This window comes from Talpa europaea (genome assembly GCF_964194135.1).
Source record: "Talpa europaea genome assembly, chromosome: 2".
NCBI classification, from domain to species: Eukaryota; Metazoa; Chordata; class Mammalia; order Eulipotyphla; family Talpidae; genus Talpa; species Talpa europaea.
This window is the reverse complement of record NC_140068.1, coordinates 120,984,908-121,106,803: the sequence shown is the minus strand read 5'-3', so window position 1 is coordinate 121,106,803 and position 121,896 is coordinate 120,984,908. Positions and strand designations below refer to the sequence as shown.

At 45.5% G+C, this 121,896-nt stretch overlaps 1 protein-coding gene across 1 annotated transcript; it reads right to left on the bottom strand.

The window, feature by feature from the left end:
- Positions 1 to 1,902: 1,902 nt before the first annotated feature.
- Positions 1,903 to 67,709, bottom strand: LOC311167577 (saoe class I histocompatibility antigen, A alpha chain-like; the record flags this gene model as incomplete). Its single annotated transcript, XM_084228676.1, has 4 exons — positions 1,903 to 2,232; positions 66,595 to 66,870; positions 67,085 to 67,354; positions 67,652 to 67,709. The coding sequence occupies 4 exons, from the start codon at positions 67,707 to 67,709 to the stop codon at positions 1,940 to 1,942; spliced, it is 897 nt and encodes a 298-aa protein (XP_084084802.1). The 3' UTR covers positions 1,903 to 1,939.
- Positions 67,710 to 121,896: the final 54,187 nt, after the last annotated feature.

The following is a 121,896-nucleotide window of genomic DNA, read 5'->3' as shown; positions in this document are numbered from 1 at the left end:
CTTTTAGTCTCATATAGTCATATTATAACCATTTCCTATCACTTTAACAATTGTGAATGAACTTCGAATACCATTTTTTAGAAATAACTTTTTTATTTTTCTTAAAAAAAACAAATGGCAAAACTCTAGTGGCAGAAACCCTGGCCTCCCCCCACCCCAAATAATTAACAGGAAAAGCTTGAAGCATTTCTTCCTCCATTTATAAGACTGTGTCACGTTATCTCTTACTTGTTCCCAAGTTTCTATATCCAGCAACCTGCCCTCTGGGAACCATGGGTTATATTTTTCAACTACCATTAAACATTCTAGAATCTGGTTAAGGGGTATTTTTGCCCTATGGTGAGAAAGCAGATGCTGCAGAAGCAAAGCGAAAGTAGAAAGCCTTGAAGAAGATTGCCCCATCTGGAATTCCCACCTCTACTCACCTCTACTCCTTCTGTGGAGTCGTGACCACTGCTGTCACCTCGTCACTTCAGTGGGAGGTTTCTCCTTCAGGTCCCTGTTTGGGTGCCACTTGTGAGCCTCCAGTGGGCTCTGAGACCTGGGACGCTGGTCGCAAAGGACCCACCAGACGGGGCAATGCTTTCAGCTACAAGCAGTGATTCTCTACATTTCTCAGCATGGTTATATGGGAATTGTGAACAAACACATCTGCGTTTTATCATAAGTCAGAAAAAGCCAAAACAACCTTGCCTCACACACCATGTGCGTGAGCTCATACACATCACTTATATGAGCCCTTGTGCTTGTCGGACATGCCTGTCCTTGTGAGTCTCTGTTGCTAAGTTACGACCAAGGAGACTTCCAAGGACGAAGCAAGTCCAGGGCGTCCCTCCCAGGTGGTTTTCCATCCTGGCATATGCGAGTTTTCTCAGCGTTTCGGTCAGCCCTTCCCTTGCCATCCTCAGGTCACCTCTTGATCATCCTCGTGCAACAGTGACTCTCCCTAGAGTTCCCTCTACACTGTCCTCAGGGGCTCAGGGATCCAACCCCTGATCTACACTTACCTGCACCCTGAGTGTAGCTGATTGCTTGTCCCCCTACAGGAAGAAACATCATGTGAGATAAGGGAGTAGTCAGCGCATGGAGTCCTAAAGGAATCTCCAAGTCTGGGTCACAGGGAAATTTCTAGAACTGTGATTGAAGACCCAGGTCAGGACTGGGATATATGAAGAATGGATATGAAAGGGAATTGGAGTCTTTCCACAGCAGGGTCCCTTCCCATTGGCATTTGCTGGAAAACAGATCCCCATCACCACAATTATAAGGTGAATAATTGGTGATTCATTTTCAAAAGTGTTTTACAAAAACCTGAGTGTTAGCAATCAGCACCAGACTGGGCAACATATGTGTGGATGGTACTTCCTCCTACCCAGGTAAGGCAAGTCCTCCCTGGGACATGAAAGTCCCCAGTGGACAAATTCCCCTACTCCCTTCCCTACCTGAGCACTTCTTCCTCCACATCACAGCTGCAGCCACCACAGCTCCAGTGAGCACAGCTCCAAGGAAAACCAGGCCAGCAATGATGCCCGCGGTGGGGACAGAGGACTGAGGAGGGGGCACTGGAAGGGACAGGAAGATGAGACCCTGAGCTCCAGGAACATCCTGACTCTCTGAAATTCTCCAGAAGGGCTCCTGATTCCTCCAAGCAGAAGCTCAGGGCCTCTCTGGTGGCACAATGGGTTGAATGCAGTGCTCTGTAGCTGTCCACAGCCTCTGCAGCACGAGTTCGATTGCCACCTGGCCAGGGAGATACCCACATGGCATGGCAGATCTCTCCTATCTCACCTGCTGCTCCTCTCAGCAGTGTTTTCGGTTGTCTGCCTGTTCTTCTCCCCATTCTGTCTCTGGTGAATTCTCTCACCCTCCTGCACCTCTAACTTTTACCCCAGTTCTTGTATAAATAAACAAATATTTAAAAAAAAAGAAAAAAAGAAACTCAGAGCCCATCCTTACCCCATCTCAGGACTTGGGGTTCCAGCAGCCCCTCATGCTGCACATGGCAAGTGTAGCTCTGCTCCTCTCCAGAAGGCACCATCACAGCCGCCCACCTCTGGAAGGTTCCATCCCCCCCAGGCCTGGTCTCCACCAGCTCCATCTCCTGGGTCAGTTCCTCCCCATCTCGCTGCCAGGTCAGGGTGATGTCTGCAGGGTAGAAACCTAGGGCCCAGCACCTCAGGGTGACATCACGGTCAGAGGTGACGTGGAGGGAAACCTGTGTCTTTGGGGGATCTGAGGAGAAGGGTCAAAAAAAATCACACTTTGGGTTTTCCTTCCTGGATACTGAAGCAGACTCACTGACCATCCTCAGAACAAACATGACAATTGGTTTGGAGGGAGGAAGCACAAAACCCAAAAACCAGCCTAGTCTGGGGAATCTGGGATAATTAGGTAAGAGCCCATGAGGGAGGATGCGGGTCTCTGGGGAGAACACAGATTTTTACTCCAGACTTGGTTGGAGGGTGAATGACACAGAAAGGCAGGAGTCAGGTCCAGAAATGTTCTCAGACCAAAAACAAGACCTTGAAAGAGAAGCTTATGTTTCCCAGGATGGCTGCCAGGTCAAAAGAATCCTGGAAGTGTTATTTCAGGATGGCCTCCCCTCCCTCACGAGAGACTGGATTCCTTAACCCTCCAGAAAAGTGGTGTCTTTTGGGCGAGTCTCTCTCTAGCACAGAACATGAAACCCAGGGGGACTCTCCCTCTCTGCCCAGAAAGCAGCTGCTGTTCTGCCCATTATTCTATTCGCCCACCACGAAACCCCCCTCTTCCAGTTTGAGGGGAGGTCCAAGGCCTTTTGGCCCCTCTTACCTGTGCGCTGCAGCACCTCCTTCCCCAAAACTAGAAATCTGAGGAGCCACGGGAAGCACCTGCTCTGCACACTGTGCCTGACGCGCTCGGCCCTGCCCGCCGCCTCCCACGCGCGCTGGGTGATCTGAGCCCCCGAGTCCGCGGGGGTCCAGGAGCGCAGGTCCTCGCTCAGGGAGATGAAATCCGCGCCCTCGTAAGCGAACTGGTCATACCCGCCGAGGAGTCTCAGGTCTGGGCTCACTTCGCAGCCAAACATCCTCTGGAGGGTGTGAGACCCTGAGACCCACCCCTGTGGTCAGCCCTGAGGTCACCCCGCCCTCTCTGAATAAACCTCAATAAACCTAAACTGAAAATGAAATGCAGGCAGGAATGTCCCGCGGGCTCTTCCCGGTGGAGGGTCCTGGCAGATCCACCCGCCTCGAGGGGTCAGTGGACCCTGAGACCCGGGACACCCCGGCCTCATGGTGGGAATGGGGGGTGACCTGACCCTGGCACCGCTCCGCGAAGCTCACCGTCCTCGCTCTGGTTGTAGCGGCCGCGCAGGTCCCTCAGGAGCGCTTTGAACCACTGCGCGTTGTCCCTTTGGTTCTGAGTCTCCTCGTCCAGGTCCTCCTGCCCCACCTGCCCCGCCCAGGGCGCCCGCGGCTCCGCGCTCTGGCCCGGAGAGTCGCTGTCGAACCGCCCGAACTGCATGTCGTCCACGTAGCCCACGGCGATGTAGCGGGGCTCCCCGAGGCCGGGCCGGGACATCGTGGTGTAGAAAAGCCTCAGGGAGTGGGGGCCTGGGGGCGGGAGGGGAGACCCGGGTTGACCCTCCTCTCAGCGCGGGCCCAGGGCCCAGGGAGATGGGCCTGGAGGGGAGAAAGGGGCGGGGCCGTGAGAGTGAAAAGGGGCGGTGGGCCAAGAAGGGCCCAGACTCAGGGGCCCAGAGCACTCAGGGGAGGCGGGAGGGACAGAAGGGGCCAGAACACAAGGGGCCTGAAGGGGGTACAAGAGGTCTGGGGGAGATGAGCCTTTCCTGGGGTCCTGCACCTGCGGGGGCTCCTTGCTCCTCCCTCCTGGGGCAACAGTGTCCAGCTGGACACGCACTCACCCGCCGGGTCTCCATCAGGGCCAGGGGCCCCCAGAGCAGCAGCAGGAGGGGGAGGGGCATCACACTCATCCAGGAGCCTGGGGAGAAGGAGTCCAGGAGAGTCCTTGGAGACTTTGTAACTGGAGCAGGAGGATGCTGATTGTCTTCCCAGGAAATGGGGAGAGAGAATGGGGGTGAGTGTGGGGTCATCAAGGCTGCCCCACCCCACAGAGCCTGTGAGAGGGAGACGTGATGCTGTAACAGTGTGACATCCACAGACAGGGGAGGCTCCAAATTCCCTTCCCCACTTTTAGGAGGAGTGGATTTGGGCTGGGGGAAGCAGCAGCCTGGAGGAATGAAGAAACTAGCAATATTTTGAGATAAATGTGAATATTGATACTGAATTAAAACTAAACAGATGGGGCCTCCCTGGTGGCACAAGGCGTTCAGACACAACCTATGAAGCTATCCACAGCCACTGCAGCACAAGTTTGATCCCCAGCCATGGAGATACGCACATGGCAGAGCAGACTTCTCCTGACTTGCCTGCTGCTCCCCTCAGCAGTGTATTTCACTCAGTCTGCCTGTTCTGCTCCCCACTCTGTCTCTGGTGAATCCTCTCACCACCTCCTGCACCCCAGTTCTTGTATGCATAAATAAATAAATCTTTTTTTTAAAAAGATTTATTTATTTATTTATACAAGCACTGGGTACAGTCAGAAGTGTGGGAGGGTGAGAGAATCCACCAGAGCCAGAGTGGAGAGCAGAACAGGCAGACTGAATAAGTACACTGCTGAGGGGAGCAGTGAGTGGCAGGAGAGGTCTGCATGCCATGTGGGACCCTTGCTGGCGGCCAGGGATTGAACCGGTGCTGCAGAGGTTGAGGGCAGCTTTGCAGCCCAGCACTCAACCACTGCGCCACCAGGGGAGGCCCATAAATCTTTAAAAAAAAAAAAAAAAATATATATATATATATATATATATATATATATATATATATATACAGGTGGTAGTTTCTCGAAGGTTATTTGTAAAGTGAAACCTGAAATAATATCATGGAATATTTCCTATTGTTACATTTCCACAGGCCTCTCTTGCGTATTGGTTGGAACTTGTGCTAATGTATGATTTTTTTTAAATATTTTACTTCATATAATTCTTACATAATTTTTCATTTTTGCACAATGTATACATTTTCATTTTGGTTGTATTCCCCATACAATTCCACCCCCCTTATTTTTTTTAAAGATTTATTTGTTTATACAAGAACCGGGGTATAGGCCAGATGTGCGGGATGGTAAGAGGATTCACCAGAGACAGAGCAGGGAACAGAACAGGCAGAGTGACTGAAATACACTTCTGAGGGGGGCAGCAGGCGACACAGGAGAGGTCTGCTGAGCCATGTGGGACCCTCTCTGGCTGGACAGAATTGAACCTGTGCTGCAGAGGCTGCCCACAGCTTCACAGCGCTGTGCACAGCCATCTGTGCCACCAGGGGAGGCCCAGCACCCCCTTTATTTTGACCCTAATCCTTCCTCTCCCCACCACCACCATCCCCCACCGTAGTGTGTCTCTGGTTTATATTTCCTTGTTGATTTTGATTTTTTCTTTATTATAGTTAGTCTTTTTCCTGGTCCCTTATTTAGGTTTTCCAAATTCCTGCTGTGAGTGAGACCATCCAGTAATTTTCTTTTTCTTTCTGGCTTATTTCGCTGAGCATGATCCCTTCCAGCTCCATGTTGCTGCAAATTGCATGAGTTTATATTTTCTGATTGCTGAGTAATATTCCATTGTGTATATGTACCACATCTTCTTGATCCAGTCATCTATTTTTGGGCATTTGGGTTGTTTCCATAGCTTAGCTATTGTAAACAGTGCTGCTATAAACACAGGGGTACAGGTGCCCCTTTGAATTGATGTTTCTGTGTCATTTGGGTAAATACCTAGGAGTGGAATTGCTGGATCCTGTGGAAACTCTATCTTTAGTAGGTTGAGGAATCTCCACACAGCTTTCCATAGTGGTTTGACCAGTTTGCACTCCCACCAACAGTGCAGAAGAGTTCCTTTTTCTCCACACCCTCGCCAACACTTGTTGTTGCTAGTTTTTTTAATATGTGCCATTCTCACTGGTGTAAGTTGGTAGCTCATTGTAGTTTTGATTTGCATTTCCCTGATTACAAGTGCTGTTGAACAATTTTTCATATACCTGTTGGCCATTTGCATTTCCTCCTAAAAAGGAGAAGTTCCTTTTTATCTCTTCTGCCCATTTTTTTTGACTGCATTATATTATATACTTTATTTTTGTTGAGTCTCATCAGCTAGCTCTTTGTAGATTTTTGTGATCAGTCCTTTATCATTAGTGTTGTGTGCAAAAATTTTCTCCCAGTCATTGGGGTTTCTCTTTGTTTTGGTTATTGTCTTTTTTGCTGTGCAGAAGCTCTTTAACTTGATGTAGTCCCAGCTGTTTATATTTTGCCTTCATTATCACTGCTTTGGGTGATGTGTCTACAAAGATGTTTTTGAGGTGCATGTCATGTGGTGTTTCGCCTATATTTCCTTCTTTATATTTTATGGTTTCAGGTCTTAAGTCTAGCTCTTTAATCCATTTTGAGTTGTTTTTTGTGTATCATGTGAGGTAGCAGTCAAACTTCATTCTTTTGCATATAGTGTCCCTGTATTCCCAGCACCATTTATTGAACAAACTTTCTTTGTTTCATTGCATAGTCTTTGCTCCTTTGTCAAAGATTAGTTGATCATAAATCTGTGGGTTTATTTCTGGATTTTCTATTCAGTTCCAGTGGTCCGTGTGTCTGTTCTTGTTCCAATACCACGCAGTTTTGATTATTATGGCTTTGTGGTATAGTTTGAAATCTGAGAGTGTGATGCCTCAATTCCCTTCTTTTTTTTTTCAGGAGGGCTTTGGCTATTCAGGGGTTTTGGTGGCTCCATATGAATTTCATCAATATTTGTTCTATTTCTTTGCAGTATGTCATTGAAATTTTTATTGTAATAGCATAGCATGGAATCTGTAAATTCCTTTTGGTAGGATGGCCATTTTGATGTTAATTCTTCCAATCCTTGAGTAGGGGATGTCTTTCCATTTCTTTTGTCTTCTTCTATTTCTTTTAACAGTGTTTTATAGTTTTCTTTGTATAGGTCCTTTACCTCTTTTATTAGGTTTATTCCCAAATATTTGATTGTTTTTGTTTTAATAATAAAAGGTATGGTTTTCTTGATTTCTTCTTCTTCAGATTTATTGTTTGTGTATAGGAAGGCTACTGATTTTTGTTGTTGATTTTCTATCTTGCCACTTTACTATACTGATTGATTAGTTTAATTAGTTTTTCTGTCGAGTTTTTGGGGTTCTTTATGTATATTATCATATCATCTGTGAATAATGATAGTTTCACTTCTTCCTTGCCTATTTGGATTCCTTGTATGTCTCTCTCTTGTCTTATTGCTCTGTCTAGGACTTCCAGTATTATATTGAAAAGCAGTGGTGAAAGTAGACATCCTTGTCTTGTTCCAGATCTTTTTTTTAAAGGTTTATTTATTATTTATATATAAATAAAGATTTATTCATTTTATTTATTTATTTTATTTATACAGAAGTGTGGGAGGGTGAGAGAATTCACCAGAGTCAGAGCAGGGAACAGAACAGGCAGACTGATGAAGTACACTGCTGAGGGGAGCAGCTGGCAGCAGGAGAGGTCTGAGCGCCATGTGGGAACCTCGCCTGGTGGCCAGGTGCTGCAGGGTGCCTTGATGCCTCAGCCAGGTAAGACACTGACAAGCAGCTAAGAAAAAGGGCCTCACACTGTGTGGCCAAAGCTAAAGGGCCTCACACCGTGGGGCCGAAGCTAAAGATCCTCACACCGTGGGGCTGAAGATTCCTTGTGCTTCACACCGTGGGGCTGAAGATTTAACATCCCTTTGGTTTTTGTTCTTGGTCATAAAAAGAGAGCTGTGTGGAGATTTCTTGACCTACTAAACATAGAACTTCCATATGATCCAGCAATTCCACTCCTACGTATTTACCCAAGGGACACAGAAACATCAATTCCAAAGAGCACCTGCACCCCTACATTTATAGCAGCACTATTTACAATAACTAAGCTTTGGAAACAACCCAAATGCCCAAAATTAGATGACTGGATCAAGAAGATGTGGTACATATACACAATGGAATATTACTCAGCATTCAAAAAAGATAAACTCATGCAATTTGCAGCAACATGGATGGAGCTGGGAGAGATCATGCTCAGCGAAATAAGTCAGAAAGAAAAAGGAAAATACTGGATGGTCTCACTTAAAGCAGGGATCTAGATAACTTAAATAAGGGACCAGGAAAAAGAATAACTATAAGAAAGAAAATATCAAAATCAACAAACAACTATGAACCAGAGACACTCTATGGGGAGTGGGGGGCAGGGAAAGGATGGCTTGCAGTCAAAATAAGGGGGTTGTAATTGTATGGGGAATATAAAATAAAATTTAAATGAAAAATAAAATGATAAAAAAGGAATGTATTTAAGACAGATATGTTAAATGTCTTGAAAAATTTAGTGTCCAAAAAAATGGCTATCTTTGAAAAAATGGTACAATAGGAAGAAAAATAGTTTAAAGGTCTGAGAGAAGTATCTTAAAAAATGCTATGTGACAGAATGACTTGCTTTAAAAATATTTAAGTTTATTATCAGTAGTGTCCTTATGAACAACCAAACTCTAATTTCTTTTTCATTTGCAGTAAAGACTCAAGTATTCTTAAACTGCTTTTACTGGTTCTTAATGGGAAAAAAAAACTGTCTAGGCTATCTAAAATCTTGTTTCTCTTTTTTTTTAAAGAACTTTTTTATTTTTATTTATTTATTTTAAAGATTTATTTATTTATTTATTTATACAAGCACTGGGTACAGTCAGAAGCGCAGGAGGGTGAGAGAATTCACCAGAGCCAGAGCGGAGAGCAGAACAGGCAGATGGACGAAGTACACTGCTGAGGGGAGCAGCGGGCGGCAGGAGAGGTCTGCGCGCCAGGTGAGCGCCAGGTGGGACCCTCACCCAGTGGCCGGGGATTGAACCGGTGCTGCAGAGGCTGCGGACACCTTCGCAGCCCAGCGCTCAACTGCTGCGTCACCGTGGAGGCCCTCTTGGTTCTCTTTTAACCTCAGACTTGGAAACTAAAAAAATACAGATCTGTCAGCATTGTTGAGCACTGTAAAAATATAACTACTTAAAAAAAACCCTCCAGTTATTACTCTGAGTAATTTAGTGTTGTTTTATAGAAATCTGTATATATTTATTAAGCCTGTGACAAAATTTTTCTTAAATTCAAATTTCAAAAATAGTAAAGTTTTTGATTAGTAAAACAATTTGATGTGTGTTAGGACTCTTAATAAATTATTTCTCCTTGTAGGAAAATGCTAAAACACATTGGACCAATCTAGAGATGTTAAATTTCATAGAAAAAAATATTGTCATTGAGGGGGAAGTTATACGTTTTCAGCATATATAAAAGAAAGCTGATTAAAGTGTTCTAAAATACATGAGATTTTTAAAGATGCTCTGGCATTATATTATTGGGTGATTCTGATTATTTTGAAATATATATGTGCATGTGCATGTCACAAAATTGAGCAAACATCCTTGTCTTTTACCTTAAGCCATAATTTTAGGTATGGTCATCTTCAAGTTTTTGCTATTTCTAAAGGTTACTTGCTGAGTTTTGTCTTCAGAAAATTCACAAAAAAAGACTGGCAATATAGATATGTTTTGGAACTGAAAAGACCTACCAAGCCCTATTAAAAAAAATGGATTTATAAAAATTACCGACAGAGGATCGAGACTTAATACATGGAAAAAGTAGACTGAGGAGGATTTGTATAATATTTAATGACTTTTTAAAAATATTGGTCTTTAATGTATTGTTTTGTTTTTTTATCTCTAGAAAACTTGTCTTTAAACTGGGCTATGATCTCAGCAGTGGCAATTTGCATCGGTAGAGCCTGAGACTCTTAATCTCAGGGCCATGGGTTTGAGCCCCATGTTGGACAACAAACTTACAGGGCAGCCCCGATATAAAACGGGTTGCCTGACTTGGTCCTCACTCACGTGCTTAAAAGGGATTTAATACTCCCCTGCGGGCACACACAAAAGGTTAATAAAAGATTTATTCACAAGGGAAGGGGAAATGAGGAAATGTACAACTCAGGGAGAAAAGTGGGAGATAAAGTCTTAAATGAGTCCTACCCGGTCCGTTGATCTGGATTCCCAAATGGCGGTGAGCCAAAACCAGTGAAGCCCAGAGGCGAGAGCCCGAGAAAGCCCAAGGCCCACTTGTCTGGTTTTTATACCAAACCTGGCTGCTTAACTCCACCCTCAGGTCCCTGCCACCTTCCCTTTGGTGGTGACGGGATTTGTCTTTCCCAATGTCCTGATGGCTTTGGTCTGGAGTGGGGGTGGGGTCCACAAAGCCTGTATGGAATTAGCTCAGGACATCCTTTCCCCCTAACAGAGGCACCACAAGACCAGAAGCCCTGGCTCACACAGGAGGTGGGGGTAGGAGACATTAGCATAGCCATCCACACAGCCATGGAAACCAAGATATTTGAGGCTGGGGACACCTAGATTACAAAACATAAGATCCAAGCAGGTATCAGCTGCACATCCAAAGGTAAAGATATGGAGATGAGCCCATTGTGGTGTCTCTGGTCCCTTTCAGACTCTGCACGGTTATCCAGAATCAGCAACTCACCAGAAGGCTCACTACTGTAACATCTCCCGCTAGACACAGACCTGAGTCTGAAGCAGATTTGAAAAAAAACCTTTATTAATCTGCCGGCCACTGGCCCCCTTGTAGGGGGCAGCCCTAGCAGGGGGTGATAATGATGAGGTTTTTGGAGTTGCGGGGTCCTGGGGTTCACTCTGGGAAAAGTGTCACCAGAGCTCCCGTTTCAGTGGCACGCGGCAATTTCCCTAGGAGAGTTTCTCCACGAGACAGAGCAGTTAGTTATATTTGAAAAACAAGTTTATTAGGGAAAGGGACAGGTTTGCTGAGAGAGGCCTGCATGGTTGCAGGCGGGCAGCCTTGAGGAGAGCTGCCTCCACCGAGGGAGGTCAGTGATGTGAAGCCCCTACAGGTACAGGTTACAGGCAGGCAGGGAGGCTGCTGCCCTGCAGAGGGAGAGAGTTGGTGAAAAGAGGCACCTGCACAGTCCCAGGTGGGCAGAGGGAGTGCTGCCCCGAGCCTGGGCAGAGACTGCACTGATACAGCCCTCTTCTGTTTGGAGGGGTCACTCCTTGTGAGCCGTCAGTGTGTTGCTGATTTTGGATAACCACGCAGAATCCAAGATACCAGAGATACCAGCATGGGGAGTGGAGATTCCAGCATGGGCCCAATCTCTGCATCTTTACCCTCAGGGCTGTGCTCCACTCCCTGTAGCATCTGTTCCTGCTTGAGTCTCCTGTCTTGTGATAAGGCACTGGCGCCTAAGGGTCCGACCTCTACAGCTGGTTTAATGGTCATGTTATTCCCCTCGACCCACACCTCCTGTGAGTCAGGTTCTGGTCTTGGGGCACCTCCTTTCCAGTCTTTCTATTCTTGTCCTTTGTCATCCCCCCCACCCCACCATATGTGGCACCAAACCTTTTGTTAGGGCAACACCCGCCGGGGAGCCCTGAAGTGCTGGAGTGAGGCAGATAGTCACAGACTCAGCGTGAGGGTTGGCTTGTGTGTGCGCAGAGCAGCAAGTCCAGTGAAAACTACTAGTTATTTAGTTGTGTTAGGGACAGTGTCATGAGTGTGGTCACTGTGAGGCTAGCCAGCTTTAAAGTTAAGTTAGCGTGAGGACCGCAGTCCACCTTTTTACATGTTAAGATTTTGCCTAAGTATGATGACTTCATGGTTTTATTTCTTCCAATTTTGAGGCAAAGCAGTATTAGAAAGACGGTGCCAGAGCCTCCCCGGTGGCACAGCAGTTGAGCGGTGGGTTGCGAAGCTGCCCGCAGCCTTTGCAGCGCCGGTTCTATCCCTGGCAACGGGCGAGGGTCCCACATGGCATGCAGACCTCTCCTGCCGCACCTGCTGCTTCCCTCAGCAGTGTATTTCGTCAACCTGCCTGTTCTGTTCTCTGCTCTGGCTCTGGTGAATTCTCTCACCCTCCCGTGCTTCTGACTGTACCCAGTGCTCGTATAAATAAACAAATAAATATTTTATTTAAAAAAAAAAAAAAGAAAGACGGTGCCAGACCCTTTTTGGGCTCCAGGTGGACATTCCAAGTGTTCAGGAGCACCAGTCATGTGAAGGGGAGTCTGCGGGAAACTGTCATCTGTTAGGAGCAAGCTTATATTAAACAGATATAGAAAGTGCTAGTCCTATCTGTAGGTTGAAGAGGACCAGAAATTAAGTTACTCAAACATGTGTTTTATCCTGTTAATAGACATATGTTTTCCTTGGGCGGCAGTAAGCAGATTTAGTGACCTTTGACTGTGTTCAGGCCATTCCTATTATATTTTGTGAGGAGGGGAAGGTGGGTCCAGAATGTTGGGTGAGTACAGAGAAAATGGCTCCTGTATCAATCAGAAAATTAATATTCTTACCTGCAACATCCAGGGTTACCCCAGACTCAGCCTTAGAGATGGTCAGCTGGGGAGTTGGTGATATCCTTGGGCCCCATCACTTTCCATCCAGGAGGTGTCACTTGTCCAGGAGACATCACTCATCAACCACCATCAGCTGGTGGCTGAGGGTCTGGTCCCTCCTCTCTTCGGAGAAGGGGACAATCCCTTTTCCAGAGGCCTTTCTTCTTGTACCTGGGGCATGGCCCAGGTGGATTTTTGGGTTGTGTGTAATTCCTGCTCCAGTGCCCAGACTTGTACCTGTAGTGTGGGGCTGTTGAAGCTCCTCCATTCTTTTTTTTTTTTTTTAAGATTTATTTTTTATTTATTTATACAAGCACTGGGTACAGTCAGAAGCACGGGAGGGTGAGAGAATTCACCAGAGCCAGAGCAGGGAATAGAGCTGACAGACTGACGAAATACACTGCTGAGGGGAGCAGCGGGTGGCAGGAGTGGTCTGCGCGCCATGTGGGACCCTTGCAAGTGGCCGGGGGATCAAACCAGCACTGCAGAGGCTGCGGGCAGCTTCGCAGCCCAGTGGTCAACCGCTGTGCCACCAGGGGAGGCCCAGCTCCTCCGTTCTTTATTCCAGGCAGGTCAGTCTTCTGTTTCTCTGAGCCTGGGGAAGCCTGGGTCTGCAGGCTGCTGGCAATGGAGGTGCCTATTAATGGAGCTGTCTTTACTCACTCACCATGGCCTTCTTGCCTTTTTTTTTTTTTAAACCCTTCACTTTGGTCCCTATTATTAAAGATATTAAAAGCCATTTTTAAAAGCTGTTGTGGCTGAGATTGGTGTCCCATGGCTAGTTTTAAAATGAGTCCCCAGAATCACCTCGCCCCGTCTTGTATTAGGATCCAGGTTTGTGAACTTGGGAATGGCTTTCACTAATCGCCCTTGATTTTGTTTCTGGAGCCTGCACCTGATGTCAGAGCAAGACTGGCTAATGAAGGAGATTGCTAAAATGCTTGTTCTTTTCTGGGTCTAGATTAGCATACCTTTTATAGCCTCAGCAAATGTAACCTAAAATGATTTGGAATTTTTTGACTTTTGAGTAACTTTTTTGCCCTTTTATAATTGACTGGCTAGGGGCCTCCCCGGTGGTGCAGCGGGGTGAACACAGCGCTATGAAGCTGTCCACAGCCTCTGCAGCGTGGGTTCAATTCCTGGACGGCTAGGGAGATTCCCACATGGTGCAGCAGACTCTCCTGTCTCATCTGCTGCTCCCCTCAGCAGTGTGTTTCCGTCAGTCTGCCTCTTCTGCTCCTCACTCTGTCTCTGGTGAATCCTTTCACCCTCCCACGCCTCTCTCTGGCCTGTACCACAGCTATTGTATGAATAAAGAAAAAAAAATTATCTTTAAAAAAAAGAATCATTTATAATTGACTGGCTTATTAGGTTTTAAGAAGTCTTATGTATTTTAGAATAATTTTATTTGTGTACATTTATGTTGAAAAGGTGAAACAATCTTATGAGAATACTTTCTATGAGGTATCAATATACCCAAATTAATTCAGTTTGTTTTTCGCAAGGAAAAACAATTTTATTAGGTGTCTTTAAGAGTCCTCTTAAGGCAAAAATTTTACTATTTTAGACTGAAATTGTCATAGAATTTACAGATCTTTAAAAAACACTTAATTAATCAGAGTGACAGGATATTTAAGAGTATAGATCTATTTTTTTTTTTTTTTTACAAGACTCAGCAATGCTGACATAAGGTTTTTTTTCCAGGTAACCCGAGGGTAAAAGAACACCAAAATTTTCAGATTACCTGAGCAGTCTTCCACTTGTTATAAGAAACTAGTGAATGTAGTTTTAGAATACCTTAATTTATATATTTATATAAATTAATATATATATATATATAAAGAACTAAAGCTTGGTGTTACATGGGTGTATTACTGATACCCAAATTAACCAAAACATTTCATAGTAAGTCACCTGAGCACACAAAATTTTCCACTAAAATCTCTGTCTCAGACCTTCAACACTTTCCTTTGCTTTCTTTGTTTCTAATACTATTTGATTTACCCATCCTACTTTGAATTAGCTTAAGGACTTTCAGAATATCCACCTTTAATATATTTTTTCCAAACACACACACACACCTTATGTCACTTACATTTAGAGTTATTACATCCTGGTTTTTAACCTCTGCATTGTAAGACATTGTAATAGCTGTTATATATCGTTTCTTTAGACTGGACAGCTTACACAAACACATCCTTTAGTTTTCTTTGAGATGACATTAAACTTTAGTTCCCTTACAATAAGGAGTAAAAAGTAGACCTAAAAGTTAAGTTTCCTTACAATAAGGAGTAAAATGTAAACGTGAAATTTCAGTTTCCTTAAGACAAGAGAGCACCTTATTTACAGACTGTGAGAACAAGAGAGGCAGCAGATTAAGATCTTTTGTGCCGCGGACCAGCACAGCGATGGACGATGAGGCCGTCTCAGGGTTGAGAGACTGCGCAGGGTGGTCAGGGATTCGATGAATAAATGACACACAGACACACTTCAAGAGAGTGAAAATCTGAGTGCGTCTTTATTAAGCTAGTGGTCAGTATATATATGTTTTTCTAAAAGCATAGGAACAGTGAACATCAAAGAGATCAGTTTGCTCATAGGCTTAGCTTAATTGACAGGGCAGTGATTTATGTCCGAAGTTACATCTGGACCTAGCCTCATTCCTAATTGGACAGGCTATAAATTCTTTCTACTGTTTTATATAATTATTTTCTAGTTGCACTAACTATCATTTTTACTCATAATTAATTGTCATGGGTGAATTTATTTTATAATGCAGTTAATATCAAAGGTACTAAAGTTAAGCACATAATAGAAAGATTATTAAACTAACAATTCTATTATAACACAGTGTTTAGTAATGTTTCATTTGCATTAGCCTAATTATTAAATTAGGTATGTTTTTTAATTAGCAATCAATGACCAGAAAAAGGAAAGTTTTTAGAGAGACAGTTGTAGCAGAATAAAGTTTATGGGCCTTGAGAAAGCGAGATAAGGTTCCAGGTGGTCAGCATTTCTTTTAATCATCTTTGTGGCAGCTTCTGGTGGTCATTATTTATTGGCAGGCATTCGGCTTCTCTGCATCTTAGGGAGTTTGCTGTTCTCCCCCTGCGCGCATGGTTCCTTGCCCACGCCGGACCTCAGGGACCATGGCAACAGCCATTAGCCCTGAGGGTCACTGCAGGGGGGGGTGCAGCAGGTCCCCCTTTCTTTTTAGAACGAAGTTGGTAAGCATACATGTCACACTGGATGCGGTAGATGGACCTGTGAAGTGAACGGACACAGAAGGGAATAAACAAACAGAGAAGCAGGACAAGTAGGGAAAGAACAAGGAAGGAGAGAACAAGATGATACCAGTGAGTAGGAGTTAAAGATTGGAGAGTGGAAGCCAGAGAATGGGCAAAGGAAGAGACTGAAGTATCTAGGTGAGATTTACTGACAGCAGAGATTTCAGACTGAAGAGATGCAAGGTCATGAGAGAGGTCATTGTCATGCCAGATGCCCAATAGGTGATGTTTAGTAAGATTGCAATGTAGAGAGGAATTATAACGCAAAGGTGTAACACAAATGAAACGAAACTGAACGTGGCAGCGAGTGGATAATTGCTGCTTAAGCAGCTGAACTTCATCTCCAATGGCAATAACAATTTCTTCCAGGGCATTTATCTTTCTTTCTAACTTGTAGTCAATGTCCCGCTGCACAGAGAGTGCCATGGTCACATTTTTGGTAAGGTCATTTACAAAAGAAGCTGTCTTAGCTTCCTGAATTAAAGCAACAGAGGAAGTAGCTAAGGAGGTAACCAGGGAAATTAGAGCAGCAATTCCTAGAATAAGGGTGGCAATAAAACATTTAGGACGAAGAAGAACATGTACTTCATCTAAAACTTGCATGGCAGTATTATCATACCAAGGCATATCATGTAAATCAACAGGTAACATAAAATAGGGGGGTCTTTTAAGTAAGACTACAACAGGATACAAACGAACAAGAGAGGGGATAATACAATTAGTAACAATGCAGCCAGAACAATGAATGGAGTAAGAAGTCCCACGCAATTGAATGCGTGTAGCTGAGGCGTTCCCCAGAAGTATAACGAAGGGGTATCCAACGTAGGCACGCACTGGGATCTTATCGGTGTCCTGTCCAGGTTGTTTGAAGTGTACATCATTAATGGCAGTGAAAAGACGAAAAAGTTTAGGCTTTATGACAGAGCTTTCTGTTCAGGGAACCGGGTTATTCAGTCCTGTCAATGGAGGCAAGCTTTCTCATCATTTTCAGAGATTTCTGGAACCCTACGAACAAAGCAGCAGTTTCTCCACATTTTAGTTTAGCTCTATGTCAACTTCCTGGAAGAATTGTACTCAAAGCCACACAAAAGGTTAGCTCTGCTAGAAAAAGAAAAAAAAAATATATATCTATAACATTGTTGTAGAGTCTGGTCAGTCAAAACAAGAAAACTTTGTTGAATCAAGGAAAAATGTAAAAAAACATTTTCAATGTTATGCCAAACAAAACAGTAAAAATCAGGTGTATTTCCAACAGTCTATACAGTCCTTTGTAGAAAGATTTTTACTCTCAAAAGTTTATCATTTTGAATCAATTGAGGCCTTTTGTGTGTGTGTGTGTGTGTGTGTGTGTGTGTGTGTAGAAACAAGTCCTGCAGACATTAAACCATTGAAGTATATAATATTGCAAGGCAACAATAATCATTGACAATTTACATACATATCAGGTATTGAAAGATTTTGTTTAAGAAAACCAATGTTAACATTTTTGTACATATTAGAGTTTTTTCATTTTCCCAAGTAACAGTGCTTTCCTTGTAGTGTAACTTTACCAGGTAAACCAGATAGGATAAATTTATCTAATGTCCTTCCCAGGAGGAAAGGGAGAAAGTTTGTGGAGTGTCTCTAAAGCTTTGCTGAGGTTCCACAAAATTTCCTTTAATTGATTAAATGACAGGCTACCAAATTTTACTTTAATTAAATGTTTGGGAAGCTGTGTCATAAATACTAGAAAACAGCAAAAACAACCATATTTAATCTCTATAAAAATTCTAGCCCTAAGTGATAATATTGACAATTAAATCATAACCTTTAATTGTCATCTCAAAAACCTTAGTTCTTTAGACACTAAAAGACATTATGTACCCAACATTATTAACCTAGACAAGGGCCAAGATTATACCCAATGCTAGTGTATAAGTACATGTTTTGAAACAACCCATTAGATTATAACTCAGTTACTATTAACCAAAAATTATTTCAGCTAATGTGTTCCCAAAACACTAAAATAATATAAATCATTTGAGTATACAAAATTTGTTTTCCTAAAATTCCTTTTTCAGATGTTCAACACTTTACTTAGCTTTGTTACTTTTAATTCCTTTAGACCTTTTAATATTTGTTTTAACACTTATCACTTTACTTTTAAGACCATTAAAATATCTATTTTTAATACATGTTTTTTTTTTTTTTTTTTTAAACACACATTTCACATTACATTGATTTAGGATTGTCACATCTTTCATTAGCAGTAAGGCATTATAATATAATACTGTCATCTCTTTGAACTAGATGACTTAAATGTGAACACACAAGGTAATATGACATTAGAATTTTTAGCTTTTACAAATAGGTGCAAAAAGTAAACCTGAAAGTTTAGTTGTAGTTTTAGTTTCTGTTATGACTGGAATTCCATTTTGCATGGCTGTTAATAACATAATGGCACATACCTAGGTTTTTACAGGCTGGCTAATAAAGAAGCAATTAGGCAAATCAATAAAAACAAAAAAAATCAGAGCACCATATAGATACTATGTACATTTTTCACATACATGTGACTCAGTAGGAAAGACAAAAGTACCTTTTATACCAGAAATTTCTTTTGAAATAAACACATTTAAACAAAGTATTAATACTTAACATAACTGTAAGGCATATATGCTTTGAATTATATTATAAAATTTAAACTAGTTTTTGTTTATTAAAAAATTGTTTGATCAAGATGTCAAGATTTGTTTTGTGATAATTTATAAAGGCGCCATTATAATTAGTCCTCCGGAGGTAAAAAACAAAACAAACACAAAGAAAGACAAACAGAAACAGAGATCTCTTGATATACATTTAAAATTTTGGCCATGTGCATATATTTTGAAACATAGTTATTTTATCAATATGTGTGAAGATACTGAGGTTTTTAATGAGTTAACAGCTAAAATCTGTACACAGAATAAGTGTCTAATCTTAATTATTACCAAAGACCTTGGGCTCGAGACCACAGCAGTCATGGCAGTTTTTACTAACTTTTTTGATAAGAAAATATTTTTGGAGTTTACATTTTTAAGAAATGATTTTTTGGCTTTAGGTTGTTAACACATTTATGTCACTGGGAACGGCCATATATTAAAACATAAAAGAACACTAATTTTGATAACAGAAGAGGTAAATTTTTACAGTCTGCCTGTAAAATTTGAGGTTTAGAATTTAGCTCAAAAATGTTTGTATTATTACTTTATGTTTTACCAGGTTAGTTTGTTTTAACAAGAAACTTAATGTTTTACAGGTCCCATAAGTAAAATTAAAAGCTTTTATTCAACCAATAAGCATTCTGTATAGCTTGTTAGCAGGTCAAAAGTAACTCAGCAGTTTTTGCCTAAGACAATGTAGATTTTAAAATCAGAGAAACACAGGGAAATGGAACTTTCTGGTAGAATGAACCAAAATAGTTATTTAAGGTGGATAATAGAAAAGTTCAGTCCTCCACAGCAGGAAGGTAGTAGAGACCTGTCAGTGATCCCAACACTGGAGAAAAAGTCCAGGCAGCTGCTTGTTGAGATCAAGGGCAGCCCCCACCAGCCCACTGCAGTGGGTTTATACTATTTTAATAAAAACTTTTTATTCATATTATAGTCATATAGTCTCATACACTCATATTTAACCATTTTTTATCACTTTAACAATTGTGAATGAACTTTGAATTTATAAATGCCTTATTTATCTATTTATTTATTTTTAAAGAAACAAATGGCAAAACTCCACCAGGGGGAACCTAGCCTCCTCCCCAAATAATTAACAGGAAAAGATTGGAGCATTTTTTTGTTTGTTTGTTTGTTTGTTTTATTTAAGATTATGACACATTATTTCTTATTTGTTTTTGAGTTTTTATTTTTATTTCAACAATTTTAGCCAAGTTTGAGCTGGAAATTTGGGCTGGATTTTGGAATGGTCTCATAATTGGGAGCCGATGCCTCTGCAAAGAGGTCAGTATTGGCTCTAGAATTAACTTTTGGCTTTTGAAAAACAGTTTCACTATCCCAATAATCCTGATCACTTTTTCTAATACTGCAGGCTATTTTTTCTTTTACCTTTTGTTTTGCATGTTTCATTTTTGCCTCCAGCCAGGCAAAAACGACCTATTTGTTCAGGCAATTGTTTTATTAATATGGGGCTGTCAGCTGAGTCCTCTTTGATGTTATTTAGGGATACAGACAGCCATAAGTTTTTGAGTTTTTTATTTATTTTCTCTAATTCAGACCCTTGATCTAGTGCCACGGGGGAAGCATTTAAGGGAACTTTCATGAACAAGATTTTTATGTGATGCAGTTGTAGGTTTAGTAACGACTGGGAAAAGAGTGGTGGCTGGGCGGGAGAGCAGAAATTCCTTTAGAGAAACGCTGTATAGAAGGTTGATCAGGATGATATATTGCCGAAATTCCAGAGGAGGAACCGTCAGTAAAAACAACGGCAGCTCCATGCAGAGGCTGTGAGGAAATAATTCTTGGAAAAGTAAAAGCAGTTTCCGTCGCAAATTTTAAAATAGGGTGCTGTGGCAGGTGGAATTTGACCTGACCAGGAAAATTGAGCAAGGCTATGCCCCAGTCATCGTCATTTTGAAGCAGAAATTCAAACTGTGTTTTAGTATATGGGACAGTAATAGTGGCAGGAAGCCTGGCAAACAATTCTTTAGAACATGTCAGCCCTTTCATTATGAGAAATGCACACATAGATGTATAAGATGTGACCATTTTTGTTTGATTGTGTGCCAAATAAGTAATTCCCATGGTGATGAATAATCAATTTGAGAAACTCTAGCTTCAGAAAGTTTTTGTTCAACCAAATGCAGTTTTGAAATGGCCTCGGGCGTCAAGGACCGAGGTGATTTAGGGTTAGGATCTCCTTGTAAAATCTGGAAAAGAGGGTGTAAATCACCTGTAGTAATTTTAAGATAAGGACGAATCCAATTAATGTTTCCAAGCAATTTCTGAAAATCATTTAATGTGGAAAGTTTATCAAGGCGGATTTGAAGATTTTGAGTCATGATGAAATCATCATGAATGGTTTTTCCCAGATAGTTAAGTGGTCTCTCACACTGAATTTTGTCAGGAGCAATGACAAGACCAAAGGAGGTTAGGTCAGTAATTAAACATTGTAAAAGCGTTTCCACACCTTCCTTAGAGGAGTGGCTCAGGAGAATGTCATCCATGTAATGAATGATATATGCATCAGGAAATTTATGTCTGGTAGCTTGTAAAGCCTGATCAACAAATTTTTGACATAAGGTAGGAGAATTTTTCATGCCTTGAGGCAGGACTTTCCATTGAAAGCGTTGCCAGGATTGGTGAAAATTTGCAGAGGGAACACTGAAGGCAAACCGAGGAGAATCATCAGGGTGAGGTTTAATAGTGAAAAAACAGTCCTGCAGATCAATAATTACAATATGATTTTGTTTTGGAACAGCTACAGGGGAGGGGAGGCCTGGTTGAAGGGCTCCCATGTCATGCATAGTGTCATTAATTGAGCGGAGGTCCTGAAGTAGCCTCCATTTTTCTGACTTCTTTTTAATTACAAAGACAGGAGTATTCCACGGACTGTTAGAGGGCTCTAAATGCCCTTTTTGTAATTGGTCAGAGACAATGTCATGTATAACCTGGATTTTGTCAGATGTAAGGGGCCATTGAGGTATCCAGACAGGATCATTGTTTTTCCAAGCAATTTTATCAGCAAATAAATTTTCCGCAATGGCCCCTAAGAAAAAGCCTGTTCATCAATTAAATCAGGAGCGGTGAGAGTTAACCCCATAGATTCCATCACATCACGCCCCCATAACGAAAAGGGTGAGGAAGGAATCACATATGGCTGAAAGAAACCAGAATGCTCATTCATTTGCCAATGTAAAAGCTGAGAGCTTTGAGCTACATTGTCTGCCATGCCTAAACCAATTAAAGTAGATGAGGAATTAGTAATGGGCCATGAAGGGCATAGAATTCTTGTACTTCTTTTCCTACTTTTTTCCAGGTTTCTAGTGATAAACTGTCTTCTTCTGGAAACCATGGGCATACCCATATTATAAATTCATAAAGTTGCAACAAAGCTTTTTTATTTACTTTAATACCACGTGTTTCAATCATATTTTTCAGTATAGAAAGGAAAAGATCTCTGTTTTTGGTCTGTTGTTGACCCATGACCTCGTGGTGCTTTGTTCACTCACACAAGATCTTTATTTCAACTGTGCTGTCCGGCCCGTGTCCCTCGCGGGAACTTGCGGAGGCGTCTTAGCTAAGGTCTGTCCGTATAAACCCCGGACCAGGCTGCTCCAAGGAGCAGATGACCGTTATGCCTTATGACGTCCTCCACGGGAACCGCGGGTGCAGCCCACTCAGACTCCGTAGCCCTAAGGCCGTGGAGCCGTATTCATGCACTCCCACACACACTCAGCACCACGAGTATGTTTTCAAGTTTAGAAAAACTTCTCACTGTCTCAAACTGATCACCCTTTATCAGCGAGCTCCGGACGCCCCAGTGAGGATTCTATCCCTGACTGTCTAAAAAAGAAGGGTATTTTAGGAGAAATTCACTCACACACTCACACAAGAAGGAGATAGCTTACCCAACGCAACCTCTTCGTTACTTACCTCTCCTTTGGGTGAAAACAATGAAATGAAGGTCGGGCCCCACGTTTGGGCGCCACCTGCCGCGGACCAGCACAGCGATGGACGATGAGGCCGTCTCAGGGTTGAGAGACTGCGCAGGGTGGTCAGGGATTCGATGAATAAATGACACACAGACACACTTCAAGAGAGTGAAAATCTGAGTGCGTCTTTATTAAGCTAGTGGTCAGTATATATATGTTTTTCTAAAAGCATAGGAACAGTGAACATCAAAGAGATCAGTTTGCTCATAGGCTTAGCTTAATTGACAGGGCAGTGATTTATGTCCGAAGTTACATCTGGACCTAGCCTCATTCCTAATTGGACAGGCTATAAATTCTTTCTACTGTTTTATATAATTATTTTCTAGTTGCACTAACTATCATTTTTACTCATAATTAATTGTCATGGGTGAATTTATTTTATAATGCAGTTAATATCAAAGGTACTAAAGTTAAGCACATAATAGAAAGATTATTAAACTAACAATTCTATTATAACACAGTGTTTAGTAATGTTTCATTTGCATTAGCCTAATTATTAAATTAGGTATGTTTTTTAATTAGCAATCAATGACCAGAAAAAGGAAAGTTTTTAGAGAGACAGTTGTAGCAGAATAAAGTTTATGGGCCTTGAGAAAGCGAGATAAGGTTCCAGGTGGTCAGCATTTCTTTTAATCATCTTTGTGGCAGCTTCTGGTGGTCATTATTTATTGGCAGGCATTCGGCTTCTCTGCATCTTAGGGAGTTTGCTGTTCTCCCCCTGCGCGCATGGTTCCTTGCCCACGCCGGACCTCAGGGACCATGGCAACAGCCATTAGCCCTGAGGGTCACTGCAGGGGGGGGTGCAGCACTTTTGTCTTGTCTTTTAATCAATAAAGCATCCTACATAGCCTGCTAGTAAGACCAAAGTAATTTGATAGTTTTTCTTTTTTTCTTAAACCAACCAAACATACCTTAAGAGTGGAAGGCATGGCAGAAATTCCTACCTATAGACCAGAGGAAGATATCAAGATGGAAAGAAGAAACCCAGTCCCCCAAGGCTAGGTGGTGGTGGACATACCAATGATCTCAGCACTGGAGCAAAGGTCCAGGCAGCTGCTAGCTGAGAACAATGGGGGGTCCCACACATGTCAACCAGGGTGGTGTTCCCCACCTTATTTTTCAGCATTTTTATCTTTTGCTTCAGCCAAAGCGAAGGTTTAGAGAATGGTGTTATAGCCGAGGGTTAGTTATGTGAGTATGTCAGGCTGAGTTAAGGTGTTTTAAGAGAGAACCCAGAGTAGAGTCCGCAGGAATGGAGGGAGCAGACCCAGCGTATGATAGGCTGGAAGAGAGCTTGAACCTGTCCTGGACAGATTACAGTGGGGGCAGCCACGGGCGTACCCCCACGGGGTGGGGAGTAGCCACGGGCATACTCCCCAGGGGAGTAGTCCTATTTTTGTGGGCACCCCCACGCTGAGGAAGAACTCCCCAGGCCTTAGCATCCCCAGGCCGCGACTTACTATCTGTCCCTGCCATTGTCTCTTCTCTGGGTGGAAAGGAAGGCTGTCTCGGGCTCCTTTTTTATTTAGAAATGTTTTAAGAAAGATAGCTGGTACTTGGCATATGTATGGCTTATCTTAATACCAGTTAACAAGGAAACCTGTTGGCATTTAATAAGATGATTTTCAATGTAGGACCAGAGGCCTCTCTCTGACACTGTAGAATCTAAATTAGCTGACTGGGGCTGTCTTAGTCCCTCACGAGTCTTAAAGTTTAGGCACATATAACAAGATAGTTTAACCAAGGAGAGGAAATCTGGTCTCCAAAGCAAGGGAAGAAGACTATCAAGAGTACCTGTGATGTAGGAAGGCACCTAAAAGGCAAGGATTCAGAGAGGGGAAGCTCCGAGAAGGAGAGGTCTACCTGAGCAAGGAAAGGGCTGGATGGGTTGCTGGCTACTTATAGTTTGTTGACTTGTAGTTGATTGCGATGAAAAGGAAGCAGTGGAAGGTTGTATTCGAGTTAGGGAAGAGCAGTAAATAGGTTGTAAAGGAGTGGGACATGCGGGTGCTTATCACGAGTTCCTGCGTTGCCGCACCCTTTGTCTTGCAGTTGGCGGGACTAGAGCTAACCCTGGCGCACACCAACTTATCCTTTTGTTACAGAGCAACCCCGATAAAAAAAGGCTTGCCTGTGTGTGGGTCCTCACCCACAGGCTTAAGAGACTTATTAATACTCAACTGCAGACACACACAAAATGTTAATAAAAGGTTTATTTACAAAAGAAAGGGAAAATGAAGAAATGAATAACTCAGGGAGAAAATGAGGGAGAAAAATTCATGTGTCCTACCAGTTCCGCTGACCTGGAATCCAAATGGCACGCTGAGAGCTGGCGAAGAGCCAAGTGCTGTGAGGCCAAAAGAGCGACCCAAGGCCCACATGTCTGGTTTTATAACAAACCTGGCTGCTTAACTCCACCCTCAGGCCCCAGCAACCCTCCCTTTGGTGATGATGGGATTTGTCATTCCCAGTGTCTTGCTGGCTTTGGTCTGGAGTGGGGGTGGAGTCCACAAAGCCTGTATGGAGCTTGCTCAGGACTTCCTTTCCCCCTAACACTTTCACGGGAGTCTTCTAAAATGTGGCAGCCGGCCCTACTGGCCTCTTACATGGCTGACCTGTGCCCACTATTTTTTGCGGCGAGAGCAAGACCTGGTTTGAAGACAGAACTCAGGAGCCAGCTCTTTCCCCAAGGCAGAGAGGGAATGGCTGCTTGACTGAGATTGATAAGCAAGGCAGTGAGGCAAAGAGAAAGGCATGAGGCGTTCACCTGGTCAGACCAAGGGCAACTGGAAGGCCGTTCCCTCACATTTTAGGGCCCACCAAAGAGTAGCCTTCGCCTGAGCCCCTCAGTTCGTGTAGGACAGCCAAGCAGTAGCCGAACACCAGCTCCTCTCAGAGAAAGAGGTGGTGATAGTTGAGAGAATGAGGCAGAGAGGCATGAGGCGCTCACCTGGCTGGGCCAAGGGCAACTGGGAATTTTGGGAGCTGCTAAAGAGTAGCCTTGGCCTGGGCCCCTGAGTCCGTGTAGCACAGCCAAACTGTCGACGAATACCAGCTCCTCTCAGAAAAGGAGGTAGTAGCATGAATATAGAGAAAACTGGAGAAATCTCACAGATGCCATGAAAAACCAAACATTGGGTGCCAAAATGATGGGGTTTTTGGAGTTGCGGGGTCCTTGGGTTCACTCTGGGAAATGTTTAATTAGAAGAACGGGAGAAGCTCCCGTTTCAGCGGCACACAGCGAGTTTCCCATGCAAGTTTCTCCATGAGACAGAGACCATGGTTATATTTAAAGAACAGGTTTATTAGGGAAAGGGACAGGTTTTGCTAAGAGAGTCCTACATGGCTGCAGGTGGGTGGCCTTGAGGAGAGCTGCCTCCTCTGAGGGAGGTCAGTGAGAAGTCCCGGCAGGTACAGGCCATGGGGAACCAGAAAGCTGCTGCCCTAGAGAGGGAGAGAGTTGGTGAAAAGAGACACCTGCATAGTCACAGGTGGGCAGAGGGATTGCTGGCCCAAGCCTGTGCAGAGACTGCACTGATATAGCCCTCTTCTGTTTGGGGGAGGGGGTCACTCCTTGTGAGCCGTCACGTCAGTTGGTTGCTGATTTTGGATAACCACGCAGCATCCAAGAGGGACGGGAGATTCCAGGATGGGGAGTGGAGATTCCAGGATGGGCCCAATCTCTGTATCTTTTCCCTCTGGTCTGTGCTCCACTCCCTAGAGCATCTGATCCTGCTTGGGTCTCATGCCTTGTGATAAGGCCCTGGTGCCTAAGGGTCACGACCTCTACAGCTGGGTTAATGGTCATGCTATTTCCCTCTATCCCTACCTCCTTTTGAGTCAGGTTCTGGTCTTGAGGCACTTCCTTTCCAGTCTTTCTATTCTTGTCCTCCATCATTAAGGGTTTTTAAAGCCGAAAACCACACCTGGGAGTATGCAGTTCTACAGCAAGCGGGAGTACAAAAGCCAAACTGTGCTGTTATAAGCAGCAGAGCATTTCACCACATCCCATATTTCAGGTACAAAGGGCACATACTTCTTATTTTTGACGGTGTAGGGTAAAGAAAATATCAGGCTTTTCTGCCCTTCCGCCATCAGGATAGATGATGGATCCTTGTCCTGAATGCATGCCTGATGGCGGGCACCTGGAATAGGGTGTGGGCATAGCTAGATGGGATTCAGCTGAGCTAAGACTGTGCTTTTTTAAGGGCGGCGTCACGGGGACACCAGCAGCAGCAGTAGAAGCCGAAGCAGAAGCTGAAAGAGAAGCGGAGAAGCAGCAGAACAAACGCCAGAGAGCCCAGATAGAGTGAAGACTTGCTGGGGGCTGGGAGGCCTGACAGCCTCCCAGCCCCCCAGCCAGCACCCCTGCCTGCCAATGCCTGGTGAACCCCAATAAAAGACCTGCAAAACTACTGAGGACTCTGACTCCTCCTTTACCTGGTCTGCATGGGATCAGAAAACCTGCACTGTGGCCATTCCTGCCTTTACAGACGGGAACCCGGCCTCTATTGTTTTGGCCTGGAATTTCCCCACAGCCCTCTCTTGTCCTCCTGAGATAGCTCAAGCATAGGCCTTGCGTGGTCTGCTACATTTCACATTGCCCCCATTTCATATCACAAGGAGTGCCCCCTCCCAACAGAAGAAGACTATATCAGTGCAGTCTGCACAGACCCTGAGCAGCACTCCTCTGCCCACCTGTGACTGCACAGGTGCCTCTTCACCAACTCTCTCCCTCCGCAGGACAGCAGCTTCCTGCTGCCCGTGAGCCATACCATGCTGGTCTTCTCTTCACTGACCTCCCTCAGCGGAGGCAGCTCTCCTCAAGGCTGCTCACCTGCAAACATGCAGGCCTCTCTCAGCAAACCTATCCCTTGAGGGGCAGCTCCTCCTGCCTGCTTGTGTCTGTGCAAGTGTCTTTTACTGTTTTATCCCTTCCCTAACAAACCTGCCCTTTAAATATAACTAATGTCTCTGTCTCGTGGAGAAACCCACCTGGGGAACTTACCACGTGTCACTGAAACGGGAGCTCTGGTGAAACCTTTCCCAGAGTGAACCCAAGGACCCTGCACTCCAAACCCACTGACTCAGAAAACAACACTAAGGTAATGATACCAAACTTGCAGGTGTTCAGGCCTGGTCTCCCAGCCAGGAACAGATCCCAGGCTGCAGGGGCAGCGCTGAGTCCCAGCCACTAGAACCCCACGGGTTGGTGATACAGTAACAAATGACCTCTCTGTCAGATAAGAATTAACAAGCTTGTCTTCTCCCATCTCTTGCAATTTTCCCCCGCGTTTGGTGTCATTGGTGTCTTACGAAGCCACAACAGGAACTGCACTTGACACTCAAGCAAGCAGGCAAGAAGAGGCAGATATGTTTAGAGAAAGAAAAACTTTATTGAGCAGAAAAGGAACAGAAATAAAGTGGGACTCCCAGGCCGGTGGAACCAGGCCAGGGAGGGGCAAGGAAGCCCAAGTGGAGTCGGGCTTCAGGGAATAGAGACCTTCTTTCCTTGATTACTCTAAAGCTCCACCTGCCTCTTTGTGATTGGTTAGTGGCTCGGTGTCTCACTCACTGCCTGAATGTCTCTGTGCCCAGAACTGAGTGTCTGTGTCCCAGTCCTTATCTTTTTTCTTTATTTCCTTGTCCAGCAATGTCCTGTTGGCCCTAGTCCTGGGGGTGTTTGATTATCCTCTTAGGAATAATCTCTGGAGCCTTCCTTAACTGCTGAAGTCCCCATCTACAATGTCCCTAAAACTACCCGATTACCCTAACTTGCCCTAGGACTCCTTCCCCCCTCTATGGATGGAGCCCCTAACTGCTGTTAGCACAAATGACATCCATCTGATCAATGACTTCTTCCTGCTGAACGTGGGTAACGTGGGGAGGCAGTCAGGGCTCCACTGCAGGGTGATAATCTAAGAGATCTCAGAAGGTGGAGGTTTCATAGTGGGTTCCATTGAAGGACCATATGGAGTTTGATGGCCTCCAGGTGGGAGATAATCCCAATGAGGGCATGGAGGATGCAGGGCCCAAGCAAGAGAAAAATGGAAAAAAAAAAAAAAGTTTTAGTAAGAGAATTGAACAGGGGAACATCCAGGACAGCTGTTTTTTTTTTTTTGTTTGTTTGTTTGTTTGTTTTTTAAGGCTTTAAGAGTAAGAAGGGCACAGACTGGTAAGCCCAGAACTCCATGGTGTTACATAACCACTGAGACTAGGGAATTCAGGGAGCATTGTTGGGCTTTGGCTTGAGGGGTGTTGTGGTTCCATCAGGAAGAGAGGCAGTTCCTTTAATTGCACCCTAAGAGGGGTGGCAAAGACACCTCACCCTGGCACTGTAGTGTCCCAAACACCTGGAGGGGTTGTAGCCAAAGTGGCAGCATCAGTGAGAATTAGGGCTTCCATGTTATTCCTGTCTTGTGTAGCAGCAGCTGGAGAGCCATCGTGGCTGTGGAGATTGTAAATCTTCTGTCTCGGTTTAAAGCCAAAAAACAATTATTTCTTATAAATGCAAACTTAAAACACATGTTTGTTGCGAACAAGCCGCAGCAGTCTGGATGTCAGGGGTTCCTGAAGGATGGGAAGGCGTCGGCGCAATCGTGAGGGAGGGGAAATGAGGAGACGCGGACACTTGATCAGGGTGCAGGCATCGTCCTGCTGAGGGTCTCAGCGGTACTTTATACATTTCAAGCAAACCGGGAGAGTGCACAAGTGTTACAGAGCAGCCCCGATATAAAACGGGTTGCCTGGCTGTGGGTCCTAACCCGCGCACTTAAAAAGGGACTTATTAATACTCCACTACAGGCACACACAACAGGTTAATAAAAGGTTTATTTACAAGGGAAAGGGAATTGAGGAAACGTACAGCTCAGGGAGAAAATAGGGAAATAAAGTCTTTAATACGTCCTACCTGATCCGCCGACCTGGAAACCCAAAGGCACTCTCAGAGCTGGCCGCGCATTGCGAGCTGTCCGCGTGCTTCGAGCTGTCGGGGAGCCAAATAGGGGAATCCCCTAAAGCCCACGTGTCTGGTTTTATACCAAACCTGGCTGCTTAACCCCACCCTCAGGTTGGAGTAACCTTCCCTTTGGTGGTGATAAGATTTGGAGTTCCCAGTGTCTTTGGCTTTGGCCTGGGTGGGGGTGGAGTCCACAAAGCCTGTATGGAATTAGCTTTAGGACAGCCTTTCCCCCTAACATCTTCATTGTTGTTCAGCTCAAAGTATTTTTTAATTTCTTCTTTGATCTCCTCTTTAATCCAATGGTCTACCCATAGCGTGGGTTTCAATATCCATGAAGTGGGAGATTCCGTACTTTCTTTTCATGGTTTATTTCCAGTTTGATGCCTTTGTGATCAGAGAAGACAGTTGGAATGATTTTGATCTGAATGTATCTGTTAAAACATTAACATCATCTTGTGGCCCAAAGTATGATCGATTCTGGAGAATGATCCGAGCGCACTTGAGAAAAAAATATACTTGGATTTTCTTGGGTGCAGTGTCCTGTAAATGTCTGTTAAACCCATGAGGTCTAGATCTTTATTTGGGGCCTAGTGTCCTTGTTCATTTTTTGTCTCGTTGATCTGTCCATGGGTCAGAGTGCAGTGTTGAAATCTCCTAGTATATATGTATTTCCTCTAATGTCTGTTTTCAGAGCTCATAATAATTGTCTTATAGATGTTGGAGCTCCTTCATTTGGTGAGTGTACCTGTACCCCTATGTTTATTGCTGCACTATTTATAATAGGTAAGATTTGGAAACAACCCTAATGCCCAAAAACAGATGACTGGATCAAGAAGATGTGGTACATATACACAATGGAATACTATTTTCAGCAATCCAATAAGATAAACTCATGCCATTCACAGCAATATGGATGGAGCTAGGAGGGATTACACTCAGTCAAATAAGTCAGAAGGAAAAAGAAAACTATCACATGGTTTCACTTGCAGGAAAAATACTGTGGAAACAAATAAGGAAAAAAATAATGACAATAAAAAACAAAACAAAAACAGTAATCTATAAATCAGAGACATTCTGCAGGGGAGGAGGAGGGAGTGGGGTCAAAACAAGGGCGGGAAGAGCCCAGGGGACTATGGTTATGGTGCACAGGTGAATTGCTGGTAGGAATTCTATGGGGACTACACCTAAGAAAGCAAACATTGTACAAAATGAACAGTGATGTAAAATATATATAAATAAATTATTAATAAAAAACATCATTAGGGTGGGGGTCTCCCTGGTGGCAAAAGAGTTAAAGTCTCAGAACTATCAAGCTATCACCAGCCACTGCAGCATGAGTTTAATCCCCAGACAGGGAGCTGACCTCATGGCGCAGCAGACCTCTCCTGTCTCACCTGCAGTTCCCCTCAGCAGTGTACTTCAGTAGATCTGCCTCTTCTCCTCACTGTGCCATGGGTGAATCCTCTCACTCCCACATCTCTGGCCTACACCCCACTTCTTGTGTGCATGAATAAATTAAAAAAAAAAAAAAACACGAGGGTTGACTGTAGAGAGAAAAGTCTCAGGGTAGGCTGTGTGTGTAGAGACTCTCCAGTCTCTTTCTGAGGCAGGGAAGTTGTCCTTTCTTGCACCACTTTCTGACTGTTCACCTTAACCACAGGCCCAGGGCTCTGCTACTCCTGACCTCACTCATCATCTTGGAGGCCGTCCCGTATCCTAGACCTAAGTTAAGTCCTCAAGTCAGTAAAAACTGCTTATAGTTAAATTAATAAAAGTTCTCCATGCCTTCACAAATAAAAGCCAATTCAAAATTTAGTCGTTTAACTTAAAACATATTTGCCTTAAAGTTATGATGTTGGGAATTAGTACTTGATTCTGTGTTTCAATTGTTATAATTATCTTCTGCCAAAGACTTGCTCAAACTATTGTTTTGTACTTCCACATATCAAATTTTTAAATTTATTTTCATATATTGTGTTTCATTTTTGTGCAGCTTCTCCCCTCAGGTGTATTCCCCATAGCTCTCCCACCACCCTAGCACCTGGGAACACTCACCATGGCCGTGCGCTCTTCATCCCCTGCTTTGAATCCCCCTTTACTTCTCCCCACTGTGCCATGGGTGAATCCTCTCACTCCCACACTTCTGGCCTGCATTTCCCCTTTCCTTGTACATAAACATTTGATCAACCTTTTGTTGTGCCCACAGTTGAAGTCCCCTTTAAGCACACAGGTGAGGACCCACAGTCAGGTAACCCATTTTATTTTGGTGTTGCCCTGTAACACAGGCCTTGGCGGCTATGAAAAAAACACCAACCTAGTGGCAAAAGATGATTATAGACACCAGCAGATGATCCACCACTTCTGCTGCCAAAGGCACTGCTCATTTGAGGGGGAACCCAGGAATCTGCCCCTCAAAAGCCGGCAAGCATCAGGCCTTCTGTCCTACACTGGTTGTAGTCTCGGTCACAAGTCATACAATGCATCCACCCCCAAGATGCACTCACTCTTGGATTGGCGTTTCTATACTCTTTGGGGGTAATCACCCAATCCTTAGGGTTTCTGTCTGTGGTCATTCCAAGATTTGGCTTTCATAGCCACCAATGCGACACGCAGACCCCTGCACTCAGGCCAACCCTTTCCATATGCTGTAGGGTAAGTAAAGTATCAGGCTTTTCTGCCCTCCCACCATTAGGATTGATGGTGGATCCCTGCAGTCCTGAATGCATGCCTGATGGCAGACTGCTGGAGTAGGGTGTGGGCATGTGTGGATGGGTATACCTGGGCTGAGAGACTGGGCATGTACAGGCAGCATCACGGGACACCAGAGGAACAGCAGAAGCAGAAGAGAGAAAACAAGGCCATGAGAGAATGCCAGAGAGCCCAGAAAGAGTAAAGGCCTACCAGCCTCCTGGGCCCCCAGCACCCCTGCCTGCCGTGTACCTAGTAAACCCCAATAAAAAGCCTGCAAAAGCCACTGAGAGCTCCTAGGACTCCTTCACCCGTCTGCTCGAATCATAGAGATCCTGCTCCATCCCTTGTTGCTGCTACAATTGGCATAAGTCGGCAGAATGATCTAAGCAGATGGGTGTAGAGCCCTCCAAAGACCTCAGGAGAGACTGAGGAGTAGCAGATCATGAGCCTGGGACAATGCTGGAGGCACCATTGGCAGCACAGGAGGTGACCAAAGTCTAGGAGCTTCCAGAAGAGCTAAAAATGCTGCAGGAGCACAGGAGGTAGACAAGGTCTGGGAGCTGCAGAACGAGACCTCGAGTAGAGGCAAAGACAGCCTACAAGGGCTGGCCCACAACTCCTGAGGCAGCAGAATCGTCAGGGAAGAAAGGACCACGATTCGGAGCTCGCCAGTGCTAATGCAGGGAGAGGCCAATGGACTTGGACTGACAATCCCGCCAGAAGGCGGAAGAGCTTTGGCAGATTGATATATGTTTATGGGACCCTGGGGGTGCAGGGTATTGTTTGTACACTGCAAGAGATGGGAATCTGGGGGTGGCCAGTGGGTCTTGGTGACAAAAAGCCAACTTAGAAAGGCAAAAGCTGGTGTTGAGACTGGGAATCCCTGAGCAGCTGTTAAGCAGCCTGAGTATGCTAAGGAAGGCCAGTGAGTCTCTTAAAATCACCTGTGGGTGATGCCCTGCTCACCGTTGAGTTAGGGTGAGGAGCTGAGGAATCTGTCCTCGGGGAACGGTTGGGGAACGTGGCTTGTGGTAAAGCCTAAGTCAAGGAGGAAACCCAAGAGAGGCTGCACATGGAGCTTGTATCCATGGATCCCTGACACATATGCACATGCAAAGGGTTGGCCTGAGTGCAGGCCTGCGTGTCACATTGGTGGCTATGAAAGCTGAGTGTTGGAGTGATCGCAGACAGAACCCTGAGGGTTGGGCGATCACCCCAAAGAGTACAGAATCTCCAGTCCAAGAGTGAGTGCATCCTGGAGGTGGATGTGGTGTGGCTTATGGCTGAGACCACAGAGAGAAGGCCAGGAAGCCTAATGGCTCCTGGCATGTGACGGCAGATGCTGGGGGTCGTTCCCCTTGCATGAGCAGTGCCTTTGGCAGAAGACATGGTGAATCATCTGCTGGTGCCAATAATCCTGTCTTTGGCCACTAGATTGGTGCCCTGCCTGGACTTATTTGTGTTCTGTTGTATTTTGTTATGTATTCAGTTACATTGTGATGTATTCTATTTACTTTTGTGGGCCATGGCTGCAGTGTTCATATTTGCCAAAAGAAATGTGTGAAAAGTGTGTATAAATTGTACAGACTGTCTGGCAGAAAACCCTAAGTGGATGGATTGTAGGGCAAATAAAGTATCAGGCTTTTCTGTCCTCCCACCATTAGAATTGATGATGGATCCCTGCTGTCCTGAATGCATGCCTGATGGCGGGCACCTGAAGTAGGGTGTTGGCATGTGTAGGTGGGTACACCTGGGCTGAGATACTGGGCATATAAGGGCGGCGTAACAGGATGCCAGAGGAACAGCAGAAGCAGAAGAGAGACAGGCCATGAGAAAACACCAGAGAGCCCAGAAAGAGTAAAGACTTGCTAGGGGCTGGGAGGCCTGCTAGCCTCTCGGCCCCCCGGCACCCCTGCCTGTTGTGTACCTGGTAAATCCCAATAAAAAGCCTGCAAAAGCCACCGAGGGCTCCTAAGATTCCTCCTTCACCCGTCTGCTCGACTCATAGAGATCCTGCTCCATCCCTTCCTGCCACTACACATGCACATGGGTTGGGGATCTGTGGATACAATCTCCACATGCGGCCGCTCTTAGCTCTCCTCTTTGGCTGTGGGCTCCACCACAAGCCATGTTCCCCACCTGTCCCCCAAGTATGGGTTCCTCAGCTCCTCACCCTCACTCAGCAATGAACAGGGCATCATCCACAAGTGATTTTAAGAGACTCACTGTCCTTTAGCACACTCAGGCTGCTTAACAGCTGCTCAGGGACTCCCAGTCTCAGCACCAGCTTTTGCCTTTCTAAGTTGGCTTTTTGATCCCTCCTCGGCCTGGCTGCAGAGAACTTGGCGAGGGCTTCCTCCCTCAGTCTCTTGGGCTCTTCTCATGCCTGTCCTTCCTCTACTCTGGTGTAGGGTAAGGAAAAATGTCAGGCTTTTCTGCCCTCCCGCCATCAGGATAGAGGATGGATCCTTGAGGTCCTGAATGCATACCTGATGGCGGGCACCTGGAATAGGTGTGGGCATAGGTAGATGGGATTCACCTGGGATTCACGCTTTTAAGGGCAGCGTCATGGGGACGCCAGCAGCAGCAGAAGCTGAAAGAGAAGCCGAGAGAAGCAGAGAAGAAGCAGCAGAAGCAGAGAACGCCAGAGAGCCCAGATAAAGAGAGGATTTGCTGGGGGCTGGGAGGACTGCCAGCCTCCCAGCCCCCCAGCACCCCTGCCTGCCATATGCCTGGTGAACCCAATAAAAGACCTGCAAAAACCCACTGAGGACTCTCTAGGACTCCTTCTTTACCCGGTCTGCATAGGGATTTTAGAAAACCTGCACTGTGTCCTTCCTGCCCTTACATCTGGCCTTTGCCTCTCTGGGCTGTGGCCCTAGGATTGCTGGGCAGTGCACAGGCTGCTATTGCCCACTGTAGGGTAAAGAAAATGTCAGGCTTTTCTGCCCTTCCGCCATCAGGATAGATGAAGGATCCTTGTCCTGAATGCATGCCTGATGGCGGGCACCTGGAATAGGGTGTGGGCATAGGTAGTTGGGATTCACCTGGGCTAAGACTGGGCTTTTAAGGGCGGCATTATGGGGACGCCAGCAGCAGCAGGAGCAGCAGTAGAAGCCGAACAGAAGCTGAAAGAGAAGCCGAGAAGCAGCAGAACGAACGCCAGAGAGCCCAGATAGAGTGAAGACTTACTGGGGGCTTGGAGGCCTGCCATCCTCCCAGCCCGCCAGCTAGCACCCCTGCCTGCCATATGCCTGGTGAACCCCAATAAAAGACCTGCAAAACCGCCGAGGACTCTGACTCCTCCTTTACCCGGTCTGCATGGGATCAGAAAACCTGCCCTGTACCTGTTCCTGACTTTACACCCACCAAGGCCTACTGGCACCCCCAGGTTCCCACCTCCTGGGGTGTACAAAAGATACCATCCTCCCCCAGGGTTCCCAAAGCTTAACATTAATCTGCCAAAGTTCCTCCACCTTCTGGCGGGATTGTCGGTCCAAGTCCATCCATTGTTCCTTGTGTCAGCACTGGCGAGCTCTGAATCGTGGTCCTTTCTTCCCCGACGATTCTGCTGCCTTAAGGGTCCTGGGCTGTTCTTCTCGGGCCGTCTCCTCCAGGCGCGGTCTCGTCCCACAGCTCCCGTACTCTGTCCACCTCCTGGGCTCCAGCAGCATCTTTAGCCCTTCCCACAGCTCCTAGACTCTGGCCACCACCTGTGCTGCCATGGCACATCCAGCGTTGTCACAGGCAAACAGTCTGCTCCTCCTTGGTCCCTCCTGAGGTCTTCAGGGCTCCACACCTGTCTGCATGGATCATCCTCTCAACTTACGCCAATTGTAGGGGCAGGATGGGCACTGAGCAGTTTATCTATGATCTGGCAGACAGGTAAAGTAGGAGTCCTAGAGCCCTCGGTAGCTTTCTCAGGCTTTTATTGAGCTTTACATGCAGTGTGGCAAACAGGTACACAGCAGGCAAGGAGGTCAGCGGGGGGGCGGCAGGAGGCCAGTAGGCCTCTGTAGGGTAAAGAAAAAATGTCTTTTCTGCCATCCAGCCATCAGGATAGATGATGGATCCTTGTGGTCCTGAATGCATGCCTGATGGCGGGCACCTGGTGTAGGGTGTGGTCATAGGTAGATGAGATCCACCTGGGCTAAGACTGTGCTTTTAAGGGCGGCGTCATGGGGACGCCAGCAGAAGCCAAGAACGAACAGAAGCCAAGCAGAAGCCAAGAGAAGGCCGGAGAGCCCATAGAGTGAAGACCTGCTGGGGCCTGGGAGGCCTGCCAGTCCCCCAGGCCCCCATTCCCCCTGCCTGTCGTGTACCTGGTAATCCCAATAAAAACCTGCAAAACCACTGAGGACTCTGAGTCCTCTTTTACCCGGTCTGCTGGATCAGAAAACCTGCACTGTGGTCCATTCCTGACCCTACAGCCTCCCAGGCACTGGTGAACCTTCACTCTTTCCTGGGCTCTCTGGCACTCTGTCTCTCCTTTTCTCTCTCAGGTTCTCCCTTGCCTCTGCTTCTCTGGGAGAATGTATCAGTACTGCAGCCATGGCCCACAGAAGTAAGCAACACAACTGAATATAACAATGTAACAAAATCCAGGTGTCTGGCATCAGGCATGCAATGCTAATGGAGGGAGGGCAGAAAAGCCTGAAAACCATTTATCCTACACCCCATTACTCATTAGTTCTGGGCCTCTTGCACTGGGATCCCTCCCCCTCTGAGCAGCACAGGCATTTTGAGATGTGACTGCAAATCACATGGGTCAGGATCCAATGAATACTGTAGCACCAGGAAGGCACAGAGCCGTGTTTCTATGACAGATGTGTGGAGGAGGAGTCTGGAGTCCTCGCTGGCTTCCTCAGGCTTTACTGATCTTTCTGCACCATTTGCAGTGAGGTGACCAGGTGCAGAGCTGGCAGGGGATCCCAGGGGCCAGGAGGCTGGCAGGCGTCCCAGCCTCAGGTGAATCTTTACTCTCTCTGGGCTCTCTGGCGTTCTCTTGTGGTCTCTCTGCTGGTCTCTGCTGTACTCTGCTGCATGGTCCTCTGTGACTCCGCCTTTATAGGCTCAGTCTCCGCTCAGGTGTGCCCACTCACTCACGCCCGCACAGCACTCCAGGGGTGGATCACAGATGCTAATGGCAGGAGGGAAGGAAAAAACCTCATCACTTCCATTCACCCTGCAATCCACCCCTCAGGGTTTCCATTCACCCTACAATCCACCCCTCAGGGTTTTTCACCATACAACGTATGCAATAGTTTCCCTTGGCAAATATGAACACTGCAGCCATGACCCAAGAAAGTAAACAATACAAATGAACATAGCAATGCACCAAAATACAACAGAATGCAACTAAGCCCAGGCAGGGCACCAACCTTGGGGTAAAAAGACAAGATTATTGTCGTAGCAGATGATCCACCAATTCTGCTGCTGAAGGCGCTGCTTATGCGAGGGGGAACCACTCTTCACTCACAGCATCTGCCCTCACATTCCAGGAGCCGTCAGGCTTCCTGGCTGTCTCTGCTGTGGTTTCAGCCACAAGCCACACACACCACATCCACCCCCAGGATGCACTCATTCTGAAACGGGTGATACAATCTATACTCTTTTGGGGTACCACACAATCCCCAGGGGTACTCACTGCTGTCACTCCAACACTCAACCTTCTCAGCCACCAGAGTGACAGGCAGACCCCTGCACTCAGGCCACTCACATGGGCCACTCCGCATGCGGCCTCTCTCAGGTCCCCTCTTTGGTTGTCGTCACCACCACAAGCCACATTCCCCACACATCCCCCAAGGTCGGTGCCTCAGCTCCTCTCCCTTATTCAAAAACGAACAGGGCATCACCCACAGGTGGTTTTAACAGGCTCCCCTGACTTCTTTAGCGTCCTTTCAGCTACTAAACAACTGTTCTGGGCTTCCTAATCTTAGCACCAGCTTTTGCCCTGTCTGAACTGGCTTTTGGATCCATCTCCTCTGCCTGGCTGCAGAGAACCTCACACAAGGCCCACTGGCCGTGCCACCAAGACCCACTGGCCATGCCTTGATTTTTATCTCCTGGGATGTACACAGAATCCCATCCACCCCCGGGGCCCATAGACATAACATCCACCTGCCAGTGTCCCCCAGCCTTCTGACGGGATTGTTAGTCCAAGTCCATCAGCTTTACCCTGGCTTTGGCACAGGAAGAGCTCCAGATTATGAATCATGGTCCTCTTTCTTCCCTGATGACTCTGCTACCTCAGGGGTCGTCGGCTGGTCCTCGTGGGCTGTCTCCTCCTCCACTCAAGGTCTCATCCCGCAGCTCCTGGACCTCATCCACCTCCTGTGCTCCAGCAGCATCTTAGCTCTTCCCACAGCTCCAACAGTTTGGTCACTTCCTATGCTGCCACGGTGCCTCCAGCGTTTTCACAGGCTCACGGTCTGCACCCCTCAGTCCCTCCCGAGGTCTCTGGAGGCGGCATACCCGTCTGCATCCCATTATCCTGCCGACTACACCACTGTAGCGCCAGCTAGACACGGAGCAGGTTTTCTAGGATCCAGACAGACGGAAAAAGGAGGGTCCTGGATCTATTGGTGGCTTTTTCAGCCTTTTAATGATCTTTCTACACTATTTGTAGTGAGGTGACCAGGGCAGGGTAGGCAGGGGCGTCTAGCGGCCAGGAGGCTGGCAGGCCACCTCATCCCAGTAAGTCTTTATTCTCTCTGGGCTCTCAGGTGTTCCCTTGCGGTCTCCTCACCGGTCTCTCCTGCATCCACTGCAGGGAATCCTCTGCAGCCCCGTCCTCTACCACCACCCTTATAGGCTCCGTCTCTGGCTCAGGTACACCCACTCATGCACGCCCACACCACGCTCCAGGTGCCGCCATCAGGCACGCATGTAAGACCACAGGGGTGGATCTTGGATGCTAATGGAGGGAGGTGGCAAAACATGATCATGCCCATTCACCCTCCAAAACCAGTATCATGCCAAAGAAAAAGATGTGCGTTCTCATACCAGAGGGGTCGCTGTGAGTCAAAATCTGATAGAGGGAAAGTGCAAAAAAAAAACTCCCATCTTCCAAGTGCCATGGAAATGGCACTTGCACTTAAGGGCTGGGCCAGGGCCTCTCAACTGCAGGAAGAGACGGTGGCTAAGGTGTGTTTGTCTGCTCTTTGCTCGAACCATATTGGCTCTCAGCCTGAACTGAGATGTGTTCCCTAATAATGAAGCTGAGTTATGTCAGGACAGCTCACTGGTTCCACCCTGGCAAATCCAAGGGGCACTGCAGCCCCCCTGACCTAATGGGAACCTGCCCACAGCCCGTGGTGTTGAGACAGTGCGGGCAGGTGAGCAGGGCTGGGCCCGGAGCACACACTGACCCTGACAGAGCTCATATTCAGGCCTCGTGATGCACCTGCTGATGGAAGGGTCTTTGGACTCTGGACACTGGATTTTGAAGGACACATTCTAAGTGAACCCCTTGATAAAGAAGGTTAAATGGGGGCTCCCTGGTGGTGCAAGGTGTTAAGCCTCAGCATTATGAAGCAATCCACAGAGACTGCAGCCACTGCAGCATGAGTTCGATCCTTGGCCAGGGAGCTACCCACATGGCACAGCAGACCTCTCATGTATTGCCCACTGCTCCCCTCAGCAGTAGGGAATACACTGAATACAGTGTATTTCACTGTATGCAAATATACTGGGAAATACACTGAAATACACTGAAAATATACAGCGAAACACACTGAAATATTGTGTATTTCAGTAGCTCTGCCTGTTCTACTCCCCACTCTGTCTCTAGTGAATCCTCTCCCCCCCAACCTCTTGCCTACACCCCAGCTCTTGTATGCATAAATAAATCTTAAAAAAAAAAAAACTATTCTTGGGCCTCCCCCGGTGGCGCAGGTGTTTGAGTGCCACGCTGCTGTGAAGCTGTCCGCAGCCTCTGCAGCGCTGGATCGAACCCCGGCCGGCCGGCGAGGATCCCATATGGCATGGCAGACCTCTCCTGTTGTGCCCGCTGCCCCCTCAGCAGTGTATTTTGTCAGTCTGCTATTCTGTTCCCCACTGTCTCTGGTGAATCCTCTCACCCTCCTGTGCATCTGGCCTGTGCCCCGGTTCTTGTGTAAATAAATACATAAATTAAAAAAAAAAAACTGCTCTTTCCCCATGACTCTTTTTAAAAAGATTTGTTTATTTATGGGCCTCCCTGGTGGCACAAGGGGTTAAACGCAGCACTGTGAAGCTATCCTCAGCCTCTGCAGCACGAGTTCAATCCCTTGCTGGCCACGGAACTGACACACATGGCGCAGCAGACCTCTCCTGTCTCGCTCGCTGCTCCCCTTAGCAGTGTATTTCAGTCAGTCTGCCTGTTCTGTTCCGCACTCTGGCTCTGGTATATTCTGGCCTGCATCTCTGGCCTGCACACCAGCTCTTGTATGCATAAATAAACAAATCTTTAGAAAAACATTACTTTTCCACAACAACACAAAAACAGACAATTATAAATCAGAGACATCCTGCAGGGGAGGAGGGAGAGGGATCAGAGGGAGGGAGGGAGGAGCACAGGGGACTGAGGTGATGGTGCACGAGTGCCTTGGGGAAGGAAATTCTATGGGGACTACACCTGGGCGGAGGGAAGCAAATATTGTTTTAAAATGAACAATGATGTAAAAAATAAAAATTAAATTAAAAAAACATTATTTTTATGAATTATTCACATCTAAGTAATGTACATATTTTTCTGAGACTTTTTAAATTATTATCGCTTATTTTAAAGAGATTAATCTAAAGAGGCATTGGTTTTTAAGCAGCCCCACAAACTGTTTTAAATACCAAATGCAAAAAGTACTCTGCTATGCTATTTCTCAAAGATCTATAAAACAATATATTAAATTTGAGAAGTCTTTAGAATTCTTTGTGTGCATTAAGTCTTTTCCTCACCCCTGCTTCTCCACTCTTCCCTGTCTCTCTCACCTCCCAGGCTTTCTCCTCCCCTTAGTCTCTACCATCCCCTCACACCTGAATTTTGGCACTAGCTACACCCCCTCCCTGCCACCCAAGGACTGTTCTCTCCACTGGGGTCAGCAACCCTGCTAATGTGAGTCAGGACGTGCCATTGCCTCGCTTATAATGCTCCAGTGGCTCCATCTCACTCCTGGGGAGCCTCTAGCATTGTGAAGCACCTGCGCACAGGAATCTTGGGTTACTGAGGTCAAAGTTGCATCCCTAGAATAAAAAGTCATAAACAGTCATAAAAAGTGCATTGTAGGCATCAAATAGTTTTGAATGAATAAGCTATGATTTATTGAAAACTTTATTGCATTGCATAAAAATCATAAAGTGAACAACACCAAAAAAGGTTAGGAAAGATTTTTATCTCATGCAACCAGTACACAAATCGGCTCATAAGTTCATTCTGGTGGGAAAAATACCACCTGCTTGTCTGTTGTGCAGTTGCGCCTTTGTATGCGTCCATCACTGCATAACAAGTTGCCACAACTTTGTGGCTCAGAACAACAACCATTTATTTACTTGCAGTTCCTTAGTAAGAAATCCAGGTCTAGTGTGGGTGGGGTCTCTGCTCAGGTTTTCACAAAGTTGTGTTCTCATCTTGAGCTCAGGATCCTCCTCCAGGCTTATACAGAGATTATTGGGAGAATTCAGTTCTTGTGGTTGCAGGACTGCGGTCCCTGATTCCCTAACAGATGTCAGTACAGAGCTGAGGGAGGGCTGCTCCCAACTCCTGGTGTCCACAGCATTCTTTTTTGGGTTGACCCTTCATTCTCAAAGTCCACAGTGAAGAAAATCCCACATTAAGTTCCTCTCACACTTTGAACCACTTTGCTCAGGAAAAACCCAGTCCTTTCAAGGGCTCACCTTGATACAGGGCAGCAGGGGGCACTAAAGCTGGCCAAGGACACTGCCCAAATAGTTTACGGTCACTGTCTGAGTTCTTCACCAACATGCACAATTGCAAGACTACTCGGGCTCAGAGAACAACAATAATGGGATTTATTTAACAAACCAGGGAAAAACAAAAAGTTACTGAGGCCAAAAATGGCTGTTTACCTCACCCAAAGCAGCGCCCAGTGTTTTTCAAAGCTAAGCAAAAGTAGGAAAAATGGCATCTTCCTGCCAATGAGGACAAGGAGTTCCTCTCCTGAACAATAGGCCATGTGTCCAAGGTGGTTTCTTCCTGCCTTTGCCGAGCATGCAGCATGTGGCAGGCAGACTATAGGCCAGGTTCCAACTCATGCACACAGCAGAAGACATGACAGTAGACTATCCTTGAGCTTCCAAGATGCCCCAGTGAAGCACCAGACAAGTAACACTCAAGACAGCAGGTACAGCAACCGAATGACCTGACAAATGGCCACACTCATGCAGCTCAGCCAGGTGCCCGGCTCCAGGTCTTGGCCTTCTCTGTTAGGCTGTAACAGCAGCAATTAGTGGCTTGGCTAATTGCAAAGCCTCTGAACTTTTTCTCTCCAAGGTTGGCTGCTGGGGGCCTCCACCTTCTGGCAGATCAGCATGGTGGGGGCCAAAATCCACTGACCCCAAACTCTGAAGATCCAAAAAACGGCTGAAATCCTGAAGACTGAATTAATCCACCCCCTTCTGCAATCCCTTATGTCTTATCGGTCAACCCACTCTAAAATATGATAATTTTTAGCATTTTCCCTGGGGCTATCCTCACCAGCAACCTCCTCCAAGGGGCACCCCTGTAAAAGACTTTTGGCTTTAACCACCAGTTACAACCTGATTAGACAGTTCAACCCAGGTTAATCCCATGTCAGTGTCTACAAAATTCTGCAACAACAAAAAAATCTTTGGGAATGACTTCATTCTGGGCCTTGCAGGCTTGTTCTCATCTTCCTGCCCAAGTCCTATCCTGAAACCACACACCACCAGACCCTCAGTGGGGCCAGTAAGCACTCTAGCTTGACCCACCTGTCTGTGTTTACTGGGGCCGGAGGTGCTGGAGCAGTGCTGCATGTCATGTGTCTGCCTTTGGTCAATCCAGACTTCAGGTGGGACAGAAAAAAATGGCCTAGACCCTGGAACAAATGGGGTTCCAGTGATCAATACAAGTTCTACCCAGGAGTATAGATTACAGCAACCTGAAGAAAGAAGGCCCAGACTCTAAATGAATATTTCACTATAAAGCTACTTAAGAGGAAGTTTGTCCAGAACACCAAATCATGTTGGTGTTTTGTTTTGGGGGTTACACTGATTAGTAAATATCTGAATCTTGAGGCGGGGGGGATCTGTTTATATTGTAAAAATCCCTTCACAGGAGCATCCACACTGGTAGTTAATTGAATAAATGGGAGGAAGGTAATAACTGGGTGGTATCATGGATCATTGCTGAATCATCTTACTATGGTCTAGTTAGTCCTTTGTGTTTGATTGAGTCACAGTTGGAAATTGAAATTCAAGTAAGTATTGTTGTGGGTGGCAATAAAGTGTGTACTACCTATTGGCCTTGGAAATTCTTCTTAAATCTTAAAACCAGGGCCCCCCTTGTGGCTCAAAGGGTTAAGACACAACCTATGCAGCTATCTGCAGGCACTGCAGCATGAGTTTGATCCCCGGCCAGGGAGCTACCCACATGGTGCAGCAGACCTCTCGTGTCTCACCTGCTGCTCCCCTCAGCAGTGTGTTTCAGTCAATCCACCTGTTCTGTTCCCCACTCTGTCTATGGTGAATCCTCTTACCCCCCACACCTCTGGCCTGTACCCCAGTTCTCGTATGCATAAATAATTAAGTCTTTTAAAAAATAAAACCAAATGACATGTTTAACTTTTTTTAAGACTTATTTTATTTACTTATGCATACAAGAACTGGGATGTAGACCAGAGGTGTGTGTGTGGGGGGTGGGGGGTGAGAGGATTCACCAGAGACAGAGTTGGGAGCAGAACAGATGGATCTACTGAAATACACTGCTGAGGGGAGCAGTGGGTGAAAAAGGAGAGGTCTGCTGTCCATGTGGATAGCTCTCTGGCCAGGGAACCAACTCATGCTGCAGTGGCTGGCAATAGCTTGATAGTACTGAGACTTTAATCCCTGAGCCACCAGGGAGGCCCATGTTTAAAATTTTTGATTAACTTAGAACAAAGGAAAATTAAAGTAATATAATACATTCTTTTGTTAGATGCTATATTTGTTACATGTTATATATATCACACAAAAGTTAGCAGCTCAGAACAAATGTGTATTACCTTCCACAGTTTCCCAGGGTCAGAAATCAAGGACAGGTATAGTGCCAGGAAGGCACAGAGCTGGTTCTCTATGATGCAAGCAGATGGGTAAAGGAGAGTCCTGGAGCCCTCGGCACCCCTGCCTGCTGTGTACCTGGTAAATTCAATACAAGCCCGAAAAAGCCACCAAGGGTTCCAGGACTCTCCTCCTTTACCCATCTGCCCGATTATAGAGATCCAGTTCTGTGCCCTTCCCGGCACTACAACAGTTATAACTGAGTGCTTCTCATTCAGGGTCTCTCTCAAGGTTGCAGTCTAGTTGTAGCCACAGTTGTATCATCTGATGGCTTGACCTGGGCTGTGGGACTATGAAACATGGCTAACTTGTGTGGCTGTTGGGAAAGTCTCAGTTCCTTCCTGAATGTTCCCAAGAGGCTTAGTTGCTAGCCATGTGCAATTTTCCATAAGGCAATAACTACTAAAGTGACTAATTTCCCCTAGTGAGTGGAGACAGAGAGAGATGGGGAAGGAGGGGATTGTGGAACCAAGGTGGGAATTGCAGCAAGTTTTATGACCTAGACCCACAAGCACACACAGACATCAGCCTCACCCTGTCAGAAGTGATTTGTTAAGTATAGTGCACACTCAACAGGAAGGAATTAAGCTCCACCTCTGGAGGGGAGGATTATCAAAGAATTTGTATACATATTAAAACCAAACTTAAAATTTAATATTGTTTCAGGACTTTTTTGTATGCAGAAGAACTGGGGTGTAGATAGGAAGCGCGGGGGTGAGATGATTCACTAGACACAGAGTGAGGAGTAGAACAGGTGGATCTACTGAAATACACTGCTGAGGGGAGAAGTGGGTGAGGCAGGAGAGGTCTGCTGCACCATGTGGGTAGCTCCCTGGCCGGGGATTGAACTCAGGCCATAGCAATGCTAGCACTGAGACTTAACCCCTAATCCTCCAGGGAAGCCCTGTGTCAGGACTTTTAAATCAATGTTTCTTTTATGGGAGTATTTGTCTTTCATATTTAAAATTTTACTATTAGAAGGTAATGAATTAAAATTTGAGACAGAGCAAGGAAATACAATAATATTTGTAAGTTTTCTTACAGTTGCCTTCTCTAACACTCCCTACAAATAATTGCCACAAAGTTGAGAACATATTTTAGCTAGATCAAATAGTTTCAAGACATGGATGTCATAACCATAATGCCTTAAAATAATATTGTTTTTCTTATTTAAGTTTCAGTTTTTTTAGAGATTTATTTATTTATGCATATAAGAGCTGGGGTGCAGGCCAGAGGTGAGATAAGGGGTTGTGAGAGGACTCACCAGAGAGAGTGGGGAGCAGAACAGACAGACTGACTGAAATGCACTGCTGAGGGGAGCAGCGGGAGAGACAGGAGAGGTCTGCTGTGCCATATGGGTTAATTCCCTGGCCAGGGATCGGACTCATGCTGCAGTGGCTGCTGTTAAGTTCATAGTGGTGAGACTTAACCCCTGTGCCATGAGGGATGCCCTTAAGTTTCAAATTTAAGTCAACAAGTGAATAGCAATTATCAGATGGTTTTGCTCATGTGCAGAATATAAATAACCAAAGCAAACAAACTGACAACACACAGTAACATGAACCCTTAGACTCTGGAGATGTGGTGGCTACCAGAGATTGGGAAGGGTGGGAGCAGAGGTAGAGGGGGGTGAACTGACAGTGTTAGGCACTAGGACTTTGGTGAGGGGTGAGGGAAGAATATTGAGGTGTGAAACTGTGCTCCTGAAATCGTATCTAGTTTTGTAAAGGATGGTAACTGAATAAAACATGATTAAAAATAGATGTTTTGGGACCTCCCTGGTGGTCTGGCAGTTAAGTCTCAGTGCTATCACCCTAAGGCCGGAGTTTGATCCCCTGCCAGGGAGCTAACCCACAAGGCACAGCCGACCTCTTCTCTCTCACCCACTGCTCCCCTCAGCAGCGTATTTCAGTAAATCCGCCTGTTCTGTTCCCCACTCTATCTCTGGTAAAATCCTCTCATTCCCCTTGCATCTCTGGCCTACTCCTCATTCTTCTACATAAAAATGAATAAATAAAATATTTTTTAAAAAATAAATATTTTAATGTTAGTTTGTTAAGATTGTGAACAATATTGACTAAAATGCCAATTGTTTTACCCTATTGATTTTTTTTAACTCAAAAGTTTTTTTCTTTGTTTCTTTTTTTTCTTTTCTTTTTTCTTTTTCTTTCTTTCTTTTCTTTTCTTTTTTTTTTTTTTGTAGCCTTCTGATACTGTGTTTGTGCTGGCGAAGCTTTCACACAATGATCCTCTGCTCCTCAGAAGGGGAGCATGGGTGTCCCGTCCAGACACACTCACACAGCACAGCCCCCAGAATAGGCCCGGCTGACGTGTTCTTTCATTTTTGATGAGCTTGTAAGAACTTGAGCCTCACAGGGGAACTCCTGCAGTCCACCCGGGCACACAGCAACTGCACTTTTGGGTGCTTTCTAAACTTTCTGGATATAAGATGAGCAGTTCTGATTTCCAGGGATTTGGGACAGCCCAGTTCAGTTACAGGGTATATTGAAGGCTCACCAAAGTCAGTAGATCAAATGCCGGCACATCTGAATAGCTGTAGGCACTGTCCCGAGGAAAAGAAAGCACTGTGAGTTCAAAGGGCAAATATAACCACACAGGCCAGGACGTTACCTCAGAATGCTGAAATGCCAATTCTTACTCCACATCATCTTCAAAAATATTTGCCTAATGAAATTGCTTTCACTTCCAGAATAGTGTGAACCTCCTGCTTCGCTCTATTCACCTAGTTTACCATCAAGAGAACAATTTTGCTGTGATCCAGACGGAAATGGTTAACTCCAATCTAGGAACTAAGCTTTTCAAGAACTGACTCTATTCAGTTAGCATTGTATAAAAAAATACAACATCTTTCCTGTGGTTTTAAATGCCACTGTGGAGACAGTGAGGTGCACCACAAGCTGGAAATGTGGAGGAAAGCGGGGAATGGCTGGGGGTCCAGAGAACAGCAGCTGCGAGGGCGGCAGGGCCTGATTTGAGGACACCTTAGGGGGTGTGAGGGAGAAAGGCCTGAAGATAGCGATGAGCAAAGACCCCACCCACCTGCCAGCCCCCAGGTACAATGTTGGGGGGAGAGAAAGCACCCTGGGGGACAGGCCCTGCAGGTAGCCATGTCCTCAGGAGACCAGGTTTCTATCAGAGCTGCGAGCTGAAGGGACATCTTGAGGGAGGGCTTTGGCGATTTTACTGATCCTGGGCTGAGAACTCCAGGGACCACAGTGGGAAGGTTTCAGGGGTTCAGGAGATGTGTGAGAGGAGACAGAATAGGGGTGTGCAGACACACTTCTCTCTGGTGGAGATAAGAGTGAAGGCTACTTGGTGACAGATGCAAACAGGAAAAGGACATGGTGAGATTAGTCCGGCAGGTGGTGGAGGTGAGTCTGAGAGATGAAGATGGGAGGAGAGGAATTGGGCGCCACCCTTGGGTTCTGTCGATGGAGATGAGGAGGTGTGGGGTAGCCAGGTGTCAGGTCTAGGGTGTGGACACTTTCTTGGCCCGATCCTGGGTGGAGTGCCTGACAGAGGACGGGGTCTCAGAGACGGGCATGAGTCCACTCCAGCCCTGGGGGCGGGGAGACGCTCACACCTGCACTCAGGTCGGCCTGGCCCTGCTGTTGGAGGTGACTTGGGGCACCAGGAGTGAGCCCTGGCACAGGCCCCTCTTCCTCCCTGCTGAGGGAACAGAAAGCCTGGGGTGGGCGTGGGAGACCTGTGCTCTTAGTCCCAGTAGATCCACACCTTGAAGTGTTGTGTCAACAGTGAGATGTTCTTTCCACCTCCAGGTGATTTTATTCAAAAATTGAGTTTCAGGGCCTTCCCGGTGGTGCAGGGGTTAAAGTCTCGGCACTATGAAGCTCTCAGCAGCCATTGCAGCCTGAGTTCAATTCCCAGCCAGGGAGCTACCCACATGACACAGCCGACCTCTCCCATCTCCCCTGCTGCTCCCCTCAACAGTGTATCTCAGTAGATCTGCCTGTTCTGCTCCCCACTCTATCTCTGGTGAATCCTCTCACCTCCCACATTTCTGGCCTGCACCCCAGTTCTTGTATGCATAAATAAATAAAATATTTTTTAAAAAAAATGAGTTTAAAAAAACTGAGAAACAGGAAATAGAAGAAATTATTTTAATTTTCTGGGGTATAGTCATTAAAGAACTAGAGAGAGGTGGTGGGCTGGGAAGAACACGGAACCCTCAGAGATGGCACAAGGGCTTCTGAGCCCTCTTCTCCTTCAGTCCCTGCCCCACTCCTCTCTCTGACACAAGCAGTTCAGAACTCCCCAGAATCCTCACATTGGGTGCCCATCCTCCAGTTCAGCCTCCTCCCACCAAGCACAGCTGAGGTCCTTCCACCTGTTTAACCAGAATCTGAGAGCAGCGCGGCAGCGCCCCCGTGTGGCCACAGGGCTGAGCACAGGAGACCAGAGCTGCCCTTTCTCCTGCTCAGTCAGGCCCTGCAGAGGGCTCCTGGGGCTCCCAGCAGCACAAAGAGGGCTTTGAACACAAGAGGAGCCCCCATCCATGTCAGGTATGAAGTATAAAGTGTTTCCCAAAACCCCACACTTATATCAGTGTTTCCTCCCCGCTGAGTCACCATGGACTGCCTTGGGGCTGTAGGATCTCCTGTCATTACAGCAGGTCCCAGGTGGGGAACCCCACAAACAAATGGGGTGCCCTCAGTCACCTGAGATGGAACATAAGACACCTGAGTCCCTGTTCCTTGCTCCTTCCACTGCTTCTAGAGTTGGACTCAGTCTAGTGTGTCCCTAACCATGGGATGGGGAGGGGAGGAGCTGCCTGGGGTGTTAGATCCTGGGGCAACCTGGGGACACCCTGGGAAAGTAAGGCTAGAACAGAAATCAGGACATGAAAGGAGCAGAGGTTACAGGAGGGGAGAGTAGCCAGGGGAGGGAACTGCCTGGCCTGGGAGACAGCTGTGGGCAGCCTGGAGAGGATCTCCAGGTTCTGGCCTGAGAGAGCAAAGGGGAGATGCTGTGCCACCCCTGTAGGCACCAGCCCTAGTCCCAAATTCCAGGGGTCTCCAGGCTCCCACCCCCTGTGGACGACCTCCCCAGTAACTGGTTGTCATGGTCTCAGTTGTCCCTTTCTCCCCTGTGACAACCAGGCCAGGGACCCGAGGGCCTGTGCTGACCTTCAGCAGCCGCTGACCCCACTGAGGCTACAGGCATCAGTGATGGCCCCACAGACGCCCCACAGCCACTTCCCAGCAGCAGTTCCAACAACCTCCACAGCTGCTGCTCAAGGGGTTCCCTCTCCTTCGGGGACATGCACCCAGACCCGCAGGCTGGGTCCTGAGGCCCGATTCTTTGCCGCCCACAATCCATGAACTTAGGAGCTCCGCAGCCCCACCCCAATGTCTTTTCTACCTTGATGAGCTACCCAGGGCTTGTGGAGTGCAGAGTAAGTGTGTTCCATGCAAATTCATAAGTTGAATACTAATCCCCAATGTGATGGTATTTGGAGGTGGGGCCTTGGGGGATGATTAGGTGATGAGCTAGGGCCTCATGAATGGGATTATGTCCCTGGGAGACACTCCAGAGAGCTCCTCACCACATCCACTGTGTGAGGGTACCGTGGGAGGGCAGCCAGCTATGAATAGGGAAGAGAGCACTGGAATTTGCTGGCACCTTGATCTTGGACTTCTCAGACTCTAGGACTGCGAAAAATTAATTTCTAGTGTGCATGTATCAGTTTATGATGTTCTGTTATCATAGCCCAAATGGACAAGTGTTCAAAAGCCAGGAGACTGTTCCCCAGAGTCCCATGTGCTGCAGTATCCCTTCAGTTGTCATCTGGGTGACAGTGCAGTGACCCCCAACCGGATGGACACACTTCCTGGCCCAAGAGACATCAGAGGCAGTTGGTGGCTGGCACCACCTGTCTTCCCAGCTGTGTGGTGAGAGGCTAAGGAAACTGAGATGAAATGATAGTAGCAAACACACACAGATCTCAAGAAATGCCCATTTTGAACAGTTGTGTCCCCCAAAATTCATACATTGAAGTCCTATCCCTCAATATGATTGTACTTAGAGATACAGCCTTTGAAAATATAACTAAGGTTAAATCAGGTCATAAGCCTGGGGCCCTAATCTGAGAGGACTGGTGGTTATGAGAAATATCAGAAATCTCTCTCTCCCCAACTTGTGTGCACGCACACACATGCACACATGCACGCACACACGCACACACGCACACAGAGGAAACACCATGTGAGGCCATGTTGTGAAGTCCCAGCTACAAATCAGGAAGAGAACCCTCATCAGACACCAGTTTCCTAGCACTTTGATCTTTGATTTCTAGCCTCCAACTGCTTGAAAATGCTGCAGGGGCCTTGTTGCCCCAGCCGGATGGGATACTGACAAGCAGGAAAGAGAAAGGGCCTCACACCGTGGGGCTGAAGATCTGCTTTTTATTCTTGGTCATAGAGAGAGAAAAATTTATTAGAGTATATTGGGCAGTGGATTGTACATGTCAGCAGACTGTAAGTAAATGGCACGGAAAATTATCTGTTTAGAAATTAGTATTAAACAATTTGGCCCACTTGACAATGGGAGATGATTTATTGAACATGCCTGACAAGCATTACAACACAATAGTTATAGTAGGTCCTTCCTTTGCCTTCTCTTGAAGTTTCTTGGGAAAGTTTTTAAATGAAGTTAACTGTGTGAAGAAGTTTCTAGGTAGAAAAAGTTCTGATAGCTGAGAAGCAGCTGGTCTCTGGCTGGAGGCCATATGAATAGAAGAGTCTCTTGATGCTGAGGCTTTAGCTGATAGGGATGTACTGGCGGCTATCCGCTGTCTTAGGTAATGGTCTAGCTGAAATAATAAGTTTTAGTGTTAGGTTTGGTTTTTTATCTATTAACCTTGACGGCTACCGTCTAGCTGAAACCTGTAGGAGCCAGTAGTCCATGGGAATAAAATACTCTGATTGTCTCTGCTCTACACATGATAATGCATTTTTTCTGCTTACTAAAAATGAATAAATAAAGACCTGCCTAGTCTCTCGGCAGAAGATACTAGCACCTCACCAAGTGTCAGTGTCTCCTCACTGCCTCATCCCCTTCCCCTCAGCCCCTTTCGCTACACCTAGGCCGTCTTTTCCTTTCAAGGACTTCTGACCCGACATTTTGCCGAAAGCTGGTCTGCGGCAAGAAAACACACTTCTTTCAACCCCCTAGTGTGTGTATTTGTTGACCCAGCCTGAGCAGACCAAGGCCACTCCAAACCAAAATCCAGGCAACTCTCCCTTTCAGTTTCAGACGTACCAGCTTTACAGGACTGTCACAGCGTATATTCATGTGCTGTCATTGATATGCAGTGACATTCTGTGCCAGGCATGGTTCTGGGCCTCGTGATCATTTCATGAAATCAGAGAAAAAAATGCAATACTGCTTTCCTGATGCTTCCATCTGACAGGAAAACAAACAACAAATGGGAACATCGCAAGAAGAATAAAGTGTGATGTGTGTTCTTGTCCATCACTAACAAAACAATGCCCCAAATAAAAGCATCTTTTATTTTCCCCCTTCTGCTTGGTGACAGGGTCAGTGGGCAGCTTCTCTGCTCCATGTACACGGGCAGGGGGTGCAGCGGTCCGGAACACCCAGGAGGGTCCCTCCCAGGATGACAGGGGGTGCAGGCTGTGGGCTGGGGCTCACTGGGGCTGCTCACTGCGTGGTTTGGCTGTTCCCAGCTCAGCTCCTGGGCTCCAGGAGGGAGTGTCCCCTGTGGACAAGTCAGCCCCACTGGGGATCTGGTGTCAGATCCTCAGAATTCAAAGTGTCATTGTCCCAAAGCTCTTCAAAGGTCAAAGGGAGGGAGATGGTCACAGCCCTAGGTAGGCGGTGGCGGTGTCACACTGCGGAAGGGCATGTGGGGTGGGTGTTGTCGAGCCCGTCTTGGGAAAAGGCCCCTGTACAGTGTGTCAGAAAGTGACAGGAGTTAGAGGAAAACTCCAGCAGGGTGGACACCCAAGGCAAGCAGATGGGAGGGGCACTTGCCAATAGGGTGGTCAGGGCGGGCCTCACTGGGTGACAGTTGAGCAAAATTGAAGCAGGAGACTGAGGCACACAGGGACTTGCAGGGACGCCTTCCTGGGTTGCCTCTACGTGTGTAAGGCTGCGCGGCGCAGGCACTCAGGCTGCGGTGGGAATGGAGGGGATCCGTTAGCCAGACTCCTGCAGGGAGCTGTGGGGACCCCCTTCCTGCTCTGGCCCTCGGAAGCCCTGGGCTGGGGAGGGAGGAGGCATTGCTTTGGGAGGAAGATGGCGGCGTGGTGAGGGTGGGGGAGGAGAGCTGCGGTGGGCAGCTCACTCAGTCTCCAGTCTCTCTCGCGTGGCCAGGGTGGTGGTGACTGCCGTGAGGACCCTGGGGCTGTCACGCTGCGGGGGGCTGGGCATGTGAGGAGGGCGCTTCCCCTCTGGTTTTCTCCCACACACCTCACAACCACCATCTAATCATAAGAAAACTTCAGACAAACTCGAACGAGTGACATTGTACAAAGTATCTGTCCAGTACTCTTCACAGCTTTCAAGGTCATGGAAACAGGTAAGAACTTAGAAACTCAAAAGATTGTAGAAAAATGGGTGAAATCCAAAACAGGTCTGTAGTGGAGCTAATGGTATTATACCAGTGTTAGCTTCTTGGTCTTAGCATGGCTTTGTTAGATGTTAACATCAAGAGAAACTGGGTGAAAGGAGTAAGGGACCTCTGCGCTAGCTTCACAGCATTTCTGTAAATCTAATGTGATTCAAAGAATAACGTTAAAAAGTGAAATGAGGGCCTCCCTGGTGGCGCAAGGCCTTAAGTCTCAGCTCTGTGAAGCTATGGGCCGCCACTGCAGCACAAGTTCCGTCCCTGGCCAGGGAGCTACCCACATGGCACAGCAGACCTCTCCTGTCGCCCCCGCTGCCCCCCTCAGCAGTGGATCTGCCTGCTCTGCTCCCCACTCTGTCTCTGGTGGGTCCTCTCACCCACCCAGCCCGGCACCTCTGGCCTATACCCAAGTTCTTCTACAAAATAAATAAAGTTTTTAAAAAATGTTACAGGCCTCTTCTTTTTCCTCTGCAAAGTAGGAACATATCAGGTAGTGGGAGAACACAAGGTCTTGGCCACTCATAAACAAGTTTCAAACCACACCCCCCCCAAGTACAGAAGCACTGACTGACCTCCAGGAGGGTCACCCTCCGAAGTTCCTAGATCCTCACCCCCCGCCCATGGCAGGAGCCATCTTCCCATTCTGTAGCACGTGTCCCAGGCAGCGAGCTGGTTAGCAGCTGCCCCGCCCAGCAACCCCGCCTTTTGAGGCCCGCTTTTCTGATGACCCCCTTTTCCCTGATGATCAAAGCTGGAACCCCTACTCCCTCTGCACCACCCCTGCCCACAGTGGTGTGACTGTGCGCTCCAGCCCCTGCAGGACACGCTGCAGAAGCCTGCCCTGTACCAGAGGGTTCACACATGCGGGTGCAGACAGGGCTTTGGTTCTAGCACCGGAACTGATTGGAGAGCTCGCTGCCTCAACAAAGCTTGTGCAGATGCAACAGCGCCAGGAGATGGTGCCGGAGTGATGGACAGCTCTCAGAGGAGGCCGGATACAGGTCAGCAGTGATGGTCAACAGGCATTGGTGCCAGAGATGCCAGTGTCACAACTCGTAGAGTTGCCATTGTACCAACAGCAAACAGCCTTAGAGAGGCTGGACATAAGCCATCTGCAAACAGCTCTTTTAGAAACACCAGGGACAGGGGCCTCCCCAGTGGTGCAGCGGTTGAGCGCTGGGTTGCGAAGCTGCCCGGAGCCTCTGCAGCTCTGGTTCAATCCCCGGCCGCCAGGAGAGGGTCCCACATGGCACGCAGACCTCTCCTGCTGCCTGCTGCTCCCCTCAGCAGTGTACTTCGTCATTTTGCCTGTTCTGCTCCCTGCTCTGGCTCTGGTGAATTCTTTCACCCTCCCACACTTCTGACTGTACCCAGTGCTTGTATAAATAAATCTTAAAAAAAAAAAAGAAAAGAAACACCAGGGACAGACTGACGATGCTCTTTGCAGGCAATGTTAGAGGCAGGGCCAGAGGGAGTTATAGTGATCAAGTCTCCAGAAAGGTCTCAAAATATATTGAGATTTTGAAATCTGCAGAGGTCTTTACAAAGATCTTTCTAGGAGTACTTACATATCTGACCTGCAGCTGTCTATCAAGTGGCTCAAGCTGGCTCCCGCTCTGGCTTGTATCCTCTTCAGGGTGCCACCTTTCAAGCCTGAAGGGGTCCTTTTATAGTCCCAGCTCTTTGGTTGGTGCCAGTGGAGCTCCAATCAGATTGGTCCATTTAGAGCCCTGCATGGTCTCATAAACCTTCAATGGTACCTGTGAGAGCATGAATCTGATTGGTCCATTTACAATTCTGCCACTGTATTCATAAATGAAACACCTGCCAGCGTGTCCAGATGCCTGAGGTTAGGTAGTCTCACTCTGGAGTGCAGGCCGCTGTCACTCAGAGCCCACTAGACAGGACCACAGTCTGCACACAGTAAAGTCCACTCCCACCATGGCATCAGGGATCACAGTGGGAGTGGGCTTCAGCAGGGCCAGAAACTCACCTGAGCAGCCAGGCTCCCCTCTATCACAGCCCACCAGGTCGGTCTACCAACTGCCACAGCACAGCCCAGGTCAATGCTGCCAGAGCTCAGGGATGCCCATAGACTGCACGCTGAGCTTGGGGCCGGGAACACCATGGGCCTCTCTCCCCGTGGCTGGTGTCAAACCTTGCTGCTGAAGCGGCCTCAGCAAAGCTGGTCACACCCCACTGGTTGCACCAGGTGGCGGGGTCCTCATTTAATGTAACTGCTAGAAAATGACCACTGGCCAGTTCTGCCCACAGAGGACAATCTGTCCCCAGAGGACAAAACCACTGGGGCTGCTGTTCCCTCTTGAGTGGCGCCTGGCAGTGTGGACAGCACGTGGCCCCTCAGAGAGTTTGAGAGTGACTCGGCTGTGACAGGCCTGGCAGAAGCTATGGCCACAGAAGCTGTGGCCCAGGGGCCCCTGTATTCCAGGCAGACACTGCAGGTCCCCTCTGTCAGGAGGGTCCAGTCGCGGCCTTGTCATGACTGTCCCACAAGGTGGGTAAGGAAGGGGAAAAAACAGAGGGCAGAGGAGATGGTCAGGGAGGAGGTGACCACACCTGCCCTGGTCAGGCTGTAGGAGCCTCCTCCCTGCCCTGCACACTCTCACCGTCTCCCGTCTCTGCTCCCCAAGACACCCCAGGCCTTCCTCAACATGGACCCTCACCAGCACCTCTCTGCTCCCCACACCAGGCAGGGAGGGCTCACAGGGGCTGTCATCACCTCCACTTTCTCTCCCATCTCACCTGCTTTCATCACCAGAGCAACATCAGGAGGATTTTTTTTAAATTTCACTTGTCAATAGAAGAGCTACCTGGGCAGGTAGTGAGCGCCCATCACTAAGAGGACCCAACCCTCACTCTGGATGTTTCCAGTGGATGTGACCACACTGAGGCCTCAGCCCCCTCAGCTCTGAGACCCTTCCTCACTGCAGCTGCCACAGCAGGGGGCCCTAGGTGGTCAGAACCCTGGGTCTCCTGCTGAGTAGCCTGGGTTGCGCTTCTGAGTCTCACTCCCACAGTCATTAGTTACGCTGGGATCATGGTATCTGACAACTCACAGGGCATCATGGGTTAAACTGAATAATCCATGCAAATGTTTGTCTTATTTTCATTATTGCCTTTTTCTTTTTTTTCTTTTTTTTTTTTTTTGCATCATGAAAACTCAATTCAACACTTTCTCCCTCTCCCAGGTATTTTTTTTTTTTGTGTGTGTGCATGTGTGTGTGTGTGATTGCACAACATTGTCACAGCAACAACAGAAATAAAAGAACTTTTATAGTAAAAATGTTACCTCCCATCCCAGTAGCAAATACTGTAATGATACTTACCTTTCTGTGTTCTCCTCCAGTGTGGCCATGAATACAAGAAGATTCATCCTGAACACAATATTGGATAGAGACTTGGGGGCACCAGCCTGGGTTTGACATGAGATCCTCTCCCTGATGTACATTGAGGGTTACCCTGGGAACATGAGAGAGCCCCAGAATGAGAAAGAAACGTCAGTTCACCCACCTAACATTATACTTTCCACTAGTTGCTGAGGTGGACCCTGTTCCATCTCCCTCTCCCTTCCTGGACTGTGGACAAAGGCTCAGCTCAGGAACTGGGGTGACCTGGGCTAATCCTGCCCCTGGGCCGGGCCAGCAGGGCACACACTCCTCCCTCCCCCTGTGTGGCTCCCTCCAGCTCTGCTCTAGAGAGAGAGAGTAGCTGCAGCTCATAGTGCCCCCTGATTCTGAGGTCAGTGGATTTTCTATGAAAGTTGGGGTTTGGGGGAGGGAGCTGCCAGGGGTGAAGTTGCCACCACATCCTAGCAAGGGCCTGGAAGGGGTGTCCTGCCCAGATCCTTACACTTCAAGCCCACCATGAGATATTTCTAAGCCTCCTCCTCTTTTTCAAGTCCAATTTTTACAGTCCTGTCTTGCTCAGAAATGGCTTTTCCATGGAACTGTGTTTACTGAGGTGTTATACTGACATTCTTTATGTGCGATTTCAATTAATTTATTCTGGGACTTAATGTTAATTGATCTCCCATCATCTTATGCAATGTATCTTGTTGTTCCTGTTATACACACACATACACACACACACACACACACTCCCATCTCCTTGGGAACCAGATCCTCACTCAGCACTGGGGTTACTCTGACCCTCTGTTTCTGGGTCCCCTCAAACCTGCCCTCTCTGCAGTGTCTACTCAGCGGTGTCTGAGCCGCCCAAGGAGTCCCTGCACCTCCTGCCTCTGACCTTGTGGGAAACCAGCCCCTCAGCCTGCATGACAGTGAGGAGGCGAAGGCAAGGTCCTGAGGTCAGTGATGGATGGAACTTTTTTTTTTGCTTAAGAACTTTTCTTTTTTCCCTCATTGTATTATTAACATTGGTTTACACACTGTATGTGTTCAAAGGCACAGGGTCACCCCTCTTCAGATGTTTGTTACCACATCACACCCACCAAAGGGCCCCCATGGTCCTCCACCATAGCCCATTGGGCCCTCTTCCTACCTTGTTTCCTGCTCTTACCCCCACCTTATAGCTTCAATTCTGTGCTCATATTTCTAGAGTTTGGTTTGTTTTAGTTTCTTCTGTCTCTGCTTTGTTTCCTTATATTCCACATATGAATGAAATCATCCAGTATTTAACTTTCTCCTTCAAACTTTTTGACTTAGCATAATCCCATCCACATCTATCCATGTTGCTGCAAATTCAGTATTTCATCCTTTTCACAGCTGAGTAGTATTTCATTGTGTGTGTATATATATATATATATATATATATATATATATATATATAGCTTGTGTTCTTTATCCCCTCATCTGCCGTTGGGCACTTCGGTTGTCTTCATCACTTGGTTATGGTCAACAGTGCTTCTGTGACCATAGGAAGCACATATTCCTTGGAAATAATGTTTTATCTTCTTGGATAAATGGAATGCTTGACCATGGGACAGGTCTATTTTGAATATTTTGAGGAACTTTCATTTGTTTTCCATTGGGGCAGGACTGTACCCATGTGGTATCCATAGAAAAGGGAGGTTCCAGGTTTTCTGCCCCATCCAAGGAAAGGTGGAGCTGAGCAGGGATGAGAAGTTACAGAAGTGGAGGTATAAGTGGAGCAGAGACATGTGAAGAAGCCACGTTTGCTTCTCAGGCTTGGACTTGTGCCAGGGAGTTCAGGACATGGAAAGAGACACATGAGGGAGACCAAGATGTGGGTGAGGGACCCATGGTGAGGCTGACAATGGCAGCTGTTATCTTGGTATGGATTTTGATTTTCTTTGATTTTTTCTTTCTTTGATTTTCTGTTATCTTGGTGTGGATTTTGATTTTCTTCTTTTCCATTCATACTTGCCTGGCCCCTCCTGCCCCTGTCCCATGGGTCTCTACCAGTAGGTGCCTTAGACTGTGGCAGGTTTTCGGGCCTTAGTGGGCCTGCTTTGAGGAAAGCCTGTCTGGCTGGGCATTTACCCACTTGGGGGTTGGGTAACTCTGGGTGTTTCATTTGGCAACTATTTTAACTATATTCTTTTCTCTCTCACTATAGCACATTAATTCTCTGTTGCACACTGTCTATTAAAGTTTTTTTCTACTGAAGGTCTTACACATTAGAGAATGTTTTGTCTTTATGCAGCTGATGACAGATCCCTTGTAGAGTGTGCAGGTTTGAGGGTCAGGGGAACCCCTCATTCTGTCCACTAACAGGAGTAGATCCATTCCCACCCACCATGTGCCAGAGTTCTTTTTCCTACTCACCCTTCAGTGGGTCATTCTCACAGGTGTAAGGTGGTAATTCATTGTGGATTTAATTGGCATTTTCCTGATAGCACATGATGATAAACATTTATCCACGTACCTATTGGCCACATGTGTGTGTTCTTTAGAAAAGTACCTATTTACCTCTTCTGCCTCTGTTTTGGTTGGGTTGTTTTCTTGTTTTGGAGTTCTTTGTAGATCTTGGATAGTAACTCCTTCTGGATATATAAGATGCAAATATTTTCTCTGACTCAATATTGTCTTTTCATTTTAATGATAGTTTCCTTCACTATGTAGAAGCTTTTTAGTGTGATGTGATTCCATTGGTTTATTTTTGCTTTTGTTTCCTTGGAGCACAGAAGACATTATGGGCAGTGAAAATACTCTGCATGATATTCTCATGATGGAACAGGTTTGTCCAACATCCACAGAATGGACAACACCAGGACTTTGGCAACTATGACATGCTGGTCCATCACTGGTAACACACGTGTCCATCTGGTCTTAACATGTGATTTGGACGTGATGTGTGGAGAGTTTTATAAATTGAACAGTGTAGTGTAATTTACTTTTGAAAGCATATTTCACGCACATACAAGAACATTTAAATAACACTCAGGGAGACACATAATTAAGTCATTCCCCTCCACCCCCCCCCCCAACATCCCAGTCAGCCAGGACATCTGCTCAAAGCCAGTTAGCAATTTATCATTTCTCTAGAATTTACAAAATAACACTGAAAGCTCAATGATCAGAAAGAAATAACCCAATTTTAAAAGGGACAACAGTGTTGTAAATGCATGGTGCCTCATTTGAAAAATGGACAAAAGACTGTAACAGACCCTACGTCACCAAGAAGAGACACAGACGGCAAGGAAGAACATGAACAGATGCTCAGCATCACAGGGCACTAGGAAAAGACAAAAAGAACAACAGTGATGCCATCACACCTGGTAGAGGCTGAAAAATGCAAACCCTGCACAAGTGCTGCCCAGGATGTGGACAACAGGCTCCTCCTCCCTGCCGGCCAGAATGCAAAATGGCGCGGTCACTGTGGAAGATCTTTGACAGTTTCTTTGAAAACCCAAAAACTTGGCATACAGCCCAGAGATCACTGCCCCAGCTAGTTACACAACCAATTAGAAACTTTTATTTGCATAAAACCCTGCATGCATGTAAATGCTTATAGCAGAACACCTGTAAGTGTGAGCTGTCCATAATGACTTTCTTCCAAAAACAACAGTATCTGAAGAAATGGAAAAGATGGCTGACACCTGAAGTGGGGTGTGGGCATGCATAGGTGGGTACACCTGGGCTGAGAGACTGGGCTTATAAGGGCGGCGTCACAGGGCTGCCAGCAGAGCAAAAGAGAGACCAGAGGAGAACCAGCGGAGGCCACGAGAGAATGCCCAGAAAGAGTGAAGATTCGCGGGGGCTAGGAGTCCTGGCAGCCTCCTGGAGCCCCAGCACCCCACCTGCCGTGTACCTGGTAAACCCACTAGAAGCCTGAAAAAGCCACTGAGGGTTCCAGGACTGCTCCTTCACCCATCTGCTCAGATCATAGAGATCCTGCTCTGTGCCCTTCCTGCCACTACAAGATGCTACAGGAAGTACAAGGAGGTGCAAACCAGAGGTGGGATGTGGGGATGGAGCCATTACAGAGAATCGCTGCTCCTGACAAATCAGCCTAGTCACACCATTGAAGTAATTAATTTAAAGACATGACAATTGCACAAAAGAATGAGCCCTTCCCAACCACAACACTACCTCAGTGCCCTTTTAGCCTCTGGAACATGCAGCTCTGCTCCCAAGGCTGCCTCCTGGGACCTGACCTAACACACCTGCCCTCTTCAGGTGCAACAATTTCTGCCAAGTGTGTCTGCACAAGCATCTAATTCTTTCCATGTGTGTGTGCACGCGCGCCACTGAAAGGAGGACTCTGGTGAAGCTTTTCTTAGATGTGATCCAAGAACCCCCATCTGTGACCCCAACACCTCTCCCAAACATCACTCCTCACCAGTGTCAATGTTATAAAAACAAGGAAAGTCTGAGAAACTGTCATCCAAACTGGATGGGATTATGCAGCATAAAATGGATATTAGCAAAAACTAATGAAAGTATGGCATTTAGTAATTATGTCAAGATTGCTGCATTAGTTGTAACAAAAAAAAAAAAACAAACAAAAAACTGGGGCCTCCCCTGGTGGTGCAGGCAGTTGAGCGCCACTCTGTGAAGCTGTCTGCAGCCTCTGCAGCACAGGTTCAATCCTGGCCTGCAGCAAGGGTCCCCACATGGCGCTGCAGACCTCTCCTGTCTTACCCGCTGCTCCCCCCAGCAGTGTATTTCACCAGTCTGCCTGTTCTGTTCCCCGCTCTGTCTCTGGTGAATCCTCTCACCCTTCTGCGCATTTTGCCTGTACCCGGGTTCTTGTATAAATAAATAAAATCTTTAAAAAACAAAACAAAACTGTATTCATGTAGGAAGAGTAAACAAAGTGGAAATGGTGTGGGATAAACAAGAACTGCACTACCTTCGCACTTTTCTGTAAATTTAACAGTATTCTTTAAATGTTATTTTTTAATGTCCTCAATACTAAATAGGTTGTAGAAGGAAAAAATGATCTCCTTTCCTGTTTCCCCAGGTATCACCATCCAGGGACTGGAGAGAGGGGTCCTGGGAGAAAAGCTGGAAACCTCACAGCCAGGGCAGGCTCCGGAGTCTCCTCTCCTCTGAGCCCTGCTGCTCTGACTCCTCGCAGAGCATCTCACCCCAGGACACCGCCCTCCAGGATCCCCAACTCTGCCCACCTCAGAACCCGCCCCGACCTGGCAGCTTCACCAGAATCCGGAGCAGCTCGGCAGCGCCCCCGTGTGGCCACAGGGCTGAGCACAGGAGCCCAGAGCCGCCCTTTCTCCTGCTCAGCCAGGCCCTCCCCAGGCTCCCTGGGCCCCCAGCGGCAGGACAGGGATCTGCACACAAGGGGGCGCCCAAGTCCAGTCAGTGTCAGGTCAGAAGTCCCCAAATTTTCTTAGTCCCATGGACAAAAAGGCAAAACCAGGTTTCCAGGTCAAAACAGCTGATTCCCAGATTATGGGCAGATTTCCCCAAATACAGATGTTCCTTCAGTCTTGGATGGAACCTTGGACTCCAGAGTCTCTGTACTTTGTTTCTGCTTCTGCTTCCAGGGGTGAAAGCACCTCCTGGGAATTAACAATCAATTCTACCCAGGAGCCCAGGTCCTCGCCCAGGAAAAGGACAAGGTTCCAGGAAAAAGACAAGGCCTGAGGGCGACCATCCATCCACATCTTGCAGCAGAGGGGGTGCGGGAGTGATCAGAGCTGGGGAGAGACATGGAGGAGCTGGGTGGTGATATGGGAAGGAAGGTGGAAGGGCTGCACCTAATAGGAACAAAAAAAGTGGAAAGATGACCCACGATGTAAGGAAAAAATATATATTTAAATCATCTCTATCCTTGATGGGCCTTCCTGGTGGTTCACGGGGTTAAGCACAGCACTGTGGAGATAGCCACAGTCTCTGTAGCATGAGTTCGATTTCCCAGCCCGCCAGGGAGCTACCCACATGGTGCAGCAGACCTCGACTGTCTCACTAGCTGCTCCCCTCAGCAGTGTGTTTCAGCCAATCTGCTGTTCTGTTCCTCACTCTGTCTCTGGTGAATCCTCTCACGCCCCACACCTCTGGCCTATACTCCAGTTCTTGTGTGCATAAATAAACAAATCTTTAAAGAAAAATTCTCCATCCTTGAATGGGGGGAGGGCTGAGGAGAGCCCCCAGGGTGTGGCTAGAAAAATGGGGATGTTCCTGGAAATGGAGCAGAGAATGAAAATGGGGCTAGGGGGTGGGGTCCAAAAGGAGTTGTAGGGGAACCAGAGAGGACTGGGCAGGGAAGGATTAGTATGGGGGACACTGAGGGAAAGGTCTGTGTGGGTAACATGGGCTCTGGCTGGGGCTGGGAGAGTCTCTGTCTCCCCTGGTGGGACTGCAGAGGGGCTGGTGCTGTAACTGACCAGGGAATCACTTAAGTTCTGGGCCTTTCCTGTCCGTGCAGGGCTGGTGTGACTCAAACACGCACACTCAGGCTGATGAAGGAGAGAGATGAGGAGAGGACAGATGGTTAGGAGGAGGCCCCCATTTCCTGAGCCACAACATCCTCCCTAACTCCCCAATGCTGGGGGATCAGGAAGCCAAAAGGAGGGCAGAGCAAGGCCTGTGTCCCCTGGAGGACCAGGGGGCTGATTCTGGAGTTCCAGGGCCCCACTCCCTCCAGGCAGGTGCCGGAGTCCAGCTCTGACCAGGGCAGCAGGGTCCCTACAGGTTGAGACAGTGTCGGCAGAATGGAGGGATGAGGGGAGGGGGAGATGAGGTAGATGAGTTTGTGAGGAGACACTGACACTTGACATCTCCCACTGATAACCTCAGCGGAGCTTTATTTATACATCAGAAATTATTTGATCATTACATCATGCAATCATGATTGATTTTATTTTACAGAGTTCAGAATTTATTAATGATTATTAACAGTGCACAGTCCTTTTTTAAATTTTCCCAGTCTATGATTAACTCGGTTACATTAACTCGGTTACATATTTCCCTAGGTATGAATGTTATTCAGAAAATAGAAACAGGTGCTACACACGACGTGATTAATGCGGTCAAGCTGGTAACTAAAACAAGGCTAAGCAGGCATTGTAAGATCAAGGGCGGCTTCCTATTTTCTATATAGAACCAAGGGGTCCCGGTACCATGGGAACAGTATGTGGGGTGTATTTCTTGGACCATTTCGCCTCCCGGGGTGCCTCAGGGCCTTCGCTAGTGGGGACTTTAGCCGGGCTTGGTTCCAACAGCTCTATCAAGGGTGGCTTGTTAAAGAACTCAATGCTACTCATGGTAACTGAATTACAAATTGGAGGACATGGAGAATTATTGGGAACCGTTTCACTATCAATTGTGTTCGAAGGCTCATTTCTCAAATTACTGAGGTGTGCATTACCAAAACTGGCATTGATGCCAGCACACATTGTTTTATTCTGAAGCTTATAGAAAATTTCCATGGTTTCAATAACTGCCACAAACAAATGAAAGGAAGTAGCAGGAGCCAGCTATGGAGTTTTCTTTTCAGAAATTTTCCTCATGCCTGGACCTTGTCAGATAGCATGGGTAGCATGGCCCACGCCATTCTCCTGGTGATTCTGTTCCCGGACGCCTCCCTTATAAGCCCTGTGTTAGCCCAGCTAAATCCCACCTATGTATGCCCACACCCTATTCCAGGTGCCCGCCATCAGGCATGCATTCAGGACTGCAGGGATCCATCATCAATCCTAACGGCAAGAGGGAAGAAAAGCCTGACAATCATTTACCCTACACACACTGACCATCTCACACACTGACCTGCAGCCTGAGTGTAGCTTCCTCCTTTTCCTCCTGTGGGAGGGAGCATCATGTGAGGCCAGGGAGGAGTCAGGCTATGAAGCCCTAACAAAATCCCCAAGTCTGGAACACAGGGAAGTTTCCAGAACTGTGACTGGACACTTAGGGCAGGATCAGGAAATATGAAGAAAGGAGATGAGAGGGCACTAGACCAACTGCCTCCTGGGTCTGCCCTCAGCAGGGACCTTCCCCTCCTCTGCCATTTACTGGAATCAGGGCCCCAGCACCAGAATTATCAAGGGGAACAATGTGACTCATTTTCAAAAATGCTTTACAAAAGAGGATTAGTGTAGGGTAAGGTAAAAGGTATCAGGCTTTTCTGCCCTCCCACCATCAGGATAGATGACGGAACCCTGTGGTCCTGAACACATGCCTGATGGCGGGCACCTGGAATAGGGTGTGGGCATAGGTAGATGGGATTCCCCTGGGCTGAGACTGGGCTTTCAAGGTCGGCATCACGGGGACGCCAGCAGAAGCCAAAAGAGAAGCCGAGAAGCAGCAGAAGCCGAAGAGAAGCCGAAAGAGAAGAAGCCCGAAGCAGAGAACGCCAGAGAGCCCAGATAGAGTGAAGATTTGCTGGGGGCTGGGAGGACTGCCAGCCTCCCAGCACCCCTGCCTGCCATGTACCCGCTGAACCCCAATAAAAACCTGCAAAACCACTGAGGACTCTGACTCCTCCTTTACCCGGTCTGCTGGATCAGGAAACCTGCTCCATGCCCTGTTCTTGACCCTACAGTAAGTAAAATCCATATCAAGCTTTTCGCCTTCCCACCATTAGATTAAACGCATGCCTGATGGTGGGCACCTGGAGTAGGGTGTGGGCATGCATAGGTGGGATACACCTGGGCTGAGAGTGCAGCCCATAAGGGTGGCATCATGGGAACGCCAAGGGAACAGCAGAACCACCAGAAGGAGGACAAGCGAGAGAGCAGCACCAGCAGAGAAGCAGAGACCACTAGAAAACGCAGGATAGTCCAGAAAGAGTGAAGACTTGCTGGGGGCTGGGAGGCCTGCCAGTGCCTATCAGTCTCCTGACCCCACCATCCCGCACCCCTGCCTTCCCTGTACCTGGTAAACTCAATAAAAGCCTGAAAAAGCCACCGAGGGCTCCAGGACTCCTTCTTCACCCATCAGCTCGGGTCATAGAGAACCTGCACTGTGCTCATGCTGCTCTCACAATGGTACTTCCCATTACCAGGTAGGGCTAGTTCTACCTGTGGCCTCAAAGCCCTCAGTGGACATGATCCCCCCCACTTCCTTCCCTATCTGAGCGCTTCCTCCTCCACATCACAGGTGCACCAGTGCAACTCCAGTGAGCACAGGTCCAAGGAGAACCAGGCCAGCAACGATGTCCACAGCGGAGTCGAGGAGCTGAAGAGAGGGATCTGGAAGGGAAGGGGAGACCCTGAGCCCCAGGCCTCATCCTGACCCTCTGAAGGTCTCCAGAAGGATTCTTGATGTCCCTGAGAAGCTCTATGCCCACATCCCCCTCCTTACCCCAAGTCAGGAATCGGGGCTCCAGCAGCCCCTCATGCTGCACATGGCACGTGTATCTCTGCTCCTCTCCAGAAGGCACCACCACAGCTGCCCACTTCTGAAAGTTTCCATCCCCCCCAGGCCTGGTCTCCACCAGCTCCATGTCCTGGGTCAGGTCTTTCCCATCTCGTTGCCAGGTCAGGGTGATGTCCGCGGGGTAGAAGCCCAGGGCCCAGCACCTCAGGGTGACCTTCTGGTCAGAGGTGGGGAGGCGGGTCACCTGTGTCTTTGGGGCCTCTGAGGAGAAGGGTGAGAACTTACACACTCTGGGTTTTTCTTTCATGGACCCTGAAAAACCCTCCTGTGACCATCCTCAGAATGGACAGGGCAGTGGGTTTGGAAAAAGGAAGCACAAAAATCTAGAAACCAGCCTGGTCTGGGGAGTCTCGGATAATCTCTTGTTCCTTAGAAAGTTCTAAAATAAGGTGACAACTCTGGATAGGAGGACCCAGTTCTCTAAGGAGGAGAGCACAGACTTGTGCTCCTGACCTGGGGACTCACAAAAGCAGAGTCAGATCAGAAAAATGTCCTCAGACCAATAACAAGACCCTGAGAGAAAAACTGATGGTTCCCAAGAGGACTGCTGGGTCAAAAGGATCAGTGAGGGGTGATTTCAGGGCTGGTCTCCCCTCAGGCTCAGAGGAAAACTTCTGAGGAAAAGTGGGGTCCTCTGGGGAGTCAGGAAACCCAGGGGGCTCCCCTTCCCCTGACCAGAGAGGGGGCGCTGCTGTGACCCTGACTCCACCCTCCCCTTGGGTGCCACCTGAGGGGGGTTTGGAGACCTCGCGGCCCCTCTTACCTACGTGCTGCAGCGTCTCCTTCCCGAGCTCCAGGTACCTGCGCAGCGACTCCACGCACGTGCCCTCCAGGTAGTTCCTGAAACGCTCGGCCACTCCCTCAGCCTCCCACTTGCGCCGGGAGATCTGAGCGGCCGTGTCCGCCGCGGTCCAGGAGCGCAGGTCCCCGTTCAGGGCCAGGTAATCGGCGCCGTCGTAGGCGACCTGACTGTACCCGCGGAGGAGGCGCCCGTCGGGCCCCACGTCGCAGCCAGACATCATCTGGAGGGTGTGAGAGCCTGTCCCCGCCCGTCACCCCGCGGTCACCCCGCCCGCCCCCGCCGGGAATAAACCGAAACTGACGCGGGAACCCCGCGGGGAACGTCCCGGGGCTCGTCCCGGGTCGAGGGTCCGGCGGGTCCCCCTGCCTCGGGGGACGCTCGGGCCGGGGTCTGGGGTCCCCGCCCGCCCGCGGGGGTGGGGTCGTGAGCGCCCCGGGCCCGCCCCGCTCACCGGCCGCGCTCTGGTTGTAGTAGCCGCGCAGGTTGTTCAGGCTGACTCGGAACGTCTGCGCGGTGGCCTTCGCTCTCCGCGTCTCCCCCTCCCAGTACCCCGGGCCCTCCTGCTCCATCCAGGGCGCCTGCGGCTCCATCCTCGGCCCCGCCGCGTCGCTGTCGAACCGCACGAACTGCGTGTCGTCCACGGAGCCCACCTCCATGTAGCGGGGCTGCCCGGGGCCGGGCCGGGACATCGCGGTGTCGAAATACCTCAGGGAGTGGGAGCCTGGGGGCGGGAGGGAGACCCGGGCTGACCCTCCTCCCGCGCGGGTCCCGGGGAGACGGGGCGGGAGGGGAGGGGGCGAGGGAGCTCCTGAGATTGAAATGGGGGCAGCAGGTGAGAAGGCTGGAGACTCAGAGGGGGGGCAGGAGCCTGAGAGGGACAGAAAGGGGTCTGGGCAGGTTGGGGTCAAGGGGAACAACAGGGTCAGAGGCAGGGGAGACTTGCTTTTTCTGGGACCTAAGCGCCCCGCCGGGGTTCCTCTCTCCTATGAGACCTTTTCGCTCCTGAGCCCACACTCACCTGCCCAGGTCTCTGTCAGGGCCCCTGAAAGCAGCAGCAGGAGGGTTGGGGGTCTCATGACAGGTGCTCTTGGGTCAGGGGAGACTGAGTCCACACTGGTTGCAGCTGTGATGCTGGCTGGAGTCTTTGGAGACCCTCCAGGCAATGGAGAGTGAGAACTGGGGGTGAGTCACCAGTATTCAAAGGAGATCGACACCTGTTGTGGGAGATGTGAAACTGTGGGGAGATGAAGAATCCCCAACAGTAACCTTCCCTGCCCCCTGCACAGCCCAGAGGGCTGAGACCCTGAGAACCACACCAGATACCTGGGACTTTGCTGCCCCCTCCTCTCCTGCTCCAAGGCCTTTGTCACACTGTTGCCTCCCTGAGTCCAGGCCAGGGACTGGGGCAGCGATTTTTCAAGCTTTTTTGTTTCAAGATCTCTGCAGTTTTAAAATTAGCCAGGACCCCGGTATAAGTTTAGGAGGTTATAGTTCTCAGTATTTACTACATGAAGAATAAAGACAATTTAAAGATATTTTCATTTAATTTAAAATAATATTAATAATCCATTGTGTGTTCAAAGTGTCTTAAAGAAATGTAGATATTTAATGAAAATAATCAGGGTCATGAGTGGATCTTTTACAGCTTATATTTTTTTGCAATTTTTCTTCTCTGTCTCACTAGAGGCATGTTGGACTGTCATAGTTTCTCCTGCATTTACTCTTTGTTTTGGTGGGTCAATGAAAAACTATACAGCCTCTCTGAAATTTGTGAAAATAGCATTTTAAGTATTTTTCACATAATTGTGACTATTTAACTTTGTTACACTTCTGCCATAAATTGAAACTATACAAGTGGTGGTTTTTCAAATGTTATTTGCAAAGTGAGTGGTAGAACAGTATCATTGAATGTTTTCTGTTATATTAATTCCATAGGCCTTTATTAATTATTAATCTTGTACTAATACATGACTTTAAAAAGTGATGCATTGTCTTACCAGGTTATATGATCTTTATGTTAATTATTCAAGAATCAAATTTTGAAAATCATACATGTTTCATGTTCCAAAAATCCCCAAAGAAAAGTAAGTGGCTACTGGAAGTTGTCAAGTTTACAGTGACGGGACACAATTTTGCACTATCTGGTTTTCACGTGGCGCTTGCACTTTATCAAGGTAGTTAATTACTATCAGTTGTCAACTGTCACTTGATTTTCTTAAAGGGACAGCTCACATTCACTTTCTAGAAAGTGTGTACAGATTAACAAAATCTAAATAATGATAGTGTTTTGTCATTCATCCCTTCAAGTAAAGATGGTAGTACCCCCCCCCCCAAAAGGTCTAATTCTCCTTATACAAATTAGTTTCCTTGGCACATAGTACTTTGGATTGTGGCAGAAGTGACTTACATGTGCTCTGTGTCATCAGAAACTGGGTTTACTTTGTGTCCAGATTCTTTCTCTCAGGCTTGAGTTGATGCTCCCTGCTTTCCTGAGCCTCCCTGGCTAGGACCCCACAGCCCTTCATATTGGACAGGGTGGTTTCTGTCCACGTCCTGCTCCCTCCCTCTTGCTCCCTCCTGGGCAGACCTTCTCCACTGGGCTCAGGTGCTAGACCTGCCTGTGGAAGGCTGACAATGAGAGGTCGTCACCAAACTTGAGGCCTCATTTCAATGCTTTTCTGTTTCTCATTGTTAACAACAGCTGACAGTGTTTTTTACTCCCTCTGGCCTGAAAATGCTTTGTTTGTAACATTTTTATTTTAAAGATTTATTTGTGCATACAAGAACTGGGGTGTGCGAGAGGGTGAGAGGATTCACCAGAGACAGAGCGGAGAACAGAACAGGCAAACTGACTGAAATACACTGCTGAGGGGAGCAGCGGGCAAGCCAGGAGAGGTCTGCTGCGCCATGTGGGTGTCTCCCTGGCCAACCAGAAATCAATCCTGCGCTGCAGAGGCTCAGGACAGCTTCACAGCGCTGTGCTCAACAGGCAGCGCCACCGGGGAGGCCCAACATTTTGATTTTTTATAGGGAATACAGTTTATATCCTAAGAAGTGTACCATATATGTGTGTTTACACACACACACACATCATAAGCAAAATAAAGCAGGTCTTCCTAAATTTTGAAAGGGATATCGGGTGGTAGTCGTCCGGCTCAGCACAGAGCTGAAGGGCTGGGCTACGTGTCTGCTCTGGACAGGGCCCTCACAGCCCTTCCTCCCCTCCTCAAGATGCTGTTCTCTGTGGGACCCATGTAGGGTCTCCCTATTCTTTACTGGGTGTGGGCATTCATTACTATATTGTCAGTTCTAATGCTTTTTTTAAAAAGACTTATTTATTGATTTATACAAGAACCGGGGTACAGGCCAGATGTGCAGGAGGGTGAGAGGATTCACCAGAGACAGAGCGGGGAACAGAACAGGCAGACTGACGAAATACACCACTGAGGGGAGCAGCAGGCGAGACAGGAGAGGTCTGCAGTCCATGTGGGACCCTTGCCGGCTGGCTGGGATTGAACCAGCACTGCAGAGGCTGCAGACAGCTTCACAGTGTGGCACTCAACCACCTGGGCCACCAGGGGAGCCCAATTCTAATGCTTTTAAGAAGGTGGATTTGTATCTCATACCTATCTCACATTTTTAGCTCTTTTCAGTGGGAAGGTGTCCATCCATCCAGCCCACCTTGGTCAGGTGCAAATTCTAAGGCAAAATCATTCAGTGACAAGATGACGGGTCCTAGAGTAGAAGGTCAGAGCCTGAGAACATGTGACTGAGGGGGAAGTGCCAAGTGTTTGATAAGTGTCAGGTATTGTGTAATTTATTTTTTATAATAAATGATTTTGATAATAACTAATATTTGCTATTCACGCTCACACAGAGGATTCATAAATACTCAAGAACATACACAAATAAATAAGTCACCTCATCCTCAGTCAACCAAGTCGCCTCTACTCTGAACCCACTGTAGTCAGCAACTTCTTATTTTCTCCCCAGAAAAGTCTATGTATGCACTGATGTGTTAGGTCTGTAAAAAGAGCTTGGACCACAGACCAGGAGAAAATATTTGCAAAATATGACTAATATACTACATGTTTTAGAATATGCATGGAACCCTTAAAATTCAACAAGGAACAAATAACTTTCTAAAACTGAGCAAAACTCTGAACAGTTTCCACGGACTACATTGATGGCAACTAGGCATATGAACAGAAACTCAACATCATATGCTGACATATGTAAATGCAAGTGCAAATTAAAGCAACATGGACACGCTAGGCACACCTATTATATGGCCTAAATCCAAATCCTAGTACAGCCCCCCTTTATCCACATAGGATGTATTCCAAGACCCCTAGTGGATACCAGAACCACAAATAGTATGGAGCCCTCTATATACAAAGATTTCCCCACACATACATACATATGATACATTTACTTTATAAATTAGGCACCATGTGATTAATAACGTTAAAACAGGACAATCAATGACAACAATGTACTGTAATAAAAGTTGTGTTCTGTGATCTCTCTAAATATGAAAAAATTTTAATCTAGTTTAATTTTTGGAAACTAAAACCTTGGAAAATGAAACCTCAGAAAAGGGGGGGCACTATGCATCAGGTGCTGACCAGGATGGGGAGCAACAGGGACCCCCATTCACTGCTGGAGGAAATGCAAAATCACACAGTCACTATGGAAGAGATAATAACTCATTCTTATTAAGTGAAACACAGAGTTACCCTAAAACCTGCTGATCACTCCCCTGAGTATTTACCCAACTCACTTGAAGACTTTTGTTTACACAAAACCTGCACAGAAATGTTTATAGCAGGGCATCCCTTAAGTGTGGGCGCCACATGGTGACGCCTTCCAACGACTGCTGTGTGGAAAGGGACACAGGAAAGAAAGAACTTCCCAGGGAGGAAGTGGAGACCCGTCCTCAGCCAGGGGGGTGTAGGGGCAAGATGGGCACCGAACAGTTTTTCTGATCCAGCAGATGGGTAAAGGAGAGTCTTGGAGCCCTCAGTGGATTTCTCAGGCTTTTACTGAGCTGTTACATATAGAGCAGCAACCAGGTACACAGCATACAGGGGTGCCCAGGGGCCAGGAGGCCAGTAGGCCTCCAGGCCCCAGGCAAGCCTTCACTCTGTGCTTCTCTGGCCTCTTTCTCTCCTTCTCGCTCTCCTGCTTCTTCTCTTGCTTCTGCTTCTTTGGTGACTATCTCCATACCCCTCCCATGAACCACAGAAGTAAATAAGATAGTTTGCAACAATGTAACAACTGCAGGTACCCCATCAGACAGGACAACCCTAATGGTGGGAGTGGAGAAAAGACTGAAAACCATTTACCCTACAGTGGGGAAGGTGACATCATCAGTGAGGATCAGGTGCAGGTGACTCTCCAGGGTGCTGTGCTGAGAGTGGCCCTTCATGTGTCTGTTTTTCCCCCAATCCCATCACCTCAGTCAACCAAACTCAAATTTTTTCTTTGATTCCCTCATTAACCCACTGATTTTTCAGTAGTATGTTGTTCAGTCTCCATGTAGTGGGCAATCTCCTTGCTTTCTTTTCATGGTTTATTTCTAGTTTGATATCTTTATCATCTTAGGAGAGACTTGGTATGAATGCAGTCTTGTAGGGTAAAGAAAATATCAGGCTTTTCTGCCCTTCCGCCATCAGGATAGATGATGGATCCTTGTCCTGAATGCATGCCTGATGGCGGGCACCTGGAGTAGGGTGTGGGCATAGGTAGATGGGATTCAGCTGAGCTAAGACTGTGCTTTTAAGGGCGGCGTCACGGGGGGACGCGAGCAGCAGCAGTAGCAGTAGAAGCAGCAGTAGCAGCAATAGAAGCAGCAGTAGAAGCCGAAAGAAAAGCTGAGAAGCAGCAGAACCAACGCCAGAGAGCCCAAATAGAGTGAAGACTTGCTGGGGGCTGGGAAGCCTGCCAGCCTCCCAGCCCCCCAGCCAGCACCCCTGCCTGCCATATGCCTGGTGAACCCCAAATAAAAAACCTGCAAAACTACTGAGGACTCTGACTCCTCCTTCACCCGGTCTGCATGGGATCAGAAAACCTGCACTGTGACCTGTCCTGCCCTTACAAGTCTTCATGTATTTTTTTTAAAGATTTATTTCTACAAGAACTGGGGTACAGGCCAGAAGCATGGGAAGGTGAGAGGATTCACCAGAGACAGAGAGAGGAGAATAGGCAGACGGACTGAAAACACTGCTGAGGGGAGCAGCGGGTGAGACAGGAGAGGTCTGCTGCACCATGTGGGTAAATCCCTGGCAGGCCAGGGATCGAACTGGTGCTGCAGAGTACGTGGACAGCTTCACAGCACTGCCCTCAACCCACTGCACACCGGGGGAGGCCCAATATGTATTTTTTGATGTTTGTGTTGTGACCCCTTGTGTGGTTCATCCTGGAGAATGATCCACTAGTATTTGAGAAAAATGTGTATTCAGGTTTTTTTTTTTTTTTTTGAGGGGGTAGCAGTGTCCTATAGATGTTTATTAGTTCCGTGTGGTCTAGATTTTCTTTTAGAGCTATTTTCCTTGCTTATTTTCTGTCCTGTTGTTCTGTACCTTGGTGAGAGTGCAGTATTGAAGACACCTACTACCTATACTTTCAGAGCTGATAGTAATTATCTAATGTATTTTGGTGCTCCCTCATTTGGTGAGTATATACTGATGAGTGTTAAGACTTTCTGGTGTATTGTCCCCTTGATCATTATATAGTGTCCTTTGGTGTCTCTTGCCACCTTTTTTAGTTGTAAGTCTATTTTATGTGGTATGAGTATGGCTACCCCTGCCTTCTTTTGGGGCCATTTGTTTATTTGTAGAATTGTTTTCCAAACCTTTACTTTCAAGCTGTGCTGATCTTTAGCGCTTAAGTGTGTTTCCTGGAATCAGCAGGAGTTTGGGTTCTGTGTTTGAATCCAGCATGCCACTGGGGAGTCTAGTCCAGTAACACTTAGATACATGGAGGTCTCTTATTGCCATTTGGTGATGTGTTGTGATTTTCTTCACTACCTTGTTTAGTTCTTCCTGTTCATTCTTCTGTTGGTTTAGATTTTAAGGCTTCTTGTAATATTTCTTGGAGTGGGGGTTTAATCATAATGAATTTCTAAGATTGTGGTTTTTTAAGAAGGTCCTTAATTTTCCCTCATAAAGGAAGGTGAGCTTTGCAGGATCAAGTATACTTTGTTCTTTTCCACCATGTTGTTGACATCATTCTCTCAAACCGAATAAATTTAAAAGGACATAAATAATATTACGTATGTTCACACGTAGGGCATGAAATTCAATAACTAAAGGAAATATGGGAAACTCACAAATGTGGAAATGCACTTCTACATAACCAAAAGATCAAAAAGAAATCAAAATGGAAATTAGAAATATAATGTCAAAATGTATTGGATGTATTCAAGTCTGTAGAGGGAAGTTTATAGCTATAAGTGACTAAATTAATAAAGAAAATTCTATAATTAATAACCAAAAGGTCCTCTTTTTTTAGAAGTTTTTTTAAATATTTATTTATTTATGCATACAGAACTGGGGTACAGGCCAGAGGTGTGGGAGTGAAAGGATTCACCAGAGGCAGACTGGGGAACAGAACAGGCAGATTGACTGAAATACATTGCCGAGGGGAGCAGCCGGCGAGTTGGGGAGGTATGCTGTGCCATATGGGTAGCTCCCTGGTCTAGGATCGAACTCATGCTGCAGTGGCTGTGGATAACTTCATAGGTTGCGTCTTAACCCCTTGTGCCACCAGGGAAGCCCAAAAGGTCCTCTTTAAATTAAAGGAAAAAGAGGAGCAAGCTAAATGCAAAACAAAGGAAGGCAAAAAATAAGTCAGAAATGAATGAAACAGGGAAAAGTGACACAATACTTTAAGTCAAATGTGTTCTTCTGAAAGTTCAATGAAACTGACATATTTTCAAGTAGACACACTTTAGGGTAAATGATTTTCAGGCTTTTCTGCCCACCTTCTATTAGCATTGCATGCCTGATGGAGGGCACCTAGATTTTGTTACATTGTTATATTCAGATGTATTTTTTACTCTTGTGGGCCATGGCTGTGGTATTGATATATTGGCCAAGAGAAGCAGAGGCAGGAGGGAGAAAAGGAAAGAAAGCATCAGAGAGAAGGGCCAGAGATCCCGGAAAAGAATGAAAATTGGTGGGAACTGGGGGACCTGCCAGCCTTCTGGCCCCCTGGCACCCCTGCCTGCCATGCCCCTGGTTGCTGCACTGCATGTAAAAGCTCAATAAAAGCCTGAGAAAGCCACTAAGGGCTCCAGGGCTCTCCTTTACGTGGTCTGCTTGAATCAGAGAGAATAATAGAGAAACAGCTCTGTCCCTGTTCTGCCACTACACACACTAAAAAAAGGAAAAAAAGAATCAACCTTCATGTATGTAGTGAAGGAAGGAATTTATGCGGCCATACAAAAATAAAGAGAATTATTAAGAACTCTATGAAAAAGGATATGCCTAGTATTAGAGAATTAGATATAAGACAGATTCATAGAAATATATCAACTACTAAAGTAGTTCAAGATGAAACAGGCAATCTAAACATACCTATAAAAATTATCAGATAGAATCAGTTTTTAAAAACTACCCACATATAAAGCTCTGGCCCAAATGTCCAAAAACTTCCAAAGTATAGAGGTGCTAAAATTACCCAATTAATTATATGAGGCCAAAATTGTTCAGATACTGTTAGGGGGAAAGAATGTCCTGAGAAAATTCCATACAGGCTTTGTGGACTCCACCTCCACTCCATCAAGACACTGGAAACTACAAATCCCATGACCACCAAAGGGAGGGTTGCAAGGACCTGAGGGCGGAGTTAAGCAGCCATGTTTTTTGTTTGGATATTTAACCAGCTCTGTGAGCGGGGGTCTGCCTCTTGACCTCAAGGCTCTAGGCTTTTAGCCAGCTATCAGTGGGTCATTTGGGATTCCAGGTCAGTGGAACGGGTAGAATGCATTTACGAATTTATCTTCCTCTTTTTCTCCCTGAATTATTCATTTCCTCATTTCCCCTTTCCTTGTAAATAAACCTTTGATCAACCTTTAGTGGTTCATGCAGTTTAAGTCCCCTTTAAGCATGCGGGTGAGGACACAGTCAGGCAACCCGTTTTATATTGGGGTTGCTCTGTAACAATATGAGAACAGATCAAGTTGTCACAAGAAAAGAAAACTGCAGGCCAATATCTCATGGATATAAATCCAATCCAGCAACATACAAAAAGAATTATGTGGAATAACTATGTAGAATTTATTCCAGAAAATAAGCCTGAGTTAACATAAAATTCAATTACTATAATACACCAAACCAATGTAATAAAAAAGAAAACCTCAAGCTTATTTCAGAATGTGTTGTAAAGGTTTTGACAAGAAAAGCCTGGCAAGTTGGCAGCAGAGTGAAGATACAAGCCTCACCTCCTTCTTATATTCACACTAAATTACAGCAGAACAAATTCATAACCATTGAAGGATAAAACCAACATCTGCAGTATGTGACATGAACAAAAGTCCAGCAGAGGAGGGTGGGGTAATCTTTAATTGAACTATGTGTGCAGTGATACAGGGAATACAAATCATAAGGGGGGCCTGCCACAGGGCTTAACAGGTCTCCACAGAGACCCTCCACAGGGGCTTAACCCACTCTGGGGACTTTGGAGATCCAGCACTAGGGACTTTGGAGGGGGTGCACAGAGTTGGCCTCCAGAACAGGGGATGCACTATTGGAGAACCACAGGGGCAGGGTGCAGAGTGATGACTGATGACACTGGTGCTCCCAATATGGAACAACTGGAGCCTAAAGTAGGGGAAGAGCCAGATGGATTCACTTGCCTCTTCTCTAAGAGAATGTTATTTGTAGTGAGAGGTTGTGATACTCTAAACCACAGCCATCACTCAACCTCCTTACTCCCCCTATCCACCAACTCTGCACCCTCCTATACCCCCAGTTTCCAGACCCCCTCCCACCTGTCCCAAACAGGGTCAAAACACAACTAAATGCATCCACTAAATGGTTTAATATCAACTGGATTTTTACCAGGGAGAAAGCAATCCAGGCTAAAGCTGTGCAACAGAAAGCTCAGTTTGTGTCCAGTGCTGAATTATGTTCTCAAACTTAGCATAGGGGTTGAGGTTAGCATAAGTCTATTCAAGATATTTAGGGTGAGGGGTTGCCCTAGAGGAGGGGATCACTGTGGACCCCTCTCCACAACTCTGGTACCTACAGCACAGGAGGAAGCTTGAGTCCCTGACACTGGAGCTGATTCTTCGGGCCTCCTGCCCTGGGTCCTTTCCCCCATTACTCCTTATCAGTGAGAGTTCTCCTGTCACCCGAACAGGTACAAAGAGGGTGGTCTGCAATTTAGCCCTGGTTCCTGATATAAACACTACAATGAAAAGACAGAAGAACAAATCACAAATGATGGAGCAAACAACAACCAAAACCCTGACTTAAGCCTCAATCCAGCAGAACTGTGGCATCTGCCTGAAGAGGAATTCAAGTGAACAGCTATAATAAAACCACTGAACTTGAAAAAAAATTGCATGATATAAACCAGGAACAGAATAAAGATGGAGAAAATATGATACTGTTACAGTTAGAACCAGGATCAAAAATATTAACAACATATTAAAAATACAGGGCTTCAATAACATAAGTAATGGAGAAAATTAATGAACTCAAAAAGGGTAATATCAGAGAATACACAAAACAACTAGTGAAAAAACTTTAAATGAAAATAGTGTAAGACCGGGAGAGTGAAGCCCCTGTACCATTCTTGTTGGAATTCAGGGACCTCACCATTCCCCTCTGGAACTGAGAGAGGGTGGGCGCCACAAAAAAAGGCAAGCAGGACAGCGTGCACATAGAGCAAGGCTGCTGCAGGCCCCACACACCGTTTTGGACTGAGTAGAGACAGGCAGAGATCTGCCATTAAGGTGAACTGTGGGCACTGGGAGAGTGCAGCCCCTGCACCAGTGTTGGAAGCCAGGGACCCCCATGATCCCTTCTAGAACTGAGTAAACACAGAGGGAGGGGATCTTCAGCGCCCATGAACATATCCACAACATCACTACCGTTGTGAAGTCCACCATAACAGTGCTGGACTCGGTCTCGCCACCAGTTCCCAAATCCCAGAAGGAGCACCCTAAAGCGATCCCTACAAGAACCAGCAGGACAATGTCTCAGTGCATAGAACAAATTAGAAAACAAACAACAGGGAGAAGGGAAAAAAAACAAATAACCAAGCAAGTTCTCAGGGCAAGGATATACCACAAAAAGAAAGTTAGGCACCAGAACTCAACAACAATGACTTGGAAGAGCTTGGTTTGCCTGCCAGATAGAGAATTTAAAATTGTCATGATTAAAAAACATAAAGAAGGTCCTCCTCTGGTGGCACAAGTGGTTGAGCGCCATGCTGTGAAGCTGTCCCAGCCTCTGCAGCGCCGGTCCGATCCCGGCTGGCTGGCAAGGGTCCCACATGGCATAGCAGACCTCTCCCTTGTCTCCCGCTGCTCCCGTCAGCAGTGTATTTCATCAATCTGCCTATTCTGTTCTCCACTGTGGCTCTGGTGAATCCTCTCACCCTCCTATGCATCTGGCCTGTACCCCGGTTCTTGTGTAAAATAAATAAATAAATCTTTTAAAAAAAAAAAAGTCCTTTAAGAAAAAAACATAAAGAAGATGAAAAAGGAAAAGAATGATATGAGAAATATAATTAATGAATTGAAGAATGAACTTAAGATCTGAAAGAAGGAAATGAAGGAAGACGTAACCTATGAAGCTATCCGCAGCCACTGCAGCATGAGTTCAATCCCCGGCCAGGGAGCAGCCCACATGGCACAGCAGACCTCTCCTGACTGGCCCGCTGCTCCCCTCAGCAGTGTGTTTCAGTCGATCTGCCTGTTCTATTCCCCACTGTCTCTGGTGAATCCTCTCGCCCCCTGCACTTCTGGCCTGCACCCCAGTTCTTGTATGTATAAATAAATACATCTTAAAAAAAAAACAAATTTCAACCTTCTTCTGTCTCAAGGAAACACATATATCAGTGAACGGAAGATTTAAATTGAAATGTTAAATAAGAAAATAACAGAATTGGAGAAAGCCATGGAAGTACAATAGACTGAGTGCAAGATTGAATCAGTGATCTGAAAGATGCAACTGGGGGAAGACTCAAGATACAAAATGATAGATATAAAAGAAAAAAAATAAAGAAATACTTCAAGAATTATCCATGAGGAAAGGAAATATAAAAATTCTAGGCATCCCAGAAGGAGAAGAGAGAAGATAACTGAAAAATTATTTAAATCAATAATAGCAGAAAGCTTCCTGAACTTGAAGAAGGAACTAAATATACAAATACAGGAATCTAGGAGAATGCCAAACAACCTACATGAAAGGAGACCAACAGTGGGACACACAGTAGTGAAACTTCTCAGAGTTAATACAAAGAAAGAATAATAAAGCTGACAAAGGAGAAGAAACAGATAACCAACCGTGCACTTAGTTGTTAAATTTTCTTAGTTTCCTATAATCCAGAAAAGTTACTCAGCCTTTCTTGACCTTGATGTTTTGGAAAAATAAAGATCAATTTTATGTAGAATTTCTTTCAATGTGTGTATGTCTTATGACTGGATTCCTGTCGGAAAGGCATGGTGACAGTTTGTCCTGATATTTGTGAAGTTAGCATAACACTTGCTTAAGGTAGTCTTCACTAGGTTTTAACCATAAAATTACTATTTTCCCCTTTGTAATTAATTATCTTGGGGCAGATATTTGGAAGGTATGCAGATATCCTGCTCCTTAATTTTCCACTTAGACTTTTAAGCATCTATTAATGATTTCCTAAATCCATCATTTATTTTACCTTTATTGACTTTCTACTTTAAGCATTAAAGTCCTCACCTCTCTTAGTTAATTAATTAACTAATTTAATATCAATATTGATTTGTGGATATTAGTTTTATTTAATGTGTTATAATTCACTACGGTCATTATTGTAATGCTCAGGATGACATGTTTGGCCAGCATTAAGCCAGCAGGAAGCCCATTAAGCTTGTTTCTGTGTGGATTTTATATGTCCCCATATTTCTCAATTTCCAGAGTTGAAAGACACTCTAGGCTTATCTTGGACTTTCACAGCTGTAGACAAGTCATTTCCCAAGAAGTGTTGGTTTCTTTTAATGGGGAATCATATACAGAATCCAAGATCTTGGTGCTATTGCTATGTCCTATTGCTACTAATGTGTAACTGTTTCTAGGCCCTTTTAATGTACAGAGTTGGAAAATATGTATATATGTGTATACACAGACATTCATATATGTGTATATATTTATTTGTAATTTATATATGTATAAGTATAAAGGTATACATGTACACAGGTGCATATATACATATATGTCTGCAGTTATTTTTGCATCTATCTATTATAAACTATGATTTCAGGCTTCCCTGGTGGTGCAAGGGGTTAAGATGCAACCTATGAAGCTATCCACAGCCACTGCAGCACAAGTTCGATCCCTGGCCAGGGAGCTAGCCACATGGCGTGGCAGAACTCTCATGCCTCGCCCACTGCTCCCCTCAGCAGTGTGTTTTGATCCACCTGTTCTGTTCCCCCCTCTGTCTCTGGTGAATCCTCTCACCCCCCACACCTCTGGCTTGTACCCCAGTTCTTGTATGCAAAATAAATCTTAAAAAAAAAAAAAAAAACTATGATTTCAACCATGTTCTATCACACTCAAATACCACAGGATATATTGCCATTTTATCCATTTCCACATGGAATTCCCTTTTCAGCAGTAGGAATCTATGACTCCATTATCATATGTCTACATATGGATTTGAATCCTTTCTCTGCTGCTTTACAAAGGGTGTGACTTTGAACAAATACTGAACTTCTCTAAACTCTAATTTTCTCATCTTTTAGAAATGTAAATAAAAAATAAATAGCAATGGCTGGCATATGATAAATGGCCAATAAATGTAATGCATTGTTATTATCAATATTATTATTTATTAGTAGTATTATTATTAGGCTTCATAATAACTATATGATCTTGCTTGATATTCATAGTATATTTGAAAGTATTATGACTTAACTAGGACAAGGCTTATCTAGCATCCAGGTGTCCCCATTTCTTTCCAGGGTTCCTTTCACAAAACTCTTCTCTAGTAGTTTGTAACAGGAATTAGAAACATCTGTTTTGTTAATTATACTTAACAAAGTACATGCATTTTCTTTGCTTTTTAGTGAGGAAAAAAGAAGAACAACCACAGATAGGACTGCAATCAAATTTCAGCTCATGTCACTGTCTCTTTTCCACAAGTTAGTAGTACTGCAATAATACCTGTCAACAGGCTTGATTACCCAGTGCTATTAGGCAGCCAAGAATAATGAATTTAGGTGTCATCATATCAACCAGGAAGTACAAAAATGTCCTTCTCAATTAAGTTTTGAGTAGGTAATCCATATTTACTTTTAATATCCTACTAACAACTAAAGGTCTTGAAATATGAACACCCACCAGTTTCAAAGGCTACACAAATTATTAGAGTTTTCTGTCCCTGTGAAGGGTGATAAGAACATAATGCTTTATTAACATTCTAACCGCTGTCTTCCTGTTCCTTTCATGTCTTGACAATTCTTCTCTTTACTCCTTTACTTGTGATTAATTAGTAGCAGTAAATATAGCTTAGCTTTAAAATTGCATAGCTCCTTTATTTAAAGCTAAAGTCTACTTTTTCAACTGACCTTTATTTGTGTCTTGTGATACATCAGATACTGCTTGGAACTGGGACCACGGAGTAAAAGACATAGCTTGTTTCTTTACTTAGTTCATCTAGTGAACACAGACTGCAGAAGTACTTGCAGAAAGAATTGTAATAGAGGGACAGCCCATTTTGGATACTGGAAATGTCCTACACGTGCTAATAACTGCTGTGTTATTGGGGGAACGCTAGACTCCGACTCTGTGAGGACAGGAACCATGACTTAACCACTCTTACATATCCAATGCTTAGAGCATCATAGCTCCTCAAATAGCTAAATATGGGGGAGTGAACAAATATATAAATCATTGTAGGGTAAAGAAAATGTCAGGCTTTTCTGCCCTTCCGCCATCAGGATAGATGGTGGATCCTTGTCCTGAATGCATGCCTGATGGCGGGCACCTAGAATAGGTGTGGGCATAGGTAGATGGGATTCAGCTGAGCTAAGACTGTGCTTTTTAAGGACGGCGTCACGGGGACGCCAGCAGCAGTAGAAGCTGAAACAGCAGTAGAAACCGAAGCCGAAAGAGAAGCCGAGAAGCAGCAGAACGAACTCCAGAGAGCTCAGATAGAGTGAAGACTTGCTGGGGGCTGGGAGGCCTGCCAGCCTCCCAGACCCCCAGCCAGCACCCCTGCCTGCCATATGCCTGGTGAACCCCAATAAAAGACCTGCAAAAACCCACTAAGGACTCTGACTCCTCCTTTACCCGGTCTGCATGGGATCAGAAAACCTGCACTGTGGTCCATTCCTGCTCCTACAATCATGAATAAATAAAATATTTCGTAGTGTAGGGTAAGGGGGAATCATACCTACCACAAACACCGGAGAAATCCTACATGGAGGTAGTGAGGAAACTAAATAATAAACTCTGATTTCTCAGTGATTTCTCAGTGAGTTAATGCAAATAGGTCTTTAGCAATCAAGGTTAGCTTTTTCACTCTCAGATAACAACTATAGACTCCAAAAATTAAAAAAAAATATATATATAATAATATAAAGACACACTAAAGGAATTAAAAGAAACTGGGGGTAAATTTACATCTGAAAGAAGTAAATGACACCAGGTAGTTTTCCTGTTTTGATAAAGTCTTTTGTGTGAGTCTAGGCCCTATGCATAGATTGGTTGGTGATTAAAATTCCTGTCCCTGGTGAGTCCTCTCACCTCCACCCCCACACCTGTGGCCTAGGCCCCAGTTCTTGTATGCAAGTAAATAAAAATAATTAAAAAAAAAATCTCCAGCATGTTTGCAGCTGGCAGCTGAGTGTGTTAGGGGAGCTGCCATATTCCCTGCCCCATTTACACACCACCTTGGACTAGATACCTGAAATGAGGTATGGAGCTGAGTGGTCAGGTAAAGATATATAACCTGGAAGACCGGGGGGAAGAGGGAAGTTGTACACTTGCTTTTCCAGCTTTGATTTGCAGCCAGGACTTGATGTGACTTGGAGAAGATGTATGGATGGGAGACATATTAGAGACACTTGGAAGAGACAAAGGAGTGACAGAACATGGGTGTAGGGTAAGGTAAAAGGTATCAGGCTTTTCTGCCCTCCCGCCATCAGGATAGATGAGGGAACCCTGTGATCCTGAATGTATGCCTGATGGCGGGCACCTGAAGTGGGTACACCTGCGCTTAGACTGTGCTTTTTAAGGGTGGTGTCACGGGACGCCAGTAGAAGGCGAAGGAGAAACTGAGAGAAGGCCAGAGAGCGCACAGAGTGAAGACCTGCTGGGGGCTGGGAGGCCTGCGAGCCTCCCGGCCCCCCAGCATCCCTGCCTGCCATATGCCTGGTGAACCCCAATAAAAGACCTGCAAAAAACCACGGAGGACTTGTAGGGTAAAGAAAATGTCAGGCTTTTCTGCCCTTCCGCCATCAGGATAGATGATGGATCCTTGTCCTGAATGCATGCCTGATGGTGGGCACCTGGAGTAGGGTGTGGGCATAGGTAGATGGGATTCAGCTGAGTTAAGACTGCTTTTTAAGGGCGGCGTCATGGGGACGCCAGCAGCAGCAGCAGCAGCAACAGCACCTGAAGGAGAAGCCGAAGAAGAAGCAGAGAACGCCAGAGAGCCCAGATAGAGTGAAGACTTGCTGGGGGCTGGGAGGTCTGCCAGCCCCCCAGCCAGCACCCCTGCCTGCCATATGCCTGGTGAACCCCAAATAAAAAACCTGCGAAACTACTGATGGACTCTGACTCCTCCTTTACCGGGTCTGCATGGGATCAGAAAACCTGCACTGTGGCCAGTTCCTGCCCTTACAATTGGCGTTAGTCGGCAGGATGATCCATGCAGACGGGTGTATGGAGCCCTCCGAAGACCTGGAGGGACTAAGGAGTAAAAGACTGCCTGTGACGACGCTGGAGGCGCCATGGCGGTATAGAAGATTGATATGTCCACGAGCTACAGGATGAGACCTGGCGTGAAGGAGACGCCTGAAAGGACCAGCCAACGACACCGGAAAGGACCAGCCAATGACCCCTGAGGCAGCAGGACGTTGCTGACGCAAGGAGAGGCCAATGGATTTCAACTGATGGACATGGACTGATAAACTTGGACTGACAATCCCGCCAGAAGGCGGAGGACCTTGGCAGGTTATGTTTTTTTTTTTTTTTTGAGAATCTGGGGGTGGCCAGTGGGCCTAGATGGCCAAAAGCAGCCTGTGCATGCCCATCAGCCAGGTGGAGGAGAAAAGCCAACCAAGAAGGCAAAAGCTGGTGCTAATGCTAAGTTGAGAAGCCCTGAGTGGCTGTTAAGCAGCCTGGGTATGCTGAAGAACTGTGAGTCTCGTAAAATCACCTGTGGGTGATGCCCTGCTCATTCTTGAGTGAGGGTGAGGAGCTGAGGAACCTGTCCTTGGGGGACGGGTGGGGAACGTGGCTTGGGGTGGAGCCCAAGCCACATGTAGAGTTTTGATCCCCAACCCATGTGCTTGTGCAGTGGGTTGGCTTGAGTGCAGGGGTCTGCGAGTTGCATGGGTGGCCGTGAAGGCCGAGTGTTGGAGCGACTGCAGACAGAAACCCTGAGGGTTGGTGATTACCCCCAAGAGAATAAAATTGCCAATCCCAGAGCTAGTGCATCCTGGGGGTGGATGCGGTGTGTGGCTTGTAGCCGAGACTACAGCCAGAGAAGACCAGGAAGCCTGACGGCTCCTGGCGTGTTATAGTAGATGTCTTGAGTGATTCCCCTCCCTCGTATGAGCAGTGCCTTCGGCAGCAGATTTGGTGGCTCATCTGCTGGTACCAATAATTGTCTTTTGCACTAGGTTGGTGCCCTGCCTGGACTTATTTGTGTTCTGTTGTATTTTGTTATATTGTATTTTGTTATATGTGATGTATTTGCTTTTGTGGTCCATGGCTGCACTGTTTATGTTTGCTTAAAAAAATTGTACATACGTAGACTATATGGCAGAAAACCCTGAGGGGGTGGACTGTAGGGTAAAGAAAATGTCAGGCTTTTCTGCCCTCCCGCCATCAGGATAGATGATGGATCCTTGTCCTGAATGCATGCCTGATGGCGGGCACCAGAAATAGGGTGTGGGCATAGGTAGATGGGATTCAGCTGAGTTAAGACTGCTTTTAAGGGCGGCGTCACGGGGACGCCAGCAGCAGCAGCAGTAGCAGCAGCTGCAGCAGCGGAACCTGAAGGAGAAGCCGAAGCAGAAGCAGAGAATGCCAGAGAGCCCAGATAGAGTGAAGACTTGCTGGGGGCTGGGAGGTCTGCCAGCCTCCCAGACTCCCAGCCAGCACCCCTGCCTGCCATATGCCTGGTGAACCCCAAATAAAAAACCTGCAAAACTACTGAGGGACTCTGACTCCTCCTTTACCCGGTCTGCATGGGATCAGAAAACCTGCACCATGTTCAGTCCGGCCCTTTCAGGACTCTGACTCCTCCTTTACCCGGTCTGCATGGGATCAGAAAACCTGCACTGGTCCATTCCTGCCCTTACAATGGGGATGTTGACAATAGCAGCCATTGTCTTGATTCATATTTTTATATCTCTCCTTTTGTCCCAGACTTGCCTGGCAGAATTGCCCCCTTCTTACTATTCCCTGCCAAAAGGCACCATGGACTTGTGGCAAGTTCTCAGCCTCAGCAGCCCTGCTTCAGGCCCACCCTATTGGTTGGGCATTTGCCCACGAGGGAGTAGGTACTTGGGGTGTTTAATTGGGAAAATTTTATTAGCAACATCCTTTCCTCTCTTCTTTCTCTTTACACACTAAAGATTTTTGCACTGAGAATCTGCTTTCTTTTTTATGTGGTGGAAGGCAGTATCCTGCTTTAGAGAGCACACCTCATAGCCTGGTGTCTCTGGATACCCCTTGATCACAGACTAACAACTGCAGAGTTGTGTTACATGAAAGGATGGAAAATATTTTATGTTTGTTAGAAATATTTACTTGAGGAAGCAAGGAATTTGGAAAGCAAACTTGATATTTAAATATTTCCTGTGACATTCCACAGGGCTCAGTAGATAATCTAGAATCTCAACTAAACATTGCGAATTACTATCAAGAAATGCTTAGTGTTCCAGCAATGAAGCACATTATTTAGGACTTGAATTCTTTTTTCAGAATAGTACAACACAGTTCTAAAATGCTCATCTCTGCTAACCTGTCATAGCACAGCTGACATGTAAAACCATGCTAACATGGACCAAAGAGACTTATCCGGTCATAACACACTCTTTACTAATCTTTGTTATTGGAGATTCAAGCCAGAATGCAAAGGGGCAGACACCGAGTTCCCACCAAGCATGGATAAGAACCCCCTCCTAGCACAGCTCTGTTGTTCCATTTCAAGTAAAGGTCCTGTTCTTCCTTGTTTTAGAAGGAAAGCTCTGAAATTGCATTAAAATACCTTAAGTATAATTATGAAATGTTGCAGGGGGCCTTGTTGCCCCAGCCAGATAGGATACTGACAAGCAGCTAAGAGAAAGGGCCTCACATCGTGGGGCTGAAGATCTGGCATCCCTTTGCTTTTTGTTCTTGGTCATAGAGAAAAATTTATTAGAGAGTATACTGGGCAGTGGATTGTACGTGTCAGCAGACTGTGGGTGGATGGCGCGGAAACTTATCTGTATAGAAATTGGTATTAAACAATTTGGCCCACTTGACAATGGGAGACAATCTATTGTACATGCCTGACAAGCAATCCAGCACAATAATTCTAGTAGGTCCTTCTTTTGCCTTCTCTTGAAGTTTCTTGGGAAAGTTTTTAAATGAAGCTATTTGAGTTAAGGAGTTTCTAGGTAAAAAAGTTCTGATAGCTGAGTAGCAGCCGGTCCCGGCTGAAGGCCATACGAATAAGAAAAGTCTTTTCTTGCTTAGGCTTTAGCTGATAGGGATGTACTGGCGGTTATCTGCTGTCTTAGGTAATTGTTTAGCTGAAACAATGAGTTCTAGTGTAAGGCTTAGTTTTTTATTATCTTTGAAGTTTGCCTTCTTGCTGAGAGCAGGTAGTGGCCAAAAGTCAATGGGAAAAGGGATGCACTGATTATTTCTGCTTTGTTTCTATGCATATGATGATGTAATCTCTCGGCTTGCTAAAAAAGTATAAATAAAGACCTGCTGAGCCCCTCAGTAGAAGATACTTGCACCTCATCCAGTGTCAGTGTCTCCTCACTACCTCATCCCCTTCCCCTCAGCCCTTAAGTTTCAGCCCCTTACAGGTCGCCGAGGCCATCTCATCCTTTCAGGAACCCCTGACATGACATTATGCCAGAGGCTGGTCTCTGGCAATGAAATATTTCAAGAGACCAGAGGTTAAATAACTTTGCTTGACACAAATCTTGATATAAAAGATGACAGATATTCTGCAGGGATGGGGGGAGGGAAAGGATCAAAACAGGGAGGTACTAACACAGGGGACTGTGGTGATGGTCCTTGGGTGAATTGGTGGTGGGAAATTTTATGGGGACTACATCTGAGAGGAGAAAGCACACATTGTACAAAACGAACAATGACGTAAAATATATGTAAATAAATAAATTACATATAAAAAAGATGATCTTAATTTAATGGTTGATACACATATCAAACTATACATTGAAGCCAGAGTTTTTAAAAGTACTTCAGTACCACCAAAAATAGTTAGGAGAAGGTTCTGGAATAATTTTTATGCTTCTATTTGATATTTGGAGCGAAAACTGGAGATATCTATGTGCCACCTAATCATCAAATACTGGCTCATTCCAGTTAATAAATTAAACATTCAAAAATCTACCTATTAAATGTTAGATTTACCTACCTACTAAAAGTTAACTGAATTTTGATCTTTGAAGACATCACCTTCCTGAAGACAGCATTGAAAGAACATTTCATTTCCATGGGGTTTTTGTGGGTGGCACTCTGGAGATTTTTAGTTGTCATTTTGAGCATAACATTCTTGTTGCCAAATATATAATTATCATGTATTAGTTACTAGTTCTTTGAAGAAGTAAATGTTGGGGAGGCTTGGGAGAATAAATATATCTTATTAAATACTGCAATAAAGTTCAGGGCTGACCATTAACTAGAAGATATTTCTGTATGTTGTGAAACTATGAATTCACAAAAGAGATTTCAGTATTGATTTTGTCTCCATTAAGTAAATATAAAAAGAAAATTGAAGTTTGAATAGAAAGCTATTCACCAATATTCCATATTTCTTAGTTATTTACATTTACTTGTTGAATTTACACCTTAATCCAACTGTACACATCTAGCAGGTGTGCATTGAACACTTATATTACATGGTCAGAACAGAATCAGAAGCCAAGGATACTGACCATCTATTTGAATGAATCTGTATCTATTGCCTTGTTTTGATTTATAAGAACTATAGGAACTTTGCTGTTTGTGTAGTAATAATATAGTAATTATAGATGTTATTTTGGTGGGAAAAATTAATTTCCTGTAGTAAAATGTGAATTTAATATTTTAAAAAGAAAATCACAAAGAACTATTCTTCATAATCATAGATACAAAAATACTTAGCTAAATATGGGCAAATTCAATGCAGAAATTTATTTACAGACTGATACATTATGACAAAACACTTTATCCCAGAAATGCAAGGTTGGTTTTGCATTCAGTAGTCCATCAATATTACTCATCATATTAACAGAATGAAGAAACAATCTCACAGGGTCTTTTCAGAATATGGATTAAAAAGCACACAACAGAAATGGGCGGAGCAACATGGCGGTGAGGAGACGCTGTGAGTAAGATCTCCCATTAAAAAAAAGTTAATAGGGAGGAAAAGTGGCAGGTCCCAGTGAGAACTGGGACACGGAAGATAAACGGATGACTCCAGCAAACTACCCGAAGAAGAAAGTTGCCATAAAAGAGGACTAGAAGGGAGGAAAGCACAGAACCCTGCTACCCTCCCCCACCCACAAAGTCGGCACTCTCCGACCAACAGAGAGGAGGAAAAAAAACAAACTAAAACGACCAACAAGAACAAACTACGCATCAAGTGGGACTGTGAGTGGAAAGGAACTATTTCAGCCACCACACCCTGTGAACTGGAGCTGTGGAGAACCCTGCAGGATTCGCCGAGGAGGTGAGCGAATGGCTCCGGGCGCTATTAGAGAACAACAGAGACTCTGGAGACCTGCACACAGCCCTGGGCCGGCCGGTAAGCTTGCACGGAAAAGCAAACGCGGATCGCGGCTGCCCAGGTACCCGCGCCTGCGACCTAGGCTTGCGGGGAGACGTGTGGGGGCCCTCACTGAGGTGAAAGTCCCTCACTGAGTAATCAGAAACCAGGCGCCCGGACACGGGAACGGGGTGCAAAAGGCGCCATTCCTGCGGCCACGGAACTGGGCTACAGCCTGCGTCCTGGACCTGAGGGCTTTGGAACTGAGACACGGGGCACGAAATTCGGGGTGCGGGTCCTCCACATCGTTGGGGCACAAGGCAGACACAGTACCCCAAAGCCATTGAGGTTTTCCCTACCATTCCCACTCTGTTCCCTGTCCCACCGGGTGGAAAAAAAACAGCTCCCCAAGAACAATAGGAGAGATCTCTGGCGCCACCTAGCGACCAGAAAAAAAGTCACTAACACCCCATAGAACAGGGACCTTTCTTTCTGCTTGAAACCGGCAGAAGGCTCCTGGAGGAGCCCGTGGCCAGCTGGGAAGTTAGCCCACCCCAGGTCCCTTCAGACCAGCAGTCTGAGCCCACAGGGAGAGCGGGCACCCACGGCCGGGGCAGACCGGGCGCGCAGAAGAGTGTGCCTGAGACCGGATGCGCAGGGAGTGCGTCCCGCATTGCCATTTTAGAACGGGGACATTTCTTCAGTAAAGACTGCCTGCAGATGGCTCCCTCAGCAGCCAGAGGTGAGCGGGGAAGCTCGCCCACACCATGCCCCTTCTGGCCTGCATTCCAAACCCAGAGGGGGAGCGGGAACCCACTGCAGGGGCAGACAAGTGCACAGGGGAGTGTGTCCCCACATTGGCATTTTAGAACAGGGGCCTTTCTTCAATAAAGACTGCTTGAAACCGACAGATGGCTCCTGGAGGAGCCAGAGGGGAGCGGAGAAGCTCACCCAAGATGCCGGTCAGTCCCAGCAACACAGTGTCCCAATGCATACGATAAATGAGAAAACAGACAGTAGGGAGTAGAAGAATCACACGCAACCTAACAACTCCTCAGGAAAAAAGCACACCACAAAAAGAAAACCACACCCCAGATTGCAACGACAGTAACTTGGAAGAACTTCTGAGCCTTCCAGAAAGAGAATTTAAAATTACGGTGATTAAAAAAATGACAGAACTCATAAAGGAAAACAATGATCAGAAGAAGGAAACTGAGTCCCTAAAGAGGGAAAACAATGGTCAGAAGAATGAAATGGAGTCCCTAAAGAGGGAAGCAAAAGAAACGCAGGAGATCAAAGAATTAATGGAGGAACTAAAGAACTCTGGGAAAAGCAATGAAAGCAGAATAGATGAAATGGAAGAACGAATAAGTACTCTTGAAGACACAGAAATAAAAAGAACCAAAACAGAAAAGGAAAGAGAAGTACGAAGGAAAAAGAACGAAGAAAGACTTCGGAAACTATCTGTCTCCATGAGGAAAGGAAATATAAGAGTTATAGGAATACCAGAAGGAGAGGAGAGGGATGTAGGAACAGAGAAAATATTCAAAGAGATAATTGAAGAGAACTTCCCAAATGTGAAGAAGGAGCTGAAAATTGATATACAAGAAGCAACAAGAACACCAAACTTCCACGACGAAAGGAAAAATACAGCAAGACACATAATAGTAAAGCTCCCAAGAATCCAGGACAAGGAAAAAATAATGAAGCTGACAAGAGGGAAGAAACAGATAACATTCAAAGGAAAACCAATCAGGCTGACATCAGACTTCTCTGAAGAAACACTATGGGCAAGGAGGGAGTGGAGGGACATAGTCAACAGACTCCAAGAAAACAGATGCCAACCAAGAATACTCTATCCTGCAAAGCTCTCCTTCCTCTATGAAGAAAGAATAAGGACCTTCCTAGACAAACAGAAACTCTGGAATTTCATTACGACTAAACCCCCACTCCAAAAAATACTGCAAGGAATCCTAAAGCCAGAACCTCAGAGGGATGAATAACAACGAAAGAAGGCCAAAAAAAAATTTATTAAAAGAATAAATAAATAAAATCAAAGGAAAGACAAACACAATGGCAAATACAAATGCTAACATATCAATATTAACTCTAAATGTAAATGGACTAAACTCTTCAATAAAAAGACACAGAGTTGCAGCCTGGATTAAGAAACAAAACCCAACCTTTAGCTGTCTCCAGGAAACACATTTAGCTACAAAAGATAAAAATAGACTCAAAGTTAAAGGATGGAAAACAATCCTACAGGCAAATGGACCAAAAAAGAAAGCAGGAACAGCTATACTTATATCAGATAAAACAGATTTCAAACTCAAAAAAATAAAAAGAGACCCCAATGGTCACTACATTATGATCAAGGGGACAATACTTCAAGATGAAATAACACTCATTAACATATACTCACCAAACGAAGGAGCACCAAAATATATCCGACAACTGTTGTCATCTCTGAAAACAGACATCAGAGAAAACTCATACGTAGTGGGAGACTTCAACACACCACTATCAACAATGGATAGATCAACAAGACAAAAAATAAGTTAAGAAACTAAAGATCCAAATAAGGACCTAGAGCATTTGGGCTTAACAGACATCTATAGAACACTAAACCCAAAAAAAACGGAGTATACATTTTTCTCAAGCGCACACAGATCATTCTCCAGGATCGATCACACTGGGGCACAAGACAAACATCAACAGATACACCAAGATTGAAATCATACCAACCATCTTTTCTGACCATGAAGGCATCAAACTAGAAATAAACCATAAAAAGAAGGCAAGGAACTTTCCTACCTCATGGAGATTAAAAACCACACTACTGGAAGACCACTGGACTAATGAGGAGATCAAAGAAGAAATTAAAAAATTCTTTGAATTGAATGACAAGGAGGACACCAATATCCTAAATGTATGGGATGCAGCAAAAGCAGTAATAGGAGGAAAATATATAAAATAGAAGCCCACATCAAGAAATAAGAAAGAACTCAAAGAAACAACCTAATCTTGAAGCTCAAAGATCTAGAAAAAGAACAACAAAAAACACCCAAAACCAGTAGAAGAAAAGAAATAATAAAAACCAAAGCAGAAATAAATGAAATTGAAACTAAAAAAACAACCCAAAAGATCAATGAAACCAACAGCTGGTTCTTCGAAAAAAATCAATAAAATAGACAAACCCCTAGCCAGGCTCACAAAGGAAAAAAGGGAGAAAGCACAAATAAACAGGATCATCAATGAAAGAGGAGAAATCACAACGGACACAGCAGAAATCAAAAGAATAATCAGTAACTACTATAAACAGTTATATGGAAACAAGTTCAACAATCTAGAGGAGATGGACAAATTCCTACAACTCTACAATCACCCAAAGCTAGATAAAGAAGAAATAGAACACCTAAACAGACCAATTACTAGTAGCAAAATTGAAATGGTAATCAAAAACCTCCCCAAAAACAAAAACCCAGGACCTGATGGATTTACAAATGAATTCTACCAAACATTCAGAGACGAATTAGTGCCTATCCTTCACAAACTCTTCCAAAAAATTGAGAAGGAAGGGACAATATCAAACACGTTCTATGAAGCCAACATTACACTAATACCAAAACCGAACAAGGACAACACAAAAAAGGAAAACTACAGGCCAATCTCCCTAATGAACACTGATGCAAAAATCCTCAATAAAATTTTAGCTATCAGAATCCAACAATGTATCCATAAGATAATTCACCACGACCAAGTAGGATTCATTCCAGGGACACAAGGATGGTTCAACATCAGAAAATCAATCAACGTTATCCAACACATCAACAAAAAGAACTATAAAAACCATATGATACTATCAATAGATGCTGAGAAAGCTTTCGACAAAGTGCAACACCCTTTCATGATAAAAGCCCTTGAAATTCTTGGGATACAAGGAACGTACCTCAACATCATAAAGGCCAGTATCATTCTCAATGGTGAAAAGCTGAAAGCAATTCCATTAAGATCTGGAACAAGACAAGGATATCCACTCTCACCACTGCTTTTCAATATAATACTGGAAGTCCTAACCAGAGCAATAAGACAAGAGAAAGACATACAAGGAATCCAAATAGGAAAAGAAGAAGTCAAACTATCACTATTTGCAGAGGATATGATAATATACATAGAGAACCCCAAAAACTCCACAGAAAAACTAATTCAACTCATCAATCAGTTCAGTAAAGTGGCAGGATACAAAATCAACACGCAAAAGTCAGTAGCCTTCCTATACACAAACAATAAATCTGAAGAAGAAGAAATAAAAAAAAATCCCTTTTATTATCAAAACAAAAAAAATCAAATATTTGGGAATAATCTAAGAAAAGAGGTGAAGGACCTATACAAAGAAAACTATAAAACACTGTTAAAAGACATAGAAGAAGACACAAAGAAATGGAAAGACATCCCCTGCTCATGGATTGGAAGAATAAACATTATTAAAATGGCCATCCTACCAAAAGCAATATATAGATTCAATGCTATTCCAATTAAAATTTCAATGTCATTCTTCAAAGAAATAGAACAATTATTTGTGAAATTCATATGGAATCACAAAAAACCCCGAATAGCCAAAGCTCTCCTGAAAAAAAAAAGAAGGGAATGGAGACATCACACTCCCAGACTTCAAACTATACTACAAAGCCATAATCATCAAAACTGCATGGTATTGGAACAAGAACAGACACACAGACCAATGGAATCGAATAGAAAATCCAGAAATAAACCCAAAGATTTATGATCAACTAATCTTTGACAAAGGAGCAAAGACTATGCATTGGAGCAAAGAAAGTTTGTTCAATAAATGGTGCTGGGAAAACTGGGCCGCTACATGCAAAAGAATGAAGCTTGACCTCTACCTCACACCATACACAAAAATCAACTCAAAATGGATTAAAGAACTAGACATAAGACCTGAAACCATAAATACATAGAAGGAAATATAGGCGAAACACTACGTGATATTCACATTAAAGACATCTTTACAGACATATCACCCAAAGCAGTGATAGTGAAGGCAAAGATAAACAGCTGGGACTACATCAAATTAAAGAGCTTCTGCACAGCAAAAGAGACAATAACAAAAACAAAGAGAAACCCCACCACCTGGGAGAACATTTTTGCACACAACACTAATGATAAAGGACTGATCACAAAAATCTGCAAAGAGCTGATGAGACTCAACAACAACAAAGAAAATAATCCAGTCAAAAAATGGGCAGAAGAGCTAAAAAGAAACTTCTCTGAAGAGGAAATGCAAATGGCCAACAGGCATATGAAAAAATGTTCAACATCACTTGTAATCAGGGAAATGCAAATCAAAACTACCATGAGATACCATCTTACACCAGTGAGAATGGCACATATTAAAAAAACTAGCAACAACAAATGTTGGCGAGGTTGTGGAGAAAAAGGAACTCTTCTGCACTGTTGGTGGGAGTGCAAACTGGTCCAACCACTATGGAGAGCTGTGTGGAGATTTCTAGACCTACTAAATATAGAGCTTCCATATGATCCAGCAATTCCACTCCTAGGTATTTACCCAAAGGACACAGAAACATCAATTCCAAAGAACACCTGCACCCCTATGTTTATAGCAGCACTATTTACAACAGCTAAGCTTTGGAAACAGCCCAAATACCCAAAAATAGATGACTGGATCAAGAAGATGTGGTACATATATACCATGGAATATTACTCAGCATTCAAAAAAGATAAACACATGCAGTTTGCAGCAACATGGATGGCGCTGGAAGGGATCATGCTCAGCGAAATCAGCCAGAAAGAAAAAGAAAAATACCGGATGGTCCCACTCATAGCAGGAATCTAGAAAACTTAAATAAGGGATCAGGAAAATGAGTAACTATAAGAAAGTGAAAATCAAAATCAACATAAAACTATGAACCAGAGACACTTTTTGGGGGTGGGGTGCGGGAGGGGAGGGATTGGGGTCAGAATGGGGCGGTTGAAATTGTATGGGGAATATAAATATAAAATTTATTATTAAAAAATATAGCAAATAATCATGGTTTAAAGTATTTCCTTCCACTAGACTACAATCTCCTTCAAGCAGTCTACTGAATGAATCATCTGACAGATTCAGAACCTCTTTAATGACAGACCAGAAAATTTTTTCACTGAACACATACTTCTGTCCACAGTTGATCAAAAAAAAATAATAAATAAAATAAATAAAAAGCACATGACAATATTAAAAATTCGTTTGTGACCAAAAAAAACCCATTCTAATCAAAATAGAATCGAAGAGGAACTTCCTCTATCTGATAAAAGGTATTAATAAAAATCTTACAGTTGATATAATGCTCAAAGACAAAGTAGTGTTTTCGCTCTAAAATTTAACACAGGGCCAAGATAACCTCTCGAAGTTAAAGTGGTGTCCCTCACCATTGGAATTTGGCAAGAAAATGAAGTAAAAACGACAATATTTACTTGCATAAAAATTCTAAGTAACTGATAATCAATTACTAGCAACAATATAGAAATTTGAAAATGTCGTAGGATTATGACCATATGCTAAGGTCAGTTGCTCTTTTATATACTAGCAGCAAAACAACTGTTTATAATGAAATCTTATAAATCAAATTATAGAGTTAGGTGGAAGAGTATTGGTTGTTTGGCATACATTTGTAGAGGTGTGAACCTATATTCCAAAAATATACAGTGTTATAAATTAATGTTACCTCAATAGACATAATTAAAAAAGAAAAAATTCCATTTTTCAAGAGTAAGTAGAAAAATCAACACTCTCAGAAATAAATTAAACACAAATATACAAGACCTCCACACTAAAAGTTATAAAACACTGCTGAGAGAAAAGGAAAGCACAAGTGAATGGACATATATACCTTTTCCTTTTAAAAAAGAACACATTGCAAAACTTACAGTACCTGAATTCAAAATTTACCAAAGCTGCATTAATCAGGACAATGTGATACTGACCTAAGTACTGACAGGGATCAACAGAACAGATTGGAGTGTCCGGAAATAGAAACACTTTACTAGCTCATTCCAGTTAATAAATTAAACATTCAAAAATCTACCTATGAAATGTTAGATTTACTTACCTACTAAAAGTTCACTGAATTTTGAACTTGGGCAATCACTTAATTTTTAACAAACACAGCAAAGTAATGCATTGGGGTCAAGGAAAACCTTTTCAATGAAAGGTACTAGAACAATCGGGTATTCAACTGGAAAGTTTATTTAAAAGGAACCTGAATATTCTTCATCATTGCTCTCATCCAGCACCACTCTGCTCTTACCCTTTTCTGGTGACACGTTAGCAATGTATCACTACTGATTAGTGTCCGCAATCAAGACAGTGTTTCCACTATTCCAGTGCTATTCCTACTCCAGGGATAGCACCTTCTCTTTATAAAAAAAAAAAAAACTTTTTAAATTATTAAAATAGCAGTTCCAGTATTAAATAAAAAGTGCACAATAATTGTCCATTATCACACAACCCAGGAATCACTGAAATTGAGATGATGTTTTTAAGCTTTTACAAATGATATCATAAAATTGGTACAGTACCCTTTTTTACCTAATACTGTTTTGCATGTACTTTTTTATGATTCCTTGCAATTTTATTATTTTTGTTTGAATGTAATGTGACAACATTAGCTTTCATTTCAACTTATTCTCATGACATTTGTATGTCATTTTCATGACATTTCATGTCCCAAAGAAATAAATTTTAACTGCAAGCTATATCCAAATTGCATATCTAATAAACATCTATTTCTAGAGTATAAAACAAATTCATGATTCTTCTTTGGAAATAGCCCATTTCACAATCCTCTATCAAAAATGTAATTTGAGGGGCCTCCCTGGTGGTGCAAGGGGTTATAGAGCTATCCACAGCCACTGCAGCACAAGTTCAATCCCCTACCAGGGAGTTACCCACATGGCACAGCAGAACTCTCCTGACTAACCCACTGCTTCTCTCAGCAGTGTACTTCGTTAGATCTGCCTATTCTGCTTCCCACTCTGTCTCTGGTAAATCCTCTCACCACCACCTCCACCCCACCCCACACACACACCTCTGACCTATACCCTAGTTCTTGTATGCATAAATAAATAAATCTTTAAAAAATGTAATTTGACTGTTGAGCAAGCAAGGAAGTAAGGGTGGAACAAATTGATTTTTGTCTTTTTTGTTATGCTAGACATATTTTGTGTTTTTTGTATACTTCGTTATGACATTGACCGTGAGGAAATTTAGGGCAGGTTTCAAAACTGAGTATTTCAAAATTCTGTTTAAGCATCTTGTTACAAGAAAAAGAGCAGGCAGTAAAATAGAATGACAGGTAAGATGGTCCATGGCCACTGTTGATTGTTGAAGTTCTGGCAACTTGAACTAACTGGTTAACTATGGTCTCACCCAGGAATTTCAAAATTATGTACAAGAATAAAGTTTGCCTCTTCATGTGGCCTTCAACTACAGCCCACTTTGTGAAGTGAAGACCAGAGAGAGGCAAAGTTCAGGGAGAAAGAAGAGGAAACGCAAAAAGGAGAAGCAGATTTGGACCAAGAGCACTTCCTAGAATCTGTCAGCTTAGTTGCAGATTTCACTTTCTTCTAGAACTCCAGTGCCTGTTGAGCATTATTTCTGGCACAAGTTACACAACATTCACTAACTGACTTACAGAGCGTTGACAAGAGACTGATGAAAAAATGTTTTTGGATGAGCTTTTCTAGAGCCGTTTTCCCCAGATGTGTGATCTGGTGATATTCCAGTACAAGCTGATTTCCCAGTGCTGTGGGGACGAAAAGCCGCCCGTCAGGCACCCCCCCACCCCCCCACCCCACATTACTCAAAAATGTACTGTTTGTATCACGCAGTGCCATTTCGTCAAACTAGTTATTTAGTAAGTGGTCATACAGCATTTGCAGTTTTATTTATAAATGTATATCTTAACAATTGCAACATGCAGAAAAAGGTCTTGTATATTTGTGTTTAATTTATTTCTGAGAGTGTTGATTTTTCTACTTACTCTTGAAAATGGAATTTTTTTTGTTTTTAATTATGTCTATTGAGGTAACATTAATTTATAACACTGTATGTTTTTGGAATATAGGTTCACACCTCTACAAATGTATGCCAAACAACCAATACTCTTCCACCTAACCCTATAATTTGATTTCTAAGATTTCATTATAAGCAGTTGTTTTGCTGCTAGTACATAAAAAAGCAACTGACCTTAGCATATGGTCATAATCCTACGACATTTTCAAAATAAGTGATATGCCACATCTAAAAAACTTCTGGAAATTAAAGGCTGCAAACATTCCTGGCCAAGTCTTTGATAGAAAGTTGTGGTCTTTTAAGGCAAAGGCCATATGAAGAAGTACAACTTTTTTTGGTTTGAAGTTAGAGATAGTAGTTGACAAAATAATTAGAAGAGTGACAAGCAAAAATATTGTTTTAAGTAATTAATAGAATTTTGCTTGTTCTTTGTAGTTTGAGGTCAGAGAAATGTCAGTGCAGCTTATGCAGCACTGGAATTCTTTGGGTTTTTGATTTTGAATAATTTACTATTTTCTATTAAATTAGAATTATGTGATAGATTAATTATAGGAGTAAGAAGTTTTTGCTTTTAGCAGTAATTATGTTTTTTAATAAGATTAGGAAATTTTATAAAGTTTGATCAATTAGTAACTTAGAATTTATAAGGAAGTCAGCTTTTAGTCACATGAGTTTTGTTGTTTGCTGGTTTTAATGTTAACAGAACAATTACTGGGTTGTGGAGAACAAATGGTTGTTAAGGGGACATTTTGTGTGGTAAATATATTTATAGAAAAATGTAAAAATAATTGTTATCTCGAAGGCAAGGGGTCTAAGAAGCCCAGGCTGGTTTCAATCATTATTATCACCTTTGCAAGAGGTCATGAGACCCCAGGTTGACTTTGAAAAAATGCCGCAGTTGTTAGTTTTTCACTTGAAAGCACACGCTTATGTACTCCCATGGCTTGCTTGTGATGTATAAATAAAGTACTGCTGAGACCCTCGCAGGAGATACTTGCACCTCACCAAGTGTCTGTGTCTCCTCATTCCCTTCCCCCTCACCCCCTCAGATTCATCCACGCCCTCTTGTTCTTGCAGGAAACCCCCCCCACACACACGACAGTTTGCTGGAGCTGGCTTCCGGCAGAAGGTGGCAAGGTTAATCGTATGGACAGTTTCCAGAGCCACCCGAGGATTCTCACAGAGCAAACCTTGATACTGAGCGAGGCGGGAGTTGGAGGGAAATCTGGGCGCTGGCCGATTTATTAGGGAAATTAAGGCATGTGAGGTTTTAACACTGAGTGCCTGTCCCAGGGTGAGCTTATCTGCCTCTTTGATTAGGAGAACAGTGGCAGCAAGTGCTCCTGCTCAGAGATAGGGGTCCATCCCGCTGCCACTGGGTCCACATGTTTAGAGAGATATGCAATGGGGCGCTGCCAAGGCCCCACAGTCTGTGTTAAGACCTCCAGAGCCACTTTGTCCTTCTCATGTGCAAAGAGATGAAACGGCTTGCTCATGTCTGGTAATCCCAACGCAGGGTCACTCCCCAATGCGTCCTTTATGCGTTGAAAGGCAGCCTCTGCTGCATTAGTCCAAATAAAAGGACTATTTTCAGGTCCTTTTAAATTTTTAAAAATTTTTTTTTTAATAGAGGCATGCTTTTTTTTTTTTATTTGTTTGTTTGCTTTTGTCTATACATGCACTGGGTACAGTCAGAAGCGCGGGAGGGTGAGAGAATTCACCAGAGCCAGAGCGGGGAGCAGAGCAGGCAGAAGGACCGAAGTACACTGCTGAGGGGAGCAGCGGGCGGCAGGAGAGGTCTGCGCGCCATGTGGGACCCTCCTCGGGTGGCCGGGGAGCAGCCGGGGATCGATTCGGCGCCGCAGAGGCTGCGGGCAGCTTCGCACCCCAGCGCTCTACCGCTGAGCCACCGGGGAGGCCCTATTTTCAGGTCCTTTTAAAAGTTCATGGAGTGGCTTTGCTAAAGCTGCAAAACTCGGAATCCAGATCCGGCAAAAGATGGCCGCTCCCAAAAATTCTCAGAGATTGTTACAAGTTTTTGGTTGGGGTACGGAGGTAATGACCCGTTGCCTCTCACCCCAAACTTTCTCTAGCCTTGTGATAGGTAAAAGCCTAGGTACTTTACATGTTGCTGACAGATCTGTGCCTTTTTCCATGAAACGCGGTACCCCGGGTCAGTTAAAAGTTGGAGGAGGGCTCTGGTACCGGCTAAGCAATCTTCTTTAGTTTCCCAGCTAGAAGCAGATCATCTACATACTGAAGCACATGCAGTGAGTCTGTTCTCCGGGGAATGTGGCAAGGTCTGCCGCCAGAGCGTCATCTTTAACATGGGAGCATTCTTAAACCCTTGGGGAAGTCTCGTCCAGGTCATCTGCTTTTGCCATCCTGACTCAGGGTTAGTCCACTGAAAAGCAAACAATGGCTGGTTTTATGGGGCTAAACATAATACAGACGAACACATCTTTGAGGTCCAGACAGGTAAACCATTGGGCTGATCCTGGAATTTGTCCAAGCAAAGTATATGGGTTTGGTACCACTGGGTAGAGAGAGACAGTCACTTTATTAACTGCACAGAGCGTGGAGATCCTGAACTGGTCTGTAACCTCCATCAGGTTTCTTTATGGGAAGGAAGGGAGTGGGCCATGGGGATTGGCACTCCGCCAATCCTTGAGCCCTTGAGCCCTGACAAATGTTCTTGAATGCCTCTCCGGGCCTCTAGCCGGAGCGGGTACTGACGCTGCCTCTGTGGTACAGCTCCAGGAATTAAATCCACAATAATGGGGACCCAATTAATAGCGAGGCCAAGGGAGTTATTTTCAGCCCACACATGAGGAAACTCATTTAAAAAATCAGGACAACCTGGTGCAATAAACTTTGTACCATACGATCTGCTGGAGGCCTGGGCGGAGTCAGTGGGTGGCCCCCCGATGTCTCAAAAGTAATCTGGGCTCCCAGCTTAGAAAGGATGTCTCTCCCAAGGAGAGGAATTGAGCATTCCAGGAGATACAGGAATTTATGTTTAACCAAGTGGCTCGCTATTTCACACTGGCGGGTATGGCAAAATGGCTTTTGAATAGCCTTCTTTCCTGTAGCCCCAAGGATGGTTACAGTCTCTTCAGACAATGGAGCAATGGGAGTGGTGACCACAGAGTGCTCGGCTCCCATATCAACCATGAAAGTCGCAGGTTGGCCCCCAATTTTAACACTAACCAAGGGCTCACAGGGGCCAAGGGAGATTGAGCCCGGTTGCCTTCACTCTGAGTCTCCAGCCACTCCAAGAAGCCCACCCTGCCGTGGCTCTGGCCAGTACTGGACAGGGTCCCGCGATTGGCCTGGGGGCTTTCTAAGGCTGGGACATTCTCGTCTCCAGTGCCCTTTTTCTTTACAGTTAGCACACTGATCCTTAGCTAGTGGCTGTTTTGACTTCCTTGGAGGTCGGGCTTGGGCCCTGAGCCTCACAGGGGTGCCTGATGTTGAGGTCTGTTCTCCCAGGGCAGCTGCCAAGAGACTGAACCCCTTCTTCATATGTTTTTCTGCCACAACATCTCTGTTCATGAAAACTTTATTGGCTACTTCAATTAACTGAGTGATATTCATCCCGATAAAGCCTTCCGGTTTCTGCAATTTCCACGGAATATCAGAGGCTCTTGCACCACAAAGGCTGAATTAACCTTTTGCTGACTCCCTGAGTCCTCAGGGTTAAAGGATGTGTAGACCCGATATGCCTTGCAAAGTCTCTCATGAAAGTCACCTGGTGACTCATTCGGGTGTTGGGTCACTGAGGAAACCTTAGCCATATTCATAGGCTTTTTAGCTCCAGCTTTGAGCTTTGAGTTCCAGCTTTGAGCCCCCAATAGTGCTTCCTGGTATCTCCGGATACGCTCCTGGCCCTCCTCTGTGGTGAAGTCCCAATCAGGACAGCTCTCGGGCGCCGCCTCACTCACCCAGGCTGCCGGATCTACCAGTCCACTGGGACGTGCCTCTATAAGGACTGCTTCGGCCCTTTCAGTATTTGCCTCTGCTCCTTGGTGTTAAAGAGGGTGCAGGGGAGCTGTTGGCAGTCCAACCAGGTGGGGCAGTGAGTTTGGAAGATGGATTCCATGAGAACGACCATCGCCTGCGATTTCTCTGAATAGAAGGGGGTATTGTGCTTCCAATTAAGGAGATCCCTGGTGCTGAGAGGCCGATAATAGAGCAGAACACACCCTGGCTGGGGAGTCCCATCCTCCCCCTCTCTCGCCGGCTCTCGGGTCTCATGCACAGGCATTTGGAGGGCTGTTGACCAAGAGCGGAGCCGGGCTGCTGGCCCGAGCTCAGAAGGTTCTGACAGGGCCAGTGGTGGAGGGACAGAGGGAGGTGGTGTTTCCTGGTTTCCCATCTCTGAAGGTGGGGCTGTTGGAGCAGATTCACTGGCTGGTGGCCGGTAAGGGGAAGGGAGAGGGATCGGTTGTCCAACTCCTCTGGGTCTCCCACATGTATCCGCAGTTTCTCTGGCCGGTTCAAAAGGCTTCTCTTCCCTGAACTGTGCAGAGCTGCAATAAGGACCCTAGCCTGTCCCTGCCTGCTCTGACTGAACTGTATCCATGGGGGAAAGGCCTGAACAACCTCTAACCAGGAAACTATGTACGGGAACTGATCCGGATGCCCTGTCTTATGAGTAACAGCCTGCCAGACACGGCGAATGGTGGGGCTGCCTAGGGTGCCTCTGCCTGCCAGCCAACCCCAAAAGCCGGCCATTCAAGCTCTCAGAATGTACTAGCTTCCCAGGACTGAGCTTAACACCATAGTCTCCTGAGAATCCCTTTTTGAAGTTTTTTTTTTTTTTTAAAGATTTATTTATTTATTTATACAAGCACTGGGTACAGTCAGAAGCGCGAGAGGGTGAGAGAATTCACCAGAGCCAGAGCAGGGAGCAGAGCAGGCAGACTGACGACATACGCTGCTGAGGGGAGAAGTGGGTGCAGCAGGAGAGGTCTGTGCACCATGTGGGACCTTTGAACCGGCACCATGGAGGCTGCGGGCAGCTTCGCAACCCAGCGCTCAACCGCTGTGCCACCGGGGAGGCCCTCTTTTTGAAGTTTTTAAGCATGGTTTCAAGGACCATGTTTTTGCTTTGTTTCCCTCCCATTATGAACGGTGATGCAGCAAGAGGAGGGGGAACACACAGGTGCTTTCCCTGGCCGCACTTCTCTTGAAGCTGGCAACAAGACTTGATGTACAAGTGAGTCCGAATAACCCCCGGACAGGCTCTGGCCAGGCCAGGTACCATTAAGTCGTCCTGCTTTGTCTACAGAACCACAGGTGAAAGCCCAATCTATCTCTGTAGCTGCAGTCATGGAGATTTCATGCACATGCCACTCTCTCTCACTCACACCAGAGGTTATAACCATCCCTCCCTTTCTGGGAGCTCCAAGGTTCCCTACCAAAATCAAATGAGACCCTCGAGGTCTCCCTAGAGGTGATCAGCCTCTCCTTCCACCACTCTGGGTAGGCCACATGGGAACCAGGGTCCTGGGACCTTACCTGATCCGACGCTGGCACCAAATCCTGGTCTCACTCAGCCCTTTGGAAGTCTGGCCCGGGAGGCCTTGTGGGGGCCAGGCAGGAGCAACCAAGTCAGAGACTGGAAGTCCTCAGGGGAGTGCACTTCCCCTTGGTTGGCTCTCCCTCTCCTCCCCCACTCTGTGTCCTCCTAAGCAGATGGCTCAAAAGGCCAATGAGCTTGTCGTTCCCCACCAATGCACCAAAATGTTGCAGAAAAAAAATTCTACTTTTTACCCAGGAAGAGGAAGAACAAGTGGTGCTTCAGGAATGGTGAGGTCAGGAGAAGCTTTATGACTCATGCCTAAGGTTCCAGACCTGGGTAGCCCCATAAGTTCTGAGCACCTGTTTACAGACAAAGAATTTCTTTTATACATGACTATTCTTACATTGATAACATCATTTGCTGCAAAGTTCCTAAAGAAGGGGATGGGAAAAAGCAAGAACACAGACATCTCGGGATGGCCTTGAAAAGATAGACTAACTTGGCCGGCTGCTTGACCTTGTAATTTTGTTAGTCTTCTAAGGAAAGAGTTGTTAAATGAGCAAAACTTGTTGATTACAATTGCATTGGATTAATAACTGCACCAGGCCTAAGACCCTCTGAGCAGGGAGCTGCAAAGATTTATTTTCCCCTTTACTGCCTCTGAACTCTGTGAAACTTCTCAATCATTGCAATACCTGCTCCCAACTTACTTTATGTCAAATCAAGTTTCTGTTAAAGAGGCTCATATAATATAAAAAGAATATGACTTGTGGGAGATTTTCTCTCATTAGCAACCAACCCTCCTCATGGTTAGTATGTTTGACTGTGCCCTTGGAGAGATTTAGTCCTTCAATCTAAGTGTTCCTGAGAGCTATAAACTTAGTGTTGCCAACTCACTTACTGAGGTGCTGATAGAATTACCCAGGTCGTCTCTGCTCTCTTGAAGTCTCAGTGTCAAACTTGTATGCATATTTTCCTGGTTTGAGAGAATTTCTTGTAAGAATGCATAGGATTCAATAATCAATGACTCCTTCAGGTAGTTTAATTCCAGTCCCTTTCTAATCTTGGAAATGAAATCAAATTTAATTTGCTCTATTATTGTTCCCAAAGTAGCCAGTAATTTTAATACTCTGAGAAGGAAGCATTTGATCATTTTTGAATGTCAATCTGTTCTCAAAATTTTTTTGTTGGGTGAAGAAGAAATTTACATGGCATATTTTCAGTGACTACAACAAAAAGAATGACATTCACTAACAATGTTAAAATATTTTAGTATTTCCTATACAGTTTTTATTGGTCCAGATAGCTGAAGGGTATGTTTAGAAAGCCAATAAAATCATACATATATGTCTAAAATTAACACAACTCTAAAATATCCTGATAGGAATTTTTCTCTCACATGACCAAGAAAATTATCTTTACAATTCATTTGGCAATTCTGTCTACTTTGTATGAGATTTTCTTAACTTGGAAAACCAGTTCATAGCTATATTAGGTTTTAGATACTTGATTTCTCAGTACTTCTGTAAAACACCTGCTCTTAAACTATTGTGAACATTTATTACAACAAGTAACTCAAGCAAATATTGTTTATTAAATATTCAACACTCTTCTAGGTGCTGTGGGTGATGTAGGATAAAAAAGATGAGCTGTGTTCTTTGCCCTCCTTTACCCAGTAAAGTAGCTGGGAAATCTATAAAGCAGTAGTGATAAAACAGGGCAATGTAGAGTGATGGGTGTGCTGATTTTCTTTTTGAAGTTATGAGATGAGGAGACAGAACCCAACTAAAAAAAGGAAGCAGAAATGAAGAACAATACAGGAAAAAAGTAAACTTCTGATAACTTTTCTGTTCTTCCCTTTTTGGGGCTCCACTGGAATGAACCAAAACTGAAATGCTTAGAGAGAACTTTCTGGAGAGGTGGGATTTGACTTGGGAACTGAAGATAAACATAGAGCTTGAAAGGAGAAATGACTAAAAGGACAATCTAAGTCAAAGTATGTTGTCAGTTGCATAATTATTTTGGTCAATTCCTTATGATACTTGTAAGAAATCATTTACACACACACACACACACACAGAGTCTATAGGACTATTTGTCTGGACAACTTTAATACATCTACCCTTTAATTTTTAGCTAAAATGCCATGTACAGTTGGGCATCAGTGCCTCCTTCTGCTGAAGACCAGTCTCGGCAATCTGGGTGTCAGGGGTTCCTAAAGGATGAGAAGGCCTAGGCGAAACTTTAAGGGCTCACAGGAAGGGGATGAGGTAATGAGGAGACACTGATGCTGGATGAGGTGCAAGTATCTTCTGCAGAGGGACCCAGCAGGTCTTTATTTGTTCATTTTTAGCAAGCAGAGAAATTACATCATCATGTGCAAAGCAGAAACAATTAGTGTATTCTATTCCCATGGACTACTGGCTCCTACAGGCCTCAGCCAGACGATAGTCTTTAAGGTTAATAGATAAAAACCCAAACCTTACACTAAAACTTATTATTTCAGCTAGACAATTACCTAAGACAGTGGATAGCCGCCAGTACATCCCTATCAGCTAAAGCCTAAGCATCAAAAGACTCTTCTATTTTTATGGCCTTCAGCCGGAGACCAGCTGCTTCTAAGCTATCAGAACTTTTTCACCTAGAAACTTCTTAACAAAGTTAACTTCATTTAAAAACTTTCCTAAGAAACTTCTTTAAAAAGCAAAAGAAGAACTTACTATAATTGTTGTGCTGGATTGCTTGTCAGGCATGCTCATGTATAACAAACTCTTTACCATTGTCAGGCAGGCCAAATTTATAGTGTTTAATTTTTAAGCAGGTATTTCTCCGAGCCATGTGCTTATAATATTCTTATACATATACGTTATTGCCCAATGTATTTTCTGAGAGGTTTTTCTCTTTTTATGACCAAGAACAAAAAACAAAGGGATGCTTATATGTTATAGATTAGTCTTCAGCGCCACGGTGTGAGGCACAAGGAATCTTCAGCCCCACGGGTGTGAGGCTCTTTGGAAATCTTTGGCCCCATGGTGTGAGGCCCTTTTTCTTAGCTGCTTGCCAGTGTCTTATCTGGGGGGGGCAAAAGGCCCCCTGCAGCATCCCTCTTTTCCACCAATATCTGTATCTATTCCTTGCTGGGGACAGGGCGGGGCTCTGTGTTTAACGGTCATTTTTGTTAAACTCATGGTTCTCCTGTTCTCAATCTCCTCTCAGCTCTCTTTTCTGAAACTACATTTCTTCTCTCCTGCGTTAAACTCTTCCTCTGCACCCCAGCATTCTCCCCACACTGTCATCAAAGGAAGCATAAGGTGCCGATGGTGCAAGAGAAGCAGCAACTCACTGGCAATATGGGTTTTAGGACATCGTCATTCATCTTCCCATCACAGGGACCTTCCCACTGACCATTTCTCTTCTTGCGACCTGTCTGTCGCCATCGTACTTAACTTCCCTCTTTTTAAACCTTGCTCCCAATTTCTTCACTCTTACAGAAGCCCCATTTTGCTTACCTGTCTCCCCAAAAGAGTTGGATGGGCTTCTCCCCACATGCTCAGGGAGGGTCTCCTCCAGGGATGACACCAGCGTGGAGAGCCTGTGCCTAAGGAAGCTGTTACTGTCACTTCAATAGTGCAGAATATTTTATTTATTTTATTTTTTAACACTTTAAAAAATATTTATTTATTCATACAAGCAATGACTACAGTCAGAAGCGTGGAAGGGTGACAGAATTCACCAGAGCCAGGGCAGGGAGCAGAACAGGCAGAAGGACCGAAGTACACTGCTGAGGGGAGCAGCAGGTGGCAGGAGAGATCTGCGCGCCATGTGGGACCCTCACCCCGCGTCCGGGGATCGAACCGGCGCTGCAGAGGCTGCGGGCAGCTTTGCAGCCCAGCGCTCAACCCCTGCGCCACCAGGGGAGGCCCAATAGTGCAGAATATTTTAAATTAAGAGTCATGAAGGATTAAGGAGCTTTTTGTCTTTTCCCTTTTCCCTGTAAAAGAAGTAATCATGGTTCCCCTTTTAGAGCCCACGAGAATGTGTCAGCAGTTTGGAGGGGACCATCCTAGTCACATGTTCAGTGAGCATGCCTGTTCTGCCAAGGATCTCACCTTTACTCTTAGAGAGAAGCTAAGTCACCCCCTTCTCATCTGCCCATCCTGGGACGTCTCTCCCTCCCTCTCCTGATGCCTCAGGGCCCGAAACACAGAGTAGACATTACAGGCTTACACCATTATTCTTCAGAATTCATAAGAATGTAATTCCCCACACATATGCATATGCTATTAAACTTTGGTCTGTTCACCCACGAATCTGTCTGTTGTGGATTTGCTCATCCATTTAGTCTTAGAAAAACTCAGAGGGGATGGGGGAATTCTCCTTGCCCCAGCACAACTCCCTCATCTGAAAAAAGCCTCATTTCTGTTACCTTAGTGGGTAAAAAACTTATCTCTTTTGTCTAAACCTCATCAAAAAGTCATCAAAAGTTATCACTTTAATTAATAATACAAAGATGTAAATTTAATTGTCCTCATTTAAATAGGGGTTTTGTCCATTTTTTTTCAGAGGACCAGTGAGATGACAGTAATTTATTCAAGAGTTATTAAGATACTCTGTGCCAGGTATGGCCGTAGGTGCCAATGAACAAATCAGGCAGCCCCTGATTCCATGGAGGAAAGTGGCAGATGCTAATATTTGCCTATTGCAAAAACCATTCACCCCCCACCCCTCTTTTTTTTTTTTTTTTACCAAAAGAGGCTATTTTATTTGGAGCCAATGTGTCATGTTTTTTCAAAGTCACATTTCCTAGTTCCCTATAACAGACCACATGACATTATTTTGATTGATGAAATATAGGTAAAAAACATATTCTGAGTTAGCATTGGTCAAATTTCTTGACAGAAAATTAGTGAGGGGGGGAAATGGTGGACCTCTGGTCGTGGAGTGTTCCAGACAGAAGATCAGCAATTGCCAGCATCCTGGGATGGACCATGTCTGGAGGATCCCAGGAACAGCAAGAATGGCAGTGCTGCTGGAATGCAGGTGTTGGGGAAGAAACAAATCTTTGTCCATCCTTGAAAGTTCCCATGACAGGAAACTGATTAAGTAGCCATAATATAGACTAGCAAGAGCAAAGATACATCTTATTGCATGGGCACAGAGGCCCAAACATGGCTAGTGGAACTTCTTGGTCATTCTAGTGAGGTTATATAGTAATATAACTTGGAAGGAAGGAGATCTTGGATCTTCTGTATTTCAATTTTCTTCACCTCAAAATAATCAGCCTGCCATGTTAGCACACCCTGGGGCAGACTGGATGGTCTTGAGAAGCTAGCAAAGAGGGCAAGGTGGAGAGTTCAGAGTCAGAGAGGTAAACAGATAATGGAGGGTTTTCCAGGCCCTGGTAATATAGACTCCAAAAAGTATAGAACTGTAAAAAACTGATGTACGAGATACAGAGATGAAAGAGTTTAGAGAATAGTTGTCAGACAACTGAAGGAGAGGACATATGAGCTGGCAAAACATGGCGAAGTAGAAGAGAGGGCCGAAATGAAGAGCCAGTGGGGTGGCATAAAGGACAAAGGGCTCTTCTGCAAACATAAGAAAGGATGTGGAGGGCATAATCCCTGTCCTTAATTAATATGTAAGTAAACTGAAACTGACATATACAGCCAAAAAGGGTCAAGTAGATCTGATAGCTAAAGAAGACAGACAAAATCCAATACAGGGGCGGCTCCCTGGTGACACAAGGATTAAAGACAGTGCTATCAAGCTACTGCCAGCCAATGCAGCATGAGTTTGATCCCCAGCTGGCCAGGGAGCAGCCTACATTGTGCAGCAGACCTGTCTCGCCCGCTGCTCCCCTCAGCAGTGCATTTCAGTAGATCTTCCTGTTCTGCTCCCCACACTCTGGTGAATCCTCTCACCTTCCGTGCCTCTCACCTGCACCCCAATTCTTGTATGTATAAATAAATAGATCTTAAAAAAAAACAATATATACCTACTATTTATGAAGAAGAGACCAAACCAAATGCAAGAGAAAATTATTCAAAAGAATGATTTAATAAACCACCTTCAGAGGAAATGAAGGAGACTGAACACTGTAACATGTTTTGGGGAAATGTTGATTCAAAATGATCACCTCTCAGATGCATCTTTGGGCACCCAGGCAGACATTTCAAATACCTGTACAGACAAAAAAAAAACAACACAAAAAACAAAAAACAAACCAGGCTGCTCTCAGTTACACTTAATTCCTGAACAGTGCAGGAATACCTGGAACTCCTCATTAAAGAAAATGTGACTCATTAATTTTTAAAAATTCTGTATTGTGGTTAACTAAAATAGAGCTTTTTGATGTATAGTTTATGAATTCTGATGCTGGTATGGATTTTCAGGAGCACCACACAATAAAATTACAGAGCAATCAAAACAATTCCCTTCTGTTAAATCTTTTGTCATATACTCTTTCCCTGCAAAGTTTAAGAACTGAGCAATTTTCAGTTGCTACCATTTTGTCTGGAAGAAGGTCATACAAATGGAATCATGCAATAGGCAACCTTTTGAGACAGATTTTTTTTTTCCCTCTGCATATCGCCTTTAAGCTCTGGCTGAGTTGTTGAGTGCATCAATAGGTTTTTATTTATTTACTATTGAGTAGTATTTGGATGGTTTGTATGCATTTTTCATTCATCTACACATTGAAGGATACTGTGTTGTTTCCAGTTTTTGTGCTTGTGAATAAATTTACCATAAGCTTTCTATTATCAAACCCACTCAGTGAGCTTTTAAATGTAGTTATTGCATTTTTGATATATATTTAAATACCCTTTATTTTTTTATTTTTTTTAAAGATTTATTTATTTATTTATACATGCACTGGGTACAGTCAGAAGCGCGGGAGGGTGAGAGAATTCACCAGAGCCAGAGCGGGGAGCAGAGCAGGCAGAAAGACCGAAGTACACTGCTGAGGGGAGCAGCGGGCGGCAGGAGAGGTCTGCGCGCCATGCGGGACCCTCACCCAGTGGCCGGGGATTGAACCGGCGCTGCAGAGGCTGCAGGCAGCTTCGCAACCCAGTGCTCAACCGCTGCGCCACTGGGGAGGCCCAATACCCTTTATTTTTATAGCAGTTTTATGTTCATATCAAAAGTGAGCAGAAAGTATAGAGTCTCCACTTACTTGCCCCCCAACATGACAGCCCTCCCTACTCTCAACATCCTGCACTGGAGTGGAACACTGTCATACAGTCAACCAATGTTACTATATTTTCATTTATATCTTCTATTCTCTCACTGAGATTGTTTGCAATTATTGGGTTGAGCATTTTCATAAGGGCTGCTTTAAAGTTTTCAGATGATTCCAAATCCCACGTGTAGAGTAAATGAAATAACCAGGCCCTTTTATGCCCTCCCGCCTGCATAGATGTCCAGGGTGAAGGATGTGGTCGGGGCACACATGACTTTGGTTGTGGACACCTGGGCCTAGGAAGCACAAGGTGCATATGTGTAAGAACAGGCACCTGTGCTGATGGGGCTGTAAGGGCAGTGACACTACGACCACTTTGAGGTGAGGCCACGAGATGACAGGAGACTGAGAATGCCAGAGAACACCAGAGAGAGGTCAGAGAAAGAGCAAAGATTTGCCAGGAGCTGTGAGGCTTGTCAGCCTCCAGGTCCCCCAGACACCCTTCCTGTCCCATGCCTGCTTCCTTGTATGCCTGCTTCCTTGTATGCCTGCTTCCTTGTATGCCAGCCTCCCTGCCTGGTGTGCCTGTGGCCTGGTTCCCTGAGAGAGCATTAAAGCCTATAAAATCCACCGAGGTCTCCAGGACTCTCATGACCTGTCTGCCTGAATGGACAGTGAACCGGTCCTGTGCGCGTTTGCACTAGACCATGCCATCCTGGAGTTGACATCTGTCGATTGTCTCTCCCCTGAGAACTGAGATTTTCCTGCCAATTCACATGTCCAGTAATTTTGGATTACTATTTAGATTACTTGGCTATTTTGATTAGACCATGCCCCTTGATTAATTTTATGGAGAATATTGACTTTTTTTTAAAGTCAGCAATCGGTGTGGTTAAGTTATAACCATAAGTTCAGACAATTTTTCTGTGGATTATGTTGTCAAAGACTTTGCAACATTAGTTGGAGCTATTCCCCCATGTTCATCACCACTAGTGGCCTCTCTGGTACTTAGGTGGTGATTTATTTTAGTCAGCAATGATGCTATAACAAATTCCATAGACTGGGTGCTTAAACAAAAAATATTTATTTCTGACTGTTTTGGAGGCCTGGACATTCAAGACCAGTTCACATTGGAGAGGGGCCTTTTAGCTAGCTACTCTTTTGCTATATCCTTACCTGTCAGAGGGTGATCATCTGTGACAAGTCACTTCTCATAAGGGTACTAATCCAAGTCTTTTTCTTTGAAAAAAAAATTGATTTACTTATGCATACAAGAACTAGGGTACAGGCCAGAGGTGCAAGGGGTGAGAGGATTCACTAGAGACAAAGTGGGGAGCAGAACAGGCAGATTAACTGAAAATATACTGCTGAGGGGAGTAGCAGGTGAGGCAGGAGAGGTCTGCTCCACCATATGTGGGTCAGCTCCCTGGTGGGGTTCCAACTCAGACCATAGCAGTGATAATGCTGAGACTTAACCTCGAGGCCAACAGGGAGCCCCCATATGTGTACTTTCATCTCATCATATCAGATATTATTAAAATGCAGATCTTAGAATGATAAAATAAGGAAGGCAAATTTTATTGCTTCAACCAGGAAATTTTGAATTGAAAGTCCTCGGGTATTTTATTCTGCAAATAAGCAGTGGTGAAAAATAACTACCACAACAGTACTAACTAACAACAGTAGCAAAACAGTGCCAAGGAGGGGAAAGGCCACTGTCAATGAGTTGTTATCTGTGTGCACAATTGCACAAGCACTGAGGCTCAGGGTCCAACAACAAGTTCATTTAATTAAGTCATCGCCATGAGCGAAACTGAGCTTAAACCTGATTGGTCCATCGCCTGATTAGCCCATTTATGACGTAGGTGCCAGATTTAAAAGGGAAAAGCCTGGAGCCTGCACAGAGGTCAGGGCAGGCTTTTGGGCTAGGGTGGGCACAGTGGGGACAGAGGCACACCATACCCAGGGCCCTTGGATGGGCCAGTGTAACTGCAGCAGGAAGGGATGGGGAGCATGGGGAGGAGGAGGTGGCTGCAAAGTGGGCTCTGCTGGGAGCCTGCCTTATTGACCTGGCACTCTGTGGGTCCCTCTGCCAGCAGCCCCAAGGATCAGCAGTCCCAGAATAGCCCTAAATGGGCCCAATACTCCTCCAAGTCCCCCTGGGCCAGAGGCCATGGGGCTCAGGGCTGCCTCTGTACCAGAGACCCAGGGCTGTGCTCTCTGGGTCCGACCTGGGAACCATGGCCAGGCTGGGCTGCCTCTGCTGTGAGTGGCTGGGCCAGATGGCCCACAGGCAGCACACTTGGGCAGTGGGCAGGAAACTCCCTTCTCTGCTTGCTGCTTTCAGAGCTACCTGTGCTGGCTGACCCACAGGCTATATAAGAGGGTGGTCCCCAGGAAAGGGGAGGTTACAGGTTCCCTGCCCAACCCGAGGGAGGGTGGAGCTGAGCAGGGAGGAAGAGAAACTGGAGAGAGACTGGTGAGAGACCCAGGGAGGTTAACAATGCAGCATTTATCTTGCTTTTGATTGTGCAGCTTCTGTCCCAGACATGCTGGGCTTCTTCTGCCCTTTCCTATGGGTCCCCACCTGAAGGTACCTTAGACTTGTGGCAGCTTTCAGGCTTCACTGGCCCGGCTTTGGCCCAACCTTATTTGACTGAGCATTTACCCATAAGAGGGTGGGTAACTTTGGATGCTTGATTTGGAAACTATATGATCAATTCTTGCCCTTCTCTTCATTTTATTGCTCACTAACAGTTTTAAAGTTCCTTTCTTTTAGAGGTCTTATGCCCTAGAGTATGTATTGTCTTGATGTGGTGGATGGTAGAACCTATTTAGAGTGGGCAGGTTTGGGGGTTCTGGGCTGCCCCTCACCTTGCTGTGTAACAGGTGTACATGCGGGGACCACCGGCCCTAACACAGCAGCACACCTGCTGCTTAGGCTGTGGGGGGAGCCTGTTCTGTCCTGTGGCCTGTGCCATGGGGATCTGTTTCACTACTACTCAGTTGTTACAATAATCTGCATTCTTACTAGCCTCACCTCAGTGTGAGAGAGCCAAGATAAAGGAAATTAGGCCCAGTAGGATAAGTTGCCCCAGTCCTGATTGAACAGGTGGATTAAATCATAGACTGACAAGTCCTGGCCAAGCAATTGGGCCCACTACATTGACATGAAGCTCCCTGGGAGATAAAAATTACATCCTGGTGTGGTGTGGTCCCTTTGTGGGTGTGGTCCCTTTGTGGTGTGGTCCCTCTAGACATCTCATTGTTCTGCACATGGACTCTGAGTAATTTTTTTCCTCCTGCACCACACGTCATGATAAGGAGACAACTAGTGATCATCTCCTCATTTCCTGGAGGGAGGAAACTGAGCGCCCACACTCAGCTGGACCAGCACGATGTGTGCAGGCTCAGGAAAAGCCCAACCCAGAAGTAGCTCCCTCCTCTGTACCTCGGGAACTCACCCTTTAAATAGCTCCTCCTAACTCCCTTAGGAGAACTGGGTCATATTCTTTTTTCCCAAACTGGCTCCCTCAGTCATGAGTCTAATAAATCCTCACCTGGTTCAAGTACCACCAGCACTCTCTGGTGAATCCTTTCCCTAGAGTGCAAAGAACCCACTCTTTTGGGGTGAGGTCCTACAACAAGTGCAAATGACAAAATAATGAAGAAACAAATGATGTCTAAATAAAATCTTGAAAATAGTTTTGACCCATGGATTCCAAGAAAAGTTCCTGGGGACTTCAAGGGTTCCACAGACCACACTTTGAGAAATGCTTTTCTGGTAAACTAGGAGAGTTTTTCAAGTGTTCTGTATCTGCCTCCTCTTGGTTTCCTAGAATCCTTCTCCTTGGGTTGGATTCCCTGACTCCCAAAGCTTGTTTTAGATCTTTGCCCTGAACTCTTCTGCAACTCACCTCTCAGAAATGGGATGCCAGAGAGTGTCCACTGCCTGAGACAGGAGATGGAGGGACGGGTGCTTCCCTTTGGGACTGGGAAGTTTATACCTGTTTGGGTTTTGTTTTACACCAGATTAATATGGAGTCTCAGCTCAAAGAGAGATCTGACATATTCTTTAAGAGGAATACTACGGGCCCTTTCATTCTCCATGTGTCTAATGCATTTGACTTGATGCCCACAGAGCATGAAGAGCTGTGCTGTCCCACAGAATATTCTGAGACAAGGGATAATTCTATGTGTGCACTGTACAATGTGATGCTGCTAATTCATTGGTTATTGAGCACTTGAAATGTCGGCTTTTTAGCTGAGATGTTGAATTTTTTATTTTTAATTTTTTTAAAGATTTATTTTTATTTATACAAGAACTGGGGCACAGGCCAGAGGCATGGGAGGGTGAGAGGATTCACCAGAGACAGAGCGGGGAGCATAACAGACAGACTGACGACATACACTGCTGAGGGGAGCAGCGGGCGAGAAAGGAGAGGTCTGCCATGCCATGTGGGACCCTCACCGGCCAGCCGGGATCGAACCGGAGCTGCAGAGGCTGCGGACAGCTTCACAGCACTGCACTCAACCTGCTGCACCACCTGGGAGACCCTAAATTTTTTTTTTATTCAAACCAAAAAATCCCCATAAATGACTATTAGCTACCATATTGGAAAGCGCATATCTAGGATGTCCTTAGTTTTCAACATCTGTCGCCTCAAAATACTGTGTGACTCAAAGGTAAATGTTTATTGAAATTTTCTTCATATGGTTGTCATCGACTTATCTGTGTGGGTCTGACACACGACGTTAAAATATAACATACCCAAGGAAATATAATTAACATGTATTTTAACAACTAGACTGTAGGGATATTAGGCAAAAATGATTTATAACACCAAAGTCTTAACTGTTCAAAAGTGCCCATCATGGAGCCAAACCTTGGCTCTGTTATAGTGGGAATCTTGGTGTTTTCATTAACCTGGTAAATATAAGCAGGCACATTAGGTCTCCATTTATCACCAAAGAAATTTTAGTGAAAGAACACAGTATGAGGTAAGTAGAAGAAAGGAATTAATAAAAGTTAAAGCACATATAATAAAATAGCAATTAAAAAGGCAGGGCCTCCCTGGGGGTCTAGGGGTGAAGTCTTAGCACTATCACCCCTACAGCCTGATCCCCAGCCTGAGAGCTGACCCACATGGCCCAGCAGATCTCTCCTGCCTTACCAGCTACTCCCCTCAGCAGTGTATTTCAGTAGATCTGCCTGTTCTGCTCCCCACACTGTCTCTGGTGAATACTCACCCCCAGCACCTCTGGCCTACACCCCAGTTCTTCTATGCAAAAATAAATAAAATTTTTTTAAAGATATAAAAAGACAGGGGGGAAAACTATAAACTATAAACCCAGATATTCAGCTGGGGAGGGAGAGAGATAGGGATCAAAACAGGGGAGGGAAGAGCATAAGACTATAGTGACGGTTCATAGAAGTCTTGGTGGTGGTAATTCACCTGTGAGGAGAATGAACAATGATGCAAAAATATATTAATACATTTTTTTAAAGAAATAAAAGGACAGTCCAGAAGATCAATGAAACCCAAAGCTCTTTCTTTGAAAAATGAATAGTTGGGCCTCCCCTGGTGGCGCAGGTGTTTGAGCACCGCGCTATGAAACTGTCTGCAGCCTCTCCAGCGCCGCTTGGATCCTGGCTGGCTGGTGAGGTCCCACATAGCGCAGCAGACCTCTCCTGTCTCGCCCACTGCTCCCCTCAGCAGTGTATTTTGTCAGTCTGCCTGTTCTGCTCCCCACTCTGTCTCTGGTGAATCCTTTCACCCTTCCGCGCAACTGGCCTGTACCCCGGTTCTTGTATAAAATAAATAAATAAATCTTAAAAAAAGAGAAAAATGAATGGTAGATAAAACTTTATCTTAACTCACTAAAAAAAAGAGGGAGAAAAATAAAACAAATAGGATCTAAAATGAAAGAAAAGTTACAAAAGACACTAGATATTCAGAGGATAAGAGATTTCTATAAGCATTTATACCCATACAAATTCAACAACCAAGATGATACGGACAGATTCTTTGAATTATACAATCATCCAAGAGTGAATAGGGAAGGAATAGAAAACCTGAACAAACCAATCACAAGCAAGGAAATTGAAACAGTAATCAAAACTCGCTCCCAAAACAAAAGTCCAGGACCAGGTGGCTTCACAAATGAGTTCTACCAAACTTTCAAAGATAAGCTAATAACTATCCTGCTCATATTCTTTCAAAAAGTTAAGAAATTTTTTCCAAACACACTTTCATGAAGCCAACATTATACTAATACCAAAACAAAGAAAACTACAGACTTATCTCCCTGATAAACACAGATAAAAAATTCTCAATAAAATCTTAGCAAACCAAATCTAACAATGCATTAAAATGATTATACACCATGACCAAGTGGGATTTATAACAGGAACACAAGGAAGGTTCAAACATCCAAAAAGCAATCAATGTAATGTACCATATCAACAAAAAGAAAAGGAAAAACCACATGATCATATCAGTAGATGCCGAGAAAGCATTTGATAAAAGCCCTTGATTGAAAGCCATTGACTAAAGCCCTTGAAAAACTTGGAATAAAAGGAACACATCAATATAACAAAAGTCACATATCATTTTCAGTGGTGAAAAACTGAAAGCCTTTCAGTTCTGGTGCAAGACAAGGATATACACTTCATCACCATTATTCAACATAGTATAGAAGTCCTAGGTAGAGAAATTAGGCAAGAAAAACAAATAAAAGGAATGCAAGTTGGGAAAGCGTTAAAGCCATTTTCTGTAGAAATAGAAAATTTACATAGAGAACCCCAAAGACTCCACAGGAAATCTAATTGATGCAATAACCCAGTTCAATGAAGTGGCAGAATACAAAATCAACACATAAAAATTCAGTTGCCTTTCTAAATTTAAATAGTGAAATAAAAGAAGGAGAAATGAAGAAAATCATCCCATTCATAATCTCACCAGAAAAATAAATATCTGGGAAAAAAATCAAAGAAGGTAAAGGAACTTTACAGGGAAAACTATAAGATATTGTTAAAAGAAATAGAGAGGACAAAAATAAATGGAAAGATATTCAATGTTCATGGTTTGGTAGAATCAACATTGTCAAAATGGCCATCCGACCACAAACAATTTGCAGATTCAATGAAATCTCAATATAAATCCTAATGGATTTTTCAATTCAAAGAAAAATAACAAAGATTTTGAAATTCATATGGAATCACAAAAATGCCCTAGTAGCCAAAGTTCTCCTGATCAAAATGGAGAAAAATAGAAGTATCACACTTCCTGACATCTGTACTAAAAATTTAAACACCATGGTTTTGTTTCAGGGGGTGGGGGGCATCCATACACACAGATCAATGGAGTAGAATTGAGAGCCCAGAAATGAGACCATAGATTTATGGACAATTAATCTTTGACAAAGCAGCAAAGAATCTACACTGGAACAAGGAATGCCTCTTCAGTAATTGATATTGGGACTACTGGACTGCCACATGCACAAGAATGAAACTAGACCACCATAACACACCGAACAACTAAAGATAGATAAAAGACTGGGATGTAAGACCTGAAACCATAAAATACACAGATGAAAACACAAGCAAAACACTCCATGAAGTAAACCTCAGAAATATCTATAGATTAATCTTCAGCATCAAGTTAAACAAAGGAGAAAATACACAACTAGGATTACATCAAACAAAAAGCTTCTGAACGGTGAAAGGGACAGTGACCAAAACAAAGAGGCACCCTACTGAATGGAGAAAATATTTGCATAGCACATATATATCTTACAAGGAATTGATACAGAAGATCTACAGGATACTCACACAGCTCAACCAAAAGAAAATGAACAACTCAATCAGAACATGGGCAGAAGAACCTGTCTCCAAGAAGACATGAAGATGGCTCTGGCATGTGAAAAATGCTCATCATCAGCCAGGGAAATTCAGATCAAATCCACAGTGAGATACCACCTCACTCCTGTGAGAAAGGCTCATATTAAAAAAAACAATAAACGAGTGCTGGTGAGGGCCTGGAAGGAGAGGAACCCTATCACACTCTTGGTGGACAAGTCCAGCCCCTGTGGAAGGAAGTGTGGACATTTCTCAAAAGACGAAAATGGACGTAAACATGTTCCAGGGATTGCACTCCTAGGTCTCTATCCAAACAGCACAAAAACATTAATTTGAAAGCATCTGTACACTCCTATTTCTAGCAGTACAATTTACAATAGCCAATATATGGAAGCAACTTAAATTCCCAAGTACTTATGGGTGGATCAAGAAGACATGGCACATACACTCAATGGAATATTACCAACGATCAAAACAGATAAACTCATGCCATTTGCAGCAACATGGATGGAGCTGGAAAGGATGATTCTAAGAGAAGAGAGCCAGAAGGATAAAGGGAAATAGAGGTTGTGTCACTTATATGTGGAATCTAGAGAAACTAAGCAAAGGATCAGACAAAGACACACAGTGAGCCTGACCCTAGAAATCAGACCTTAGACCTGACACACAGGAGCAGAAGGAGAAGGAAAGGGGGAGAGTAGGGAATGGGGGGGCTGTTGGAGGAGGCTGTGTGAGCTTTGGTGGGGGAAAAACTGTATTACCCCAACTGAGGGGAGAAATTCTACATTGTGAAAAAAAAAAAAACAAGAATGATTTAAAAAAAAAAAATGTCTGTAGAGTATGATGCAGCAAAGCACATGATCTCGAAGGAAACGCCAAGATTGAATCCTCATTCTGCTCCCTCTTGTGTAGCCTTGAAATAAGGGTTATAATTTTCCAAGCTCAGTTTTAAATAAGGGGCAATAAGTCCTTGAGGACACAGCTATGGGAGTGGAAACTGCATCCCCTCCCACCTGAGGGAAAGAAAGGTGAGTTGACTGGTGACCCCTACTTCCCGCTTCTCAGGGTCAGGGGTCCTCAGGCCTGGGGACCCCCCTGCTATCATCTAGGAGGGGCTTTGATAATGCAGGTAGTTATGTTCACAAGTCGTTTTTAATAATACAATCAGATTAGAGATTCTAGTGTTGGCAGCAGCGGTGATTTGAGAATGCAGGAGCTCATCTCTCTTGGACAGTGCCTGGTAATCGATAACAGAACAAGCCACCAAGACTTTCAACTTCAAAAACTCAATAATAGTCCTAGAGTTTGCCAGTCACATAAGACCTAGAACCTTCCCCTTCTGCAGCACGGGGTGACATGTGTGTTTGAGGTCTTTGCAAACCACACCCTCCTGGCCTGCTGGACATGAGAAATGTCCTCTTCCTGTGCTGCCCCCATTTCCTGTCTGGGGTCTCTCCCCTGGGTGCCAATGCTGGGCCAGAGCACAGACTGACCAGGACCCAGCGGGGCTGCTGTCCCCTCTCGGGTGGCTCCTGGCAGCATGGATAGCACGTGGCCCTCGTTGGGCCTGAGAGTGAGTTGGCTGCGACAGGCCTGGCAGAAGCTGTGGCCACAGGAGGTGCTCCAGGCCCCTGTCTCCAGGCAGATGCTGCAGGTCTCCTCTGCCAGGAGGATCAGTTGTGGCCCTGAGGTCATGACTGTCCTGCAAGGTGGGTGAGGAAGGGGAACAAATGGAGGGCAGAGGAGACAGTCATGGAGGAGGTGACCACACCTGTTCTGGTCAGGCCGCAGGAGCCTCCTCCCTGTCCCACACACTCTCACCCTCTCCAGTCTCTGCTCCCCATGGCGCCCCAGGCCTTTCCCAACATGGACTCTCACCTGCCTTCTCTGCTCCCCACACTATGCAGGGAGGGCTCACAGGGCCTGGCATCACCTCCACTTTCTCCCGCACTTCCTTTTCCTGCAGCCAGGACAGCAGACAGGGGCTAAGCGTACACGATGTGCCAGGCCCTGTGCCAGGCCCTGGGCATCAGCTCCCCATCCTCTCCAGGTCTGTAACCTCACCACACGCAGGTGAGGAAACTGAGGCTCGGGGGGTGGGTGTCCCTGTGCAGATCCAACCCGCGTACTGGGGGGGTAGGAACGGGCTGGAGTCCAGACCCAGGGTGAGTCCCCCAGCCCTCAGCACCCACTGCAGTGGCTCCAGCTCCTGCCAATGCCCAGTCCTGGCCCCACCCCACGCCCAACAACCAGGACCCTCACCCTGTCTCCTCGGGGTGACTCACCTCCCTGTCACCTTCTGCTCCCCCTGGGGCTGAGGTCACCTGTCACCTCCTCAGGGAGGAGTCCCAGTGGCTCCCAGGTCAGGGGCCCCTCGCTCTGTGCTCCCTGGGCACGTCTCCAGCTGGACTCTGAGTTACATACACACAGAGTCCCGGGACGGCTCACTCTGCGCCCCAGTGCCTGGTGAGTCGCACCCCAATACATGTCATTTGAGTTAAGAAATTAATGTGGTTATGCAAAAAGCAGCTCAGGAGGACTCTTGATTCTGGCAATGGTGGGTTAGGACTTTCACACCAACCAACATACTGCAAACCACCATGTATTGTGTTGGGATTTGCCCTGCTTATGCACACAGAGGTTTCAGACATTTCCAGGGCTATGATGTGAAAAAGTGTCCTTATTCTGTTTGAGCAGAGGTCAGAAATTGGTCATTCTGTAGAAGTTTTGGGGCCCAGCCTCTGTCATCACCTCCCCTCTCTCCCACTCATCTCCCACCATCACGAGAACGTCAGGAGGAATTTTTTTTTTAAGTCTTCACAATAAAAGGGCTGCCTGGGCAGGTAGTGGGCACCCGTCACTGAGAGGACCCAACCCTCACTCTGGATATTTCCAGGGGATTTTGATGAAGAGAAAATGAGAAAGAAACAATTTCACCCCCTCTAACGTTACACCTTCCTCCAGGAGCTGAGGTAGACCCTGCTCCATCTCCCCCTCCCTTCCTGGACTGTGGACAAAGGCTCAGCTCAGGAACTGGGGTGACCTGGGCTAACCCTGACCCTGGGCCAGGCCAGCAGGGCACACACTCCTCCCTCCCCCTGTGGGACTCCCTCCAGCTCTGCTCTAGAGAGAAAGTAGCTACAGCCCACGGAGGAAGTGACTCCCTGGGAAACTGAGGGGCTGCCAGGCTGGAGCCCCCTGACTCTGAGGCCAGTGGGTTT